Source organism: Labrus mixtus, chromosome 15, assembly GCF_963584025.1.
Source record: "Labrus mixtus chromosome 15, fLabMix1.1, whole genome shotgun sequence".
Taxonomy (NCBI): domain Eukaryota; kingdom Metazoa; phylum Chordata; class Actinopteri; order Labriformes; family Labridae; genus Labrus; species Labrus mixtus.
In genome coordinates this window covers 15968483-16104695 of record NC_083626.1, presented here as the reverse complement: position 1 = coordinate 16104695, position 136213 = coordinate 15968483, and the positions used below count along the sequence as shown (strand labels likewise).

Below are 136213 nucleotides of genomic sequence, written 5' to 3'. Positions count from 1 at the left end.
CTAAAGGATCTTCTTCAGGTCTTAATAAAGTTGCTCGTTGGGAGCTGAACAGTGTGCAGACCTTTCTCTTTTTTCTGCAGTTTATAGATTTTTTTTGTCCTGCACCTGTATGCAATTTACTTGGATGTGTGCACACTACTTTTTTCTCTTTTTAAATGTCTGATGACTTATCCTGCACTCAGGTGCTTTTACTAATTTTCGATCAATTGAAAAGCTTGTCTACGTTTAATGCCGTATTTGTTGTGGTAGGCCTAATTTGCAACGATCCAATGAAATTCATCCCAACGTTAGGTCCAACCTTCTAGCTTGTGATTGGTTCTATCCCAATTTAGTAGGAAATACTTCACGACGCATCACTTAAATACTCTCAAAGTTCCTTTTCATGGGGACTTTAAAGTGTATATTGTATACAAATTAGGGCTGTTAAACAATTCAAAATTTGAATCGTGATTAATTGCTAAATTTCAATAGCTGATGGTGATTTATCGCATCTTTAATCGTACGTTTGAAATTCCATAATTTTGCTTTTTTTTTTTTAATGCAGACTTTAATTTTGAATGTTTGTACTGTCTTAAGCTGCAAGTACTTCAATTTCTGATTAAGTTCAACCCTGATTTTATTCAAAATAAAGTGAGGACCTTCTGGTAGATTAGAAGATTACAACATTAACTTAGCCTCAGGAAAAAATAAACTTGTAACAGATCAAAAAATAAATAAAAACAGCCAAAAGAAATGCTAAGAAAGTGTGGATTTTAATTTTGACTTGTCAACGGAGCAATCTGAGAGTTTTTTAAAGTGAAATGAACCATTCAGAGGGGCAGTGGTGTTGTCCCTTTCAGTCACTGTGACTACAGGGAGCCACTGCGCAAGCTTATCCACGGTGCCCCTAGAAGGACAAAATAGCATGCGATGAATCACTATACAAAAACAATACATTAACTCTAGTCCTTTGTGTATCTGAAACACATTCAGTTGATTTAGATAACTATCATACTTTTTTGTATCATTGAAGTTTGACTGACAAGTATGTGTCACTTTAAGTTTAGGAATAAGTGTTCTGTGAAAATTGTGTCCTTTAAATAATTGGACATTTGTATGCAATTATAATACAACAATCATAAATGTTAGGGTCAAATATTTTTGTGCGCAGTTGTGTACAGTAAAGGATATGCTTCACTGTATATGCTGTATGATTGCACACCGTTTGTGTCTGAACAAACAAGTGTTAATCATCTGTTTGCATGTCAGAAACATGAAGCCAACACCTCAGATTACTGCAATCATGGCCAAGGTAGTCCTTGCACATCTATAAAGCTGTAGTGCAAAACAGCCGTGTCCACTGGCCAAATTCCACCTGCTTGGAAGGCGATTGGGTCTGCTTTTAAACTGTAAAAATTCCTACCATTGCTCCAGAAAACATTAGGCCCCTAGGGTCCACGTACATAACACGTCCAACCTGACCTCGCTCTGACTCGAGAATTTCATTAAACACTTTTCACACGCTATGAGAAAATGCCGAAAAAGAAAACCTAAAGAACAAAGGAACGGGGGGCCAGAAAGATATAAAGTGAAACAACTAATGTGATGATGAAAAGAAATGTGTGCTTTGATGTTTCTCTACTTAACATGGGGCCTCATTTACAAAGTCTGCATGGACCAAGTTCTTATTCTGTTTGCATGGACCTGCCCGAACGATACTATTGTGATGTGGCTTAATGATGTTCACCTGAAGCGACATATTCTATAGGGCAGGTGTGACTTACTTTAATGTGACTTGTCCAAAACTACATTGTCTGGAAACTACCAGGAAATTGCCTCTGAAAACTTCCATGAAATGCACATTGTTTGGGTCTATTAAAACACCTAGTGTTTGTCAGTAAGTTTTGGGAGATCTTTTTTTTATTTTTAAGATTTATTTTTGTGCTTTTTGTGCCGTGGATAGAGTCGGAAATTATGGAGTGAGAGAGTGGGAAATGACATGAGGGAAAGGGGCCACAGGTGGGATTCGAACCTGGGCCGCCCATTTGAAGGACCATAGCCTCCATACATGGCTACCAGCGCCCCTTGGGAGTGCTTTTGAATTCAGTGGTTGCAGTTTTAACAAGCACTCAAATCTCTTGTCAGGTGAATATGTTGCTGAATGCTAATTGTTGAACGCTAAACAAAGATGAAGGAAACACTGATAACAGTACAATCAGAAATGTCTCGTGTGAAATGAAAATTGTTCTATCTTTGGTTGAATATTGTGTGTTGATGTAAGACCAGGCCCCTTGTGAAAAAGCTAATTCATAAAATCTGTTTTCAGGGAATTTAAAATGATGACAAATTGTGAATCACAAAAGAGACATTGAGCCAAGTACTACAAATAAGTATTTAACAAGTCATTACACAACAAAATAATTTCCTTTTTTTCTTCAAAAATGATCTCATACATTTCAGAGGAAAAATCCAGAAACTCACAAGAAATGATGGGATATCCCACAGGTGTAATTTTTAACCCTAGCCAAATCTTGAGGGTTCATGATTCTATGGGTCTCTGATTTCAGACAAAGTCACCCAACCTAACACAGAGAGTAGGTTGTTTTTCTTTATGGAAAGACTTCTCACAGGCACAATAACTTAATGTAAATAATGAGCATGAAGCAGGGTGCACATACTGTTAACAAAACTCTGCATATGTATGGTTGAAAATGAGGCCCCTGATGTTGGGGATTTGACATACGAGAAGACCACCAGCTCAACCCATACCTACCTGACCGCCTGTCCATCTTTACCTGTCTGTTGAAACAAGATCCTTCAGAGAGAGGGTTCCACAATCCTGCCTATACCCATCTATTACAATCATTGTATTCCCTGCCCACTATCCTTCCCCATGCCCACCCCCTCCCTACTGCCTCACCTCCCTCACCCAGTGCGAGGATCAGGTGTCTCCCTTTGAAATGGAGGATGGGATCAAACAGAATGCAGGCATTGGATAGGGCAGCCCTTCTACCACAAGGACCCTTAATGGAGGAGTAGGATGGCTGGGAGCTGGGCCAAACAGTTTGTGTGAAGAGAAGAATGAGAGAAAGAGGGGAATTTACAACCAGGAGCCGTGCAGTTCTGATGTGTGTGTGTGTGTAGTGTTTTTTTTGTTTTTTTTGTTTTTTTTTAGAGCTAATACACCGATAAGGAGACTTTTATTGTGAGCTAAACTTAACGTTTTTGTCTTTCATTAATACACACTGAGTTTCACCGAAGCACTCAAAACTTCTTGTTGTTATTAACAAGATGATACCAATTTGTTGACATCATAAATGGTTGTAATCCAATGTTATACCCAGAAGCATTATAGGTATATTATTTTCAGTGTTTAACTGATACATTGACCAAAATACAATGCACTTCATGGGACTCCATGTAACGTGTCTCATTTTTGAAACAATGCCATCAAACAAACAAACTGTGTGCCTTTTTTTTAGGCAGCTTAAATCAAAATGTCTTAACTTTCCTAATAAGAAATAATCTATAACATCAAAAGACATGCTGAGATTAAGTAACACTGCATCCACTAAATTTAATTTATCCTGCCAATAATCAACCATTTGTGTCTGAGCCGTGCACATGGAATGACCACCCCTATAGGCATGTTTACAGTAAAGCTTTGAAGTTGTCAACATCAAACTAAGTTTTTATTTGTTCATAGACCTTTCTCTCCATAATCTTTTCTAAAGATGCTAACAAGCTTGCCATGCTTGCAGACAAATCTAATCAATACATACATTTTGACAGGGATTGCAAGTAAATTGAAAAATATTTTAAGAAATGTTTTTTTGCATCCTCTCTTTCTTTCATCCCTTTTCATCTATCCACGATCATTTCTAACTCCTGACTGTTTTCCTTCTTATTGGTGCATGTTTCTCATTTACCTGCATACTCATTAAAGGCTTTGAGAGCACCAAAGTCTGGGAATGTGACAACACTAATGACAAATTATGTTTCTTACAGTTTAGAGTAAGTCTTTGGCATGAATGAAAATAATTTGTTGTTACTATGCCCAGAAACAAATAGTGAATGTATTAGCTACTTTTGACTGAAGTGGCCATCACAATCCACAAAGGCTTTTGTTCAGCCAGTCAGCATTATGGCATGTACAGAATCTGCCAGCTTTGTTTTGGAGTTATATAAATAGAGGTGTTTGAGGAATATGATGGTATGAACAGTGTCCAAAAAACTAAATCACTATGTATCGACATGGATATTATTTCTGTTGTAGTCACTCTGCTGCCCTCAGAAAATAACACCATGTTAAAACAATTACTGACTTTTCCAATATTTCTGCTGAACTAATGGTTCTGCTGTATTTTAGTTGATGTTTTGTGGTCAATTACAGTGGCATGTAACGTTCTAAGTTATAGCCATGGAAAGATCAAGAGATTCAGACTGATCACATTTTGTTTTTGGAACGTTGTGTGGGAACAGTTTCAAGAAGCAGCTGAACTCTGTGGAGAAATCTTTACTTGTGTGCATTTAGGTAATTAATCAAGGAAAAAAAAGTTTCACCCCATGAAAACCTTATTTGTGTCCTCATATGGGAGGCAAGTCCTCTCATGTGACCAAGTGAACAGATTTATGCTTTGTTTGTACTTCAGCTGTATACTCATGGAGTCCCCATCTTGATGCATGCATTCCTAAGTTACAAACCTTAACCATCACAACACAACCCCAACCTTTCTGCAAAACCTAATTATTACTATAATCTAAACACTATATCATATATAACTGTAACTTATCTCCACTTTTTGACGAGAGAGAGTCCTGTAGACATGCTGGATGACCAGGTGAGGCTGTACACAGGCACAGTGCTTGAGCTAACATTGTGATGCTAACATGTTTAAATGTACAATTTTTGACATCTTGAAGGAAGTGTTTGATATGGTCTCAAGCCTCAGTTATTGTCTTAGCATGCTTACTATGGTTGTAAAGATTAGCCAGTCTGAATTGGTAACCAATCTCAATGTTAAAGATCCAAGTGCATCTGTCCGCTGAGGATCGTTACAAATGTATCAAGAACTGATCGATGGCTTTGCTGTTTGTTGTCATAGGTTGTTTTCTATATTCTGTGCTCAGCTTTTTTTTTTTTACCTCAACATGGGAATTAGATTAGCGGTAGCAGGTTTACAAGGAGTAAACAATGTACCAAATAGCCAAAGCGATTAAAAAGCTCCATCTCAGACTTAAAAGGAAGGAGGGAAAACTTTCCAAAAATCTGCCCCTCTATATACGCTTTGGAGAAAAGCATTAAAGTAGAACAGCGTCAAGAAAAATCTGACCTGATGAGACTGCAAGGGCTAAGGTTTTGCTAAGATGCTAACAATAGCAAGCAGCAGCACAAACGGACCCAGACACTTTTCCAACTATTTTTTCCATCTATAGCCCATTTTATTTCTAGGGCTCACAACCACACCGTGTTTCAGCTGAGTTACGTGACACCAAACAGACAGAGATGGATATCAATTTTAAAATGGAAAACTGGTAGTTGCAGAGGGAGTGGCAATAATCATGCCTGAACGTCATGGGCTTTATATTCAGTGTCCCAGATAAATTATGAAAGCAGAAACAATGACAAGAATCTTTCCTGTTTTCATTATTTATATTTTAGCACAACAGCGTTGCTCTCCTGAGTAGACACACATAGCTCTGTGTTTTTTACTTCTGTATTTTGCTGAATTGGCTTTAATTTGAGACTCCTGGGATAGTTACTTTTTTTTAAGTATACTGTTTACAGGATAATGTAAATCCCTTGAGGTGAGATGTAAGAGAAAGCTAAGAATTATGTGCCAATTATGACAAGTTTTAAATCTTTTCTCCCTAATTAACCAGCACAGTGAGGCCCCTGGGCATGGTTGTGTTTTAAAGACTTCAGTCCATACACATAATGTTAAAATATTGTGGTTGTTGTACAGGAGGCTTAGTCTTTTCTCTTTCTATAAGTAACAAACATAAGGGCATGTTATGTCACATCAGTTTTATAGTTTTGAAGAGTAAAGTGAAGGAGCCCCCACAAGCAGACCTGAACCTAAAGTCTTAACCCTTGAATACGTGGTTAATCTTGTGGGTACTGAGTTCATGTCCCCATATGGTAGACAAGTCTGAGCATGTGATTACATTAACAGATTCGGTCCCGCCATTACAATATATTACACACTTGCATACAGACATTTTAGAAGTGTGAGGTAAGGTGTTGTGGCAGGTTGCCAGATAACCTAAAGGTGTTACATTTCTTTACCTCCCATGTCTAACCCGAGTCACATTTTTGCAGTCTTTCATCTTTGTTTTTAGACACTTTGATGCTGATATTGTAAATTACGACCGTAAGGAAAACTGTCTTGTTTGGGGTTTTGTAGACATCGCTTGCAGTCTCTCCTGGTTAACACTGATGTTTTAAGTTAATGTGGCGACCAAGCAACCAAAATATTTCTCAAAACAAGTCAAGAAGAACCTTCAGACTGGTCACACAGACACACATAAGCGCAGACCATAATGGTGCTTTGGACTGCACACAGAGTGCAAGTCGCAGACAAGTTCTCACATTTCCCAAATGCTTACATTCCACTTGCTAGCTTGTTTCTGCTCTGGTCTCAGTGTCAGTCTCCAAGGTTTACAAAGAACAAGCTGGGGGATGACAAGGTGACATCTAAGGCTTTACAGCTCTGATGGATACATGCACGCAGATGAAACAGGCTGTATTTGTGTCTCTGTGCAAACACTTGTAAAGCTGGGATGTTAAAGCTCTCTGAGACTTACACCTTGAGGGAATAGAAAGAAGGAAGTCTTTAAAGCCATCAGAGAGTCACATGGCCTGACGAAAGACTTCACTTAAGGTCAGACCAACCTCTGTAAGCAACCAGTGTTGGTGTTGAATCTTTCATCATTTCCCCAGCGAGCAGGGATGACTGTCCAAAGACCTGTTTCATAAAGATGACAGCCCTCTACTTCACTGTGTGTACATACAGAAAGTACACATGTATAATACACTAAATCCCTCCTCACCTTGCTATTAAACTGGTATTTTTTTCCCGCTCTGGCCTTTCAGCCTGTCAGATTAGGCAAAATATGCTGTTTGCATTATAGAGGTTGTTTATCTATCAAAGAGGAAGAGGAAATTGTGCGTGCGTTTGATCAGTTCATCAACTCTTCATTCATTCCCTTTTAACCTGGACGTGTTTGCATGCATATTCCTGGTATCATACCGTGCAAAATAATGATGGTCATTTTCTATGTTCCTGTCTTTATGAGGACCAAATAGTCATTTAAATATTAAGAACTGTGATACTTTGTCCTGCCTGTTAATAAGACCAAAGCAGTTTGTAAGGACAGAAGGTGAACACAAATATTTAATCCAACATTTCACTTGAGTATGCCTTGGGGTACCTTACTGGTTTGTTTTCATTTTGTGCTTATTTCAACTTTTTCAGGGAGGAAAACTGTGATTGTATTTCAACATTTACATGACAGTAAATAGTGCTAAATTAATTACAACGCTTTGAACACAATAATGCATCAGTAACAAATTAAAATTCTGTTCCATAACAAAAACGTTTATTTTGATGCCTTAAAAACACTTTTGCTTTGTGTTTTTATTTGTATCACATTTTAGAATTCTGTGTTTTACCAAAGTAAAAGTGCCATGATGTGATTGAAGGATGCATTTATTTTTCAGCTTTATTATTTTTTTAGTTAACGGACCATGTACAATAAGCATAGTTTTTTCCTTTCGGTGCATTGTACCAGAGTCAGCTTTGAGCTAATTTACATTTTCAGGCCCTTGGCAAAGAACTACAGAATCTTTTCTCTTTAATGAAGATATTCTCAAGGACAAATAAATGTCTCTAAGCAATGTTTATGGAGGAGGAACCATTTAATGCTTTGTACACAAGATGCATTTGCAAACAATCTAAAATTCTCAAAGCTTAGAACATGATCAGTTTCCAGTTATTTCTAAATTCACTGAGTGTAAGTATAGCTTTTGGTTTATAGTTTATATAGTTAGTAAGTATTTAACTAAAACTGTGCACTTATTTGTAGTCTTATCTGTGGTAGGTCCATTAAAAGAATAATTATTATGATAACCTGATATGAGAATGTTGCTGAAACAGGTTCATGATCATATTTTCGGGGTTGTTTGCTTCCCCCATGTGGCCAATCATGATACTACACAGACGAGAACAATAATGAAAATAAGCCAAGCCTAAAAACCATTTGCAGAACACATTTAACGTTCAGATGAAGAGAATTGAACAAAGACAGTACAATAGTTATCTGTAACCTGTAATCACTTCAACACATTCTGTCATAATCGTGTATTATCTCAATCCTTAGGGTGACTTGTAATCCTACGTGGTAGTTTGAGACTGACGGCTGTTTGCTGCTATCTAGATCAATCTCCCCTGTCTTCAGTGATACCCAGCCTCCCTCCCCTGCTCTCCTGGGCCCAGCCATGGTGCACTTGTACTGGGCAGCTCTGGAAACCCAAACCCTCATTACTGCCTTATTACTCCCTGCTGCACAATGGGGACCTGTTTCCTGGCTTTCACCCCTTCCCCCAGATAAAACACTCACACAGACACACACACACATACACTCGAATGCACCTCATGCCCTCCACCGTCTCTCGCTTTTTATTCCTGCGGGCTTTCTCTCGCTGGTCCAAGACCTTGGTGATCAGGTATCCATGCTTCTTTGTCTGTTCTTTTGTGCTGGAGTACAAAGGCTCTGTAACTTTTTTCATTTGTTTTTTTACTTTTAACCTTGCTTATTTCTACTACCTCCACTTTTAATGACATGGATTATTTGTTTTTAACCTGATCACACCTTATTTGATCTAATCTTTTTGTGATGGTGAATATATATACAGCACTTTTCACTTTTAATTTGAACTTTTCATAAAGTGTGCTCCTTTTACAGACCACTAGAGGGCGGCAGGAAATGGCAACAATGTAAGCCTGTTCATTTTAGCCCTTGTGGTTTGATGTCTTGAATAAGGATTATAAATACATAAAGATGATGGGGGATCTCTGTAGACTGAGCTTATCTTTTTTTTTTAGTGTTGCTCATATTCAGCCACAGGTTTTGCATGTGTTGATCTCTCCCAGAAGCCCTTTAAAGATACCGTGCAAAATTCAATGAGGGGGAAACTGCCTCAACCTTAATCCTCCTCAGAGTGCCTGTTTGCACATGTGTGCATGTTATGTGTATTTGTGTTAGTCCATCTTCATGAGGGACGCTCGGGGGAAACATGTGAAGCTGTAGCTCTCCACATTTACGCACACATCAGACTCCGGGGCATCCATGTAGCTAAAAGTGAACCTGTCTCTACCTGTTGTCATGACATGACTCCACTAATGTAGCCTCTTACTGACCACATCAATATATTACCAAACATAAGAGTAGAGGCTTTCCTGTATGCTCTCTGTGTTACAGGAGAGCAGGTAGTTATTAAAGTGATGAATAAGCTGCTGTGGTTACACAGACTGACTCATCTGATTAAGAGTCTTTATATCTAACAGACCGTCTCCTCCACTTACAGGTTAATGTCTTAGGACGTTTCATGAGTTATGGCTTACAATGTTTGGTTTCCAGACCTCAGGCACTGAGGAAAAATGCATTTTTGTCCATATTAGATGTACACAGAAACAAAATGAATATGAAAAAGGCTGTGTCATATAGGGCTAAATCTATACTGGGATTGAAAGAGTTAATCTCTTAAATCTTTTTTTTTTTTTAGGACATTATGCTATGTACCTGTTGCATAAATCATATTACCCAGCATATTTTAAATGATGACTTAAAAATAACTTCTTACAATGAAATGTTATTAAACCTGTTCTGTACTGAACTGTGCAAAGCACTCAGGACTATTTTCTAGCTTTTTGCACTGATGCCTTTGGAGGAGATTAAATGGATAAAACTGGTTTCAGTTTGCTGTCCTGCATCTAGTGTAACAGTTCCTGAATCGTTTAAAATATTTGTTCATCATAGTTTCATTTGTATCTTGATTTACCCAAGGATTGAAACATGGTTATATGTTACCTTTATTTTATAGATACCCTTGCAAAGTAAAAGCAAGTTAAGGTTTTATCTTAAATATCTCGGCAGTAGTTTGTGAAACATTCTCCTGGTGCAGTGTCATGTGATTTTGAAACACCGAACAAACACTTCACCGCAGGCAACATTTTTTTTCCCCACCACATTCAGTTGCAGGGAGAGCAAGTTTCCAATTTCACCTTCCCATATCCAACACAAATGAAAGAACAATAAGAAACATGAACATTGGGGAAAAGGATTGTGGGAATTTGACGGCGCCTTGCACTTTACTTCATCAAAAAGAGTCACAATTACTAATACTGAGTTCACACATACGGTCTGTTCATATTGTGAGAGAGCAGCAAGGAAAAACAGGAATTTGAGTTAAACAACTTACTATAATTTATTTTGTTTTTGGTCAGTTAAAAAAACTGGCTTTATTCTAAGTGACTGGACGATTTCTTTTGATGACATTTAATTCAAACACCTTGCTATATTCCACTTCGTATTAATCCAGTTATTTGAGGGACTATTTGATTTAAATTATCATTTTTCCTGTGGGCAATTGAACTTCTATGTTGTAAGTAAGGCTGCTTGATGATAAATGAATAAAGTGTTGGACAACAAAGGGGAATTTGATTGCGGAGCTCTCATACAGAGACTCCATCTGGTTGCCTGAGGCGTTATTCCACCGTGTGTAATTATGACAAAAACAAAGCTTAGCAGCATCTTTACACAATCAAAGCATGAGCTTGCAAAACACACACTCTGTCTGTCTTTGACCTACACATACACATGCACATACACACAACACATGTGGAGAGAGGATGTTTCATCCAAACAGTGCTCCTACATGGAGGCTGCCAAATAGCAACTTGGTGACAAATCTTAAGATTGAGTTTGAAATAAATTGTGTGATTTCATAATGAATATGCAAGCATAACCAAATCAGGAAAATTCCTGAAATGTTTGGACCGATATTGTAAATATGGATGGAAACTTGTTTTTTTTTTTCCAGTCTGCTGACTACTCAAAGTCCTTTTCACTAGGGCTCAACTGATGTGATATTTGGGGTCGATATCGATATTAGGAAGAGAAAAAATATGATAGCGGTATATCGGCCAATATCTTTTTTTAGATCTATCTTAGGCCTGTAGAGATAGATATACACTTGATCCCTCAAATTCAGTTATCAAATACGTGTGGAAAAGATATACATTATGATGAAGGCACTCAACTATAATGTAACTGAGCATGTACGTGCATCACGGCTTGAAACTCTGAAAAGTGATAAGGCTTGTTGTAATACATAGAGCGCACTCTGCTGGTGAAAGAGAACTGCTAGTGTATTACAATGAAAATCAAATTAAATGCTTTTTGACTGGTAAATAAATCTAGTAATATCGGCATATATCTGTGATAACCTTAGCTAATACCAATAGTCACTTGATATGCTAATATTGGCTGATAATATCAGCTGGCTATTTATCGGTCGGGCTCTACTTTTTACACAATCACCCATTCACAAAACACTAACACACTGATTGCAGAAGCTGCTACAGTAGCCCAACAGTATTACCTAAGTAATCCTGTTCATACATCCACACGCACTGACACAGCAGGAGCAATTTGGGGTTCAGTGTATTGCCCAAGCAGTCTTCAACATGTGACTTCAGGAGCTGGGAAGAAGTCATTAGTACACAAACGGGACTAATTTTCTTATATATTTACAATAATAATTAAAAAAATCAAGAGATATTCCTGAAAGTATTACTTCTCACCACAGGTGTTTCAAATGCTAAGCATTATTTGCATTAGGAAAATTAGCTTTTTTAAATGATTTATTGAGGCTTTTTGCCTTTATTTGATAGGACAGTGGATAGAGTGGGAAATCTGGAAATTGAGAAGAGATTGGGGAATGACATGTGGGAAAGGAGCCACAGGTCAGACTTGAACCCAGGTCTGCCCACTTGGAGAGCTTTTACCTCCATTCATGGGGTTGTTACCTAACCACTAGGCCATCTGTTTCCCTGAAAGTAAGCATGTTGAATTACCTTTGGATAGGATGATAAAATAACTTGTTGGAGTTTCAGCATGAACTAACCTCTGTCTGTGGAAAAAAAAAAAAAAAGTGTCTGTGTGTGTTGCTGCTTGTCTGCCTGGAGTGCATCCACGTGTAAATGATTATGTGGCACATTTCTTTTAGTGCCACAGGCTTCTATGATTACCAGCCTCTTTCCATCCCTGCATTGCGTTTCCTCGTATGAAGTGATCATATAAATGCTATATTTAAACATGAGCTCAATGTATCGCTAATTGCATCCTAATGACTAAAGATTCGCCAGGAAGCGTTGTGTTTCAAGCACAGCAGTTGAAAGGGCAGGAAGTGGTGTGTGTGTGTGTGTGTGTGTGTGTGTGTGTGTGTGTGTGACGGAGGGAGACGGAGAGAGACACATGGAAAATAAAATGTCTTGAAAAATGTGACTGAATCAGTGTTTCTGCACCTTTTCATCCTTTTGTGATGTGATTCTCTCAAACACACACACCAACTATGCCTTACTCATGAATGACTTAGTCATGTGTCATTGTCCTTTCCAGTTTTTACAGCTGCTTATATGAGATCTGCATTCCCGGCAGTGACTACAAGATGACAGGTTTGCAAACGTTTCCTGTCTGCCTGCTTTGTTCGTTTCCACCTTTGACTTGTCATTATTGGTCACAGTTTTCAGAGCATGCAGGGACATAGGAAAGAGGGAAGCAGTCAGGAAAAAGGTTACCAGAGGTTAGTCAGTATATGTTTTTGTCAGAGCTGGCATTACATTTTATGCCCTGAACAACAGTTTTTCATACAAAGGCATTAAACAGCAGCGTGTTATGTTCCTGTTCCAGCTGAGCACCACTTTGCCATAAGGTTTCCAGCCTCTCTTTCAACAAGAGCCTTTTTTTTTGTTATCCCGAGCTGTTTGAACTTAGCCACAACCCTCCTGCTCTCCCCTTTCAACTCCTGAGTTACATAACAAGCAAATACCTCTCTTTCTTCCCCTCATCTGTTCTATCTGTCTCGCTCTTTTCCTCCCCTTCCAGTCACGTCGCTCTCCTTTGTCACGCTCTCCACACCTTTGTCAGCCTCTTTTTCTCACTCTAACTCCCTGTTCTAATCAGTGCCGGTGGTGAATAATTCACTCAGTGCAGTGGGGACTGAAGCTCTTTGATTGGCAGCTTTATTCTCCTGTCTGCTACATTATTAACATACATCTATTGAACGTTGTTGCTATGGTAAAGGCCATTACAGGCCAGAGGAGAGTCAGCAGTTTAATGGAATGACTGCCCTCTCCCCAAACACTCGCCCTTCGTCTCTTTCTCCTCTCATCTTTTCACTCTTCATGCCATGTTGCTAACCTTCTCTCCCTCTTTGGTTTCATGGTCCTCATAAAGGTCATTGCTCGGGAGTGGCACACAGGGATGAGAAAATTAGTTTCAAGTGGCCTTTGATGCATCTTTAGTTAACCTAACTGCTAGACTTCTACACATAGAAGGCAGGTATATTGTTTAGCTTTTGAGCTGATATGGACACATACAATGTTAGTAATATTAAAAAAATATATATTATTTATTGTGTGTGGTGTTATTGAAATTATTGTCATTGATCCTCAATAAATCTGAAAGACCAGGCCTCTAAAGGTTCAAGCTCCTTTATTTTCACATTTAGTTAACAAGCACACTGAAATAAATTCACCTTCCGTACATCCCCCAGCATTGCAAAATAAAAAAAAGAGACATATAATATAATTCATGTAAACAAAGACCACAGGCAAAGTTGCCAACATATTTGTGTATATGGGGACTGAAGCTTGTGTAATTGAAACATTGTGACAGTTTTTTTTTTTAGCAATTTTTGATAAATGAATAATAACTATAATTGACGCTTACTGTCACACACAGCCACCAGCTGAAACATTCATGATAAATGGTTAACATCTGTTGTCAAATTACTAAAAGAGAGAGTGATAATAAAAAACTAAGTTTCAATAAAATCTGTTTTAGTAGTACATTTTGTTTTCTTTTATTTACAAGAAAGTATAACTGAAGCAGTCTTCCTCTCTTTATTGGATTACAGGGATATAAATATAGACAGGGCACATGTGCACCTCTCAAATCTTTTAATGTATTAAATTACCTTACACTTAGATTCTAAGCACAGCTCTTTTTTGTCTACTTTACAGAAATGACCTGTCACTTGTATTCATTTATTCATGAAGTTTACGAATGCCCAATCACACTTATGGCTCACACTGCCCATACAGAGCGCTTACTGCTTTATTTGTTTTTTGTAAATTGCCTAATTGATGTCAAAAAGACAATCCCATGGTGATATTTTCTGTTTAATTTTCCATTTTTTATTTGTCAGTGGACAGTGTGCACTGACATTGATTATTATACAATGAAAAGATGGTTGCACGTGATTGAGTGACGCAGATGTGTTTCTTTAATTGTCCTCTGTTAACACTGTGGAACAATGTATATCCTGCTCGATACAAAGGACTAAAACATAATCATATCAAATGTAAAATTCATTTTGATAGTTTTTTAATCTTTAATTTTATTCTTCTATTTTATCCATTATGATCTATGTTTTGTTGTCTTAAAATACAGTTAATAGTACACAGTAGTTTTCTTTGTTTATGTAGATGAGTTTCCACTTTATTATATTTTTAAAATGTAGATCAATAAATTATGATGACAATGATTTGTGCAACACTGCATCCCACTTGCCAAACAAATATTACAAACACTTCTTGGAGGGTTGAGGTTTCAGCTCAGCAGTGGACCTGTTGGGCTCCTTCCTCTCAGATGTTCTGTCGCCTTTATTACCCATGAGATCAGACATGGAACCCTTAAGTCACTGTGTCCTTATGTAAATGAGGTCAGGCAGAGATAGGAAAGTGAGAATTACAGCCTTGAGGCCTCCGTTCTGCTTCATGCGTCTGAAATTACTTCCCTGAGAACAATCATGATTCCTGCAGTTCCCTGTGCTGCAGATTGCTTTTTAAATATTTCTGATATGTCTCTTCTCTCTAGATACATGAAATCACATACTGTATGCACACAACCCCATGCAGAAGAGCAAACCAAGATATGTATGCACACACACATGATACATCTCGGATGAGCCTTAAATGGGCGGAGCATGAACCAGTGGAGCAAAAGCTGAAATAAGAAGTGGACAAAGGGTGAGGGATGGAAGGCCTTAATGGAAGACACTTGTGCTTACAGAGATTGAAACCACCACAGCTTCAATTTTAGAGCCAACGTCATTCAGTTTGTCTGTGTTTGTTCTTTTTCTGAAATTCAATTCACACTGTGTCACATCCCCTCGATGCCCAAGGAAGTCATCTGTCAAAGTGGGGAGCTGGGGAGTGAGCAGGATTCTCTTCAACATGCATGTCTGTGTGTTTCTTTGTGCAGGTTTTTTTGTTTTTTTTGTTGTTACTCTGATTCCTCCAGTTGCTCAGGCTGTCTGCAGTCTCAATGCTATTAGCCTTTTGCCCTGTTCTGGAGAGAAAGAAGGAACAAAGATAGCTTATGTACTTACTTTAACTTTTTACTATACATGTCTCCCCTTCTCTTTTCTAAATCCCTTCTTTTCTGTACTGTTTTCTCTCTCCTCTCCTCTTTTTCATTCCTCCTCCTTTCTGCAGAGACAAAGCACTAAGTCCAAGGACAAAGGCCTCTATTCCACCAGAACTGAATTATCACTGAATGTTTCCTCTCACTGAAATAGTATGCCGGACTCATTATTGGACTTTTAAGTTTTCAGACTTTGAGAGTTTTTTCTTTTTACAGAATCTCCCTTCCCTTAAGGTTTTTTGATGAGGCCAGAATCTTGAATCAGAGTCATTTGAAAGGCATGGGTCCATCACGAGAGAACATTTTGATCCATGAGAATATATTGTTAAACTGCAAACTCTGCAGCAAGAAGAGTTTCAAAAATGGCTGCTTTTGATTTCTGTTTCAAACAAATGTGTGAAACTAAAGAAGTGAACAGTTTCCCACTTGTCTTTGTGGTGATGGAAAGAGCTTCAGATAATTACAGATGACTATTCTCCAGTAAAACTCAAGTTGCATGACAACTATGTGAGGTAGGAGTTAACAGGCCGATTTCCCCCCCAATGAAAGAATCCAACAGGAAATACAATTTCCTCCAATATTCCTGTTTTACTTTAATTAGTGCCAGGCCTTCCCGTCCTTGTTATTTCCATGACATTCACAAGGATTGCTTTGGAAAATTACTCTGATTGCTAAATAGTTGTGACTCTCTTTTTTAATAACATTTAACATTTTTTGCAAAAATAATGATGTTTTTTAAATGTATTTATAGTATTTTCTTTGAAATGTAGATCAGTATCTCAATTAATTCTCCAACTTATATGTTTTTTTTAGTTTTCGGGTTGTTATTGTCCCCTGATTTTAATTTCTTATCAAAACAAGCTGATGAATAATCTACCATTGTAAATCAACTACATCACACTGACAACATTTGAAATATATAAAGTTGCCTCACTATGTGTTGCCATCCAGGACTGTGGTAAAGAAATGCTGCATTGCATATTAAATTCCTTTTTACTAGTAAGAATGATTTCAGACTGAGACATTCAAGGGTTCATCACTCTCTTCAAATAAGCTTGTTTTGGATAGTGATGGTTTATCAGTTGTTTAGATAACTAAGCAGAACCCTGTATACACCTCAAGTGTCATTAGTGTGACCTATTTTTTTTGGTTTCAAAAAACAGACTGTTTGAATGAATGACTGGCAATAAGAAAGCCTGTTTCATAGAGTCCTGATACCTGCTTAGTAATTGAATTAATTTGTTTAAACACTAGACCTGAATAAATGTTCTGTGCTCAGATGTTATCTGAATGAGTCAACCTTCTATGCTCCATGCCACTGACACAAAGAATGAAATCCACTGTTTGCTTTTGTTCAGCACATATTGATCTGCTCTCTATTGTTCATTTAATTCTCTCACTTTGTAAAGCCCTTTTCAAAGCTGTTTTTTTTTTTTTTTTTTAGAGAAGCGAACGGCCTCCCACATAGGAAAAGCTTAAACAGTGTCAAGAAGTCCATGAGTGATTTAAACATTTTATCAAGGCAGGAAACAAAATGTGACGTGTAGTGATTTGGGACAGGATGTATCACATGCTGAGGGCAGGGTTTTTATGACACACACATTTAAATGTGTTCTCTGTTCACAAGGGCAGAGATTTCTAAATGCCACAGCTGAATAATTCATCAAGGCGACACCTCTCAGAGAGGCCGCTGATGGGGGATGAAGACAGATGGAGATGAGATGAGTCTGATGAATGTGAGCAGTGGTCAAGTTGAGAGAAAGTATGATTGAGGAGAAAACAAAAAGTGGACAATGCACACGTACACAAACAGGAAGTGCAGCTTTGAGTGCGTGTGTGTAGGTGTGACAGCACATTCATTGTAGGTTTCGACAACACAAAAGAGGAGCTCTTATTGATGTGAGTCGATCCTGACACCAGTTAATTTGCAGTTAAAAGGGACTCATTGATGAAGACAAAGAGCAGTTGCATCTTATACTTTTTTTAAATTTTCTCTATCATTAAAAGACCATCCATGGCAGCGTGTTGTATTTGTGAGCAACATGTTCATATACCAAGCAAAAGGAAAAGACTTATGCATGAATCAACAATATCATTAAAGAGTATTTAAAAATAGAAATTTAAAGAACACACCAAATTTTAACAAAACAAATCCAAACCAATAGAACAACGAGCTAACTAAAATAAGTCCTTGTCGTCTTAAGGAGCCTAATTTGCACTTCGCCCAGTAAGAGGTTATGAGGTCATTTATAACCTGAGGCCAAACCATTTGGTGTCTTTAAGTGATCTGCAGGGAATAGGCAGATGACTGATCGAAACAGTAAGCTGCTTTTTATTGTGAAAGATATTAAACTCTCCAGGAAGCATCAGGAGGGAATCCATGCTGCTGACTATTTTTTTTTCTGAGCAGATAGACTAATTTAAGTTTTAACTACAGACACAGTTTTTCAGAATACATATAGTGCTGAAGTAAAAAAACATTTTTTTTTTCAAAGACCACATGTCAAATAATAGGATTAGCGTTAAAATTATTTTTAGATAGGTGTAGATTCTTACTTAGCAGACCTGGGTAAGGTGGAGGTTAGAGGCTGACTAACCGTCTTTTAACAAGTTATAAGTTAAAGCAAATGTTAGATTAGAGCTCAGGGTTTGAATTTCTTGAATGTTCACCTCTGTATATTTACATTTTCTGTGTGAATCTGTAAGGTCCAAATAACCAAGCAATGTTTCCACAACCAAAAATTGGCATAGCTTAAGAGGAAAACCTTTGTAAAAAAAAAAAAAAATCAATAAATAAGATTTTTTTTTTTTTAATCAAATCTTTTACATAGTAGTCTTTTTATTTAGTTTACAAAACATTTGTTAACTCCTGAAGGGAAACATTTCTGCTGAAGAACCTCATGTGCAGTTTGCCATACATTTGGTACACAAAAGTAAATTTAAACTAAGTTCAAGCCCATACATACCCTCTCTAGTTTATACGCTAATCATGCAAACTTGGCAGTATCAATGGATAATGAGAATGGCCGTAAAGTAAAATGTTCTGAGCTTTTTATTTTGCATCAACAATAATACAGGTAGTGTTGCACTAACAGGCTTTAAATAGCCCATATTATGCCCTTTTTGGGGTTCGTATATTTAATCTATGTACCTACTTTTGTACGTTCACAATAGCTAAAGTCTGAAAAAAGTGTCTGTTTTCATGTACTGCTCCTCCTTGCTGCCTCTACGCTCTGAGTCCGTCAGCTACGCTCTGCTGAGCCCCCACTGCAGAGCCCCACGTGGGCCAAGTCTGCTCTGATTGGTCTGCCGATCCGCTCTGTCGTTCTTGGTCAGTTGCTCAGCACGGTTTTCGGAAATGTCCCGCCTCTTTTACCATATTAGGAATGCAGCCACTGGCTCCGTCCGAGGGGAGCATAAACATTAGCACCTTAGCACTACTGTGCTACTGAAGGCTACGGCACATCGTGGGCGTGCTACAGAAGTTAACGGGCGTGCAACATGAGCTGCAGGGCTTGTCACAACGAGCCAATGGGCTTAGATCAGTGATCTCACACCGACAATGACGTCGAACTGACAAATTTTTATCGAGGGGGGCTAGAACCCAGCGTTACATGTGGCTAATGCTACAGCTAACAGGAGGACGTAGGAGAAGCCGCGTTTCCGCGGACTTTGAATTTTTGCAAATAGATGTGCCTAAACATGCACAGGACACTTGGAAAACATACTAAAGGGCATATAAAACCAGAAAAAGCATAATATGGGACCTTTAAAAGAGGGTTTTACAGGGATGTCAAGCTTCTTAATTGGCTCTTATTCATTGGTGACAAAGAACTGACTCGTCATATGTGTTGTAATATGTTAGTGAAAGTAACTATAACACTTGTGTTGTGTTACTGCTGATCTTGCATGACTGTAGTCTAAGCTGTGGGACCCTTTACATGAGGGGATTAATAATCACTTCAGGGGTATCTTAAATGTCCTCTATGAACACTCACATGTGCGTGCACACTTGTTGAAAGGACAAGATTTCCTGCAGAGGTTGATAACTCAGGACATAGTGACTGTAAAAATAGATGACACAAGATAAATATATGTGGACGTTTTAAGGTGAAGAGCATGATCTGAGGTGAAAGACGTAGGAGAGGCAAACTTAAGGGGAAAAAAACTGACCTTTTCCTGAAGTTGCTGTTGGCAAAGACAAGCTGACCTGCTTACCAAGGATGTGCGGTGAGAGAGAGAGAAAGAGAGTATGAAGGTCAGAGAGGCCACCAAGGAGCTCCAGCCACAATGTAGGTGTGTTCAGTGTGTATCTTCGTGTGTGTTTTAGCTTGGTTCTATTAATGACTTATTGCCTCTGCTGCTGTGGAGTCCAGGCAGGCTTGAAGAAGGTGTTAGACCTCCCATGGTACCATCACTCAAGCTCACACACATCCTGGGGCTCACACACCTTCTTTCTCCCTTTTCATCTATCTGTAAAACACACAGCGGGGGGGAGGCACCAAAAGGGAAATATGAAAATGGGGCGGATGAGTGGTTGGTTTACACTGGAAGCTACCCTCCATCCTGCATTTATTTAACAGCAAGCCTGAATGAATTCTAAGCAGTATTGTATCAAGTAACCTTTCACTGATTACGATATTCCTTCATAGAAAAGCTTGGGTAGTAAAAACATATCCAGAAATGATTCTGACGTGGTTGTGACACTGGAAGGAGTCTAATGTTTTGGAGCCGTCCAAACTGAATGCTTTTATGGCGGTTTTCATTTATATAATTTTTGCAGCTGTAAAATGTATTACCATGAAATGTTGTATCCTCATGGTCCCCAAAGGATGAACCCAGAACATAAAAAATGTTCACTCATCCAGTGAAATCTTCATATTTACTTACCAGATTTACTCTGTACAATCAGTTGTCTCGAGGGGATCGAGCGTAAAGCCTTCAGCGATCCCCCAATTATTCCTACAGAGCTGGCTGGTAAATAGCTTCATTTCTATTTCGTCAGAACTCATTCAGTCACATTCTGATTACCAAGCGCTGCCAGGCAATCTGACGACAGTTCTTCATCACAACAACACAGTCTTTGATGCAATTTTCCGCCTTTCTTTCCGCTTAAAGAAAAAAACAAAGTTAGTCAGAATAGGGCTGCTCGATTACAGCAAAAAGCATCGCAATAAGTTTGATATCAAGATCATAATTATTAAAAATGATTAATCGTTGATTTTACAAAATCTGCATCACATGAATTCATCAAACCAAAACACCTAAACACTCTGAACACTTTGAAAAACAAACAATAAATGAAAATAAATCCCTAAAATATATTAATTAGATAAATTATTTTTTATTTATTCATCATGAATGTTTATATATATATATATGTTTTTCAGGTAGTGGTGATGAATTCTTGTGACCAACATATAACAACAAACAGTCACAGCAACACAGCCTTCAGCACAGTATCAATGATCTTGTTTTCATGATGGTGGGGAGCCAAAATCGTGATTGAAATTGAAACTCGGTTAATGCCTCCACTAAGTCAGTCTGCTCGAGTAGAAGAGCAGTGAAGTTCTAGCTAACTATTAATTGCACTGCACGCCTCTCTTTGTCTTACACTATGTTCAACAGGTATGCTTGTGCATTTCAAATGTTTTCTATGAGACGGATGTATAGCTGCTATGACTCTTTCAGTTAAGCAGCTCCATGTCGTAGTCAAAGATAGCTATCTTTTACATTTTCTGACATCTTTAACTGGAGGTTATTTAAATGAACGCTGCTTTCTTTTAGAGAAGTTCAGGCTCATTGGTGTTTCTCTCACCTCTCTCTCTCTCCTCACGTGTGAAAAAGAATAGTGTCGTCGTTTTCGTCAGTCGTTGTCAGTGTTGTTGTTACAAAAAATAAGAATTTAAATGTTTGTTTGAAATGGATTCATGGTGTGGCTGAGACATTTACTGGATAATGTGGAGGACAGTGGGCCTCTGAGGATGCACTCGAGCATGCAGGATTTCACCGCGTGTATCAACAACCATCTGGACCAACTGGGGATACGGTGGCTTTCCTGAGCAGAGACTATGTGGATAATAGTGAGACAGCAGAGCAGAGAGGAATGTGCCAAAAAGAGGTAAACCTGTAAACACAGATGGCATAAATATGTTCTATTGATATATTATTATTATTATTATTATATATTAAATCATATATTATCACTTTTAACATGCAAGTCTATTGAAATGTGTATATATATATATTCCAATAAATCCTTTCTGTTAATTTTAATATCATTGACATTAAATATTCCTAACAATGACATTATGTGATAGAAGCTCTAATACAAAGGTCATTTTGGTTTGAATCCTAAAGAAATGAGACAGAAACTAAATTGATTTAGACATACAGCAGGGACTTCCAAGTATTAAAGCTGATCTGTTTTGCCTCAGAGCAGTGTACAGAATGTTGAAAAGTATGTGGAAAAGATTAAAAGGTGATGAAAAGGAGGAGTGGAGGTTAGAGACGAGGAGAGGGAAAGATGATGTGTGAACTTTAAGTGTGAGCAATGTCAACATGGAAAGGGGGAAGGGGGGCGATGGGGCTTTCTGAGATCTGCTTTTTTTCTTTGATCATGTGACTTTAAGAACATGTCTCCCAGATCTGTCACCAAGGGAAAGACTACGCATTCTGGTTTATATTTTATAGGCTGACAATTGGAGCTGCTGTCGTGTAATGCAATTATTCAGCAGCTGTTCTTGTGGTTGTATTTCCATTCTGCGGACTGAGAAATATTTTGTTTCTAAGTCTGGCTTAAGTAGGGCAGAACACAGAGACAAACACTCTAATTAATAGATAATTGCAAGGCTCTATAATTCATCAAAGTCCTGCATGGTCTCCAGGGCTTCAGTATGGATAAAACATTACACTTCTCAGTTCAATCAACTCCAGCTTTTTCTGTATTTTCTGCTTCTGTCCTCATTCTGTATCTAAATGGAGCTGATGGTTGGTGTGTGAAGCAGGGAAGTCCCTCTCTCCTCCTCCTCCAGCTGATGGGCTCTGGTGGGGATGTATCTATTATGCATACATATGGCCTGCAGCTAGATCTTCATATTTGTGACACTCCTGTCATGCAGGAAGTCTCCTGGATCCAGTACAACCTGAAAAGCAGATTCCAGTCAGATTCAAGATAGTGGAAACCGCTTCATACAGTATATTCATGTTTATTCTGTGTTTGTGCAAAATTGGTAGTGGTGGTCCACATGCATAGCTGTATGTAACTGGTGGACTCCAGTGACGTGTTGGTTAGAAAAGAAAGACACCAGGATCTCATAATGGTTGACCATCATTTATTTTGATAAACAGATGGAGAAAAATAAGGTTCACATTATATTACACATTATTATACATTATATCATTAGCACTTTGAGATTTTTTTTGCAAAAATGTAAAGTGCGTTACAAATTAAATGTATTATTATTATTCCTACTGCCTCCTCCAGATCCAAAAATAGGCCATTAATATACATACATACATGGCAAGTTAACACACACTAGTACTTCAAACTAGAACCTAGGCCTAACACTCTTGAACACCTATTACCATGCTAGATGATAGAAATCAGTAGAATGACATGTTGAGAAGAACATTGTCAGAAATGAAAATAAAGACGGAGGAGCTTAAACTCACATCATGCAGTTGCTGGGTAATCCAAAATGCTCCAATAAGGAGGAGAAAAGCCTGCACTTACTCAGTGCAATACAAAGCTTTAATCATCACAATGTTTCAACCAGAGGTGTTTTACAGGTGATACATTGTTTTCCAATAATCACTTGAAGAAGACCTCTGGTCCAAATGTTGGGATGATTAAAGCACTTTCTGACACTCACGAAAAGTGTGCAGAAATTAAAATATACACTGCAAATAATGACAAAGAAGGAGATGGATTGTAATAATATATTAGTTAAACTAGATGACGCCTAACTCTCTATAGGGCTACAATATAAATAAAAAGGAGAAGATGGAGGGTGCAAAATGAAGATATTAAAATAACCTGCGAAGGAGAAGTATATAGGAGGAGTAGCTCTGAACAACGATTAGATTTGGAGGACTTCAGTCACGTATGAAGTCTTGGAGACAGATTTTGTTTTTGTGTAAAAGTGCAATGAAACATTTACAGCATCATTGCACTTCACACAAAAACAAAATCTGTCTCTGTTTGTGAAATAATTGGTGCATACTATGCAAGTACAAACCCTATTTCTTTATCTATTTATTTACACACTTTAAAGCTGACTCCTCTGGTCAGCTTCAAACAGTAAATGAGTATTACGCTGCGGTAATTTACTGTTTGTTGCATGTTTGTGCACAAGTGTGTGATGGTGGTCATCGTGCATACCTTGCCTGAAGTTGTAAGGCTTGTATTTGTTTGTTTGTCTCCACCCTGAATAGCAAAATGTTTAGTTACATATTCAGCTTTCATGTGATAAACACATCCTACATTAGATGTGGTAAGTTGATCTTTTATTAAAGCTTTAATTAAGAAATGAAGGGCAAATATGCTGTCGAAGAATTCTCATTCTGTGTTTGTGCAACAGTGTGATGTCGGTCCATATGCATTCTTTACTTGTACGGCCATTATTTGTTCATCAATTTGTCTCCACACTGAAAAGCAGTTCCAATGAAGTATCATGGTTAGCTTCAGACAGAGACACAGTGCAACCACTCTGCAAATTCATGTTCATTCTTTGTTTGGGCAATAGTGTTGTTGTGGTCCACATGCATTGCTTAACCCAGCCACAATTTGTTTATCTATTCTTCTCCACCCAGCATGCACATATGATCATCTGACTAAAACAATAACAGAGTGCCACAGCCAGCCGAGGCTCATCCGTTGTTCTCCTACACTCCTCACCCTTTCCCCAACCCTCTCTCTCTCTCTCTCTCTCTCTCTGTTGCCGGGGTTACAGCAGGACCTGGTGCAGCTCCTGGCCAGTGAGGTTTTGTTCCACAGATGGCCCTGTCATCTCGTGCTCTCCGCTCTTCCTCCAGTTAGTGTCCAATGTGCCTCTGTCATGTGCAGCTGCACTCTAGCCCTGATATCTATCGTTATGCTAATATGAGCAGCTAATTAAGTAGTCCACTCACACAAACACGGGTCCAATGCCCATATGGACCTCCTCTTCATTTGTGAATATTCAGATTACAGCACCCCTGTGTGCTTTTACTGTTTATGTGCATGTGGAAAGGAAGAGGATGTGGGATGGCTGAGGGCATGTGACTGGCTGAGTAACAGGAAGACACTGCTTGTAAAAGTGCAGTAATTAAAACGCAGATAAAGAACCAGTGGATTTAATGAGTTGTCTGTGGGGTAATAACAAAGACTGACTGTGGTTGTCATTGCATCGCCTACAATCATGGTATTGAATTAGCTGGACCACTTTATTCCTTTAAATAAAAATGTTAAAAAAAAAAATCTTTGCAGAGATACTTGAAAATAGAATTTACAAATGTGTGTTTCACTGCACATCATGTGTCAGTCTTCATATAAATAAGCCTCCCTCTTCTATTCTCTTGTGAATTAAAGATATCTTTCTTTTTGCCCGTTTCTCTCTTTCTCTGGCATTAGCCATCCTGTCATTCCCTAAGGCCTCTCCCGGGGAATATAACCAAAGAAGCACTTAAGCTTTCTCCGCAGCTCGAGGGGGATGTGATCAGCTGACATTTATTTTCAAAGCTACACTGACAGGACGTCTCGGCACCTTCATGTCATGGCCTTCAAGAGTTTTCCTATTTCACAATAAAGCCAGTCTTTTAGATTTGTACTTCACACATTCTCAGTCATGGTATTCTGTCCTGAATATTGCCTACCTTTCTGCAATAACTTTGACCACATGAATTTACTGGATGAAAAAAAAAGTATATATACTATTTTGGGATGGGCTGTTGTGGCCATGGAACTTCATACAGACATTCAAGGTGCAGATTTGAATCACAATGCCTTTGGTGAAGGTGATGCTCTCATTTTGCTTTTCACTTAATACTACTCTGTTTTTTTTTTTGTTTTTGTTTTAATTATCCAACCTTCAAATCGATGACATTCAAAGAAATCAATGTTATAACAGTGCGGCTGATGCTAGCATGCCGAAACATCATAATCGCAAAGATTAGAGTAGTGACTGCAGTCTGCGACTGTGCTGACATTAGCTTTTAGCTCAAAGCACCATTTCACCCAAGTGCAGCCTAACAGAGCTGCTAGCATGGCTGACTCATCCTGCTTTTTACTGAAACTTTAGCTCAACAAGTGCAGTTGATAATGAGAAAGTGGGCATTGCACCAATGACATGTTTTAATACTTAGAAGTAGTAGCAAAAGAGTGTTGGGTAGCAATAGGGAAAATGTTATATATATTTCCTGGATAGGAAATCAAACAGTTTGTCAGAGAAACTAAAGCACATGCAGTCTGCTTGTAGGTCAAGCCTATACCCATACAAAAATGCTGATTAGTAGACACCGGGACAGATTACCAATTAGGTCATCTCCAGTCATAGTCCTCTCTTAACTTCTACCCTTTTTCCAGGAACTGTGTGAATAAAAGCTGCAGTGCATCCCTCTCAGAAGATCCAAACCAGCCCATTTTCTCAAGTGCAACCAGATGTCCATGACCTCAGCCAGCTGAGCTGCTCTTCCTGCAGAATGACCCACTTCCCCCTCCCATGCTCCTCAGGCCTGTTTCAATGCCTTCCAGTCAGCCACATTCCTGTTTGAGACATTCCAGTGCAATGTGCAAGGTAGCCTCATTTCGTAGGTTAATAAGGGAGTGTGGGTGTTCCTATATTTAACACAGAGAGTAGAATCCACATTAAGAGGCCCTTTGGCTGTCCCTGCGCTCGGTCCCTGTAGACTGACTGGCCCTTTTAATACAAGACAGCTTCAAGTGGCCTAAATAGGAAAAAGGGCTCCTCACTGGATGTTTCACAGAGTCAGTCAGTCGTTAGCAATCACCGTCATTAATTTTGAACAGAATAGCTTTACAAGTGTCAAAATGTAAATGGTTGCGAGCAGGGATCTGTCTCTGCAGACCTTTTCTGAAAAGACCTCATTTTGAATCCTGCCTTCTGCAATGCTTAAACTGTAGATTTTATTTTGTGGCACCAGTAGAATTACCTTGAATACTTGGATAAAACAATATAGTATAACAGTTTCCCTGGACTTATTTGGAATTAATACCTGGTGTATAGGAGGAAAGTATTAGAGAGGTAAATTACAGGGGTGAAAAGAGGATCCAGTCTGTTAATTGTAAAAGTTGCTGAATGAAAATGTCAAAAAATCTCCAACTGTATTCTAATCTATTTGAATACATTATTTTTCAATGTAATAAGTATGTATTAGTCTTAGGTTGTAAAGAATGTGAAGGTACTTTAAGTATGATTAACTAATATGTTTTGGAAAAAGCTAAGAATAATAAATAAAAGTAACATTTGCAGAATAATTGTAGTTGAGAAAAACAAAATTCCTGAATAAAAAGTAACCAGTGCGAACTTTATCATTTGTTCTCTCTCGCTCGCTGTCTCTGGACTCTACATGACAAACCAAAGTAACACATTACACATTTGTTTATTCCCAGATGGGTGTTGCATACATCGATGGGTGACTTCTCAGGTTACCCCGGTTATCCAATGTTCATCTAATCTGGAGGAAGCAGCCGTTCATGATCAGACAGACACAGTCATCCCTCACAATTAGCATGTCCCTTTCATCCTTTCCTCCCTTTGATAGAGTTTCCTACCACTTGTTGATATGCTGTGTTTGCATGCATAACTGTGGTGTACTGAGTATCCGTCTGGCAATGCAAAAAACTAAAGCAAGCTGCTGAGAGGCTTTTTACCACTCTTCTTTACTCAATACTTCCTTGCTGAGCATATTCTACTCGGTAATCAGTCAACTTTGAGCCTGCTTTCCTTCCTTCTATTCTCAGCTTCCATACACCACCACCTCCCACCCACCTACACCGTCCCACACACACGGGAGAGAAACACAAGTGTTTGGCATTGGCAGGATTACGAAGACCTTATACATCCCTAAACGCAAAGCAGCTCTTTGTAAAGTGAAGAGCAGCAAAATGTCTTCACCTTGTCCTCGTTTCTTCTAAACCTGTGAGACTGTGTTGTATAAGTGTTGAAGATAATCCTCACCACATGCTAGGCATACATGTGATCTAGTTTAAATGTACTAAAATCTATTGATAAAGTAGTGATCTACCGATATCAAGGTTTGTGTTTGTGTCTAATTTCAAACTATTTTTTCCCCCAAAGAATGTTTTCCAAAAAGATATGTTCCCTCAATTTATTCACAACCACAAACTTATCTGACATTTTGTCCCTTTTTTATCTTTTTCTTTTGTTTAAAACAATACTTAGTTACTGTGCTGAGCAGGATCCTCCCACTCAGGCTGACTCAGTCAATAAAATAGAATCTTTACTCGCAGCAAAGTTTTTTTCTTAGAAAAAACTGGTCAAAGAAAAAAAAAAAGAAAAATTTGTCCCTGAAACTTTCAGTTTTTGTTTCTTCATTTCAGCACCTTGGACAGCAGCGCGCCAGGGGCAATAAAGTATTCTCACAAATCTCTAATAGAACATTTCAAAAAAATAATTGGGCTACTACTGAAGAAAATATGTTGATGTCAGATTACTGTGTTAATTTAAAATGAAGTAACCCAAAATATCCACTTGTATAAACATACAGTTTTGTTGTATAGATAATCATTTCAAATGTAGACCCTTTTTTATAAGAACATAATGTTTTAAAGTGAGTTAATATTTCTCTTGAGCATTAATATTAAGTTATGGTCGCTCTCATACTATTTAATGTTTTTTTCATTTAACAATCTTTGTCAGTATTTTTTTTCCTTTCAAAACAAAGTATGCAAATATTTGCACATGAAAAACACAGTAATATGATTTTTAAAATAAAAAATCACTATCCTTCTCTCTCTCTCTCTAGCTCTCATTTATATCTGTTTATATCTGTCAGCGAAGTCACTTGTGCTGCTGTTGACCCTTTGACATTTACCACTAGCTATTAAATATTATGAGGCCACCGTGTTTATGGGCTTTTACTGAAGAATTGTGTATTTCCCTTGATGTAGGTGCTCACCATGCTTTTACTTGAAGATGATTTTTATTGTGTTTATTTCCAAATGTCGGTCTTAATGCATCTTTGAGATTCTTTACAGCTATTTCTTAAACAACAGATTTCGTTCTCTCCCATTGACCTGTTCGACCTCTCTCTTCCTCTCCCCGCCCTTACTGTTTGCTTCACTTCACTTAAACACGTAGCATTGCCGGTCTGGGCAGCAGGCATCAATTATCGTATTGCACATTGGATTGAGCCACCAATCATTTCTCTGTGCGTTCATTAAGAAATCATCTAGAGAAGAATTGTGCAAAATGTAAATTTTTCAGGTAGCCTACTGTTAAAATCAACATGGCACACCCAAATCCGCTCACAGGATGAACAAAATATGTAACAAAGAGTAACGCGTAAAGCTACCTGCTTCTCATTCAACTGTTCCCTAAAAAATAGGATCTGGTGTATTTTTGAGTAGCCTATTTGGAAATGTCCTGTCTGTCAGCAATGACCTTGTTTAAAAAGAGAACTCTTTGGGCTTGCATTTTGAGTGTGTGCGTAAATGTGTGTCTGAGCGCGTGTCTACGAGACGGAGAGGGGGGCGGTGGGAGGCGGGCACGCCCAAACCCTGGTGTTGAATGACGCCCGTATCTTGCTTCTTGTGTACATCTGTGCGTCCTGCGATTGGTCGGGGACAGGGAAAGGTACCCAGCGCTGGCGCGCTATGGGCGGGTGGCAGGCCTGTTTATAACCCAGATCTCTCCCTGTGGGCGGGAACAGCAACAGTAGAGAGTGAAAGTGACGCGGAATGAGAGTGAGGGAGACGGTGGAGGAGACGAGGCTGTGGCGGCGGCTGTGGTTGACCAGGGCTCGCAGAGGGGGCGAGGCGGCCGCCCCTGTATGCGTCTTCAACCGCGCATGGACGACCACCTCAGCCTCCTGCAATCACCCCCGCCGAGCGCGACCAAAACACGGGGCGACAATCTGGTGAACCACGGATACACCGAGACAGAGACCGACGTGATGACCGTGGTGGCGTGTGACAACATGCTGGAAGAGTCATCGGCTCTCCCAGGCCATCACTCTCTGGACCGATATGAACCCGATCATGAATGTTGCGAGAGGGTGGTCATCAACATCTCAGGGTTACGCTTCGAGACGCAACTCAAGACTCTCTCCCAGTTTCCAGAGACGCTGCTGGGTGACCCTAAGAAGAGGATGAGGTACTTTGATCCTCTCCGGAACGAGTACTTTTTCGACAGGAACCGACCCAGCTTTGATGCGATCCTTTATTACTACCAGTCCGGGGGGCGCATCAGAAGACCCGTAAATGTCCCCATTGATATTTTCTCGGAGGAAATCCGCTTTTATGAGTTGGGTGAGGAAGCTATGGAGAAGTTCAGGGAGGATGAGGGCTTCATAAAAGAAGAGGAGCGGCCGCTGCCAGAGAATGAATTCCAGAGACAGGTGTGGCTGCTTTTTGAATACCCGGAGAGCTCGGGTCCTGCGCGGGGCATCGCGATAGTGTCCGTCCTGGTCATTCTCATCTCCATTGTCATTTTCTGTTTAGAGACATTGCCGGAGTTCAGGGACGAGAACAGGGATCAGATCACAATTGCACCTGTGATAAATGGCACGCTCCCTTATTTCACCAGCCCCTTCTCAGACCCGTTCTTTGTCGTGGAGACGTTGTGCATCATTTGGTTCTCCTTCGAGCTCCTGGTGCGCTTCTTCGCGTGCCCAAGCAAAGCCACATTCTCCAAAAACATTATGAACATTATTGACATCGTGGCCATCATCCCTTACTTCATAACACTCGGCACAGAGCTGGCAGAAAGGCAGGGGAACGGACAGCAGGCCATGTCTTTAGCCATACTGCGCGTAATTCGGCTCGTTCGGGTGTTTCGTATTTTCAAACTTTCACGCCACTCGAAGGGGCTGCAGATTTTAGGACAGACTCTGAAGGCCAGCATGCGAGAGCTCGGTCTGCTCATCTTTTTTCTCTTCATCGGCGTTATCCTCTTCTCCAGCGCTGTCTACTTTGCTGAAGCAGACGACCCAGATTCGGGGTTCAGCAGCATTCCGGATGCATTCTGGTGGGCTGTGGTAACCATGACAACAGTGGGCTACGGAGACATGCACCCCGTGACAATAGGGGGGAAGATTGTGGGGTCACTGTGCGCCATCGCTGGTGTGCTAACCATCGCTTTGCCTGTGCCTGTCATCGTCTCCAACTTCAACTACTTCTACCACAGAGAGACGGAGGGCGAGGAGCAGGCACAATACCTGCACGTGGGCAGCTGTCAGCCTCTCGCGGACACAGAGGAGCTGAGGAAGACTCGCTCCTCTTCATCCCTGAGCAAGAGCGAGTTTATGGTGATAGAGGAGCACGGGATAAACAGCGCGTTCAAACAGCAGCCTAACTTCCCCACCACGACTAACACCACGCAGCAAAACCACTCTCAGAACTGTGTGAACATAAACAAAAAGATTTTCACGGACGTGTAGCCCACAAAGAGTCATGACCCTGATCACAAGGACGAGTTGATGTGACAACACGCAGTCATTGAGCACGAGCGCAGAGAAGCAGTGTAATATCAGATGGAGAGAGCGAGAAAAGGAAAGAGAGAAAGAGAGCAAACCATGTGTTCAGAGACGCTGCTTTACGCTCCATTCAAAGAATCAAGATTTTTCATTTCAGTGATCTGAATCCATAATTATCTGTCGTTCCATTCGCGCTTGGAGAGAGAGTTCTGTATTACGCCTACTTTTCTTGTCTGAGCGAGGCAATCGACCTGTTGTGCACTGTGCAATAGCCAAAATATGACCACAACAGGTAGTAGTAGAAGCTTTATAACTGACGAGTAGCCTACATATGTAAGAACACTCACAATGTATTAACATGCGTTATGAATCGTGATTCGTCTGTCATAGCCTGTGTATAATATTCAGAATCATTTAAATATGTGTGTGTGTTGAAACACATGTAATGTCTGAAAACACAGTTCTGCATATTATTCCATTAGACAGTTCTGTGCTCTGCCTTTACTGTGCGTTAAATTCTTACAAGAAACAATCCCTCTTAATGAGCTGTTCTTATGCGCCTTTGCACGGCACCGTGTAAACACAGGAGCGTCTCATTGTCGGTGCGATGCACACGTGAGAGACACGGCGCTCCTTCGCGCGCACACAGCGATCAAAGATGGCGCGCACCTTTCTTTGGATTCCTCAAATAATAGCCCGCTGTGATGCAGTCTCCATGGTGATGGACGTTTCCTCGGTAACCCCGGTCCCCGTTGCCATGGCACCCTTGTTACCACAGTAACCCCCCCCCCCCCCCCCCCCCCCCCCCCCCCCAGATGGCTTGGAAAGTATATTGAAGTTTCTCATCCCACAAATCAATTTGTGATAAGACTGTTGCGTGCGTAAAACACAAGCCCAGACATGCGCAGCTCTATCAACCTGAAAATCAAGCATACCCACTGACTTCAGCATTGACACACATCAAATTGATGTAACATCAAGTAGTTAAACTACAACAATGAACTACCCCTCATAAATGAAACAAGCCATATATAATTTGGGAGAAGTGGAAGGAGAGGGAGCGGATGAGGAATTATGAATGGACTTGGGAGCACGTTATGTCTGGATGTCTGGAGTGCACCACTGCGACCGACCAGCAGAGGTCACTGTTCTCCCACTGATGGAACTGGTAAGTTCTGAGCACTGTCACAGAGAACAACACTTTTAGTCTTCACACCAGTGATTTCACTGTCTGCAGATTTAAACAAATGCGTTTTAAACTTGTCGATTCAAGCAGGACAGTTTAATCTGGTAAATGACCCGTCAACAGAATGAAGGGTAAAGTCTTAAAATTACATGAAGTTTTCACTTGTGGTTAAGTGGATTCATATTTAATATTACAAAATAGAGTAAGTTTGGGGACTGTGTTATTTTTTGTCTTTGCCTTGATTAAATCTTAAGAATATAGTGGTGTGTCAGCAGTTGCAGGATAGGTTGTTTTGACTTCCTTTAGCTGGAGTGTGTGACCTTAACTATTTTCCATAAAGGTCTTGATGCTCCTGCAGTGAGCCCAGGTTGTCTTTCACCTTCAGCTGACTTTGTCTATCTAACGAATAAGGGCACCAACAGCATTCCCACCCAGTTTGTCGCAGTGCTGCCCCTCAGTGTCCATCATCTTCTCCTGAAAACAAACAAACAGGTGGCTGCTACCTGCTATGTGACTTCAGTCTTCGTTTGCCAATGGTATCAAAGGCACAGAGACAAATGAAAAACACTATAATTGTTACAGGTTTCTTAGAAGTTTTTTTTATGAATAGACATCATATTCCTTTGCAGGGGGTTGTAGCCTACTCTATTTTATTTGCTAGACATTTTTCTAACATACAAGCATGCTGTAGACTAACCATATGAATTTGGTTTATGAGCCCCATTTTTTCTTGTTTCTTTGAAACTGCTGCACTGCTCTCCCTGCAGATTTATGTCTAGAATTATGTTCCATGTCCTCCCAGACTGTGATTATTCTAACCGACAAAGACACAAGGGTAAGAGGGATATAAAAAATGTAAAAAGGCAGTCCGAGGGGATGAGGCAGGGGATCTATCAAGCATATTCTTTGTGGCTGTTTCTGCACATGTGTGTGACAGAACTCTTACATACCCCCTGCAGTTATGGATGAGTAATAATCAGGGCAGTCTCATTAGCTGGTTTTCCCCTTAAGGCAAAGTGGGAGGTCCCATAGAATGACCTCTGGATTGATTATTCCTTTCTAGTTTGACCCCTGACCTTGACTTCATATTTCAGTGATAGCTCTGCATTTGACATCAAGCGCTGTTTGTTTCAGAGGTCACAAGAAAGCTTCAAAGAAGAATAAAGAGGCTATATTGATCAGCAAGCAAGATATACTGTGGAGGAGAGGGGAGCTTTTTTTTAAAACATTTAACAAGATTGGTCAGTCTGGATATTAATGTCATGGGCAGGATGAATTATTAGATACAGAAAAACATACATTATATTGCACTGTGCCATGCATGCTAATCTTTTCAATTATTATTCTGTCTGGCTTTGTTTTGTGTCGCCACAGCTCACTCGCATTCATGTTTGTTTATGCCAGGCCTAGCTCTCCTCATCATCTTTCTTTGAGTTTACCTCAGTGTAGACATTAAGTTAGACTTTTATACAAGGCAATTTGTCATGAGGGGATGGTTAAAAGGAAACATTACAAGAAAGTCTGCTTAATCCAAAAGTTGCCTCCTTTCACTCTGAACTGAGTCACTGACATTGTTTACACTTTGATTTTTGAACGAGGGCTAATGAGACAGCAGGTAGAGGAGCAGCCATGCATTGTAATAAAACCGTGAAATTGTATGGAGTCAATAATCTGCATTTTCTTTTTCTCCTCTTTTTTCTCTCTTTACCTATTTTTTTTTTTTCTCAGGTGAAGGTTTTTCCATTTTTCTGCACAGACCTCCGGGAACATCTGATGACCGCAATTAGACTGCCTAAAATTTAGGTAAATGGATATTTCTATAAACAGGGGGAGTAAATATGACATTAGTGGACTTTAAAAGACTTTCACTCAAAATGAGTTTTCTGATATTTAAAATGTATAGATTACCAATTAATCTGTTGTGACCCTTCTTCTGTTTTTTTCCCTCTAGGGATGCAATGACTCTGGTCTTCCTGTTGGGCCTGACAGGCCAAAGATAAAAGTTGAGACAGAACTCCCCCTGGATCACTTCCCCCTACTCTGTCTTGTTTCTTCAACCAGGACTTATAAAAAAAATTGCCTTGCTAATCACTCCCTCCAGTGGATCAATACTAAATCCAAAATGCGATCACAAGAATAAAGATAAAAACAGTAATTTACAGTATAATTTTCCATGTATAGTTTTATAGCTCAGTGTGATTCAGGCAGTGACAGAACTCAGCTGGAACTGTGTTTTGGACTCTGACATGTCTCCATACTGCTTTCTCGATAAAAATCAAATGAACAGATTTAGGAAATGGCCAGCAATTTTGCAGAGCACATTTCACTCCTGAACTTTACATGGATTTTTACATTCTGTATTCATGTTTCCAGTGAACGATATTCTATACGAACAACAATAAACAGCTTCCAAGTCAAGTCAAAAGCAATGACAAATGAGGCCAACGTCATTAACTGAAATGAAACTGTGACACGAATCAAAGACTGTTAGCCATATGCCTTTCTTAGCTCTGTGCTCTGTGTTGCTAATATGTGAAGCACACACATGCCTGAGTGTGCTGGTTGCAGCTGTTCCTCCTGACCGGAGAGCAAGAACAAAGGCATGCAAACGCACACAAAAAACAGGCACTGCATACATGCACACATGTGTACACATGCCTGTGAACAGTCTTCTTTTATCCCACAGTGCACTGGTTGTTTTTTTGGGATGGAGCGGAGTGTCTTTTGGGGAAGGCTGTGCATACCAGTATTTGTTCTGAATTATTCTGTCTTAAACATGACCCATAAACAGCTCATCTGCTGTACTGTCTTTTTCAAGTTGCAGCCTGCTTTCTCTGAAATGTCTAGGGCAAGTTTAAGTCCAATGAGTGATATTGTTATCAATTATATGTATGTATTGTTTATTTATATTATGTATGTAAGTATGACTAGAGGCACTTAGATACCAAAAAGCCATTTCTGTGTATGTGTCTGTAAATACAATCCACTTCATTCTGTCTTAAATTGCATTTTTTTCACGGTAACAACCTTATAAATTTGTCAATCATTATTTTACATTGAACGAAGGGGGGGAAATACATGGTCAAAAATCCAGAAAACAAATGGTTTATAAAGGGACACTTAAGTTCTATAAAAGGCAATTTGGTGTATGGTAATAGTGATCTATTTAAAAGGTTTAATCAATCAATCCTGTTCCATTTAACAGCAGCATAAAAACCGATGTAAACACATAAAAGTCACCGAAAAATTTTCCCAAGAGTCCCAAACAGTGACGTTCTTTATAAGTAAACAAGGATGTTTTTCTCGGAGCCCTTCGGACAGCTGGTTCCAGGCAAACATACTTACAAAGTAGTGTTCACTATAGTAGTGTGACAGACAGAACAGAGGTGACCTCTCTTTAACTAGGTGACTAGGCCAGTCCTTCATGGAAATATACACATCGTATTGTCATTATCAAGAAAGAAAGCAAGAAAATGTTAAAGATAAAAGATACTATGCTAAGGTTTAAAAACATCAAAATTGTAATTGTCCTGGGGAAAAAGATGGTAACTTCTGATTTGAAGAGAACATTTGGCTGCTCATGGTGGGACCTGAAAGAGGACTGAATTGTCTGTGAGCTGAGTGGAAAACTGCATATCATCCCTGTGCAGAGGAGGTAAATATTAACATTCTCCCTGAGCCTCACAGCCATCACACTGTCATGCTGTGTATGAGCAAGTGTGCTTTATTACTTTACTGAGTCCACCAGCTCACTAATAACTCTGCCATCTCTCCAGGCTAGTGTGTTCACAAGTATTAAACTGCCTTCCTGCAAAGCATATTAGGATTTATGTGATGGATTAAGACTGAGTACTCCCCCTGATCATCAGTACAGAACAATAATGGACAAACACCCCTCCTCTTTTTCCGATGCTGTGTCATTTTCTGTCTCTTTGTACGCCTTGAAGATTACAAAATGCCTATGACATCATCAAAGCTCACCACTAGACATTTCACCGCTACAGCAAGAAATCTCCATAGCAACAAGGGAGGGTTGTTTTTACATACAGAGAAAGGCCATCTGAAACAGATTCAGCCCTCTGCAGGTGCACTGAAGGGATCACAGCTTAGGTTGTATTAATATCAACTGTTGCAGTGTTTGTGTGTCAATGGCAGGGTTGGCAGTCTGTCCTTGTGTGTTTGTGGAAATTGTAAATGTGTGTGTGTGTGTGTGTGTCTGGCAAAAGATCAGTTAATATTCCCCACAGGGAGACTGGGTCCCACCATGTAGGGAGTCCAGTTGGACAGCAGGTCTAAGTGGAGATAAGACAATGCCAACAACACCCATTCACGAGCCAATATCAGCCTGTATGCACACAAAAAAAAGCAAAGAGCATTTCAGGGCTAGATGCCAACAAGCTCATGATGAAAATATAATACAACATCGCTAGGAAGGTAATTGACTTCAATGACTTAGGCTGCAATAACTATTTGTTATACTTATAAGGCCACACAGAGAAAGGGAAATAGAAGTTCTTGACGCAACCTTTAACTTATTATGGTCTATTCTTTCCTGAACATTAGCTTAGCTTCTATGTACTCTCTTTTAGCCCTGTTTCTTGTCTCTAATCAAACCGAGGGACACTATGTGGTAATTCAGCACTTAACTGCTCCTCTATGTTCACTACAAGCTGCAGTCTGTGTCGCTTTGGAGTTTAGAAAGTGGTGAGGGGCCAAAACACTTCCATAAAAGCCTAAACAGAGGAGCAAACCATAAGTTCTTGAGTGCTAAATATTATCTACACCTGCTTATCAAAATTCAGATGATAATTTTCCGCAGGTCATTCACTTCAAGCAACCCCCTTTCACATAAAGCCATTGTTTCACGTTTTCATTTGAATTATTTAAACTATAACTACTGTAACGGTAAATATTTATTTATTTTTCATTTCTGTTGATAAGGGGCATTTTACAGACTGATGCTTTAGCTGTAAAGCCCTCTGAAACATTTGTCTAATATAAAGTTGTATAAACCTCTAAAGCAAAGCATGATTGAAACCCCTGAAATACATGTTACTCACTTCTCCTTTGTGGCTTTTTCACATTAGTGATATTTCCAGATTCACTAGCAGAGCAACACTATTGGCAGCTGAAGATGGTTGCTAAGGATGATGATGCTGTTGCTAATGCACCTTCTTAAATCAGATTAAATCTGGATGTTGATTGGCTGATTAGTTCCAGTTTGTCGCCACAAGCCCAGGACACAACACTGAACTATATCCAGATATATGTTATTGTTCATGCAAACACACAAAATACAATACAAACTACAATCCTGACACGTAGAAATACACACTCTCTGATGTACTCGAATTAGTCATTTAAATTCACATGTCACATCACATTTGAATTTTTTTGTCAGCTGTTGGAAGGATGGGTCTGCTGCTAGTCATCTCAGCCTTTGCTGTCAAAACAAACAGACTGTTGGTGGAGAGATAGATATTGTGAAACAGAGAAAGAGAGAGAAGATGCTGTGCTCTAATAGATGAGTCATCACTCTGTCACAGTGACCTTTGTCTATACTGCCCTCTCTCACTCCTTTGTTCCATCTATCCATTTCATTTTCATTTTCATTTTCTGCACACCTCTAACTCTCTTCCTGCTCTCTGCATATATGTAAGTCTCCTCACAGCCTCTCTCTCATGTGAGACACATGTCTGCTCATTCTGACATCATTTTAAGCCTTCCATCCTGTTTGAATAACCATTAGCCTCTCTGTAAGGAGAGCTGCATATAGCAGACATATTGCACTGTGCATTCATTGGTCATGCATTATAGATGTCATTAAAACGCTCCAAAGTTTCCCCTCTAACCAAAGCCACACCTTTGTGTGCCAGAGTTGGGTCATTGATTTTTCCTTGTTTTCAAAGGCTGGGGAAACAACAGAAAGTGAAACCACATACAGAATCAATAGCCGAGTACTCTACTCAGAGGGTAAGGACATATCTCATCATGAAAGCAGTGATGATCATCAGACAGGCTGCTCTCAACAGGCAGGTAGAGAACTTCCAAGGTCAGTCTCTAAATATAGAGGGACCACACAGGGAGATGTGATGTGAGAGGAGTGGGAGGAGAAAATGACTGGTCAAAAAACACTTGTTTTATAAATAAGTTGATGCTTTCCATCAAGCAAATAAAACACACATTCAGTAACCCTGCTAGTAGAAGTTCAGTTTAGAAATGGATCTATACTGATTGTTCCTATATTTTCTGTGTTGTCTTTGGATGCAATCAAAAATGTTCTTTATCTTATTCTATTTAAGCTTTGCTTCGGAAGTTTCCATTCTACATTTAAAATTGTTTCATCATTGAAATAAGAGGAGGCATGTTTTGGAGTTCTATTTTTATATCAACATGCCAAAATCAATTCAGAAGATGTCTTGAGCTATCAACATTAGCAGAAAAAAAAGCAGAGCATGCATAATCATTAGTGTCATTTTCATAATTCATTCATATGTGTGCACATTTGTGTACTGGGGTCCTTTAAAAGTTTCTTGTCTTGGAGCTGTTAAGAAAACATAGTTCAGTGTGACTTTGTGAGTGTGTTCTTCAAATACAGTACCTGCACGTGTTCTGGTAGTGTGTGCATGTACATGCCATACTGTACTTTTGACATGTTGATGTGTGTGTGATTGTGAGTGTGTTTGTGTGGCAGCCTCTAAGTGAGTGATCACCTGCAGCAGCACCAGCAGAGGTCATCCTTGAAAAGCTCCTCCCCTGCAGTGTGCTGTCATAAGTTGGATCAACACACTTTTCTCTTCTTTGCTCTCTCTCTCGCTCTCTTTTTTTTGCTTTCTCTCCTCCTCCACCCTCTCTCGCTCTCTCTCTCATCCACATGTTCTACTGCATAAAAAAGGGTGGAGATTTTAGGTCTGCTGACACCCACACTGCTATGCAAATAAGCTGATCATGTCACTAAATGTACCAACTGAACTGTCGTGTGTGGAATTGCAGGGAAATTATTCTCTGAATAGATACATTGCACAAGGTAACATTGGTGGAATAATTGGTTCTGTCTGTGGTATGGAGCTCCCTGCACTTCACTGTCATCCTGGCCTCCATTATTCCTATATTTCCCCATCCACAGCCCAAATAAAACTCACAAAACTTTTAATGTCTAGACATTTTGGGCTTCTCCTGAGGCTAACAAAAAAGATGGTTGAGAGTTTACAAGTTACAGCCAATATGGGGGGGGGGGGGTCATTTGATGGAAAGCATTCTTACGTTTCTTTGTGAGGTTCCATCTGGTCTGATCAGCTGAACACAAAACAGAATCAATGGTCCAATTCAAACACTTGGCACAGGCTGAAGGTGGAGGGGAACTGGAGACAGATAGAGGACCTAAATTGTTGGCTGTAGTTTATAACTCTGAAAACCTCCAAGTCACCCACATCCTAGTAAAATAATAATTAAACCAACCAAATTACCAACAATTTCATGATGTAGAAAAAATGGTTTAGTGAGAATCGAATATAATGTATATAATTGACTATTTGTAATTCAGATGTGGCCATATTTGAATAATTTAAATCTGTTTTTCATTAATTACAATATCATCCATCTTTAGTACAGCCATATCATCTCTATCTGTCAAATTATTTTGCTATTACTTTTTTCCTCTAGATAGAAGATCTAGGATTGGAAAATGTAGACATGGTTCAGGTATGACTTAATACTGGCTTATATATATATGGATAAGCGATCAGTCTTTTATGGCTGGATTACAATATTAAGTGAACCACTAAAAACAACTTATTTGAGGCTAAGAACAAAAACCATAGTAATGTTTATACAACAATAACTTTAAACAAGTAATCTGATGGGAAAAGAGCCATTCCATGAGTGCTGATTTAAGGTACAATAGCACTGGACATTTAAACTTTATGTATCCCTCTGCCTCAAAACATTATAGCAGACCACCTGTTTATAGATGAATCAATTACCCATTCTGTTCTGTACCAAATATCAGCATGGCTGTGACTATTAATGAATCCACAGCTGTGCCGATATTCAGTAGCAGTTAGCGCTCTCTCTCTCTTGGATGATTTTGTTTAACAGTTCATTTTTACTTTAACTTTATATTAATTTAGCCAGTTCAGTTTTTAACTGTAGTGCCAAGTATGAAAGAAAACCATTGAATCAACAGGATTTGACTTAACCATCACACAATCCCTTTTTAGCTCAGTCTCATATCCCATACACTAAGTGCCCCGCCCTGCCAGTAGAACTGTGTTATAGATGATTGCTAGGGTGGGTGATGAATCATTACACTGCTGACACCCAGCATTGGATATTGGTGGCCGGGCTCTTGGCAGAATTGGGCCCTCTTCATTAACATTCATGGACAACTAGGATTCAAGAGCCCTTGGCCATCAATCAGCCGGCTTATGTAAGAGTGTCAATAGCTCCTCATTGAGATCCTCAGCTAAATTATCAAATTGGTTATCAGCTCTGTACAGCAGTGAGCTACTGCTGCTCTTACTCTGGTCCCTGGTCATCATCTTAATACGTATTTTTGACACTTTGATTGGAGAAGGATTGCATATCATGTTGAACCTGTCCTTGGGATAAAGAGAACGGCAGAGCAAAGATGGGGGTGGGTTGAGTGGTTTTCCTCATATATTCTCTTGGGAGTTGCAGAGTTTTCTCATTCAGTATGTGCAAATCCTGCTTACTGCCTGGAGACATATCTGGGTTTGTCCCCTGGCCCATTTTCAACCAGCAAAGCAAACAATGGACTCCAATGTGTCACGCCATTTGCCTGTAATCACTGGGCTCTATGAACTCCATAGTTTGTCTCTGAGTTAAGAGCTGTTAGCATCAGTCCTCTGTTTGTGAGTTTGTGGGCCTGCATGTTCTTCATGGGTCTGGGCAGTAATTAGTGATATGATCAGAGCATAATGCAATGTGTGAGCACATGCTGTACTAGCCGTAAACATCATCATTCAATGAATGTATTACTCTTGTTTGACTTAAAAGATGGGCCCTATAGTGCATTTCTAGTTTACTACTCTCCCCTGCGTTCTAACCAGACCGAAAGAAAACGTGATATAGTTTGTTGGAAAATAGTAAATTGTAGATGCAGAGGACAATATTTAAATTGAAGAAAGCAATTAATTCTGTTTTGTAAGTTTCTACCGTCAAATGTTGCTTTTTGTTTGTTAGTTTGTTTGTTTGTTTTGTCCTCTGAGACGCTAATGTTTAATGGAACAAAAACAGTTACCTCCCTGTGGTGGGCGATGCTTCTTCCCCTTTAATGTGTAGCACTGAGGACATGAGTGTCGGGTGAGGGGGGAGCGCAGGGAGATGGGCGAGGCGCGCAAGAAGCTGTTAGTATGCGCTGCGATGCCCTTCTGCAGCCCACGCGTCTCAACTATGGTGAATTTTGGTGAAATATGAGAGACTCGGGAAGATCCGGCTGCTCTACTACTGTTGGTCGTGATGAGATAACAGCCGCCGGAGAGCTCAGTAACATAAGGGAAGAAGGACAGATATAAAGGAATGGACTCACGACCTCACGGCACCTTGTAAGAGGAGACAAACTGGATAAACATACGTGCGTCAGCACACCGAGAGAATCAGGGTGAATTCCGTGCATGCCATTATCTGAAATGATGCTTCAGACCGACAGATAATGCTATGCTGCTTTGTTTAGTGCATGGAGTCTATTTTGGCTGTCCATGATCTACACAGGAGGGGGCTGCAAATTGCTTGAGCATGTCTGGCACCTGCCATTCCAAACTAACTCACTCGTGCTTGCCAATCAACAACAACACTTTAATTTAGTAATTGAATATCCAAGTGCATGGATTTGGCTGCTTCGTCAAGAATGTATGATCAAATAAATAGTTTTGAACCTTTATAGACGTTATCAAGGGACTGTGTTACTCCATGGAATGGGTTGTGAACATAAGCCTCCATTTGTTGCTAATTTGCGTCATTGGTGTTTTCTTATGGATATTCCCCATCAGAAAAAAAGAAAGTGGAACTGACGTGATTGAGATAATTTACATTATTTTAAGTTAAAGCCAAACACTGATGGCAAAAAAAAACAACTGAATGCAGACATCCTTGGGGATCAAACAGGTGATTTCACTTTAGATGAGACCACCAGAGCGTGTGTGAAGTGAACCCACACTGAAAGCAACGCCTCCTTGTCACAATAAGTCTCTGCAGATAGCAGGATCACCTTTGCTGTTGTTGCACGCTGCCGCGTATTGTTCTGATCCGGGGGCGTCATATTTTGCAGCTGCCGGCATTTTAAGATGAGCTTCTCTCCCACCACCACAACCTCATCGCCCCCCACACCCCGACACCCCCACATGCTTCAACTTGTAGCCTAACTGCATCTCAGCATGTGTCTGCTGGTCACTCACACAAGGGGGGGTTACTCCTGCATCCTCACGCCTTGTCCCCTCTCACATTCCCACTGCTGCGTTGCTGCAGAGCCGGAGTTTGGGGTGATATATGGCTGACAGGGAGGAGCTGCTTTGACCGTGGAGGCTGACTTTTGACCAGGCGCTGCTGCTAGGTCTGTGGTCTAGCCTGACACGTGCCAGAGGAGGAAGGTACGACTTTTTTGAGTTATTTTTAGAAAGTGTTGCCTTGTTGCATCTGTGCTAGTGTTTTTGGCCTGTATAAAGGTCTTGTTTGCAATCCTGAATCCTAGTTTTTTTTCAGTAGCCGAAGGAGTTTGAGTGTTTCCAGTATAAAGCCCTAATGCAATTATAACTCCACCATTGGCTTTGAAAACATCACTTAATAATATTTACTGAAGAAAGTACACAACTTTTAATTGGATCAATAAATTGATGATGTTTCCCTTGGCTCTCTGCTGGGTCATATATATATATATATATATATATATATATGTATATATTGGTCATATCTCATACAGGCAGGGACACTTTCTCCAAGATGGTACAGAGCACTCAGCACATAATCAGATTCGTTGGTTGTAATTGAACCCTGTGAGAGCTGATACAGTATTACTGGCTAGCATATTGATCCTGCAGTGTGCTCATATGAGAGAGAACTCAAAACCTAATACACATAGACATAATGGAGCCAATCACCCCCCCCCCCCCCACACACACACACACACACACACACACACACACACACACCTCCCACTTGTTATATTCAACTCTCCTGCTCTTGCTTGTTTGCAAATAATACAATGTTTTTGGGAAGATGTCAAATTTAGATAATCCATTTGTTCAGAAATATATACCAGTGTAGCTTATGTATATGCATGCTCACAATCTAATTTAATGAATTAATTCAAAATGACAAGTGGTCTTTCTTATAGCATTCATTTTTGCAGTCTTTCTCTGCTTTCTATTCTGTCTCCTAGCTTGCTAAAGGCATAACTGCCTGTACCAGAATCCACCAGTGCGTGGAGGCTTTCTCTTCTCCTGGCCGACTTGGCCCCACCCTATCTGAATCCTGCAGGACCCATCTCCTTCCAGCATGACGGTTGCTACCAGCGACACTTTGGATGAAGCAGCAGCACAACCAGGTCAGCCTCATGACCAGTACGACCCAGAGCCGGACCATGACTGCTGTGAGAGGGTCGTCATCAACATTTCAGGCTTGCGCTTTGAGACGCAGCTTAAAACTCTCTCTCAATTTCCCGAGACGCTGCTTGGGGATCCTAAGAAACGGATGAGGTATTTTGATCCTCTCCGGAATGAATACTTTTTTGACCGGAACCGACCCAGTTTTGATGCTATTTTGTATTACTACCAATCAGGAGGGAGACTGCGCCGGCCTGTTAATGTGACACTGGACATTTTTTCTGAGGAGATCCGGTTTTATGAATTGGGTGAGGAGGCTATGGAAATCTTCAGGGAGGATGAAGGTTTTATAAAAGAGGAGGAGAGGCCTCTGCCAGAGAATGAGTTTCAGAGACAAGTATGGCTGCTTTTTGAGTATCCAGAGAGCTCAGGTCCTGCTCGCATCATTGCCATCATCTCTGTCATGGTGATTCTTATCTCTATCGTAAGCTTTTGTCTGGAGACGCTGCCTGTTTTCCGAAATGATGAAGAGGAGATGCACAACTATCCAGTCCAGTCCATGTCCAATGCCACCTATATCTATGAAGGTTCAAATTATTTTACAGATCCTTTCTTTATTGTGGAGACCCTCTGCATCATCTGGTTCTCCTTTGAGTTCCTAGTGAGGTTTTTCGCCTGTCCAAGTAAAGCTGGATTTTTTGGGAACATCATGAACATTATTGATATCGTGGCGATCATCCCCTACTTCATCACCCTGGGCACAGAGCTTGCAGAGAAGCCTGAGGACAGAGAGACAGGGCAGCAGGCTATGTCTTTGGCTATTCTTCGCGTCATTCGTCTGGTCAGGGTGTTTCGTATCTTCAAACTCTCACGCCACTCCAAGGGGCTGCAGATCCTGGGACAGACTCTGAAGGCTAGTATGCGAGAGCTAGGCCTCCTAATCTTCTTCCTGTTTATTGGTGTGATCCTCTTCTCAAGTGCCGTGTTCTTCGCGGAAGCAGACGAGCCAAATTCCCAGTTCAGCAGTATCCCCGAGGCCTTCTGGTGGGCAGTTGTATCGATGACCACAGTGGGCTATGGAGACATGGTCCCAACAACCATCGGAGGAAAGATTGTGGGCTCTCTTTGTGCTATCGCTGGCGTGCTGACTATTGCCCTGCCTGTACCCGTCATTGTGTCAAACTTCAACTACTTCTACCACAGAGAGACGGAGGGCGAAGAGCAGGCACAGTATCTGAATAGCCCAAGTGTGCCTAAAGCCAGCTCAGCCGACGATCTGAAGAAGTGCGGTCGGAGTGGCAGTGGATCCACGCTCAGTAAGTCGGACTATGTGGAGATCCAAGAGGCTGTGAACCACAGCACTGATGACTTCAGACCAGAGGCCATGAAAACAGGGAACTGTACCCTGGCCAACACAAACTATGTCAACATCACTAAGATGCGTACAGATGTATAATGTAAGCTGCTGTAGATGGTTTACTTGAGCCGGGGTCTACAAGGACTGTAACTGGAGGATGTAGGTGTGACTCCTTGTATTGACCATACGACGCTCTCTTTGGGTGTCTAGAGCAGAAGGAAGGGATTATGTTTGATTGTATGGAGGACTTCATGTTCTCTGACATTCCAAGGCCCATACCATCGATCTGCCACTCGTCTTATTTAGGACATTGTCAGTGTCTGCATGGAGATAGTCTTACCAGTGTGCCAGTAGTCATTCTGCGCGCAACATTAGCCACGTAGTAGCCTAATAAGTAATAATTGATAATAGCATAAGGAAACACTCTTGCTCAGACTGCCGGCGTGGAAGAAAATGCACGATAAAAAATTACTGAGATCAACATACATTTGACTTTTAGATGTAACTTTACATATTCAATTGTGATTAATAACAGACCATACTATCAGCATTCCTGAGCAACTTTAATCTGCTGCTGTAACTGCCAAGGTCCTGACTCAGAGAAAAACCAAATCAATGATATCGCAGCTGTTCTGTCGGGGGAAAACTGAATTACAAACAGAAAGCAAGAGAGCAATACTAATGTTTTTTGTCTGAGAAGAGGACTGAGGGTATGAGCACTCCTCCCTTGGCCCTTACTAGATATTAGTCTAGTACAAGCTCTGTAGAGACCAACAGATAAAGGACAGTGATGTGCTGTAATTCTGGGCCCCCCCATTACAGACCACCTTTTTGTCCTGCAATTTTTCCATGATGATGTCCAAGCGTGTGTGCACACTCTCGCTATGGCTCTGCCTATTTTTCGTAACAGCCAGTGCAGGCTAGAAGAAATGTCCAAACAAAGGGAATGCCTCCTCATTTAGTTTTGTGTGCTCATTTGATTTGATGCATTGTGTTCGTTTTTAGCAATATGATGATTGTCTGCTTGTCAAGTACATTTATTTTTACAGTTTTACAAAGAAACATGGTGAATATTTCCTCTGTAGTTTTCCGAGTGAGTGCCTATTTCTCCGTTAGTCGTTTAACGGCACCTTCAAGTGTCTCTTCAAGCATCACCCAGATGCACTGTAAAAGACATGCAGTGAGTATTGTCTGGTTTGATGCTGTTCTTGCATTCCATGTTTTTAGAAAAAAATAATTAATTGAGGTTAAGGAGAAATTGATTCCCTGAGATTAAGGAGAGAAAACAGTGAGATTTTAATACTGTAGTTTCATCTATGAATAGTTAAGGGTTCCAGGACTCAAAATGTCCCAATGGGGATTCTAAAAGTTGATTATCAAAGGAAGAGCTCAGTTTTCAATTCAAATGACCTTTAGGGGCCATCTACTGCCAGTTTTGCTGAAAAAAGAAAATCCCAGCATTCACATTCATCACTGTGCTATGGTTATTCCAGGACCATGGTTCATTAAAATGCCCTTAAAAATGACATGAATGTTCAATTCAAGCCTGTAGTGCCCTCTTTCTTATATATCCCCAACTTAAACAAAAAGTCAAAATAAGTCAGCTGTGCCTGCCTTTCAATGTACCTTCCCTGTTAGATTGAATTGCAACAAGTGTCTTCAATCTCAATTATCAGGTCAGGTGGACAATTGTGCTGCACCCTGGTACACCAGTTCTGTGTTGTTTGACTTTTATCTCATTATTTTATTTTCAATCTTATGGTATCTGAAAATCATTCCGTTGGCACATATCTCCTATAATTCAGGACCTAAGCAACATGTTTTTCATCGGCTTTATATCTAACAGATGCTTTTCTGCTATCGTTGAACTGCATGTCCATCAAAGTATTCATTGTAGCATGAATATATGAATAACTCTTTAGAAGCAAACCGACATGCATATACTCCTATATCTCTAGAGGTACCAACACTAATGTGCAATATACTGTGTGAAAGACAAGTCTTGTTTTAGAAGTACGTGTCAAGCTTTGCATAATGCATCATCTTTGCCATTGCTGTCTGAAATACTGTTGTCATGATACAAAGAGGGGGTTATGTGTCCAGGAAAAGATTTGTTAGAGAGGATTGAGAAAGGAGCTGCAGAAGAGGGAAGAGAAAACCAGACTCACTCCAAAACACAGAGAGCCGAAGCAGCTATCTGTTCCATAGGTCAGTATCCTGCTGCCTTCAGCTTTAATGTCTTTAGATTCAGTTACAATCACAACCCAGCAGCTGTGTATCGCAGTGAAAGCACAACGTCTGCTGCTAGTACAGTTGATGCACAGGGATTCAAATCGACAGACTTTTTGCTCAGCCAAGTGTATCATTAAGCTCCAAGGGACTGTCTGAGTGCCATTATCTCTGATGTATAGGCCCATCACGCTGTGTGTAATGTTGTCTGTGTACAGTTACTATGTTTGTGTGTGTGTGTGTGATAGAAAGAGATTGTGAGAGAAACAAAGAGCTTTTATAGACACACAAGCTGAGGGTGAAAGCTTAAGGAACAATGTGGATGCAGTCTTAAAAAAACGCTCCTCTTGACTCCAGGCCAGAACGATATGGTGCTCTGTATATTCTATTCTAATTTAGCGTAGGCTACCTTTTACTGCCTGTGAATATACTGTAGAAGGGCATGTAGTATATCAAACTAAGAAACGAGGGAATGTGGATAAGCTGCTGTAACTGCCAGGGACAGATACTTGGAATTGAAATAATGGTTGGAGGTTTATGTGATAGTGAAAGATAAACACTGCCCACACCTTCTTTTGCTTTGTTCTCTGATGTGTACTTTTCTAAACTGTTCTCTTGTACTGGAACACCTATGTGACTTTATGTGGCTTGAAACCTTCGTCTGTACTGCCGTCTTTTCCACTCTTGTTATCAAGCACATTATCGAATCGACACTGTATCAGGACGCAAACCCTCTCCTGGAAAGTTAAAACTGCAGGACGGTACATCAGGACAATCTGATCCAAGGAAAACATGTATTCGCTGTACGACACAACACTGACAAGAGGACTTTTCAAACACACACCGGATACTGTTACATACACAGCTGGTGTACACACTTGTGTACACACACTGCCTGACCATACACCTTTGTGGCCACTTCTGCTGGAAAAACAGACATCACCGGTTCTATCAAACTTCAAAGGCCACACAGTGAACAGACTTCTATCCACTACAGGTGGTGAAAAACACGTAGCCATGTAGACAATGTATTCAAGAGTAACAGCTGCTTTCAATGATGTCTTAAAAGCTTCAGCTTTAAAATGAGCTTCTGCCGTGTACAGATCGCTGTGTAGCAGGGAATCAAAGTGTATGCTTGCTGAATTAATCAAAGAAACTAAACGTGTATCGTCTGTGAATGATGTCTTAGGTTTAATATGCTCCAGGGACGAAAGGTGGGAGTGTATGACATATAATCGAAGAAGAAATATGATTTCTATGAGAACTTTAACTTATTTGTGTCATCAGACACTGTATGTACTATAGATAAACTTGTTTTTTTTCACTATGTTATTTTCTATTTGAATGTTATTCTTGCTCAGCTCAGCTGAAACAGTGCAGGAGCTGAGGTTTGAATGAAATACACATGCAGGCCTTGGTCAGTGGATTCTTTCTGTATTTACTCATTTACCTCCAAACACCTCAAATGTACTTCTACTACTTTACAGTCTCAAATGTCAGTCAATACATTTAGAAAGTACTCAGCTTCTTCACTGTACTGTGATATCCACTCATGTTGGGACTTAACTGTCTGTAGAAATCCTTTTTTCTTTTTTTTTTTTTACCATGTGAAGGAAAAACCAAAAGGCAAACTGTCTATTATAACACACAAAGTAAATATGGATCCTCACGTTTGCCATACCATTCACAAGGACTAATGTATGAACAGATTATTACAGAAAATCCATGGAGAAATATGTTCATTAGAATAAATGTAAATCATAAAACTATTATGAACAATAATGCTGATGATAATGTCAATAATAACATCTTTATGATAACCTCGGGCCACTGTTGTGCTTTTTTTTATGTGATTAATGTGATTGAACTTGTAGTGAATATTGAGCCAAAACTACAAAGATGGTTGTTATTTTAACAGAAGATTAGAAACAGTTGGATTAGCTGCATATACATAAATTAATAAAAAAGCACCACTGGAGTGGATGCTCTTATGTCCATTACAAAAGGTATCTTTGAATCGATTATGGACACTCGCCTCCTCAATGTTTTTCTGTCCTGCTTCTCTCCTTAAGTGAATCTTATTCTCTCTGCAGTTTACTGAGAAAGTGAAGTGGTCTATTTATAAAGACCAAGAAGATAGAGGAAGAGAAAGGAGGAGTGCAAAATGCTCTTGACTCCAGGTTCACTGTAGAGTGAGACAAGTACAAACATTCTCTCTATCAGTGTCATTCCAGAGAGTGGAACACTGCCTCTTGTTGCCTCTGCCTTTTTGCTCTCATTGCTACTGCTGGAGTTTTTCCTCTCTATCATTGTCTTCTCTCATATTTCATATCCCACATCTTCTCTCGTATTCGTCCTTCTCCGTCTCTGCCGCTCCATCAGCTCTGAGCATAAGAGTAATGTAGAGTGGATGATCTGATTCTCCTCTCAGACAGATATTAGCAGGAGTATAATGCTCCCTCTGGTCGTCTCGGTTGGCAGGGTTCCGGGATGTCAGCTCAGGTCAGTATCCTGGTAGCTTTCCAGATAACTGATGGCTATTGATCCTCTGATTGCTGTTTGATTAGCTATATGTATTAAACAGGAGCTCCACTCGAGTACTCTTAAAAGCCAGCCAAATGTCCAACTACAGTATATCACTTATTTGTGGTTTAGATGGTATTTCCCTGGTCTTGTCTTCCAGTTTATAAGGTTAATAAAAATATTCAAGGTGTCCACCAGTAAAGGATAGCATGAATTTATAAATTTCCTTTCGGGTTTCTCTTCTAAGGCCCCACGCTATATTTTGTAGGTAACATATACAAACATGCTTTTAAGCATCTTTCCGCAATCCATCCATTATCTGTACTGCTTATCCTGTTTGGGGTCACGGGAAACTGGAGTCAATCCCAGCTATGATTGGGCGAGATTTAAGTAGACATCAGAAAATTATCAAATGAATATTAAGGCAATAGGTTGTCCTGCAAGGTTCTTCTCCTCTGCCCTACTCCTTTGTTTTTGAGGTAATATTTATAAAACAATGAATAGTGCACACAATATATATCACCAATAGATTACCCTGCATCGTTTGTCTCCTTAGAAAAATGATTTAAAGTGACAACCAGAAAATGACAGCATTTATATACAGCCAATAGCGAAGTTTCTCTACAAATCGTCTTGCTTTTGCTATAGGCTTTATTTACAAAATGATGTAACATGGACCCAAATTTCTTTTACAATTATTATTTTGCAAATAGGTTTGATAAGTTTCTATCCTTAGGACTTAAGGTTTAGGACTTTTTTTAGTAGACAACATCTACAAACAGATTTTAAGATGCTGCTTACTTACAATCAAAAAAGAATATTTCCCCTCTTTAAGCACACATGATTCTTTTGCCTCTCTGAAAGTTTTACTAGATAATTTATTGCGGCCCCCAGAAAATGATTAAAGGAATATATTACAAATAGTTTCCCTACCCAGTTTCTCATCTTAGGCCTGTCACTTTAATAGATTGCGCTTGTGTTTGAATGTTGCACAAGGCCATTTGTAATAGACGTGAATGTCTCACAAGCTGTGAACACTTATTTGATGATTTGTAACCTAATACCCGGCCCAGTTAATGGCTTGTCAACCAGAACTTCCTTTATAGCACACCAGTATCCATAGGGAGAACCATACTGTGTGTACATCTGTACATGTGGAGGAGGGGAAACCCTTTTTTAATCACTGCTCTCCCCACTGTGGAAGCTACTATAAATAGCCCACAGCAGGTTCCCTTTGTGTTTACAGGGAATATCTCCTAATCGCTTTACAGTTTAACCACCAAAGGACTGTGTACATTAACTTAAATACACAGATCTATAGGGCAACAGTGTTTTCTTCACATAATCATGTAAAGAACACACATTACAACGTAAAATAATAAATTGCAGGCTACTATATTGTAATGTATGGTTGATATATAGTGTGTGATAGAGGTGGTGGAGTTGGAGTGGGTAGAAGGTGGACGTATAAGAAAAGAAAAGAGCCACTGGGGAGCTTCAGCCTGTCGATGTATTTAATGAGCTGAATTGATTTATGTGTATGACCCACACTCTGCAGGCTGCTCTCCTTACACCTTTACTTACAGCCAATGCATTGCTCTCCAATACGGTCTAAACTGTCATGAAGCTTTTATTCTGTTAACACAGCTGTAGTATAGCCTATAGCATGCAACATGAGTAACACATACACAATTATCATATAAAGTCAAATAGAGATAGCAGCATTCTGTCTTTGGGTTGTTTACTTCATATTCTTCCTGCATTGTACAGGCACTTTGTCCTGCAGATAAGGAAACATTTTGATAAATCCATCCATTTACAGAGAATTCCCCCAAAAGAGGTCAGGGAAGATTCCAAGGCAAGCTGTGTCTTTACTATACTCCATCTTTTTATAGTTAAGTGTGCTACAACAATAAACGTGTGGAGGCAAATCAAGAAAAATAAAAGCTATGTTAAAAGGCAGTGAACAACATTGCATTTACCTTTGTAGAAAAAGGACTCCCAAAAATGATGCATGATAAAGCAAAGGAATATACAATGCTCTCTTTATAGCATAAACATTGTAAGAGGCAACCAGTGCTGTCTTAATTACAGAGACTCAGTTACTCTTGAGACAACCTCTGTGCAGGCTGCTGAAAATAGTATCATCTCCTTTAACAACAAGTAGGAAGCGGAGTATGAAAACAGCACAAAATCCCATTCTGCCAATAGGCCTCCATGACAAAAAAACAAGTCTGTTTAAAAGTGGAAAGGTTTGTCTCTCCTGCAGAGCTATGTTTGTGTCTGGGCTGACACTCAACATGACGCCCAATGCTTGCATGGTTCTTGTGCAAACACTGAACTGGCATCATAGTAAGAACATAAATGCATCAGGTATTTTTACGAAACACAAATGCTTCGACAATGAAACAGATTTAAAACTGCAAACAGTTAGCGACATGTGATGTTTCAATGACTGGCTCTGCAGAGGAATGAGGAGGATGAGGTTGTTAAAGTTACCCTTTGTGCTGAGTTGTGATTCATATTTTCCCTCTAGAGTCTCGTAAAATTTATCCAAATGACTCACCTGTAAACAAATCCCTTCTTCATTCATCCTTTCTGCGAGCCTATCCACCCCTCATGTTGAACACAAAGCTGGACATAAATGTCTTATTTAGCTTTGATTTTTAGATAAAAGGCCTTTGTTTCATTTCTACTTTGCTTTTTTTTTTTTACATTCAAAAGAAGTATGGAGCTCTGTGACAAAAGGTAAAACTGTCAGAAACTATTAACAGTGTTTGAGAGGCCCTTACAAAATAAAATGTCAATCCCCTTTATGCCAGTGTAAACCAATTCACATGAGCACAGAGGGACATTCTTCTCTGATGTTGAAGTGTGTTGATGAACACCAAGGACTGGAATAATTCTTCATGTGAGTCCATGTGGAGAGAAGAGGTTGTGTTTGATGTGTGGTTGAGTCAGCTCAGTTCAGAAACAGGCGAATGATACCCTTTTTTTCTGCTCCTCTCTGTACCTCCACCCACTCATAGCTCTCAGACATGATATGGGGGTCTTAAAATATCCCACCCACATGAATAATTCATTAACACAAAACCATTCTTCAATTCCTACTTATCTCAAACGTCTTCATTCCTTTTTTTTTTTTTAGGTGTCCTTATCTTCAATCTTTTTTTAGAACACTCCGTCTTTCTGCAGGTGTGTTGCTTGTTTTTGATCTTGCAGGTTCAAATTTGGTTGAAAGATTTTCTACCTGCATTCCTTACTAAAGGCTCAAACAAAAAATGCACTTATACAGTACACACAGATAAGATCTTATTGTGATACCTCTCAGTGTACTGATCAAGTATGCATCAGAGGTTGGTTACTTAATGGACTGTGTGACTTGAGAACTGTAGCAGTCAATGGTTAATTAGCTTTGGTAATTGTACCTCAAATTTAAGGGTTCATTTAGTCCCTCCATCTGGCGCCTGTTAAAGCACAGAACCCATGAGACTAATCCTCTTTATATGGAATAAACATTACAGCAACTTTTAATGGATCACAGACTAGAGATTAACACAAAATATCATTAACAAGTCTGTGTTTTATTATCCTGATCAGAATCAGAATAATCATATTAGAGATTGAAAAGAAAAGCATTGCTAATCACAAAAACTTAAAAGCAAGTTAAACAGACTTGTACAAAATCTTCCTGGTACCCTTTCTTTTACCCCTCACCCACTTTCTTTGGCCTATTCTTGTGTCTCTGAAACCAGTGTGTGCAGTAACAGCTGTGTAGGGGCGATATGAAAAACACAGAAGTGTGAGTGAGAGAAAGAAGAGCAGGAGGTCAGGCCTGCTGTAACACGCAGTTAAGACAGCACTACTCATGAATATGGAAACACAAACAGACAGAATTATGCACACTTGTTTGGAAACTGCAAAGCTGACAGTGAGATTCATACTGTAGAGTATGTTGGATCATTTAATAAGATCATGACTTGGAGAATTTGAAGATGGCACATTCAAACTGCAAGATGGAGCAAATTCATTTAAGTGTATGGCAAATTTCGATTTTTGATTTTAAAAATGTACTGTAGCCTAAAATATGCAAGAAAAGCATGAAATAAATAAAGACAATTTGGTTAATCCTTTATTCATGTTTCAATTTAGAATTTTGGTTTGTTACAAAAACCATCCATGGCACTGGAGTCTAGATATGCATGTTGGTCTATTGGGAAAACTTGGAGGTCAATTACTCAGTATGCTACAGGGCAATTTTGTTCTGCAAAGTGTAGACTATATTGCATGTACTCTTTAAGATATGATTCATGTAATGAAACATTTTTAATGACTTTGTTACTGGGAATTGTACATTCTTACCTTAAAGTCCAAAATTATGCAGAAGTGTTAATATTTCATGACAAATTGTTGGGGATTGGTTAGTGTGCGCAAGAGTTAAGTACCTCCATAGGCCTGTAGAGGGCAGCCTATCCATACAGAAGACTTCAATGTGACCCTGAACTGATCCATGCTCAGTCAGTCAGGAGGAGGCAGACAGAGGCAGCTCCTCCCCTGCCTGAGGTTTCAGGGGTCTTCCAGGGGTCAGCTAGTGGTCTCATCTGTGCCAGACACATCCGTTTAAACAGTGATGAGAGGATTTTAATATAATGACAGCAAGCAAGGCAGTAAGTCAATCTCATTAAAGCAGGGGGAGTTTACCGTCATGACATGCATGGCCAATGTGCAATGCAATATGGTAACTTCTGGATATCACTAGATAACATTGTGGTGCAGGTGCAATTGTCCATGGTTGAATAACTTAGTTCAATGCAGGACTCAAAAGCATTAAATTAAGCGTCTTATTTGTTTTCAAATCCACTTTAAAGCACTCACAAGCACCTTTTTTCATGTTCTCTGATTCCCGAAAATAATTTTCTTAGGCCATAACCAATGTAAGCAATGCCGAACAAAACTGAAAGTCTAATTTTGTTCGATTAAAATCAAGTATTGACTGCCTAACTGGTGTGACATATAAAATTCAGTTTATGGATTGTGTGAGTATTTCTCTATATGTTGAAAAAAAAAAAGATGCAGAAAGAAGTTTGTTACTCCAGAAGGAGTTGTGAAAAATATGATACAGTGGTGCCACTTGGGTCTGTGTTGGCTGGGTCTGTCGGCAACAATAACAACAAAGAACACACACACACAATCCCGGGGGAAACATTTCAAAGATGCAGTGAGACCTCTGTAATCCGCTGCTGTTTTCTAGGGGGTGGAAACTTGTAGCTATTGCAGGCAGGTAGCCTATACAACACTCAATGTTTTGTTTCTCACCAAAATGTGGGTGCTTCAGTTATATAATGGGAGACTATAGACTTAAGATTTGGCCAGGAAGTACAATTGTGATTTAAATGGTTTATTTATAGACATTAAATATAATTCAGTTTCTGACCGCAGCTTTTGTTTTGATATTTTGTAACTTTCTGTCATTAGTTCAATAATCCTGTGAAGAACACCTTAAGTAAAATTGTATTAAATGTCTCCTTTCTGCAATGCCAGTAAAACACAGATCGCATAGAGCTACTGTAAATCACACTGCTGGGGCCTCATGTGAACTCAAGTTGGACTTTGAATGAATTTTTGCGCACTTTGAATATTGAACAGTGCCTGTGTTTTTAAAATCTTAAATTGTTGTTTTATTGTTGTGTCACAGCTCCCGCACTTTCTTTTTTATTGAAAACAATACGTGGTTAATCTATACTGTCACTTCATTGAAACTGTTCTTATGACATGTGCTGCTGACCTCTTGGCCAGGTCACCCTTGTGAAAGAGATCCTTATCTCAATGGGTTCTTTATCTGGTTAAATAAAGGTTAAATAAAAAAATAAATCAAACTTGTGATATAGAAGATATTAACTAAGTACATTACTTCATAATATATTAAAATATATCATATAATAAAATGACCTTGTTCCCACAAGTTATTATAGAACAAGATATTAACTTGTGCGCACCTGATTTTTTTTAGTGTGTGACTTTCGGGGCTCAAAATTTGGTATTCTTTAGGTGGCAATGTCTCTGAACAGAAAATTGCAGCGGAAAAAAAAAATACAGGACATGTCAGCAATGGATTCAAAAATCATGGGTGATCCTTTAATTTAGTGTTTTATGCTGCTAAAAAAAAAACAGGAAAATACCCTTGGGTCAGATTATGGATTTCACAAAACCAAGTTTTTATGACTGATGATGGTCAAGAGAGCATAAGGCAGGGGGTTAGGAAACAACCTTTTTTTAATCAGCTTAGTCTCTCACTCTCACACAAACTCTCTCTCTCTCTCCCTCTCTCCTCTCTCCTCTCTCTCTCGCTCTCCTCCCCTCGAGATAGAGAGGCAAATACAGCTTTGGTTGGAGGACTAAGAAAAACAGGGATTTTGCAAGCGGGGAATTGGCCAAATTAAACGTAACCATGCTGTTGTTATATCACTCTCACATCTGGCCTCAGGGTGATTGGCGGGGGCACCTCCGCCATGCCTGCTGTCGGTGCGGTCAACCAGGGGGTGACAGGACGGGCGAGGTGGTCTGCCGATCCAGTGCGCACTAACCATGCCTCCGGCACGGCCCGGAGCACCGAACTTTCACCAAGAAAGCCGGGGAGTGAGCAGGATCGACGCTGTGTTTCAGGTAGGCCACTTTCTTCTCCGGTAACAGTCTGATGCAACAAGTGCTACATCGTCTCTGTTTTTTACCACACAGTTACGCACTGGACGAGCAAAGAAATCTTCCATACTTTTTTAAATAGCAATTGATTGACTCAGTTGATAATCCTAATTTTATTGTGACTGCAGACCAAACATTGGCATTGACTCCACCTGCTTGTGTTTACTTCTGGACTGTAAGTGTAATGCCCTGCTTATTGCTCCCTATCTCGATGTTTTGAAAGACGATTTTTTTTTAATGCAGCACCTCCCACTTGACTTAAAACAGGCATGCCCCAACAGTTCTAATGTTACATGAGTTCATCGTGTGATCTATTTTAAATTTTGAGCAACAAAGTGGCTTTTCCACCCGACACAGACATGTTGTGAAGAAAGTAGGAGGAGGTTTGTCTTTAAGATGTAAGAAATTGGACCCTTGAAGTAAACTGCTCTACGAATAACCCGAGAACAGCACTTTTGCCCTTTTGTCAATTTCCTTTCTGCGCCTTTTCATGTTCAAAATCTCGTTAAACACATCCCATACTTTTTGACTTAATGTAGCCCATTGAACCCTAAATATGGAAAGACTGTCATCTCCATGTGTATCCTGTTTAATCAAACTTCAAATTGATACTAATCTGCATTCAGCAAACTGTCTGAACAGAGATTCCTTCATCCTTCAAGCAACACATTTTCATCTGAAGCTGTCAATCTCCCCTGCAACTCCATCCTCCATCTACCTGTCATGGCACACACACACACACACACACACACACACACACACACACACACACACACACACACACACACACACACACACACACACACACACACACACACACACTATCATTGACTGATAGTCCCATCTAATTCCACCTGTGGTTACATTTTCAAGCACTGGTATGAATCAGATTTGTTACACTCCTTTAAAGGGGAGATTAAATTTACAATAGAAGGTTAAAAAGACATACAAACAAGAGACAACATACATGAGGACTTCAACTATACTCAGTCTGTTCATGATGTTCATGTTTTAAGCTGTAACTAAGACGACAACAACAGAAAAGTCTTTAGGGGCCAAAAGTGAATTATTTTGTCAGCAGATGTTTTGATTGAGTCAATGGGTATTATAGCATCTGTATGATATATCTGGATGTCGTTCACTTGCATTACTTGTTTTGATGCTACTTAAGATTAGCGATATGTAAAAGAGAGCTGGACCAGATGGCCAGATACTTTCCCTGTCTGTATCCGGCACAATAAAAGGCTTCTAAAAAAACTGTCATAAAATTCCTGTAAATGATACAGGCGTAATCCCCACTTCAGAGGAAGAATGGCAAGGTTATGACCGGAGGGGGGGGGGGGGGGGGGGGGGGGGGATGGGGGGTTATCCAGAGTTGAGGGTGTCTCTTTCATTGTTTCTGAGGTTAATATAACAAGAACATTTTCTCTCTTTTTGAGCAACCTGCCTTCTTTTTGCAGAGATAATAACAATTCATAATATAACTTTAATATGACACAATATGATCTTGACATTTTCTGTTTCTACAGTGATGGTATTTTTTACATTTTTGTGGCAGTCTCATTCTTCTCACTTGGTTTTAAGTGAACAGAGCAACGTTGTAAAAATATTATGTCACCATAATGGATTAAGTAACATTTGAATCAGTGTCTGATGACAGCTGCTGAGGTGTTTAGTCAGAGTTATAAAATGTCATCAAACCCCTCCACCCTGATGAATCCTTGAAGACATTATGAAAGAATATGAGTGTTGATAACTTTGTTTTGAATATTCAGTGTTAAAGTATATGCTTCTCATATGCGTTTCTTTCAGTGGATTGCAGCATAAATCTGGCCAAGCAGGTATGAAGATGAAGACTGTGGAAATTTTAATCATTTAGCTTCTGATTATGTTCTTCTGGTTCATGAGGTGCATTGGGAAAATGTTTAAATTGCAAGTGAGTGGCACATAAACAACAATAAAATGGCCCAAAATCTTGTTAATCGGTTGCGGTGTCCATCTAGCTGACTAAATGACAGTGGCCAGTACTTGCTGGCAAAAAAACATCTAAGTCTAAAGTGAAGTTTAAAGCAGGCCTACAGTGTATGTGCCATTTATAGATTCTCTGCAGGAAGTTTTTGATTCATTAGGAAGTGATTTTGGCTGTACTCTGCCTGGCTTCCCTTCCTGCCCTATATGTGTTTGTGTGTCTGTGTGTGTGTGTGTGTGTGTGTGTGTGTGTGTGTGTGTGTGTGTGTGACTTGTCAAAAGGCCAAGTGAGGATTGTGGCCCCAGCTGCTGTGCACTGGGACTTGGCCTGGAGCCAGCAGACACACCCATGTCAGCATCAGCAGCTTACATCTTATGAATGCACCATAGCAGAGATGGCACATGGACAATAAACTGCCTCCAAATTCATATTCTGTAGGGAAGTGTTGTGTGGGAAAAAAAATTATATTTCAATGTTAAGAAATGTCTTTTCAGCTCTCATGGCATGAGGGTAATATGATGAGCAATATTTTCTGTATTACTGAATTGGTGATGTTTAACATATTGCAGTCAGCGGGAGCTTGGCTGTGTATGATTACCAATCTACAGTTCCTCTTGAGATTTAAGTTCAGTTGTAACACAGCAGGGCACACAATATACGATGACTTACTTTCATCACTTGGTCTTTACGCCACACTCATGTCAATTTAGCATTAAATAAGTTATTACCTTTTGAATGATAATGCTTCAATAAGAATCTATGCATGTATTTTTTGTAGTGGTAGGATGTACTAATTGTGTATTTATTCCTCATTTGAGATATAAGTCAGTTCATCACTGTTTGTTGTATGCACATGTTGGATGGACTTCTTTGACCGTACTTGGACAAAAGTCTATCTTAGGTCTACTTCAGGCCTACTTTCTGACCTCCATCAGTCATATGAGCACAGGGACTTATAATCCTCGATCCCAGGATCTTTTCTGGCTGTCTGTTCCAAAAGTCACAATGAACTTGGGAAAAAGGCATTTAAGTTTGCTTCTCCCTTTTACTTGGAGTGAGTTACAAAAAGAGCTGAAACTTAATGAGCAGGTCTTGTTGGATGCTTTTAAGAGGATGTTAAATGACTTGGAGGCAGACACATAACACTTGACTTTTAGTTCATACCTTGGTTTACACATTTTTCACTTGTGCTGTTTGTATGTCCCAATGTTTGTGTTTCATTTGCTCACCTTTGTCCTTGGAGGACCCACCCCACATGGACAAACACACACATGTGCTCACAAACATCCAATGAGTGCAACACACTAAATATCACTGATGCTCCATTTTGATACTATATTTAGCTCCATTAATGAGCAGCAGCGTTTGGCTTTGGTTATGTGAACTGCATTACCAAATGGACATTTGTAATTCATCTTTGAGTAAGTGATTTAAAAGCTCCAGAGAGAGAGAGAGGGTTATGATATTCTAAAAATCTGTTGTTAGGATAATAGATGCTTCTTAATTAAAAATATTCTCTCAATGGCCATCTGCACTATACTGTCTGGTAGTGGAGCTTTTTATTTAACAGAATTATTTATGTTGTGTGTGCACAGCAGATTTGTCAGTGTTTTTTTTCATACACTATAACAACGTGCACTGTTGATGTATTTGTGATTATTTTAATGTATGATTTTCCCATAAATACTGAACATATGGAATAACCCTTGTCTTGTATGACTATATTCATAGCATGGGAGCATTCAGCTTTGGTAATCTAAGGTCAGTGGAAACTGTGTGTTAAATAAAAGCAGACCAAATTTAAAATAAATTCATTGTACTTCAGCATATGAAATTGCAAATATTCAATTTTACACGATTTAAAGGCTTTTGCTTGTGAAAAAAGGCCATCATCAATGACTGTCTTATTTAAAAAAACTTGCCAGTTAATTTTCTTAACTTTCTGTCTGATACATTAAAGAAACACATCTCTGGCAGACTTTCCCCCGTGTGTCTGCGTGTGTGTATTTGTGTGATGTGTGTGGGGGTTTGTAACTTTTTGTGTTTGTGTGCCTATCTGTGATGGCTCACTAGTATCAGTGTTGATCTGACAGAAGAGATCCCTCAGCTTATAGCACTGAGCTCCCCAGCCTGTATTAATCTGCTTAATAGGGTCAAAACTCTCGTCCAAAAATACCAGCTCTCCCAACCAATGCCCTCACACAGCCAGAAACCCCACACCACGTCAGGACAGGAGCAAAACAAAGGGTACAACCCACAAGGTCAGCCATACAGGGTTCACTGAAAAATCAACATGAGAATGCGGCCTGTAATGAAAAGTTAACAGTAATGTTTGGACACTTGTGTGTGCGTGTGCGTGTGTGCGAGCGTGCGCATGAGAGCGTGAGAGCTCGTTTAGCAGATTCTCAGGATTTGCTCAGCTGCAAACATCTGTCAAAGATTTATTCGTGTGATAATATTATTTTGGAATTGGGGTTTCAGTTTGTGATGAAGACAGTGAAAGTCTCATAGGGTGAAATAAGGTGAGGCTGTTTTTTTCAAGCAGTTTGCATGCACATTTAAAACACAAGCTTCAGAGGTAGTTACAAAAAAAATGCACATTTTAACTGCTTTGTTTATTCAGCATGTAGTGTATCATAGTATTAGTACAATACAATATAATAATATATAACTTAATATTATTCAGTATCAAAATCTTGAAATGTACAAAATTCTGAAAACAATGCATGGAGGAAGAAGAGTCACTTTCAAACCATTTTGATCCGTCCAGATGACTACTAGAATCTTATCAACAGATATGACCAAAGCAGGCAAACTAAGGTTAAAATGTGCAATATTTGCCAAGATCACCAGCAAGGAAAAGACCCCTTGAAGCCTCCGGTACAAGTACAATTACAGACACACACATGAAGACAAACGTACTTAAAACTTGAGCTGACGGTTTTGCAGACATGATGTTGGTAATAAACTGTTTTTGTCTCTTAAAAAAAAGCTTTTGACCTTTTAAAAAAATCAACTAAGAACATAATATGTCATTTTTGAAAGGAGTGAGGCAGAAATGTGACATAATGCAATCAGGTTGAGAGAGAGTGTGTGTATTTGTGTGTGTTTGCATAGAAAAGCAGACATAAATAAGTCGTCACATTATTCAGTAATAATTTATTATGTTAGTTGGAAAGGGATGCAATTCATCTCCTGTGACTTTAATATATTTATTTTATTTATCATAGGTTTATATTTTCTTTTTGAAACTGTGCATGATGCATGTTGAGCCACTCACATGGGTGTTACAGGAGTTTATATACAATCATAACCTAATTCTTAATCAAACCAGATAAATGTTGGTAAATATAAAAAACTGTTTGAATTTTAAGGTAAATATTGGACATCGTGTCCTTAGGATTACATTGGACATTCACATGCACATCTTGTTGACCGGTTAGCAAGGGATTGGCTTGTGGTTAAGCTCGATCTGCCTGAACATCTGTTCATGTTTACACACATGTGGTAAAGTCAGAGCGGTTAGCCCACTAAAGTGTACAGTTTCTCAGAACAGCATCCAAGACCATATTTCTCATGTGGATTACTATATAGTCTGACCACACTTTTTTTTCTTCTAGAACCACTTATACCACTGCTTGACTGTATTTCTGTGCATTAGAGCATGAAATGCACTGGGAGTTGTTCTCTCATGGGTTTCTCCCCCTGTGTATAAATAGCATAGTGAGAACAGTCAGAGCACCATGGAGTGGCGTGGGCCCCAAATGACACCTCTGTTTAAGGCTGTTCTAACACGAGTCAAGGTCACCATGTCACCATAGAAGCATTTTGTCTTCAGTGAAAGGGAACTCTTCCATACATAAGGACATGTATTAGAGTTTGTGGTTTACTTTTAATGTAGAATATTATACACTTATAGGTTTAATGTGTTACCTATATTTATTCATAATTCCCTTTTTTATCGTTCTTCTGAGTTGTAGCTTGCAAGCCCTCAGTCCCGTCGTTACACACAAATAAATTCATTTTCATACAAGACTAAAGCTCCCCCTTTAATAATGTTGTTTTTAATAAAATGCAAATAGGTTGAATGCGTGAATAAAATACCCAAATGTCAACAAAAATACATTTGACTTGTTTTTGATTCATTTCAAAATCTTCATCAATATCATTGCAAAGAAAATAATTTATGTTTTAATGTTCATCATTGTATCTTAGCCACTGCACAATAGAATATTTTGGCATGGGTACTTTTGCGACCCTTGCATAGGTTTATATCAAGACTAAAATGAATGAATGAATGTCATCCCGACATTTTTAAATGACAATGCAAGAAATTAAACAAGTCCTCTATTTCCAGAAGTGGTGGATGAATTATTACATTAATGATTGTACATGACAGGTCCTCGTAATGACATTCATCAGAGTAAGAAGCTTAATGAAAACCTTGTAACATTGTGTGTGCACTTTAACATGTTTGAACCTCAAGACATTCAAAGGACATAAAACACAAGTGACTTTTCTAATAATTATACAAGTAATAAAGGGGAAAAAAGACATGCAGATTAAACAGCGATGGCATGAGTATCCTGACTAGTTGTCTGCACATGCTCCAGTTCTATAAGAGTTAGGAGGCAGCTTCCTTACATGCCTGCGAGTACAAGTATGTTTTACAGCGTGTGGACGGAGAGGTATGATCGAGTGGGTCTGAGTGCTGCTCTGTGGAGCTCTGCAGTAGGCAAGTATCATTGGCCCCTATAGATATTCACTTTCTCTGTTTTTTCCTGCTTTAGTGATGGAAGATAACAGACAGAGGTTTTTTTAAAAAAATGCATGTTCTCATGGTATGCAGCATAGATGGAGGTTTTAAGTAAAAGAATAAAATGGAGATCTGCTCTGAAAGTGGAAGTTGTAAGTTCTGATTCCTCTTAACCAAGGCACTCTTTTATCCTTCATTCTTCCCGTTCATGTTGACTGCGTTAATGGACTTGTTGACTATCATTTATTTATTGTGATACTGTAAATAAGTGTGATATAGATACCGCTTGTGAGTGTGTCTGTGTGTGTGTGCGTATGTGAGGGAGTCAAGCCTGGCGAGATCAGTGGCTCTTATCACAGAGTTCCAGTCTAGAGGGCTTTAAGCACATCACACAGGTCACTGATATAGGCGGCTTAGCGGCACACACAGACACAAACACTCAAACAAATACACGTCCATGCATACACAAAATATTAATGAAGCAATATCCCCATTTTTTCCCCTGCTGACCCTCTTTGTTTTTTTGTTTTTGTGGCCTGTTTGAACGCTTGTTTGCATGTGTTAGTGTGTGTGCACGTGGCCTTTGCACCCAGCTCTAGTTTCCACTCCAGCATAGGGTTACCCCTTGTAGTCTATGATAGATTAGGCGTTCTGATGCCATTTGAGGACCTAGCAAAAGCAATGGCTTTGGCAGAACTTGGGACAGAATCTTTTTCTCCTCCTGCTTGTGCTTTTTACAGCACGTGATACACACTTTTTCTGTAGACTTCCTGCTAAGGAAGGTAAGGTGTGTGCTGCTTGTGTGATTCTCCGTCTTTGTGCTTGTCTCATGCGCTTCTCTAGTGCTCGTTTACACCGAAGTTAGTGTTTCATCCACCTTGAATAGAGAGAATCCAGGGAGCAGATTTTTTAACTGCAGCATTTGATGAGCAATACCTTACCAGGAGCCCACATTTCAAAAGTTATTCAGTCAAATTTCACTTTCCTTTAAGAGACAGCAGAAACCTTTGCCTGACCTTATAAAACCTCCGCACATCTCGGCCTCTATACTGTAATCAAAGGTTAAGAACTGAATCAGAGCAATCTTCTTGATGTGTTTTGGGAACCATTTGTCAATTTGGAGAGTAAGCCATCCGTCTTTCCGATACTCTTAGTCACAGACATTAAGGGTAAGCAGTTATTTTGGTTGAATTAGGCAAAATGTAATATTGATGGCAAATTGAATTATTGGAAAAACGTTAAGAATCAGGCATGCAGAGCAGTATCAATGTATCAAAATTCTAAGTATTGATTTAAGAGCATATCTTGTATAAGAGTGTAGCTCCATATCCTGAACAAAGTTCTGGTCGCAGAATAATTGAATCACTTTGGTCATGTGGCTTCATAAAGGGTTTGATTCAATTGAAATGCATCTCCTGTCTGCTTTTTATCAAGTGTGTCACAGTCCTATTTACGACAACTTCTCATTGGACATCTTTACTAGTTTTAATCTAGCATTCAGTCTGCACAGTCAAACACACTTTTGTTTCTTTTGCCCCTGATTTTGCCTCTGATTTTTTTCTAATCTTGAGAAAACACCCTTCCTGACTGCTCTGTCATCAGCCTGTCTTTCCATCCGCCCACCTTTCAACTCCTATTCTCTCTCATAGTCACTTTTCTTCTCTTGCGATTTGTCCTCAGCCCACCCAATGAATCCACCCACATCTGTCTTCCCAACTATTTTTTGTATCATCCTCCTTATTCATTCAGTCGGCCCTCCTCTCTTTCTTTCTTTCTTTCTTTCTTTCTTTCTTTCTCTCTCTCTCTCTCTCTCTCTCTCTCTCTTCTCTCTCTTCTCAGCAGGATTGTTATCACTGGAATTAGGTTTAGGTGGTGACTCATGTCTGGAGTTTTTAATTAAACATCTGTAGGCCTCAGATCTCTGTAACAAGCAAACACATGTAAATTGCACACATCCACAAGTAGACTGAGAGCAGTTAGAGGTGGCACTTTTTATTTAGCACGGAGCAGGCACAGAGTTGGTAAAATGATGAGTCCTGGTGTCTGGAGGAGGCTAGGCCAATCCTATCACTGTACAGCAAGTTAATTATGCACTAATGTATGCACAGACCCAGTTACCCTGCATTCACCTGGGGTCATTTAAGGCTGTGTATCTTGATTCCCCATTCTTCTGGCGACCAGCTGTTGAAGAAAGTAAAAAAGGGGAAGATACAGAAATAAGGGAAAAAAATAAGAGGAAGAGGGTGAGGCAGCCAGAATATAAAAAGAAAGAATGGATTAGACTGGAGCAGGCTCAACTTCTGTGGCAAGAAAAACAAAACTCCATGCTACTTCTTTATACTCTGTTTTTGTGGAGGGTAATGAGGGTGATGAGTCATGTAATAGTGAAAAAGGCAAACATAAAACAACTGATTAACTTAGTAAATTGGTTGTAAGTGTAGCTAGCAGAGGATTTAATTATTCAAAAAGTTTTAATAAAACAATCTGCATACACAGAATTTTCTTACAGAACAGTAAACTAATCACTTTCTCAAATGGGAAGGTTTCTAAGAAATCAAGGAGTAAAAAAAAAACATGTGAAATCCATCGTCATACTCTTGTTTCATCATTACAATAAGTACAATTCAAACCCTAAACTGTTGACACCAACACACTGACTCTGTACGTTCTGTCTCTTCAGGTGTTGGAGGGAATAAGGGAAAAAAGGAGGCTTTCTCTGTCCCGGCCACTGTAACATCTGCTGCTGTTCTCCTCTGCTGATTCTGGTGACTGAGCTGCCCATCAGTCTAAGCAACTGTCCATCAAACTAACTGTGTGTTAGTGATTGTTTTATCCTGGGGTTCCAGGCTTTGCACTGGCTGAGCCGCAGCCATGGAGGTGGCCCTGGTAGACTTTGAGAGCCTGGGTGATCTTGACGGCAGCCTCGAGGATGAGGTAGACACCTATGCTGATGAGACCACCGCTCTCACAGTGGACATTCCTCAGGGGCTAAACAGCCCCGGCAGTAACTACCTCCTTCGAGTCCCTCAGCTTTCTTCTCCACCCTCCCACCACAGCCCAGTTCCCTCCCATATGTGGGAATCCACCTCGTCTTCGCCCATTCCACAGACACAGACACTAAGAGTACTGAAGTCTCCAACCATGCCAACTCCAAACAGACAGGGGCGTAGTAGCTGTGCCAGTATGATCTCCAACTGGAAATTGCTGCTAAACAGTGATGGAACCAAAGAAAGTGAGACCATTTTCAGCCGACTTGCCAAGGAGTGCTGCGAGGATCTGTTTGTAGATAAAAGGGGGCTGGATGATGGAGACCAAAAAGTCATCATCAACATTGCTGGTCTTCGTTTTGAGACCCAGCTCAAAACATTGGACCAGTTTCCTGATACCCTGCTAGGAGATCCTCTAAAGAGGATGGACTACTTTGATCCAATGAGGAACGAGTACTTCTTTGATCGTAACCGACCCAGCTTTGACGGGATCTTGTATTACTATCAATCTGGCGGTAAGGTTAGACGTCCAGCTAACGTTCCCCTGGATGTGTTTGCAGATGAAATACTGTTCTATCAGCTTGGAAGCGAGGCTATGGAGCAGTTCAGAGAAGATGAAGGATTCATAAAGGACGTTGAGATCCCTCTACCTGATAATGATGTGTACAGGCAATTCTGGCTACTGTTTGAGTACCCAGAGAGCTCAAACGCAGCCCGAGGTGTAGCACTTGTGTCCGTTTTTGTCATTGTTATATCCATCATTATTTTCTGCATGGAAACCCTACCAGAATTTAGAGATGACAGTGACCCAATTGTGCCCACAGCAGTATTGCCTTTCAACCAGTCCAGACTTTACACTTCCGTGGCACCATCTAGTGCAGAGCCCACAACTTTCTCCGACCCCTTCTTCATCATCGAGTCTGCGTGCATCGCGTGGTTCTTCTTTGAGCTGTGTGTGAGATTTTGGGTCTGTCCTAGCAAAAGCGACTTTTTCCACAACCTCATGAACATCATTGACATTATATCCATCATCCCTTACTTTGTAACTGTAGTCACAGAATTGGTCACGACGCCACAGGAGAACTCGGGACAGAACATGTCTTTGGCTATTCTGCGAATCATTCGCCTGGTGAGGGTGTTTCGTATCTTCAAACTCTCACGTCACTCCAAGGGGCTGCAGATCTTGGGACAGACTCTGAAGGCCAGTATGCGTGAGCTTGGTTTGCTTATCTTCTTCCTCTTCATCGGAGTCATCCTCTTTTCCAGTGCTATCTACTTCGCTGAGGTAGATGAGCCAAACACACAGTTTGTTAGCATACCTGATGGCTTCTGGTGGGCTGTGGTAACCATGACCACAGTTGGCTATGGGGATATGTGTCCTATCACAATGGGGGGTAAAATGGTGGGCACTTTGTGTGCCATTGCAGGCGTGCTTACCATTGCTTTGCCTGTTCCTGTCATTGTCTCCAACTTTAACTACTTCTACCACAGAGAGACAGAAGCAGAGGATAAGCTACCTCTGGCTGATGCAGTAGAGCAAGCCATGAAGGCTGAGGCCCGTAGCACACAGGGAAGCAACACCTCGCTTAATAAAGCTAATGGCATCTGACAAATTGACAAAGGGAAATAACTGTGGAAGGGGACAATATGGCACAAGAGACTTTGATACAAGGCAGGAAACACATTCTGTCGAGAAGAGTTTGCGGGAAATGAAATCTTTCGATTTCCCTCATGATAATGGAATCTATGACGTGTTTGTACCAAGTGAAACAAAAGTTAGAATAAGAATATGCAGAATGAACTGTACTAACCTTTCATGTGTCTATTATGAATTTGACACTTGATAACAGACAAACAGAATAATTTATTTAATGAATGTCCAAGACACATTTCACTTTGTTTTAGTATGTATGTTTGAATGATGTATGACAATGACTATTTATCCTATTCACAACATTGTGCACACCACTTTCCTTTTTGACGTTTTTGGTAATAAGCTCTATTAACACAATTTTCACACTGTTTCTTTCAAGGCCATGAAGGTTTAGACAAGTCAAATGTAATGAACGGTTAAAAAAGAGTTAAATGTCAACAATATTTAAAAGATTGTTACTGGAAACTGCACTGGGGATATGCTACTTTGTAACTCAGCTTGTAGGAATGACCTTTCAAACAACTTGTGTGCATTTCCCACCCAATTAATTTTCTTACAAACACACAAGAAGGGACATTTAAAACTAGACTTTTCTGTTATCTTAAAAACTGGATCTTTTTTTGTTGAGGTTCTGAGTCAAATCTGTGCCGCCTGCTTTTAGGACTGTAGCCTCTGTACATGAGGCATGCAATATAACTGCAGGGCAATACAGCGCCCCTGTGAAACAGCTTTAAGAAAAACATTTCAGGCGTCCCAATGCCACTGCTGCGGTTTACAGGTAAAACCATAATGGATAGGAAAAAGGTCAATCTGACACAAATTAGGCCGAGATTGTACAAAGTAGCATCAACAAAAACACAAACACAATATCCCTGCAAGTGTGAATGAGTAACTTGTGAGTAGTGTCTAGATCACAGCTTTTCTGTATTTAATTATTTCAGATTGTATCATGATACTCTTGCATCTATTCATTTTCTTTGATGAGTAGTGTTGGTTAGAACCCTTCACTGTTGTGAGCAGTCTGACTCCACAAAATGTACAATAATGGAGTGCCTTAAATAATGTATTGTTAAGAAACTGATGCATTTGCCATATTTAATCTTTCTGTGATATCTATGTTTTGTATCCATCTATGCTCAACTATTTTGATTCAGCTTGGTTGAAAAATGCAGAAGTTGCACTCTCTCTGACCTTAACTTGTGCAAAGTTTAATGGTCCCCCTATCTTTCTAAAGGTAGATATTATCCTTACAAGTTATGGATTTCTTTACAAATATCACACTTCTAGATTAGTAGCTTTTTTATCTTGTTGTTTGATTTAGGGAGACTAAACCTTTCAATGGCACTACATAAACTTTACCAAACTTACCTTCAAAGAGTAAAAAACAGGTGAATGAAGCCAAAGAATGATTGGTTGATGAGCAAATATAATAAAGGTTGCAGGCCCAGGGGACCCTATGTTCTGTGATCCATCGTACTTACTGAAGGTGTAATTGTAAATCATACTGTATCAGTGTAATGTTGTGATGGTATGGTTTTATCAGTATTTGGATCCAAGAATATGATGTTTGTCTCAAGATAGATTTACAGTAGAACTGTGTCTGAATTTCTGGTAAGCATATGAACAAGTAAAGATGTGCTGCCCAAGTGTTTGATCAGCCTTATGGTGATGATGACGATAAGGTATAATGTCTTTTTTTGTCAGTCCTTTGTCTCTGAAGTCACTATTGTAAAGTGACTTTAGCGACAGACTTGCCTGCATCATCATAGCTACAGCAAGTCAGAGTTAATAACCCCAACAAGACCATTACACTGTATTAGTATGTATGAAAATATTTCAGTATACAATTTACTGTAATGTATGCAATATATCCTGGGATTTGAAATCATATCTTGTCATGTTTTATATGCTTTAAGGTGTTTATAGAAAGACACGCTTGTTGACACGCATATACAGTGTGTGTGTGTGTGTGTGTGTGTGTGTGTGTGTGTGTGCGTGTGTGCGTGCGTGCGTGCGTGCGTGCGTGCGTGTGCGTGTGTGTGTGTAGGCTAGTGGGTATGTCTTACGCCCCATGTACAGAGGCTATAGTCTGCATCACAGCGGCCGAGGGTACGAATGCGACTCCCTCCGCCCAACGTTTCCTGCCTCTCTTCAGCTGTCCTATCTAATAAAGGCAAAAAGCCCTCAAATGTAACTTTAAAAAAATATTTACCTGCAAGTGCTCTCAGGGCAAAAACAATAATAAAACAACATAATAAGTAATATTGTGGTTAAAGACGTTGAAAGTACATTTTATTTTCTGTACTTTCACTGCTATGTGCATGCACACACACACACACACACACACACACAGTTAATAGAGGTCACATCAAAAACACGTGTCACATTGCAGGGAATGTATATCTGGATGTCTTCCAGACAGCAACAGGATGTCCGTGTCTGCTTGACAATGAAGAAGTATCCAAACTATTAATGCCCGCCAGCTTCACCTGATACCTCTCTCTCCCTCTCTCTCTGTCTGTGCTCAGCTCAACACCTTGTCTCAGGCGGATAAAGCTTCTGTAAGCCTTATGGATTCAGTAAGTATCAGAAGCAATGAATTGCAGGGGAACTCATTTTATTAATCATGAGCTCTTTTCACATAATTATGCACTCCTGAGAATTTATGAAAGATTTCATGTAAATTGTTGGACGGGAGAGAGGGAGGGCGGGTCTGAGGAGGCAAGACATGTTGTAAAAGGAAAGACGGACAGAGGAAGAGAGTTTACAAAAATGAAGCAATGGAGACTGTTATAGAACGCTTTAATGCGAGGTGTTCTGTCTTTATATCAGTTCTACCTTTAGTTCAATACAATATCAATATCAACAAAAGAACAGAGGAGGACACACTGGCCAAAATCTGTCTTTAATTCACATAGAACTGAATGTGACCATAATTCCGAGTCATCAGGACTGATGGTTTATCTTCATAACTCAGGCTCAGGATGAAATCAGGCAGTGGGTTAAACTTCATGGGTTTTTGATGACACACACTTAACAATCCTAACTTTTTGTTTTGCAAGAAATGTCTCATTAGCAATGCAGATTAAGAATCTCAGTCAACTTTAGAGCTGAATCTCATTGTGTGTCACATCACAACTGTCGTGTTATTATTATTCAGGGTTGGGAACAATAACACAAAGTCGGTGATTCCTACAAGTAAGACTCCAAATGCTGCTGAAGAGAGCAGCTGACTTTTAGCAGATAAATCTTGCTCCCAAAATTGTTCCCTTACTTTTCATGTGAAAGCGGTTGCATTTCTCTTTTGATAACCTTGTATCAGACATCCTAAACAGAGTATGCATGACCTAGATCACCGTATATAGGAAACGAGGAACATCCAAGGGCAAAGAGTGAAAACAGAGCTGCTGATGAAAAGAGAGAAAGGAGGGATGAATTACACTTTAGAGGAGATGAGAGCAGAGTTCACATGCTACCTGGTGTCTGCTCATGGACTCTCAGCCGCAGACTTGGTTACAGTGTGTAAATGGGTCACGGTCATTGGTGGAGCAGGTGAAATGTGTGCTCATGCTTCAGACCTGATTAGTCTTATTTAAGCACTAATTGAAGGTTTTTAAAATAACTACAACTCTGTGTTATTTACTTCTAGGCTCTTTGGAGAGAAAAAACATTTTGTTTACTGGGGAATTATCACCATATTCAACCCTCAGCGGTGTAGACCTATTGATAGGGAAGTAGGCGATAGGAGTCTTAAAATATCATCTTGTTGTGTTGTGTGCCAGAACTGAAGGAGTAATAATAGTCATGTCTAAAAAACAGAATTTCTATCGTATTCCAGCTGCCACTCGTCAACAACATGTAACATAACATAGCTTACATAACAAGCATATTAATATCCAAATTAAATGATTTAATCGAGGTAAAACCATAACAGTTCTGTCAGAGTTTCCAAGGTAATATAACGTTCCTGGGGAGTGTATTGTATTTAAGTATCAACTTGGAACATTCAATTAATCCCATAATTGTGTTGAAATCTTTAGTTTTATATTTCATGTTTGGCCTTCATGTGATGTTCGTGAAGTCTGTTCAGTTCAGGTGTTAAAGCAGTAAACATCATTCTCTCATGAGTCTCTCATCTTTTACATTTAGACATATTTTATGTCATGTCTTTCTCTTTGTACCAAATAATGAAGATTAGAACTGACAAGAGTATCAATAAGTATCAGAATCGATAACAGTTTCGATATTGTCTTAACAATACAATAATTGTGATTCCTCTAAGAGGTAAAAAGGACTAATAGATTTAAAAAATACTTACGTACTTTTGTTTATTTGCAGATTTAATTTTTGTACCTGACAAAAAATATTGGGTTGTTTACAAACCTTATCCTAAAAGACTTACCAACATCAGTATATTTACAAGAATCATTGAATTAGTACAGAAAAGGAAAAAAAGATGTTTCCTTTGAACAAGCTTGTAAGGATGAAAAAAATAACATGTCTGCCCTTTGGCACACACATATAGGCCTCTGTATGTTTGCACACATTGAGACAAAAGCACACCACATATGCGAATCAAACTGATGTTCCAATGTGACACCACAGCTGTGACTGGTGTAGTGTGAGGTAAAAATAGGATAAGACTTGTTTGTTCGACATCCTACCCTGAAAACATATAATAAGACACACTGTTACATCAACTACTTTTAGAATATCCTTTCTCACAAATGATCTTAAGTAGAATTTGAAATTGTGAAAAACTGAAATGAAAAATGTATTCAACTATTAAGATAATGGGAATAACAAAAAGATGATATTATTTGAAGCAGTTTGAAGTAATAATTATTCTATTTATATTCTGTAATACAAAATTATAAAATAATGCTTAATTTGTTTGTTTTTTTTCTTTGTTTTTTCTTTGTGCCTTTATACCTGTTATATGCAACATTAAGTGTATTCTTCTTGATTTTTCCATTGAAGGCTTGTCTATAACAGAACCTCTACAGGGCTCATCTTAGTACATACAGTAACTATACCCTCCATTCTAAATATGCACCCAGCACCTCCAAACACATACCGCATGCTTATCAAACTGAAAGGCATTTACCACTCACATAATGAGATTGAGAGCAACAGCTGGAAAGAGGAGCGTTTACATCCTTGATATGAGGTTCCAAAGAAACCAAAGTTCTTTCTAGGCCAAAACACTAAAAGTCCCATTTTTGTATGTGACATTAGAAGTGTTATCTTGTGTATGCAGTGTGTGGAGTTATTCTTCTGCTGCGACATAGACCCAGACATGTAGAGTGACGTATTCACAGCTACATAACTAATTAAAACTTTCAAACATGTACCGAAAGTGTGAACAAAGATTTTAGCCCAAAAGTGTTTCTCCAAACTCTCACTTATAATACCTACTTCTTCAGTTTAGTTTACCTTTTTCATTATTATCCTTGGGCTCTTTGTTCAGATGAACAGTGATTACATTATTCACTTTTTGAAAAGGTGTACAGGTGGGAATTCTGAGTTTAAAGTTGCCTTTTTTCTCTATATATTGAGTCTTCTATGTCAGAATCCTACATTTTTTCTTAAGAATGCTGATTTGAATCTCAGAATATTTGTTATTGGCCCTACTCCTCTTCTGTAGATCTGTGATTTACAGAAACACTGTACTTTTTTATATTACATTGTCAACCTCGATTTAATTTGATATTACCTGATAGGTGCATTAGAACTGATACGTGCGTAAGAATGGTAAATGAACTTGAGCTAGTTTTTTTCTAAGTTCTCAAAGCGCTTACAACACGGCAGGTCACATTGACCACATTCACATTCCTAATGGCAGAGGCTGCTATGTAGTGTCCATCAGTATTAACAAATGTTAATCGTATACATTCACAGGCGAGATATTGGGGGATCGAAATGTGACTGCAGGAGCTTGGGATCAAACCACTACGTACTGGTTGAAAATCCTACAACTGATCGACAGTGCCCCACACACCCCTGCCAATTACTTTTAGTAAGACGTGGAGTCAGAGTGGTCAATGTTCAAAGCCTCCAATGTGGAAGTGGCTGCTAGGAGTTGGTCAAAATACCATCGCTGCCTGTCATGGTGGCAACCTAAGAACCCGCTGGTGGACACCTGGGTGGAGGATGCCGTCAGGCCAAAGAAGGAGGCCTTTCCGGCTTGGTTGTTGAAGGGTTCTCTGGAAGCAGCTGACAGGTATTGGGTAGTTCTGAGGGCTGTGGCTTCAGTGGTTGCGGCTCTGAGGCTTTGGAGAAGGACTTTCGGTTGACCTTCACCAGGGTTGCCCCTTGTTACTGATTCTGTTTGTGATTAGAATACCTCCTGGATGTCTCCCTTTGGAGATTTTTCCAGGGTAGACCCAGAGTTAGCTAGAGGGATTATAATTCCCGTCTGGCTTTGGAACGCCTCAGAATCCCCCAGGAGGAGCTGGAAAATATTACTGAGGAGAGGGAAGTCTGGGTTGACTTATTGCGCTTGCTGCCTCCACGACCCGACCTCGGATAAGCGGAAGAAAATGGATGGATGACTAGTAGCGCTGACATTAATTTTTTACTTCACATTGGCTTAACCGAAAATTCAATGTTTACAGCATAGGAAGGGCAGGGGGCTGGTGGTCCTATACCTTTAACACCATAGATAGAGGCGTCAGTTCAGTTGATGTATCCTTTTTTTAATCATTTTTTTTAATCCTAGAAAATGTAACAGCGCAACTTTGATATGTTTTAAGGAAAGCACTGGGACACAAATAACGTTTCTCATCCATTTAGCTAACTTTACGATTACACTGACACTGCTCAAACTTCCCATCCTGAGAGTGACGTAACAGGAAATAGCCGCTATGTGAATATGGTCTATTACCTTGGATGCCAAGATGATCTCCTCTTTTCCCAGAAAGAAACTACTTTTTTTTTTTTTAAAAAGGCCAAATGCCTTCAAAAAAAAAAGAATTTGCCTCTTGTTTATATTGTGTACAAAATGTTATTCTTAAAAGAGCATATATCAACATCCTCACCACTGTGTTGTCCTTAGGCAAACCGTTACCCAGCACTGGAGCATCTGAGACAAATTAATCAGGCTGTGGTTGTTCTTGTAATTATTGTGTGAACTATGAAAGTACCTGTGTGAGCAGGGTGTCCCTGGAAACATGTTTTTATTTTCAAGCAGGGACACAATCATCCTAACTGTGCACTGAAGAAAATTTCCACTTAAAGCACTGATCAGCCTATCATGAGAAAGAAACATCATCATCAGTGTTGGTTAAACCATATGCTTGAACCAACAATTCAGAACAAAACTGTTTTTCATTGGAGCAAGTCATGGGATACATACGAGTGGTCTCATCTGAGAGGGTTCAAGACCAATATCTACTAGTCTAAAATATGTATTTTTAACCTTTCCTTGGAGCCCAAGTTTATTCATGTACATAGTAAGTAAGTAGTAGATACTAAACATCACTAGTTAAGAATAAGGGCGGCGCCAGGGAGGGGCTAGGGGGCGCTGTAGCTACCCCTAGGATAATCATAGCATCCCCCTAGCACCCCCAAGAAATGTATGTGGTTTATTTCAAATTTGTAATGTGTGAATACTGCTTTATGATATATCATTTGAAAAATGAACAAATACATGAATTAAAGATTTATATTGTAGACTAAAAACATATAACCAACATAGGTTATCTGGCCAATAGGCGGCATGCATTGAACTTTTGACCTTACTTTGCTCCACTTCCTCCTGTTAGCCAGAGCGCAATTTCACAGACGTTTGAATAAATACTTAAGTAGAAGCAGTGGGGCATCTCGAACCTGTTACCTGGCACTTCTGGATAAAAACACTGAAAGAACAAGGAACCTGGACAGCGACAAAATAACAATACTGGGTTCATATTGACAGCCACATTGTTTGATATGCACTTTAATCATCATCATCATTGTATAATAATGCTCTAGAGCAGTGGTTCTCAAACTTTTTAGACTGCGTACCACCTCCGAAAATATTTGGCTCTCCAAGTACTACCATTATGATAGACGTTAAAATACACTGTAGGCCTATTTCTACACACATCTTACGCAGGAGGTTATTTATTATTGACTGTTGGCAGCCACACTATAGGACTACTAAGGGCTAGCGCTAGAACTGGCACTTAAACTCCACACAACTCTGACATTTCCCCAAATCCAAAACAAAGTACAGCACAATAAAAATGACAACTTTACACCAACAACCTGTTTGAGAATATTTAATCTCCAGTGTTTCCCACACAAAGACGATACCTGGGCCCAAGTATATTTCCGACCTTTTCTCATTTCATTTTTCATTTATTCATAAAATTGCTGCGTGCGCGAGAGAGCGAGAGAGAGGTAGCGGGGGAGAGAGAGCGCGTGAGCGAGTGCAGGCGCGCGCTCCGCAGGCTCTGTGCAACCAGAGCCTCTGTATTATAAGTCTCTGCGTTCAACATAGCAAAACTGCCTCTTTTTTTTTTTTTAAATCCCTCTCTCTTTTTTTTATATTGTGGAGATTTCTTTGCGTACCACCACAGGGACCCCGCGTACCACCGGTGGTACCATAGTTTGAGAACCACTGCTCTAGAGAACTGATTTAATCCTGGACCATTGGGGATTACATTCTCGATCCTAATTTATTTGAAGATACTGTCTAAACTGAACTATAGTTAAAGTGTAATAAGAGCTAGTGATGATTTTAGTTGAGAAATTAGACCAATGGAGGCTACCAATTTGTTTTAAATAGTTTTTTTAAAGTCCTTATCATCAAGACAGTATTCCTTTATCGAATCCACTGGGCTCTAAATTTGGAGAATGGCAGGGGAGGAGTATAGTGAAGGATTAGAAACAGAAAACTGTCAATCTGTTGCTGTTTATCGCTCGGCTGGATCACATGGTCCTGCTGACAGTCTGAGAGAACCAAGGAGGACACTCACACACAAACACATCCATTCATTAAACATGCAAATGAGTTGTGCTCCCTAGTGAAACCTGGTAACATCTGTTTAGGTCTGTTGATTGAGTGGACAGAATTAATCTAAATGATCTCTCATAGATTCCACAGATTACCTTTCGGCAAGACAGACAAACAAAGTCAGAATGATGGTTGGTGAAATGAGGCCTGAGTTCTCTAGAAATAACGAACCATCTCAATATTTTTTGACATGTTCTTATCAATATGATGACTCAGGCCAGCTGCTTGTGCTGCTATCGTCAGAGCTGAGGCTCTAGTGCTTCGAGCCAAATGCAAATTTGCTTCAAACACGCCAAAGTTAAGCTTTTATAGTGTTTCTCATGTCCAATATTGCAGTTAGGCATTATGTCTTACATTAAATAATTTGCAACAAACCTAAAATGTGGCTTAGGCTATAGATTGTATTTGTTTTCAGGTACCTCTATAAATTGACAAATAGAAATTTGAACTGCACAACAGGAAAAGTGAAGAGCACTCAGTGATCCTCCAACTCTAATAATAGCTACTAAAATATCTTCCAAATTTCTTGAGTGAACCAATTGAACTCTGTGAAATTCCCCTCCAACTTCTCCAAGAGACAATTGTGTAACTGATAAACCAAAACCATGTTTATTTCGAACTAAATTAAGTGAACCCTGCCACAACACGTGATGGTGGCAGAGCACAGATTTGTGATCAATTTAACTGAAGAGAAAGAGAAAAAAACATTCCCATCTATGTGTCTATGCTCTGAGTTCAGATTAAGTGGGATTTAGAATCTCAAGAATGGAACATATCTCACCTTAAAAAAGTCTAAATCAGTGGTCAGACGCACACAAACAAACACATGCACTCATGAATATATATATATTTTTTTTTTAAACAGGCACGCAGTAAAATACACACAGTCACATTTTGGAGGCAAAGGTTGGCTTTAATGACCCCGAAGCAACACAAATCACCACACAATGAAGATAGATTTGTGAGAAAGGGACCAGGGAAAACACACAGAAATCTTGTTGCAAACAATCAGTCTGCTCATGTGCAGAAGTGCTGTCACATCACTGAGAGTAAACATGCTGTGTTAGTGAGCAGATTTGTGATAAAGGTCGTGTAGAGGTATCATCACTAAAGAGACAGAGAGCAGCCTGTGCCCTAATTTTAGCCATATCATAAATTTTTCTCAAATCAAATTTTTAAGGCCTTTGATTGTCAGGAAAGAGAGGAGAGGAGATTAAATTTGCCTGTTTTTTTTTATTTTTTATTATTTAATTCAGAGAATCTGCTCTTTTTCTGCAAATCCTGATTGTATGAGCCCCCACATGTTTCCGCTGTGCAGACACCACTCTGTGTGTCTCCTCTCTGTTATTACAAAGCCAGCTGGTTGCCGGCTGACTGGCTGGATCAGTGGCTGGTGTAGGACAGCAGCAGATGTGTTTGTTATCCGTATGATCCATCCGCCCCCGTTATATAAGAGGATCTGACCGCAGGTAACAGGCCATCTGTATGAAAGAGTGCGTAGAGATCAAATGGTGTATTCAAGCTCTGTGATAACACATGCTAGTATCCGAGCAGGAGTGTGAAAGGTGGATAAGCACAAGTGAGTGTATTGTAAGTGGTGCACCTTTGGGATTAAAACACAAACCGTGCCCTGTAGTGTCAGGAGTTCATGCTGGAGACCTGTGTTGTTGTAGGCGATCTGTGTACTGTCTGTGATTCATACGCTTTAATACACTTACAGCACATCCTGTTTTATCTATGGAAATGTTATCTAGATAACAGCTACACACACTAATGCAGAGAATACAAAATCTATATTCCCTCTTATCAGTTAACAACATTTTCATAACCGAAGTGACACTTCTGATTGAAGAGCTCATCATCATTTTTGTATCAATTTAAACGGTTTATTATTATATTATAGGAGTATATTTCAATACGTGGATACAGCATATATTTTTGCAGAAGGTATAGGTTAAAAAAATAAACTTTTTGATTGAAGCTGTAAAACATCTGTATTTATCTTGACAGCAAATGAGAAGATTCACTGCACAAAAGAGGCTGAGGACAGTTTTGTATATTTATGATCTTGTGCATAATTATGTGCAATTATTGAAGTAATGTTTTTTCTCCTTTAAAATAACTCTACCATAGGTAGGGAGTAGAGAGGAAGGACACTCCCTCCCTGTCATCTCCTATACCCCTCTTTAGATATGTAGTAAGTACTCTTCTATTAACTATTCATTTGTTTTTCTGGTTTTTATGAGCATAATCCGACATGTATTTTATGATTTTTTTTATATGGTGTCACTAATTAGTTAATGTTCGTTTCCTTTTTCTGACAGAAAATTAGACCAGGAGGAAGAAAGACACTCCCTCTTCCCCTCTCCCTACCTTCCCTCACCTTCCCCTTTATTTAGGGATACATTGTTATCTTTTAAGGATGTGTTGGTGTGTAGAAATAAAATTATATTGTATGAAATGTAATATTGATATTGATGATTTCTAGTTGTATACAAGAACTTCTGGCATGGAGAAATGACTGTATAGGGAAACTTAGAAAGCTGCTGCTGATTGGATTGAGTGCAGCTGCCCTGTTTAAAAACACCCGTGCATTCACAAACCTGATGAAGCCATGCGGAAACGTGCTGTTTGTTTGAGTGTGTTATTAAATCAAAATAAATAATTCAACCCTCTTGTGTGTGGTGAATCTTCTCATTTAATGACAAGATGATGTTTTCTTCCATCACATTGCTTCACCAAGATATAAGGACTGACAGTGCTGTGCACAGGGCATCCACTTCATACATTCTCTTTAGACCCCTGTTAAGTTTAAAGATCAGGTAGACTTTTTATATCATCGCGCGTTAGTGTGCCAGAGAACCCAGTTGTACTGTGCTCCACCCTTGCGATCAGTGCTCCCTCTTGTGGCTGCTATAAGAATTGGCATTTCAGATGCCCGAACAATTATTGAACACATCCTGAAGACAGTTGACACAGTGCTAATATAGAAATAAAAATAGAATGGACACATTTAATAAGGGACTGTGATCATTATTGTGTGGAGAAGATACTAGATCTTGTATTTAATAATAAAGAGGAAAACGATTTTTTTAGATCTTCACTTAAAATTTGAAAAAACAAGAATGTCACTCAAATTGAAACTCTATATCCAAGCAAAAGCCTGAGGGCATTCACACTTAATTTAATAGAAATGAAAATGCATTGTACAAACAAATAAGATGAGCCCATTTTATTCATTAACATTAACAAAGTACAGCAAGACCAAGTGCCAAAAGTGCTTTCATGTTTTGTTACAATGTGGAGCTAAAGGACATTTAAAGATTTTACAAACATCAAAAGCATCAGTAGACTTACACAGTAGACTTGATATTTCATAATATTTGTAAGACTTTCCAGCCACTTTGGACGAGGAAATAAAGAAATGCCAGAGGCCACTGAATCTACACATCAAATCAATGAACATAAGTAGTGAAAGATGCTGTGAAATGGACTAGGACTGAAAGAGTGCAGTGTTCACACAGCACATCACAGGACCGGACGTCACAGCTCCTGTGGAAATTAAATTAGGGACATCCTAGTTCATCGCCCTGAAGCTAAACCATTACCTTGAATTTCAGTGCTTTTGGCAGCAATGTTCCACTAACACTTAAGATGACTAAGACACTTAAAAACAATAATAAACAATAATAAACAATGGCTTTCTTGGAAGTTGTTTTTTTCACAATTATTTTTCCCCGCTGAACAACTTTAGAGATGCTGATAAGCCACATCATGGCAAGTTTCCAGTTTCCAGTTTCCAAACAAGCAGATCTCCTGGCAACCGCATACTGCAGGAATATAAATAGCTTTTTATAAGTATACAAACACATTACAAACCCCCTTATACTTTTATAAGTATAAGGGGGGGGGGGGGGGGGGGGGTTGACAGACTATGAACACATATTAATGTTAGAACAACATAGTAAAGTGTATTATGCATAATATGTGACCTTTAACCTTAAACCTAGATAAAGATCCAATTTTTTCCACACTTTCAGCCAAACATCGAAACACCGCTCTGATCTGACACCCTGAAGCGATTCCTGTTGCAACTTAGCCCTGCACTCTGATACAGGTTTACAATGAAGAATTCAAAAGATATACATATTAACCAAACAAGATTTTTTTTTAAAGCCACTGTCTTCAACTTTTCATTGCTGTTATGTGAACAGCTGAACAAAGCCCACACTGGTTACATATCTTTTTGTTTTCCAAAGTTTAGAGGCTCTCTGTACATACTCTGTATTCTTGTATTCCAGTGAAGACATGATGAACTGTCAAAGTAAAGTCCCATGCTTGTCACCTTCTGAATGGAGAAGAGGATGCAGAAGAGGGAAACCATTAGTCAGGCGTAGCATGGTTCTTTCCTGATCGTTCCTCACAACCTGCTTGATTTTTCAGCCACCGAAACAATAGGATGGTTGGCATTATCCTAAATCACAGGGATAAGTCGATTTTAGTTTAATGCAATCAAGTCCGGACAGTTATGAGATGACAATTTACAAAGAAAAGAAAAAATGTCAACAACTGATACCAAAAAAAGAGCTTATCAGGTCGGACTACTAGGGTCAAGTTCAAAGTTCATTATTTACAGAGGGGTTGAGGTAGAGAATGTTATAAAAATCAAAATGCTCCAGTAAAGTGTAAAAAAACATTGATTTTGTACACACAGTATAGAGTACAGTACTATAACTTTCAAGAAATGATGAGATTAAGGATGCAGTCTTACCGGTCTTGTATGTTCTTCTTGAGCGTATCAACAACTATTTCATAGAAGAAGATTGTAAAGTGTCTCAGAGCATGCCAGAGCCAGTACAAAAACTCAGGCGCCTGTCTGAACAACAGCTCCAACCTGAGAGAGAGAATCAAGACTCCGTTATTGTTCACAATACATTTCTCTTTTGTGAACAGATGTTGTTGTTTTTTAGTATAAGGATGTAAACCAACAAACACTACAACCATAACATAACCATGATATACAATGTGATTTGACTCAGTCCGAGATAGTCATCATGTTGTGTTCTAGGTGTATTCATTACCTCGTTCTGCTCTGGAGTATGGCATAAAATAAAACCATGAAAGGTAGGAGCAGGTGGGATAAGATTCTCGCAGGAAGTCCAAACATGCTCAGATAGGTCACCATGTTGCTCAGCACAACTGAAATATAAATACAGACTACAGCAATTCTACCAAATACTTGTGTAAACATCTTTTTCTTTTGTGGGGAGGAAAGGAAGAAGACATACTGTAAGTGTATACTGTGACATAGAAGCACATTTACAACACGTAGTACAATCATTGCTTAAACTGATTGCTAGATCTATATCTACACATAATTTGAAAGACTTTGTGTGACAGACTTACCGTGCTTCAAAATATCATAACGTTCAGCAGGTTTTTTAATTGGCTGATTTTGGGTTGATTCAGGCTCAGTAGGGCTGCCATTTGTAAGTCCAGTGTCTGTATAAGTGGTCAGTGTAATGGTCTCTTTTTCCTCCTTCACCTCCTGGTCTTGCTCCATGTTGTCATCCCGGTCCTTCTGGTCGTCCCCCTTTTCATCTTGGTTGTAGTAAAGTGGCCCATTTTGCGAAACTGTGTTTGAAATCGAATGATTGGCAAGATCTGCATAAAGAAGACATAAAAGAAAAATGGATGAACATCTAGATTTTTTGTCGAGCTCGTGATATGTTTTCTTGCAGACCCAGATTAACCCACTGTTGTTGAGAAGGTAGTTGAATGCATCTCTGTAACCGCTGTGAAAAGCTTCATCCAGAGTCTAAAGAGAGAGAAAAAACATTGTAACCTTACGCTGTAGACAAGTCACCTTAATTTACACTGATTCATTCACAAGTGTATAGTAAACAGTCATTTTTTCTATACTCATTATACCATTTTTACCAGGTAGATTATTTGAAAAATGTTAATTGAGGAGCAGGTCTATTACTGATTACATGTAGCATTCTACTATGCAACATAAAACTTTCAGATTATATTCAAAAGAAAGTAAAAGTAGCTTCTGATTGTGTTTTATTGAGTCACAACCATTTTCAAAAATAAATCCAAATTCCTTTACCGCATTTCTCATAACTTAAAAAAGTAGGCTACGGGATTCATTTTGACCAACCTAGGCAGTAGCAAACATAGCACACATACAGACTAAGAACAAATGTCAAAGGGAGAAGAGGTCTGACCTCTAAAGCCATGGGATACAGAGCATTGAAAATCCTGAAGCTGTTCGCCATGTTTCCCTTCAAGGTGGTTCCACTCACGACCATGTCCCACATGGACGGAGAATCCGAGGGACAGATGTCCACATCTCCAGAGAATGGACACACCGTCAAGATTGAGTTGTAGGTTACAGGCAAAATGGGCTGCATGCTCCTGAAACCGCCATCCACGTAATGCTGCGAGATAAGATCACATATTTAATCAAACAGGCTGGGTTATGTGCCCAAGTTTATATTGTGAATAGACAACCAAATACCCACTACTCCTTTGTAGGACGGAGGCAGCAGACCACAGTATCCGGGCACAAAGCAGCTGCAGAGCAAAGCCTGAGCACATAGTGGGAATAAATGTCAATATAACACGCAGGACAACATTGCTTATAAACATTAGGATTTGAACTCACCTGAACCACATCCTCTTTGGAATGGAACTCCGAAATGATGATGAGTTTGCCATCAGTCAGACGGGTCATGGCCACAGCGAGACGCCCATTGGCCAGTATGTGCGCATCAGAAGTGAGATATTTGTTCAAAACACCCTCTAACCATTTTAAAACATTGATTGAGGGGTTCAGTGGTCCAAGTGTAAAAGACTTCATCTGTTTGGCAAAGGTCAGCACTTCTTCCCGAATAGTAACTGCAGAATAAAAAACAAACTGAGTCAGAACAAACTGTAATCCCATTCTAGTAGGTACAAACAACTGTCACTTACCTGGGTTCATTTCACAGACAACAGCAGCAGCTACTAGAGAGCCAGCCGAGGCTCCTAAGACACAAGGTGCTGTACGAAGGATCCAGGGTGCATAGTTATGAAAGCACTGGGAGACCCCTAACTGGTAGGTGGACAGGAATCCAGATCCAGAGAAGGAGATGGAAGGAGGACCTTCTGGATAATGACAACTGGAAATCCCTGGAGCCATTTTGAAAGTGTCAAAAGCTCCTCTCGGTCTTTAGTAAGCAGCCCTGGTTCAAGCAGGCTGAGAGGAGTTATGAAGTGGACGTTTCACAAAGAGTGTTATTTAACTAGTGTCAATTAGACATGCCATATTGGCCATGCCCATGTGACATAGCTTATGCGCTCTAAATGACTTTTTCTTTTGCCCTATTCCAAAAAGCTTACATGATTTTCAGTAATGTTGGCACCGGCTGTCTTCCATGTGACACTCCTAAATAAACAAGAAGACACAGAATTACATGAAGCTGAACAAATTAATCCAAAGTGTAAATCCACAGAAGTATAAATCAATAAAAACAAACTTAAAAGGGCTTTTCTCGGATGGTCTAAGCTCCAAGAAGTGTTTTGTCAGGATTTAAAAGTAACAATTCAGGGAATACAAGGTAAACACTCTGGTTATAAAATTACACAAACACACAGATCTTTGAATTGTAATGCCGACAAACCGCAAGAATGTTTGACTGCATCTTTTGTTAATCTTTCATATTTTAATGATAGTGTTTGTCCCTCAAACTAGCCGAGGAAAGAAACATCTTCACTCTGACTAGTTTAATATAAAATATACCTAAAACAAGTTTAGGCTTCTTTGGGATATTTTTCTTGGAAATGCCCAAAACAAACTAACAAACACGTGGCCTGCTCTTCCACAGAAATATTTTTTTTTTTTTATCAAGCTAGTTTCTTTATACCTTTTTTCCATTATGTGTGTCCCTACAATCTATCGACAAAGTCAGCTGACTGTACAATTTCAGTCTCATGGTTTCCGCTGTCTAGGGCAAAGCTCCCAAACTTTGCCCTGCCAAGGACCCCCTTATAGAATCAGTCTCTTTTGGGGACCCCCCTCTTGCAAAATGTCTTCATTCCATATTATAATGGCAAATGTCCAAATTAAACATGTCTTTAAAATAATTGTGTTATGTGTCTTTTCCAGTTTTGAAGACTTGTAGGTGAGGATCTCGAGGCAGAGAACACATCTGGGCACATCAGGACCATTCTTAACAGTAAAGTAATTTATCTTAATACAGTACAGTATGCTGGCTCATTCAGATGAGTTTTAGATACCCAGGTTTTAATCTGTAGTTGTTGCTCTTTCGCAGCTCATGTCAGTCTGGTCGCCTGTGGTCTTCTGCTTTTGAGAAATGTTTCTATTTCAGTAGCAGTTAGCTAGCTTGTTTTCACTGGTACTGCAACTTTGTGATCTATCAGTGTCTCTTAAAAAAAGCTGCTCGAGTCAAATGGCTAGAGTGGTGTGTGTTCAATTGAAAGACTATAGGAAAAGAACACATTTTGATATGCAGTTATTAATAACTTCGAAAAAGGTATATATGTTAATCTCACAAATTGTTTTTTATTTTTATTTGTTCCTTTCCCCCTGTGTTGGCCTCGAGGCATAATATGGTTGGACTTTTATTTTGTTATTTTGAAGAGTCTTTCATTTTGACGTTTGTTTGTCATGCTTAGAGGCCCCTTCTTGTTAGCTATTTTTGAGGAAGCCTGCTCAATGTTTAATTTAATTTTTTTTTTTTTTTTTTATAAAAGCCTGCTGAATGGGACCACATGCATCACATGCAATCCATACTGTAGACACCACAGAGGCAATGTTGTGAGTAAATTAATAAATATTTAATATTCACACTTATAAGTTCAGGTTAAAAACACAATTTACATCTAAAGCATTGCATTTGTTGTGATTAAAATACATTTATTTACACAGCAAAAGAAAAACACCATGTTGTCATCAAAAAGGTTCAAATATTGTATTTTGTGTGTTACACTTTTTACTTTGTCTTTGTATGTAGAGGAGAAGAGCCACAGTAAACAAGTTAACTACGACTCAAGTCATCATTTTGCAAGGAATAGTATAGCTGGATTGATAGCCCCAGCTACTATGCTGTAGTGAAGTCAACATAACCCCGTCATTCCTCCAAGTTTCCATGAACCCCCCTAGCAACCCCTGGTAACCTTCCCTTGGGGTCAGGACCCCCCACTTTAAAAAAGGACTGGTCTAGGTCACAAGGCTTTTTCTCAGCAGCTGACACCCTGGTTACCATGATACCACAGCGCCCTCTGCTGGTTTAACTGCCAGCTTCGCTTGAGGCAAATGGATTCATGCAAAATGTGTTTGTCTGGACGGTTGCTTATATTTTGTAAAACTGCTAATGCTCTGGGTTACTGTCAATACTGAGCATATCTGCAATACAACAATGTTGTTGTAATAACTTGTCTAACACAGCACCTGAAAATCGAATGAATTTAAATATATTTGTCTGACGTAAAAATATGTTTATTTGACAAAGCATAAAAAACATTGACAATCAACATAGAACTTTACAGAATACCTCACCTTGAAGTTATTTTTAAAAGCAATTTGTGACATACAGTGTACGATGTGTACAAACTGGCAATAAGCCTGCATCAATATACTTTTGTGAAAACATGAGAAATCACAAAACCAACTGAAACAATGTCACAGTAATTCCCAACGCTAATGTGCAGGGCTTCTTATAAAGTCCTGTTTATATGTCAATAAGTGCATCTATTGCATTTGAATGATGTTAGCAAGCCAGAGATATGTAAGTTCTGATGATTATTTGGTCTTTAAGTTTTCCCATTAAATTAGTGTTCCTTATGATCAGTAATACATCCACACTTAAATTCACAGCAAACTGATAGTGCAAAAATTCCTGTACAAACAACAAAACATTCTGTTAAACCTGTCAATCACGGTCAAACTGCAAACAATCTTTGCCTAATTCTGTAATCATTTGTCTTGTTGGACGGCTTTTAAGGACATCTAGTGCAGTTTATTCTATGGAGGAGGCTGTGGAGAAGCACGATCAGGAGAAACCTCAAAATGGTCCTCGCTAGACTTGTATGTAGGACTGCTGTCGGGAAAGAATTTGTCATGAGGTGAAGTGCATTCTGGGAATTCTGCAGGGTCCACCTGTGGTTTCTTCAAGTCCACTGGGAGTTTCAGAAACCTGAGAGAAAAGAGTAATGATGATAAATGTGTGTTGGAAAAGACAGGAAGAGAATAACGTGAGTGAAAAGGACAGAGACCTGAAGAGGAGTTTCTGTCCTCGCTCCTTTTTAATGATGTTCAGCTTGTAGTAGTGACGGAGAGCACGGGACATTTTCTCATATGTCATATTGTCTCTGTTCTGTAAAAGGTACGACATCATTATTACTCTGATCCTATCTCCTTTGTACTTAATTATTTTGCTCTCAATCTGTGTATGCCTGCTCACCTTGTGGTTTCCCCAGAGACGTGCCAGTCCGTTAGGGTCAACCACCCTGAACACACGGCTGTCCCGGTCTTCCCATCGGATGTATTCCTGGTACTGGTCGTCACACAGCAGCTGATACACATAGTCCCAAAGCAGTCTGCACTCTGGCAAATAGCAAAAAGGACACATGTTGACAAAACTTTTATGTCTATCAACATTTTGTCCATAAAAGAAACAGTACTGATAATGTATTAGAGGCTCTATGAAGTATCCAGAATATAATACAATAAATCTAAATACTTTCAAATACAACACAATGTAAAAGCCTTGTATAATCATGTGTATGCTAAACGATGCTTGACACTTAGAGTAAAAAATAAATAAAACATTTGCTATTGTTTATTACCCATTGCTTAGCCTCACAGACAAACCGGAGTGACATAGAGAACAGCAGAAGTAATAATGTGGCTGAAAGACAATATTTCCGCAAGCCAACCGTGTATTTTTCTAAGCCTGGGGCTGCAGAGTGACTGAGTGAGTGATAATTGATTATTATGGAAAAAATATAAACAAAACTTGATAAGCTAATTGCTATAAGTTTTAGGAGTGACTATTTAACATATCCGTGCATCCCCTCCAGAAGAAAAAAAACCCACATTCGTTAGTGTATACTTTCAGAGAAAATACTGCCGTGAAACTGTTGATTGTTAATCTAACATCACCTGGGATGCGGCCATTGGCTTTGTGCAGTGGGCTCCTTGTTTTCTCTCGGCTGGACAGGTTGAGAGGCTCATTTATGATGCTCTCTGCTTGTTTAGGACACTCAACTTGGTTGTGGGCCAACGCAAAGACAGCAGTTGATCCACCTAAGACAACAAAGAGGGATGAATTCAAAGACAGAGGGACAGAAAATCAGGCATCACAAAAACCGACAAAGGTGGGGCAATAAATGTATGTTTCTGTTTGTTACACTAACTCATTTCTGTGAGTGGAGAAGGGTAGATGATCAAGGGGCGATCTCTGGGAGGGGACACGGGCTCTGGCGTGTGGGTCACACTGGTTACAACAGCCGCTGACACTGCAGTCGTGAAAGCAAGGGAAACTACAGGAGAGAAATATGAGGAACAGTGACAAAGAGTAAACCGAAAGCAAAAGTGATTTTCACAGCAACTCGAAGATATTCCTTTTTATTGGTTATACTATAACTATAAACAAATGCAATGTATACCACATAGAGGCAACGTTACTACTTTACTTTTATAAAGTATTCAGAACAAAGTTAATGTTTTGGACTTTGGAGTTGTAAGACCGTTGGTTTTCAAGTAATCAAGGCACACCCACTGGCACACATCCTACGTTCTACTATGGCAGGAACGATAAAGTTTTTATTCAGGCTTCAGGTAAAAAGAAGCAGGGAAACAACTAGTACTCAATACTAGGGAACTGTTCTAAGACACTTGATAGTAATTTAGACCTTAAATGAAAAAAAAAAAATCTCCAATATCTATTTGATGAGTGCAGCTGTGAATAATCTTTTTACATACACGACATGTAAAACATGGTGTGTTGATTGTAAACTACATAGCAGCCTAGGCTATATGATGTAGTGAGACCATTCAATCAGTCAATAAGCTTTCTTCTGTTTTATTCACATTTCTGAATGCAGGACTTTTACAAGTCATAAACTGTTGTTACTTCCTTGCCAATAAAATGTCTTTGCAGATACAGTGAAAAAAAAAACGAGGTAAGAATACAAATTCCTGAGAGATGTGTTTGCACATGTACATGTGGTTAATCAGGATGTGTCTGCAACAAATCTAACCAGGAAAAGCTCTGTTTTATTTGCTACGCAATAAACTCAACCACATGTGTGTCTTATGCACTGGCATTCACTCTTGCACTATCTGCACCTCTACCGTGTGCACATAGCATGTCAAATCTGAACTTGCTGTCCGTAGATCATTGTCCAGATCCTTGCTGTAATGAAAGCATTATGTTTTGTTTTTGGCGCTGTAGAAATAATGATTGATTGAGTCTGGGAGAGAGTCAAATCCTCAAGATAAAACTGAGTCTATCTGTTTCTGTGTGTGTCTAAAGTAACGTGTCATTATTACTAACCTGGGATGTCACTGACTGTGTGAGGATGCAGCTCTTTTACAGTTTGACTGGGTATGGGATTTCTGACTTGGCACTGGACCTGGATGTGTCCAGTTGACAGGGAGGGAGATGTGGTCAGGGGTTCAAAAACAACATTCCTCCTTTGCTGTTTCACGCACTGGAGGATTTCATATAGAACATCACCTGTACAGGAAAGGGGCCACAAATGAAAATGCAGGAACAAAAACCAGTCATGACACTGAGTTTCTGCATACACACAAATTTCTACCTGAGCTGGGACAGCGTCGTCTGAAGTCTTCTTTGGTGAGCAGGCATAGAGCTCGACCATTCATCTCGAAACGTCCTTTTTCAGGCCGTCGCAGTGAGTATTCCTTCTGAGCCCAGTGGAGCCAGTGTGCAACATCCTCCTTATCCCACAAAGATGGGTTTATTCCTAGAAAACAGTTGTAGATCATTCAAAAACATACGTTTACTGTGGTATTTATGATCTGTAGTATTTGCATCTTTGTTGTGACTTCCAGGTAAGCAAAGTCTTTATCAAAGAGAGAAGAGACTTACGTAGCTGTCCAGGTAGATGCCACAGGTCCTCCTGAGTGGGAGGACTGACAAGAGGAAGCTGGTTTGGGGAAGAACGAAGCACACTGGGAGACATGTTGACTTGCTCAACACGCATTTTAATTGCAGGACTGTTTGCTCTGTTTTCTTGCTGCAAAACGTCGACAAGCAGTCAACACACTTCATGCCAAATTGAAAAAAACAATGCAGAGATTTTAAAAACTACCAATAAGATAATAAACCTCAAAATGATCATGTGCGCCCTCTTTGCTTTTAATTGTCCAAGTCTATTCTAAAGAAGACTTAACTTACCTTAACCAAAAGTGACGAGGAAGTATTTTCCATGTGGACGTTCTTTACTTGTTTAATCACATGAGTAATCTGGATGATTTCCTTGTAATCCGATGGCCAATAAATGAAATAAACTGCAGGTCAAACCTCTGCGAACTCCATTTAAATAAGCTACAGAACTTTATTCTTTTTTTCGAAGAAATACAAGTTCACTACTTTCACATTCGACCTTTCCGGGAAATGAAAACGAAAGAAATATAATCCTTGCAGGAGGTGTGGGCGAAATAAGCTGATTGGAGGAAGCGACCATAAAAATAAAAGTCTCCCTGCACAAGAGCGCAGTCCAGCGGCACATTAATAGGCGCGTTGCATAAATGATCAAACATAGCCTAAGGGAAACTGTTGTCATTTCTTCCACACATTCGCAATACAAACAATTCAATGCAGAAAGCCTTCAGAAGTTAGTTATTCAAAGCATTGGTAAAGAAAATAAGAGAAACGACAGACAATGAGCCGCGCATGCACCTTGAAGTAGTTCTCGTAGCTCCTCCCCTTTTACTCACTTTACAGGAAGACCAAACACAAACAACAAGACTACACACAGTGCTAGGTAAGAAGCTTATCCAGGAGACGTAAAGTTTTGGCTTGTGGTTCACTGAATACAGCAAGCAGGCTACTATTCAGCAGGCTGTAAACATTAATGCAGCCTGCTTTAGGCTACAACCGATAAGCTGACTGTAGACCTATAGATTATAACCCGGTAAATGATTACGAGCATTATATTTCTGACAGCCTACTTACAGGTACTCGTCGTGCACACTGTTGCCTTCTTACTGTACAAAATAATTGCAATTTCAAAACTCTTTACCGATTGCAAACTTTAGAGTGCATGTAAAGTTGTGACTGAAAAAAAATGCAACGTTTGTTTCTTTTTTTTCAGATCTATAGGCCAGGTAGAGTAGTAATTCCAATTATATTTAATATCTAAATATATATATATATAAAACTATATAGTGTGAAATATTATGTTTGATGTTTTTAGTTGTATACCTACAAGAACTACTGGCATGTAACCACGACCAGAAACAGAAACTCAGCACTCTGCTACTGCTAAAAAAAAAAAAAAAACATGTGTGCATTGTCTTCTATCACAAATCCAAATGAGATGTCTTTTTTCCCCCCTCATACTCTCCAGTGATGTGGGCTGAAAAACTGGGGAAGCAGTTGGGCAACCCGACACGATCAGTGGCAGGTTATCTGGTCAGCAGGTTTCTCGCAGTGCGTAACCGTCTCCTGGAGGAGAATGCTGTGCAGCTGAGTGGGATCAAACCCGGGGACACAGTGCTCGAGCTGGGGCACGGCCCAGGACTCGGTCTGCAATCAGCAGCCAAACTCCTCACAGAGCCCTCAGGCCGCCTTATAGGGGTGGATTACTCAGAGTATATGCATAAGGTGAAGTATAAATACTAAGAGAATGGGATAAATTGGAAATTCAATTGTAAAAAAAAAAACAGTGACTTAACATTTTTTATATTATAATTTTATAATATTAGTCTCTCTGGAGGGTCATTGATTCAGAAAAAGTGAATAAATAATTAGGAAACAGATGGACAAAAGGTGAGAACACCTTTCTACTCAGCAGCAGCAGCAACAGCATTATTAGGTGGTTGCATTACTTGCTTTGGAATATGATTTTTCTCTTTCTCTTCTCTCACAGATGGCAAGTGATCAGATGAAGGAACTTGTGGCGAGTGGGAAAGTGACCCTTCACCACTGCGATGTCGCAGCAATGCCTCTGCCAGACAGCTCTGTGGATAAAGTCTTTCACTGTAACTGCTACTACTTCTGGCCTGACCTCAGGAAAGCCGCGGCGGAGATATGCCGGGTAATGAAACCAGGTAGGATACCAGGTTGTTTCTTTCTCTAAGTAAGACAAACTTTATTTTTAGTGCACATTTTGTCATCCATTAGAAAAAAAAAACTTTTGTAAACTGACTTTTAAATTTGAACTTTTCTTCTACTTTTCACTCTCTTAGAAAAACACTGTGTTAAAACAATTATTGGGTACACATGTCATTCTTTTTTTTTTTTCTCTCTTGAACCACACTAGGGGGCCTAATGGTGACCACACTGAGGCTCTCCATGGTGGCTACTATGGCAGCAAAGCGAGTGATGCCAGGTGAGAACTGGCGCCCGCAGAGCTACATGGCTGCTCTCAGAGACGCTGGCTTCACTGATGTCAGAATGGAAGATAGACAGCACAAACACATTACTTTTCAGGTTATCTATGCCACTGCCTTAAAATGTCATTGAAATCAAACTAGAATTTAGAAACTGTATAGCCGTTTTCACATATGCACTCCGGATAATATCCAGATATTTACAGGAGGACTTCTCCGGAGATTCTCCCGACCTAGCCGTTCACATATGCTCCTCACAGCGTTATAATGAGAATATTTGCCTTTATATCAATGCTATGTGTAATCCAATGGAATGACAACATCCACAAAAGAGTGGAGAACAACATACTGACGAACAGAAAACATAATGCAGCCGTTTAATCACGTGCACGGAGATCGTAGTGGTCGCGTGCAGACGCTTTAGCCGGTCACTATATAAACGTCATTCTCTTTCCATGCAAAAAATGCGGCTGTTTGCGTTCACACATAAAGACCTAAAGACCCTCCGGGTAGCCAAATCTCCGGAGTTTTTCAGGAGATTTCCGCATGTGTGAAAAGGGTTTATGTGTTCTATACCACTTCTGTGATTGTAAGGACTACATTTATATGGACTGTATGGAAATGTTGTAATTTCTGATAATAAAAAAACAAATACCTGATCAGAAATGTTACTCTGCTGACCTTTTGGTACCAAGTTCATCAAGTTGAGCGTTTGAAATATGACAGTTTTGATTTCTTGTTATCAAAAACAAATACCTGATCTTTGAAGCTCTTCACTCTTTAAATAGGGAATACTGTCACTCCGTGTTGTAAGAATGCTGACCTGATCAGATATTTCTGAAAATGCTGACTTTGTCTGGCTCTTTAAATATTAATATCTTGAGCATCATTTAAACTGAGTTACATGAAACATGGGTTTCTTTTGAACAATTCTAATTCTGGTAGAACATCTTCATACTGTGTGCACATTATTTGCAGCAGGAAGAGCGAGAGCTGCCGTCGAGGTTGTATTTGGCCTCTTAAATGACCTCATATTGGACTGTCTTTTCTTGGAATACAACAACAGGTGGGCATTGTGGATATTTTCATGAGCGAATAATTCCATAACACTATTAACATTAGCAGGATCGCTCCAACCACTTTCATCTCTTAGGAAAGGAAGAGATCAAACAGTCTCATCACAGGGGTAGGGTCCTTTTGGGGTTTATTGCGAGGCATGTGGTAAAATGGCATGTAAGAAATTGTTATAGCTCCTTAAAGTTACTGTATCAAGCATTGAATGTTAAAGCAAACAGTAAATCAAAGGAAGAGGGATCTTGTAAACAGGGTAAAATAGGCTACACGTTTATGGTTTCATATCGGAGTCTGTAGGAACAATTAAGAAAAATGGACAATGTAGGAGTTGTTTGACTCCGAAAGATGGAAGTAATAATGCAACTACATGGATGTCAACTGTCTTAAAACACCATAGAAGAAGAAGCTATCAACGCTAACAACGCCAATCCCTGCCCTGTTGGTGGAGGCAGGGGAGGCTCCACTAAGGCTGCGCCGTGCGAAATTGGTTTTAAATTGGTGTGTGAAATTAAAAGGTTTGGGAACAGCTCTTCCTTCAAGCTCTTTGCTAACAGAGTGTTGGGAGTTTGGCAACGGCAGGCAGGGCAGTTTTTTGCTTTCTGCTGGGGAGTTCATGGAGGAGCTTGGATTGAGTGGGGGGGGGGGGGGGGGGGGGGGGGAGTGGTGCCCTCTGTCTGCTGGCCACCTATATCATACTGGTTATTGCCAGAGGTGGATCTGGACTTGACCATTAAAAAAATCAATAGAGGAAGGTATAGTGGGAAATTTTGCAGCATATGTTGAGCATAGAGGAACACCTCAGTATTTATTGGAACAATTTTTTTGCACATTTATACTGATGGCTCAAGGGATCCGGAGAGCGGGAGGGTAGAATTTGGGTTTTATGTTCCACATGTTCAAATATGTATTTGTTATAGGCTGCCTGATGGCTTAACAATTTTTATGGTTGAATTGGTTGCTGTTCTGTGGGCACTTTGGTGCGTAGAAGAAGGGGGGGGTTTGAGAAAGTTATTGTTTGTTCAGATTCATTGTCTGCTTTGATGGCTTTAGGAGGGGGAGAGGGCAGTGGGGCTAGATCAGATATAGTTGGGGAGATATTAATGACGGTTTTTAAATTAGAGAGGAGGGCGTGTAGTGTAGGCTTTTTATGAGGGGAATGAGGTGGCAGACAGAGCTGCTAAGGAACATTTAGGAGCGGATAGGGTGAAGTTGGAGGTGCATTTAGGCAGATTGGAATATCGCAGAATAATTAATGGGAGACTGAAACAACAATGGCAGCAGGAGTGGGATAGAGAAACGAAAGGGAGGGAATTTTACGGTATTGTTCCGTCAATTGGATGCTGGGAATACACTGTGGACTAGTCCAGTGGCTTGGTGCTAGTGGGGAAGCATAGTGATGGCTGCTGTGGGCATTGTGGAGTCCTTGAGTCAGTGTTACACATTCTGATGCAATGTCCACTTTATTCTGGAGCAAGGAGGGAGTTATTCATTGCACTTTCAAAAATTGGCGTTAAGACCTTCTCTCTGAGAATTTTTTTAGGAAGACTAAGGAAGACTTTAGGAAGAGAGAGAGAGCTGAGGCAATACTTTGCTTCCTAAAAAACACAGGTCTAGGATATAGATCTGATAGTGGATTGATCATCGTCGTCACACCGGTGGGTGGCAGCAATGCACAAGTGTGCGTAGTCTGCCGGGGGGAAAAAAACGAAGAAGAAGAAGAAGAAGAAGAAGAAGAAGAAGAAGAAGAAGAAGAAGAAGAAGAAGAAGAAGAAGAAGAAGCAGCTATCAACGCTAGGTGGCGGTAGGTGACTGTCCGACTTGATACAAGACGCGTTTCAAACCGTAGAAGAAGAAGTTAAACTCTGGCGGTTTCATGAAGCGAGGGAAAAGTGCAAACAAAACTCAAACCATTCTTTTGGACTTGTGGACCTTTTTCAGGGTGGATTTTAAAATCAACAGCGGTTGCGAAGTTGAAGACATTTGTTGAGGTAAGAGAAAAGTAAGTGATTGTGGTTCAATATCGAGCACTAATGCTTCATTTTTTTTACTACATTGTTGTTATTGGACACTACACATACAACTCATGGCCTCATAACATTATTAAGGTTTAATGGATATTCTCTGTTATGTCAGTATAATTACACCAGCTCACTCCTTATTTCCAGGCGTCTCATTGCTCGACAGGATGCAGAAAGCTTCCCGTTTGAAGCGTGAACTTCAGATGCTCAGCACCGAGCCCCCTCCCGGGATAACATGCTGGCACACCGAGGAACAGATAGACGACCTTCGGGCACGTAAGTATTCTTGGCTTTTCTTTTCAGCTTTCAAAGTATATCAATTATCTGCATTTTTTTTTTCAGAGAGAATCTATGACATGCATGTTATGCTACGTGTTTTGTTGAACCTACCTTCATGTTTGTTTACAGAGATTGTGGGTGGGACAGACACTCCATATGAAGGTGGACTCTTCTCCTTGGAGATCAAGGTCCCAGAGAGGTACATTTTCTCCAAAGTTAAATCGTGAAACATCTCTCTCCCATCATGGTAACTTTCTGCTGTCATGTATAACTGATGTGCTCTTTTCCTCTCATAGGTACCCGTTTGAGCCGCCCAAAATTAGATTTCTGACCCCAATCTATCATCCAAACATTGACAATTCAGGCAGAATCTGTCATGATGCTCTGAAACTCCCTCCAAAGGTTAAAACATATTCAAATTAAATTAACATTGATCTGTTACTCCCACTGTTTGGTTGTGAACACCAATGTGAAATAACTGAGAAAATAACTGTAACGTGTGTTTTGAATGTATATTAATGAATTGTATTTCTTCTATGTATGCAGGGTGCCTGGAAGCCGTCCCTTAACATCTCCACTGTCCTTACCTCCATTCAGCTTCTCATGGCTGAGCCCAATCCAGATGATCCACTCATGGCTGATATTGTGAGTCAGACAATCTTCATAATTATACATAGTTTGTGTTAGGATCACAAAACTTTTAAAAAGGAAACACAGTGTGGTCGGAAATATGGATGTTTATCAATTGTGTCTGCATAAATAACTAAGCCTGAAGTGTGCACCAGAGAATAAATTAAATGTACAAATCAGATTCTGTTTTTCACAATGTTCTATTAATGCCAGAGTAACTGGTGTAGGTCGTCAGTTTGACACAACCTTTCATTTTGTTAAAAAAATCCCAGCCTCTTGCAGTCTTAAAATTGCATTAGAGAGAATGTTAATTGTGATGCTATGATCAATCAATAACTCTACTGCACTGATCTATAAAGAGATGCTTATATAAGGTGTTTTGAATGTAGTCATCAGAATTCAAATACAACAAGCAGCTGTTCATGGACAAAGCCCAGAAGTGGACGCAAGAACATGCAGTTCAGAAGAATATGGTAAGTGGCTGTTGGAGTGTAACAGCTGTTGTTGTTTTCCTCCTAAACCTCTATGGTTTCCATGTGTGACCTTACTGACCGGCCTTCCAAAGTAGGCTCCATTGCTATTATTATTATTATTATTATTTTAACATTTACATTATTTGAAGTAGCAGTAGTTTACTTTTTGTAATAGCAGAAGTATTGTGCTCGGCTCTACAGTAAATCATTTTGTTTGTCTTTGTATTAACTTTGTGTAGTGATAAAGTTTGGCCACAAGGTGGTGCTATGCCCTTCAATAGAATTGTGTCTACTAATGCGATATCAGTTTGCGACAAGGTGAGGAGGACTGTTTGAGTCTCACCAAAAATGTGTCCTTGACATTTCAAACATTTGGATGTGAGTAGCATTGATAAGCAATGTTTTTGGCATCAAGTAACCTTCTAAAGTAGTTTGAATCTGTCTGTGTTCAGGGAGTTGTGGATGGCAACAAAGAAAATAATCCAGATCAAAAAGCTTCATTCCGCAAAAGAGAGGCACAACAGGAGGCAGAGGAGCCAGCAAAGAGGACCTGTCTGTAGTTTGTGTTTCACTTGGTAGAACCTCAAGTGTCTCCATTCTGTACTACCTTTCCTTTACACCGTTCTAATGTAAAAAAATGACATTAAAAATCCTTATTTAGCTCTCCTAGCATCCATATGCTCTGCATATATTCCTATTCCTAAACCACAAATTGAGACATATTTATTGGTGTGTATGATTGTGTGATGATATTAAAGTTTCTTCTGTGTGTAACATACAATGTCTTACTTTGTTTTTGTTGCAGTGTTGTGTCACACTAGCAGTATAAGAAAAGTGATGCACTGTATCCATTAGGAAGATAATCATTTTATTCAAATATATGCTTACCAGTTGTATACAAAGTATTTACATCCTAAATAGCAAGTTGTTGTTTTTTTTACAAACTAAAGATTTATTTCTTAATATATAAAATTATATATTTGCTGTGTATCATATAAAAAAAGGACACCATCATAGGGCTTTAGTGGGTCAATACCATGCTAGTTCAGAGGTAGTTACATTGTATGTACATATTGCTAGCCTACTTTAATGTCTGTAGAAAGATAGCTACACCAAATTCAGTCTGTGTATCTGCTTCTTTGAGACAAAACAACCTGACAAACCATATGAAACTATGTGCAATATGTTTTCTTTTGCATTTCCGCTACAACAAAATAAAACACATTTAATACCAGCTTTAACTCAGTTGGAAGAATATGACATTTCTGTGAATGGAGAATGTTAGCTTACTCTGGCCAGATGTCCTGGTGTGTGATTATCTTCTTTGAAACAGACATTTGCAATAGGATAGCACTCATATTTAAAAAATAGATAACTCCACTTAAAATATAACCAAACATTTTGTAACCACTAAGCTGCAAGTCTCATGATCACATTCCAGTATAAACAATTACATTTAATATTATGTGTTCTACCTAAATACTCCCTTGCTACACAATTGATTTGTCCGATGCGTAGATTTCCAGGTGGTAAACAACCTTTATTTAAGCTTTCTTATTGTCATGCAAGTCTCTGACTGAGGCAGTCCATTTAGTAGTTTCTAAAATGTTCCTTGATTTTTATGTCATGTTGGTCAGTGGTGTTTCCTTTTACTGTCTCTATCATGAAGGGAACTTTTTGTTACTCTCCGTTTTCATAGGCACTTTGTAGAGTCTAGTCTCTAGAGTACTCCGAAGTCTCTGTATCGTCTCATTCTGAGGTGCTTGAGGATTGATGACCCAGAGCTGGTCTTGCTGCTGCTGGACAATGATGAGTCCTTGAGTGTCCACAGTGTCCCAGCAATTCAGACAGCTAGCCTAAAGGTTCATGGATGTGAGTTGAGTGAGGGAATCATGGAAGAGTGATAGAGCAGGCAAGTATTATGATTCACCTCTTGATCCAAACTCTTCTGACAATCATTGTTGCTTAAACTCCCTCGTTCTGCCACCCTGTCTCTATCTCTGGCAGTTGGAGTAGGTATCTGGCAAGGGATAAGGGGAACAGAAGACGTAGAGGAGCAATGGGAAAACCTTATTGGATCCACTTGGGATTGCAAAGGGGTCCCCCCACTGTATAGGATGTCAGCATCAGCAAGTGACACCTGTGTTGACGAATCAGAGCAGGAGCTCTTCTCTGTCTCCACAGAAACAAGTGAGTCCAGGGTTGGATCCCGGCGTAGTTGTGGACGTGCTTTAGGGTGAGGCCAGAAGAAAAACTGGGAGTGGTCCCTTGTGAAAAGGAGGAATAGTAGGGGGTTGAGGCAAGCAGGCAGGGGCTGAAGAAGCAGGAGAACTGATTTTAGCACCTCCTCCCCCAGAGAAAGGAGACCCAGGAGGGAGCAGAGGGAGAGGAAAGCTACCGGTACATAGAGTAGTCCATTGGTGAATATTAGCCATGCAATATGTTTGATCATAGCACAGTCCCACAGACCCTCACACTCTCCCCTAAGTAACTCCCAGTAAAGGCGGATGTAGGAACCTGTGACTATGAGCAAGCACAAAGTGTTCATCATAATGAGCGCCAATGGAAAGCCTAAAGAGGATGGGAGTTGAGAGGGCGAGGGTGGCAGGGGTGATGGGAGACAAAAAGGTGAGGACCCATACTCCCCAACGCCTACTAGTGGTAGAGAAGCAAGGCTGAGGGAGAGAGCGAGGCAGAAAAGTGCACATGTGCGTACACTCCCAAGGGATGGAGACTTCCCGTAGGCACGAGCACATGTCACACTCACGCCACACTGCACAGCCGCCAGAGTCAACAGCAACACACTTGCCTCAGATGCAAACACCCAAACCCAACCTGTAGCCTGACAACCAGGACCCCCCTCCCAACGGGCACCGTGGTGACCAAACTCCCCCAGGGTTAGCGAGTCTACAAGAGCTAGGGTGCATGTACAAACACCCGTCAACAGGTTGGAAGCACCCATGCACGCCACGGTGAAGCGGAGCGGTGACAAGTATCCGGGCGAGCCAAAGAGGGACAGTAGCAGGAGGGAATTCCCCAGAAGAGACACCAAGGAGATGGACCACAAGCCCACTCGAACCAGCCAGCTGCCCAACAGGGAGTCGCAGGGACGGAAAGGACCTGAAAAAATAGAAATCATCAACTATGGATAAGAAGAAATTTAGGTTTGAAATGATGGCTGCTCCTCTACAATCCTCTTAATAAGTACTAAACCATAATCACTTAAGATGTAACTTTGACTACCTGGTGATGGTGTGCATTGAACACTGGCTTGCAGTTTGGATTCCTCTATTTCGAGTTGGAACTCCTCCAGGTCAGGGTCATCTGGAACAAACCATTGTCAGGGTAAAACATTTGAGGTTCATTACCTTTGGGCAAATGTGTTTTACCAGTCCTGTCTAATTTGAGAAGGATTCTGACTAAAGCTTACTTTGAATGGATACATTGTATACAGTATTTGCACAGAACAGTATATGGGCCATTCTACTGAATTGGTTCAAAGTCAGGTTGGAAATATTTTGAATTTTTTTTAGTTTTATTCCCTACATTTTTTCCCTATATATATATATATATTGTACCATATCTGAAGTACATATATCTAGTAAAAGAACCGTCAAATTTGATATTGTATTTTTAGACTGTTTTGGAATGTATTTCCTCTCCCCAAATTTGTCACTACCGAAACATATTAAACTATGATAAAAACAATATTATGTTAACCTGTTAATATTATGTTTACTTCCCTTATGCAAAGATTATTTATACAAATTTTTATTGAAGGTTTTCACAATAAAATCAATAAAAATGATTTTTTTTAACAAATTTCAAATTTCTATTTTTAAAATTCTTGAAAATCTATGTGCAATCTTCCAGTGTTTCGGTAATGACCAGTATTTTCTTTGTAGTGTTTTATCATATTCCCTCAACCTTATTGCTTAATATTAACTCATAACATGCCTGATGTTGGGAATATTACAAGCATGTATGTTTAGTGGTCAATAAAATAATTTATTTTTGAAGAAAAATGTTCATCCATGACCATATAGTACAAATATTACTTATCAATTGCTTATTTGCTGTAAATAGATTGAAATGATGATACTTATAGAAACTCACTGCTTTTAAGACATTTGAATACATTTATTTCAAAATGATGAGATTTAACTACTAACCATTCCATTTTGTCACTGCCGAAATGATAATGTCACTACCGAACTTGACCACATGATTTGCTAGTGACTGTTTCGGTAGTGACAATTTTAGCTAATTTTGAGCATAATTACAGAATGCTAGCAAGCAAACACATCTTTGAAGAGTTGTACACCCATAGAAACATAATAATTTGCATAAAACCCCAAAAAGTTTACATAATTGAAGAGAATGTGTGTTCGGTAGTGAACATTTTTAAAGTTACACACTGATTTTCAGACTTTGGGAACACATTTCTTTAAAAAATTATGGGCTTTAGCTGCTTATCATTCAGCCATGGGGGACAGGGATGCAATTTCACTTCCTGGTCAAAAATTCAGGGGTGTGGCTTAAATCTAGGCTCAGCCAAGCCACTAAAACTCTTGTGTTTCGGTAGTGACATGAAAACTAGGGACATGATTTTTTGAGCATAGTTTTTTAATTTAAAAATTAAACCCACAATAAATAAGTCTTTCAAACTTTGTTTAAACTTAATCATAAAGATCTTTTAAATTACACAGTTGAAACAAATCTTTTAAGTGGTATTTACATAAATTGAAATTTAAGGGTCAGGATTGGGGACTGCTACTTCTTAATAGAAAGTACCCTATAAATGATATTTTTTTATTTATTTAGCTTATCACTATCTCATTTAATGCCCTGGGTTTAAATAGATCATAATATAATCTCAGTAAATATCCATGTCTCAACACTTAATTGTTTTGTTAAACACTTTTTTTTGTAATGGGACTGCACTTTGAACTAATTCGGTAGAATGCCCCATATAAGGAGAAGGTGAGGTGTTTGACATTATTTTGTTATGACATAAATTAAATTTCATGGACATGACTGTTTTCTCACAATGGGGAATAAATTATAATTAGGGATATGTCATGGTATAATCATCTGTTGTTTTTATTACCTTGTGGTACATGGGGCAATTTTCAGCTTACCGGTAATTTTGGTTTATTGGTGTTTATATTTCATCATGGCCAGATGAATGCCGTTTCAGAGACTCTTGCCATTTTTCAAGTGGGCTTGCGTCACTAATTCGGCAGTACATATGCTTGCATAAAGTAATCATACGTTTTCTTACAGTGTGTGTCAGCATGGATAGGGTACATGGCCACAGTCTTCTTGTGCAAGTCTTCATCAGTGTTGCTTTGCTCCGTGTCCCACTGGCTAGTGGGCTTGTAGTTATCACAGGCACCATACACACAGCACTGGTAGGCATACGGCATCTCTATTACCCTATATCAAACAGAAATATTATTAGTTAGAGCATAACCAATAGATGCCCAAATGATAGTGAAACAAACAAAAAAAATCATAAAAACTAAAGACTTGCTTATAACACTTGAGTACATCCAAAAATCTGTTAAAAGTGTTGTTCTTCTTCAGAAACAGCTATCAGATTTCTAAGTCTAGATGTGGATGGTTGTAAAATACAAACTTAAATGTACAGTACAATGCTTTTTCGATTATTTTCTGCAGTGAGTTCTTTTTTGGATGATGTTCTATTGTAATGCTAACATAGCCACTTGATCATTGGCCGTCTCTTATGAATTCACACTCCAGTACTGTACTTTGCACATCAACACCTCTCCAGACATTCAGGGATCTTTGTAACAAGAATGAACTTGCTGCTGATAAATGCTTTTTATTGTTGAAGTTCCCAGATGGCTTGCAGGGATACACTGTAATTCGAGTATTGTCATTGTTGGCTGCTTTCATTAAATTAAAGATATATATTTGGAGAAAATTGCGAGTGGAAGGGTAATTGAAGGGATGGGAAGTGAAGCATTGTTCCTTAGAGCCAGAGGATACACACCTGGGTAAGTCGGCAATCTTGAATCAGTGTTTTTTTTTGTGTGTGTGTATGAAAAACCCAAATAAAAATGTCAGACTGGGTACAACATGAAGTAATAATGAATAAAAGAATGTGTGTGTGTGTGCATGTGTGTCTTACCTCATATGGGGGAAGTAATCAGGACTGAAGGCCTCAAACAGTTCTGTGTTTCCCCTCAGCTTGAGATGAGTGAGACCCCCCAAACCCACTACAGGCAAAGAGCTGAGACGGTTCTCAGTAAGGTCCCTAAGATAAATGCAGAAAGAAATTTAGAAATAAACAAAGGGGTTGGGGGTCAGACCAGGCCAAGTCAGTGTTTTAAAAAAAAAGTGTTTTCATTTCAGATCTTGCCGAGGGTCATCTTTCAGGAACAAAAAGACCTTGTCTCTTAGATATTTAAAAACTGTTCAGACAAGGCTCTTTATCAAACGTTCACCAGATAACACTTTTCTTCAGATGTAGTTTATCTGCTTGTTTAGACAGACATACTTTAATCAGTCTACACACAATGAAGCAGTTTATATTGGCATGAACTGAAATTAGTCTCCTTGCCACACAGAGGAGTTTTCATAACAACGAATGCAATTCAGTGTTCTCTGTAGACTCAGCCAAAGGCAACAGGTTTTCTGTGGCACACACAGTCAATTTAAAGTTGTTTGTATAGGGCGGAGGCTCTGACATACAGCTACACTTTAATTAAAGATGCTCAAATTCAGCATGCCTTCCAGGGAAGAAAAGTGACACAGCAGAAGGGTGAGATGGAGGGGGGAAAGAGTTGAAGAGATGGTTATGTTTATGTGTTTACTCACAGTTTTGTCAAAGAGTGAAGGGCAGCGAAAGCATCCATGTGGATCCACTGTATCATATTCCAGCTTAGATCCCTGGAAGAAAGCAGAACGAAAGTGGACTAAAGTTGACTGGAAGGAATTACATTTCCACATTGAATTTTTTTTTTTTCTCAGTCACCACTAGATGTCAGTGATTGGTCATGCGTCTACATGGTTTCATCCTGACCCATGTGTCCAAACCCTTTGATTGTCTCCGTAAGATACAATTTCAGTGATTTATTTCCCCTCCAAAGATTGATTCATTTTGATACTCTGAAAGCTGCCAAGAGGAAAAACATTTGAGCCACAACACCCTCCACCCCCAACACAAATCTTCACCTGTTAATCAAATGCCAACACTATATCACACATATTGACACCTCTTTCTGGAGTAATGGCCCCAAGATTGAGCGCCGCTTATCTAGAAAATGAGTTACCGTGAAAAATGTGACATGTGATATGAAGTGACAACTGGTGACTTACAGTGCTCTTAGAGAGGTGAGTTGCTGGAACGTGCTCGACTCTATCCTTCTGATTTGGTTATGCTGTAGCCCTCTGGTGAGAAACATAGACATACAATACTGCAATGGAATTTGTGTGGTGGAATACATAAAAAAAAAATACAATAGTTTTGATACATGTTTGTGTGCCAATGTGTTTGGGGTTGAACTAACATCTCTTGCAGAGCAGAGCAGTGGTAAAAGCTGGGCAAATCCTCTATCTGGTTGTAAGACAGCTCCCTAAAACAACATAAAAAGCACACACAGAAAGCAGAGATGAACACAGTGACCAGCTGTGAATTTCTTCGTGGGAAATTATGAGGGTGACAGTATTATTTGGGTGAAGTCAGCTCTGTATGCAAGGCGATATAGCAGGACAATTTGGAGGGGGGATGATTGGATTTCATAGCTCCGTGATTGTACAAATGATTGCTTGGGGGCACAGCTCTCCATAGTAGGGTATCTTTTTTTTTTTTTGTACCTCTTACTCCCCCCTCCCTGCGTGTGTATATGTGTACTCACAGCACTCTTAGACGAGGCAGCTGCTCACATAGATCCAGAGGGAGAGCTGAGAGACCCGCTCGAGTCAGCGTCCTATAGAGAAAAAGAGAATCCTCTGATCATTGTTGAAGTGCAAGCAAGCGAAAGGATCCCCCAGTCCTGTGAGTCTAACTTGGTTGGACAGAGAGCTGTGTAGGTTCGCCAAACCTGTCAGCGGCTGGCATAACTAGCTTACCCCTTTCTTTCTTTTTTTCTGAGTCTCCTGTTCTCTCTCTTTCTCTCCTGGAATCCCAAAACACATACTCTCATCTTGTCTACAGTCTTTTTTTATGAGGGTCTACCTCACGCTTCTCCCTATGTTTCTCCATTCTTCTTCTGTCATAAACTCTGATTCCACTCTTCTTCATTCATCTACTTTGACTCCCAGGATCGTACTTTTTATTATATTTCCGTCGTTTCAAATTCGGTGTCGTGTGACAGTTAAAGGTGACACACTCACAAAATTTCCAGACTGGTGGTTCCTTTCAGATCTGGAAACTCTTGAATCTGGGTTGCTCCATTCAGGGAACTGTGGCCGAACAGAGAAAAGTGTCAGAAAATTCTCCTCCTTTACTTTCCCGCTCTCCCCATTTTTCCTCACACTCTGTCACACACACACACATACACAGACGCAGACACACATTTGTGTGCAAGCAGACTTTTTCTAACAGCTCATTTCAGCCATCAAACTTTTCCTCCAACATCAACACAAGCTGTTTTGGCTGTCTCACTAGACATCATAAGTCACACCATTCAACATGTTCTTACAACACACTTTCTCTTACCACATCAGCACGCAGCACAGCAATACTCTAACACAACATAATTCAGTAGGCCATTACACATGTCCACTCAACTCTCCCTGCGAGGGGCACAGGGTGATTTAAACAGTGTTTGGGCTAACTCACTGGAATGGTTTCTACTGACCACATACTTACAGTGTGTGCAGCTTAGGTAAGAACTGGAAAGCGGATTTTCCCACAAACTGGATGGGGTTCTCATAGAAATGACTGCAAGAAATGAAAGGCAAATTGATTTTGACATATTTTGATGAATTTGTTTTGGGGAATGAGCTGTGTTATACATGATGTTGACATGAAACAGCCAGTATGTGTTTATCTAATACATTGTAGCATTAAGCTCACATGGTTTGAAGCTGTGGGTTTCCCACGAAGGCTCTCTCAGGGATGGCTTTGATATTGTTGTTATGAAAACCCCTGCAAAAAAATACTGTTAGTCAAAACGTCTATCAATATGGTTCTGATTTTTTCTTTGCGAGTGTGTGTATTTAGAGGACAGACAGAGTGTGTTTATGTGCAGGAGTCAAGTCATATGTCCTCATGTTGCACCTGCCATTGCACAGCTGAAAAACATTTTTGGATAAATGAGATGTAAACATGCGCACACAGGCTGTATTAGTGACACATATACACGCTGCAGAACATCTGCTGAGGCTGAGGGAAAACATTTTTTGGTGTATGCGTGCATGCACGTCTGTGTGTATGTGCAGGCAAGCGGGTGCGTGGGAGGCAGCACCTGCTTAGGGCGAGAGAGATTGTATCCGAGTGCCACATTAAAATCACTTAACAGGATTACTTGGGATAACAGAACCATGATAGTCATGTCGGGCAGGTGTGTTTTTCTGTGTCCGTGTGTGTGCCTGTGTGTGTCTGTTAGAGGTGGGCGATATGACGATATGAAGATTCATATCTATGGTATATATATTCAAGGTATTTTTTCGTGTGCTTTTTGCTGTAAAGCAGTATAACGTCATTAAAAAAAAGATCACGCATTAGAACAATTGTGTTGTTTCAGGACCAAAACATTGCCAATATTTAAAACTTAAAATTGTGTCTTTGAACATGCATCTCCTTTTTGAGTCATTCCAATAAATGGTTAAATAATTTATATTTATTTGTGTGATTTTGAGCACACATACAGTAACACTTCAGGCCACCCCTGCAGAAGTCAGTGCCCCAGTTGGGCCACCCCAGTAAAACAATTCTGGACACGCACCTGCTGGTGTTTCTCTGTGTGTGAGAGATAGAGAGAGAGAGAGAGAGAGAGACGGATAGAGTGTGTAGACTCACAGTTCTTGAAGCTTGCTCAGTGTCCTAATGGCCACAGGGAACTCCTTCAGATCATTGTAGTTCAAATCCCTGAGAGAAACACAGTAAGATACAGTTTCAAACTCCAGGTCCAGGGCATCTTGGAGGTTTTATCTCCCAGGTTTTTATATCTTAATCAACCATATGCTGATACTTTGTGTTTCTCCGTGTGAGAAAGTGTTTCTGGATGCATATGTAAAAGAAGCAATTTCCTCTCCACTCAAAGAGCCTGACAGCTGTTGAGTGCGAAGTTTGGATCTGACCCTTGCCCTTTGCTGCACTGAAACTATTCTTTATGTCTGTCTCTGATTAGTTTCCCAGGAAACGCTGTATCAAAACAAGTGTTGCTGTAGATGAGAAAGCTCATATTCCGCTCTCAGGAAAAGAGATTTCGTTGTATCTCTTGTCTGTATATCAGTACTGCAGATGTGCTTGTTTGCATACTGTGGTAAAAGTCTTGTATGTTGCTTGCCATGTTAAGACCTCTCTCTGTACTGCATGTGTGCTTGTTTGTGTGCTGCTAAGTTATTTGTCTCCCAGGACAGAAGATATCTGAAAGTACTAAGTCAAACAGATTTATTTGACTCTTTTCAAGTTTAGGACAACACAAATGCTTTTGTGAAGTACTTTGAGATATTTCCCATGAATCAGTGGATATTGTGAAATATCTCTCCGTCTTTTATGCATGCTGAGTTTTCCGACCATATCCTGGCCGGCTTTTCTTAGTAATGATTTTATAATGCGCACTAGGGGTTGGGGAGGGTGGCGGTGATGCAGATGGTGGCGATGCAGATGGTCTCTCGTATTTTGCATGTGCGAGGCCGTTGTGGGGGATTAACCCCTCATACCAGCTCATTCCCCACGTCAGTGACACCTGTCATCTTATCCCGCTGAATTGTTTGTGTCCTGTAGCCGCTGACGACCTGAACACTTTAACACACACTATTCTGGTCCAGCGAGCTCCATCGCTCTTTTTCTCTTTCTCTAGTTTCAATTCATCCCCTTAACCATGGCTCTGACTTACATCCTCTTCCCTCACAATTCCTTGCATGGATGATAGCTTTAAAGTTTCCTGCTAAGCTTGCCATATGCCTGTGTGTGCAAAATGCACAGACAGAAGTACTCGTTTATTTGCACACTCATGCATGTGCCCACACACATGCTCATAAAAAGGAACGCATAATATTTTACACTTCAACAGGTTGTTAAGCAGCGTGCCAGAAACTGTGTTTTCATCAGACCACCATGAAATTTGCAGGAGGAACAGTTGCACTGTCTTTGTTTCTCTTGCTTTCTTGCTCCATCCCTTTCTAAAGACTTGGGAAGTTTCTCGAGGTTTCCACATTTGGTTTGTGGTAAGGACCTAGTCATGGAAGCTACGGCACATATATGCCCCAGCAACTCTCCTGTAGCCTTGCCGAGCCATATTTGCCCTCAGTACGGCTTGGCAGTTACTTCTACAAAACACAAGAATCGTTTGATGTTGCTTCAAGGTAATCAAAGAGGAATTTATTGGTTGTCGTCTTGAGAAACGTCCAAGCACCTGCTAAAATTACCGGGATATTAATCATTATGACTGAACAATTTAGCACCACACTTTGTTATTCTTTGGCACACTTGGTTTATATGATCTTTAAAAACATTGATTTCAAGTGTTCCAAGTAATGCCAAAGACTTCAACACAACAAAGATATAAGGTACAGTGCAGGCAGACACGCAATATTTTTGAGTTGAACTCCTTTTTGGAATAATATTACAGGGAGTACTTTATATGTCTTAACGATTTGCAAACAATATCATAATGACTGAATGTTTAATGCTAATACTTTTCATTACAAAGCTTATATCAATGTTTGGGGAAATAATGAAGGTACTCATTTGCAGCTTTAGGGTGTGTGTATATGAGGCTGTGTGTGCGTAATATAGGGAACATGTACAGTATTAACCACTGTCATGTTGGGGTGTGTGTGTGTGTCTGTGTGTGTGTGGGTGTTACTTACAGTGTCTCCAGACTGTGTAAACCTTCAAAACATCTTTCACCCATGCTCTTGATCTGGTTGTTATGGAGATGCCTGTAAAGAGGTTTAAAAAATGTTTTTTAAAAAAAAATCAGAAGTAACTCTTTCCAAAACGTTTCGTCAGTGCAATCACTGTTCTCACAGAAACAATCATATCTGTTGAAAATTATGAAAACCAGACTCGAGAGTTTTAAGTAAACATATCAGTATTTCACTCACAGTACAACAAGGGCAGAGAGGTTGGTAAACGCGTAATCGGGGATGTGTGTGATTTGGTTGAGGGCCAGCGTCATGGCCTGAAGGGAGGGCAGAGAGTCCAGGGCTGTCACTGGAATCTCAGTCAGGGAGTTATCATCCAACCACAGGTGTCTTAGAGCGCAAACCCCTCGAAAGGCCCCAGCCGGAACCTCAGACAACAGGTTAGCATCAAGACGCCTGCAGGGTTAGAGGGATTGAGTTTAGCAAGGTAATCATCAAGTCTAGGCACAGTAGTTTTTCGCATGTGTATTATGCTTGTGCGTGCTTACAGGTTGTGCGTTGTTGCATTGAAACACTTTGGCTTACAGGAAGGTTATTATGAGAATTATGAATCCTTAATTCTCTCTCTTTCATCTTTGCTGCAGCTTCTTAGAAGTGGCTCGTTATGATTTATTCCCATGCTAAATAAGCCATGTCTAGCGTTACCAGCACAGACATGTATGAAATGTAAGATGAGAAAAACAGACACAAACGTGTAGGATTGGTTGTGGCAGGCCTTTTTAATTCTAACATGCTTTATTAATGTCTTATAAAGCCCACCTCCTTGAAGTCTTGAAAACAGGGACGCCTGAGAGAAAGACATTAAGATGCATATTCAAATCTTCCCAACTCTTTCTTTTGGATTCTCACTGCGACCATCATTCCCTGACATTTTCAGGAACTGATAGCGGCACACATGCTCTCATGAATACATTTTCATCCCTGCAACCACCACATAAACCCCTCTTTACTCCAAACCCCCTCAAACCTCAGGCTCGGAGGATTGGACTGTGACACATACGCACACCCATGTAAATGGGTCTGTCCACAGTGATGAATGATCCCTTCGGGGCAGAGTTGACAAGCTTTAACCACTTCCTCCTTCTATTCTTCTTCCTGTGGCCCTTCACACTCATTCATTAATCTCCTTTTCCACCCTCCAGCCCCTCTCAGGCACACATTTTGTTTTTTTACATCGTCACTGATGCACTCCCAACTGCTTGAAACCCCAATGAGTCCCACTCTCTAACTCTTGTTTGTCTTTCAAACATTCTCCCTTATCAATCTCTCCCTGTGGCTCTTCCATTCTTGTGCTACAGCTTCTCCTAAGCATCCTTACCCCTCGGAGGCTTCACCAAACAAACAGCATCATCAAAGTGAAATCTGAACTTGAACTCTGAACTCTGAGCTCTTCTCCCGAGGGAAATTTTCCATCAGGAGAGGCAACTGTATACACTGGCAGATGCTCACACACATGCACACAGGAAAACACTCTTTGGCTCATATGTAAATACACAGGAGTGTGCGCAAGTGCACACACTAACAGCCTCAAGAAATGTTCTTCTTCGTCCATTTCCTGAGCACACATTTATTCCATTGCTAAACACCATCCTTGTGCATCCTGTGCTCTACAACTGTGGACATTGTTTGTCCCTGAACCAAATCGTAGGATGAAAGCTACGGAAGACCCTTCAACTTTCTGGTCTGTTCTCCAGGGCAAAATAATAATTGCTCCTTTGGGTGGACCTGCCAGGTCTCCAGAAGGTCCAGACAGAACCAGGAATGTTCCACAGAAGCCAATAAAGCAACAACTATTTCCTGTCCATCACATCAAAGTCTGAGGTACAATTACAGGAGAGTGAAATAAACGAGAGAAAAAAAGAAAGTTCTCTTAAATGATCCAGGAGATCTGTGGAAGTGCCTCCACTGGTTCAGTTCTCCAGATGGCCAAAGCTTTACTTAGAGAAGGGAACTTAGAGAAAATGTTTTACTTCCAGCGAATCAAATCTAAAAACATGGGTCATGTTGATTAACGTAGCTTCTGGAGCTCATCAGTGTTGATTATCTTTCCTTTTCGGGACCCAGATCACATCTGTCTGCTCAAGATGGCACCAAACTAAGCAACAGCACTCGCAGTGTGCGTTGTAATTAGCCTGTTCCAAATACCGAGACAAATTTGTTGACTCAGTTTCAGTTCTCTGCTGACAAAGGATTCATGTCCTAGATTAAGACATGATTCATTTTGTTTGAAAGCCTCCTTTGTACATTTATATCAATTTAAAACCCATGTGTAGTCTGAGATGCAGTGCGTTTTTTTTTTTTTTACCTGGTGTGTTTTATGTCGGTGAGAGGCGCCGACAAGCTTCACTCTCCAAAGCCTTTCCAGTAATCTTTCTCCGCTGGGCTTATCATTACTGTAATGACAAGGTGCGTCTCTATACACTGGCTGAGCTAGTGTGTGTTTTTTCAGTACTTGAGACCATCACTGTGTGAAAAGACCACACACACACCCACACTAAGGCACACCAAGATATAGATGGAAGACAGACAGAGGCATCATCATGATTGTGAGGTTAAAGGTACACATACACATCCTTAGCTTAAGTGCGTGTTAAATGAGAGAAGGCCTGTTTCATACCAGAAAGGAAAAAGTTGTAGGGTAGGGTAGTGTTTAGTGTATTTATCAATTGGAGTGTACGTGATGAAGAATGAATGTGATGAATGTTTCTGGATATTTACAGAGAATTATTAATTTGGAACAGGTGGATGTTGAGTACGTTTGCTGAACAGAGTCCGGAAGGATGAAATTACAGATGAGGTGGTCTACATGCATCCGCCCCAAACATAGATGCTGTTAAACACACACACAACACACATGCACTCAAACACTGACCCTACAGATGAGTTAATTATGCCACCAAACACTCTTAATAGCCAGGGGGATAGCGGTTTGGGTGGTGGGAGAAGAGCAGAGAAGGAAGAGAGGGAATTGATGGAAAATGGGGTTGTTTCACAGCTCATTGGAGATGCTCTCCCTGGCCTGCAGTGTCTGCTGTTTCCCTCATGGCTTCCAGATGCTACCATGAACTGCACTGACACAGTCAGGCTGTGGTTCCTCCATCAGGGAGTAGAGCGCTAAATGTAGAACTATTGGTTTATGATCTATAATATGTGGTACTCTATACCTTTTATTGAGGTTAGAGTTTAGAAGTGTGACATCCTACTCTACCTCTGGGTGAGTTAGAGTAGCATGTCTAATTTGGTTCTGCATGTATACCGCACAAAAGAGAGAAACTCACAGGGACAGTAGGTTGGGTAGGTCCCATGGAGCATCATCAGGAAGTCTCTCCAGTTGGTTATTTTGTAGCATCCTGAAAGAGAAAAAAAGATAATTCAGTTAAAAGTAATACATCTATTTGTAGTAGAGTGTATGCGCTGTGCGTGAGGGCACATCAAGCAGAACAAATAATTACAACATGAGGGAAATCTGACTCAAGGAAGGAATGGGCCAGTGAAAGCTTGAAGAGAAGCAGAGAATGAAGGCTAGAAGGAAAGAGGAGCTCCTTGGGTGGGCTGCTGATGTCATCCTCAGAAGAATGGAGCAAAAAGCAAGGAGGAAGTGTTGAGCACAATTGCCCTCTTTCTTTCCCTTACCTTCTTCCCTTTCTCTGTCTTTCGTTCCCTTTTTTCTAAAAGTTGTATCATTTGTTTAAATAACCCTGTGTCGCATGCTCTCAGTGTTTTTCCCAAATCTCTGTAAGATATGATTGGTTCAGTGTTGAAAAAATGCTGCACAGGTTTGAGAGAATCAGGGGAATGTTACCTGTAATGATACCATGATATATACGTCAACCTTTGCTGTGTAACTCTGAGTTTGTAGTCTTCTCTGCACGTGAGTGTGTGTGACTTTATGAGAATCAGCAGGGACCTGCAGTCACCCCACACAAAATCTGCGGTCCATTTGTTTCTTGACATAGCCTGACTTAAACTTGTAACTCTAGGAAGGAAACCAACAGCTTTGTTGCTCTAGGGTCAAAGAGACTGTCCAAAGTTTGAAGGGGTGTTATTGTATGAAGCATGAATGCTTGCAGGCTTGTATGAATTCAGGATACTTTTGTCCTTCAGCTTTAATGACATAATAGTGTCTTCCAAGGCTGGTTTATTAAGACGTTCTCTGTTTGATTCACAACACAAGGTAAGAATAAATTGTATCCTGGTAATCCTCCAAATTCCCTCAAATTACAGACCACAATGCTCAAGCTAAGTTTATATTCAATGGCAAGGCCCTTCAAACTTTTTCTCAGCAAGGGTGCAAAATGAATTGAGTTGATTGCCAAGGCTCATGAAAATCTCCTTTTCCCTTCTCTTGCAACGACTAGAATCAGGGTCACAATTCATTAGACGCAGCTCTCACAGTTCAGGAAGAGCCATCGTTTTTTATGGCTGCTTTGCAGTTCTTGCGATTTTCATAACTGCACAGAATTGCCAACAGTTGGTGGCCATGGATCATATGGCTATGAACACCCAATGAAAAATAGGGTGTTGATAAACGGCTTTGAAAACCAATTTAAGTGTTTTTTTTTTGTCACTTGCTGTAATCTTGGTGGGTGGTGTGACTGGGAGGTCCCTGCATTACACCTGTGTATGTGTGTATGTGTGTGCGCGCATGCTTGCAACTGAAACAGGGCTTGTTTCAGGAATGAAGGAACTGCAAGCAGAGCAGGTCTCCCCTAGCCCATAAACTTTAACTGCAGTTGATGATGCGTGGCCTGTGTGTTTTATTCAAGGCAGGAGCACAACTCTATCACCCCAGAATGCAGCATTGGAATAACCCGCCTGGGATGGACCAGAGTGGGATTGGGTGGGTGGGGTTGAGAAGGAGGTTACTTACAGAACTTTAAGGTTGTGGAGACCCTGGAGAGCATGGCCAGAGATATACCTCAGCTGGTTTCCTGAGATACGCCTAGGAAAGAAACAGAGATCAAAAAGAGAAATCACTATACAAAAGTGAAAAATGAAATATAAGAACACACATATAAAAAGTTACAGGTCTCATAAGGGAAATATTGCCTTTTGCTTTATTCTACGCTCTTGGATTGAGCTGCGATATGACCTCATCCTCAAGTTCCTGCTTTGGGGTTATTGTTGGGGCAGTATGCAAATAACATTATTCTATTCCCTTCAATGTGGTTGTTATTGGCCCAAAGCACAGCCTGAAACCTTAACCAATCCTGGGAGCTCTGATGAGTGAGCAAAGACTGAATTGAATGAGACTGCGACTGGGTCAACAAGTGCAGCGTGAAAGTATATTTGCTTACGCGCATGTGAGCGTGTTTAGGGGTGTGTATAAAGAAGAGTTATACTATGTATGTAGACATGAGAATGTGCATGTTTTCAGTGTGAATGTGTGTGCTATTTTCCATGTCCTTGAGGTAAATTGGCCCGTTCTGAGGGGCCTTGAGGACAGCGAGGGAGAAAAACCACACACATTCGCACAAGCAATCCAATCAGTTTGTTTATCAAACACAGCACCTAATGGTCATTTGTGAGTGTGTATAAGGAGTCCAAATAAATAACATTCTGTCCAACAGAGGAACTCTCAAGGTCACGAGCTGGAAGCACAGTTTAAACACAGATTTTGGCTACACACTCTCAGACCACCCACTTTTATTAAACACAGGAGTTAAAAGTTACTCAATGGCATCCTCCTTTTCACACCATTGCTTAACAGGTGACATTGTACTCTTTTTTTCTGAGCAGTCTGCCTCTGGTTGAGTTGTTCCATCGGTGCCAGGATATTGAAATATGGTTCTGCCTGCCTTTCCAAGCCTCTATCATCTAGATGATAATGGATGACAGCTCTCACATACTCCCTCCGACATCTGATATTCATGTCAATGTGTCTCATTCTTATTACTGTGCAGTGGCAAACCACACAAAACTACACGCCTGCCAAATCTCACACTGAGCCCAGTTTATAAGTCCTACAGAGTTTGTTTTTGAAAAACACACATACATACAAAGACACACACTCATATCAGCATTCTAGAACACATAAGGACTGATCGTTATCCAAGGCATTGTGGAGCCATTAAGTCATGTGTCTCAAACCACAGTCAAAACTCATTCAAACTTCAACTAGGCCACATGTCTTAATAAAAAAATTCACAGAGATGGAAGACTGACTATAGTTTTGACCCTACAATTCCAATGTTATTTTTTTTTTTTGACAAGACAAGAGTTCAGGCCGATTTAGACACTAATTTTTAAGTCGGTTGAATTTCAGCTCTATCGCAAGTCAGTAGTTGTGCAGTGTAAACTAAGGCACATCAGCCGATCACGGCCCGATCTGCTGCTCCCAATTGGTCCGATGATTTTTTTGACATGTTCGATATTTTGTTTGTACAACTTTACACGCTCGCACAGTGAGAGGAGGGCCTCCTGCTGATCCCCGACTATGGGACTACTGTTTCTGATTGTGCCTGCACAAACTGACAGACAGCATCCAAAGTCACCATGGCAACAGCAGGTATGCCTTTTAATCTGTCTTCCCCCTCCTATCATGGAAAGAAACGTTGGCAGGAAATATCTGCAGACCTCCAGCTGGCAGGGAATATTTATGATTTAGCTGCTAGTTAGCTTGTGTATATTGGTGATGAAGATTGTTTGTGTGTGAGAGAGAGAGAGAGAGAGAGTGAGGGCGTTTTTGCTGATGTGTGTATTTGAGCAAACCCCGGCACAAATCAGACTTCAACCTCTGTCTGTGGAAATGTTCTAGTGTTAATCCTCTTTCTCGATTTAACTTGTGCAGTGTGAGCTCTTAGGTCGTGTCTGACATTCGGACTGTGCAGTGTGAGCACATAAACTCTGAGCTTTGTGCGTTGTAATCTAAACTAGTTGAAGAGTGTGCGCTGACATTCCATCGCGACTTGTTGACAATCGTACAGTGTACGCCAGGCGTTACAATGGAACCTGCCCATTTGTCATCTCCAAGAGCACGATAGGTGTGCTATATTTCCATTTCAGTTTTGACCACTGCACTCAAGCAGGTCAAGGGACCATTTTGCTAGAGGTAACTGATTCGATAGGCCTTGCTGAGGTCCTGATATCAGTAAAAAATAGATCGAAGCCTCTTGCTACAAAGACCCCCAAGTTTTTGTTCTTTGGTTCCTGTTCAAATGCAGTGATCAGTTACGGGCCCATTGCGCAGAAAAAAAGATATAAGTAGCACTAAAGAAAATAAATGGCTTTTCACTTGGGTTATTAAGGCGAGCAGTAAAATAGAGTTTTAGAAAACAAACAGTTAAGGCCATGGTATTATGTTCATGTCCTATTGCCAATCAGCCTTTCTCCATTATCCGCACCACGCCAGCCAAAAAAGCATTAAAAAGGAATCATGCCTCTTTTTGCCGACTTCATTTGTCAAATGGATATTTATGCCAAAGAGAAGATGGATATTAAAAAAGGAGAAAATAATCAGTGCTTTTTGAAAGACATCTACTGAACACCAGCAGTTGCCATTGACCGACTGTTTCCATGATATCAGTGAGTGTTTATGGGTGAGTGTGTGTGTAAATGATGTACGTATGAGTGAGCGTTCAGCACTTAGCCTCCTAGTTGTTCCACATCAATCTCGCTCTGATGAAAGGCGCCTTGCTCTTGTCAAACCCTGGCTCCAACTGTTTTTTCTTTTAATTTGATTTGGGGGTTGGTTACAAATTCTTCTTGGCTCCTGTACTGTGCAGATAAAAATTCCACCTCAGTATTTCTCAGCTCTGTTGAAATAATTCATATATATGTAGAATAAAAGAGGCCAAGTTCAAACGTATGGGAGAGAGGTGGGAGGGAAGAGACAACACTGCTATCAGAGCTGATCAGTAAGGGCTTTAGTGAAGCATACCAACTGCAGATTATCCTATGTATCACCATGTCTTATTGCTCAAGATAATAAACAAAAAGAAGGATTAAAGACCTAGGCAGCAAACAGCATCACATTTTGGAATACTATATCAGGTAGTGATAGGACATCATAGTGGTAGCAGAACCAGGATGGTAGATAAAAGTGGATGATGAAAGAAGAAGGAGAGGATAAACAGGCCTTATCAGAGAGAGAGAGAGCGCTTTGTGTGTGGGTGTGTCTGTAAGTACATGTGCATGTATGACCTTGTTCACCCTCAGTCCATCAATAGAAATGTTATCCCTCCTTCTGTTCAGAGGTCCAGCCTGAGGGTCAGCCACTTAACCTGGCATTAACCTCTGAAATTATTGTAATAAGATACAAACATAGAAGAGTGTGGGTGTGTGTGTAGATACGTGTGGGTACGTGTTTATGGGAGAGAAAGAGACTAGCAGACAAAATCAATGTTGGCAAAGCTAAAAGGAAAAGTTTTTAATTGATAGTCCCAGCTGTAAGATGCACCTGGAGCATCAAGAAAGCCAACTTAGTAACCCCTTAACCTTCACCTACATCATACTCCTGGCCTATCAGCAGACAATCTTATCGCAAAGTGGAAGACAAGCAGGGCAGCTCTGGCCTCTGATCACCACTTCTCTCCTTGCACATTTGGATAACATATTTGTGATAGTCAAAGAGCACCTGGGTGTACATTCACAGAGTTGCAGAAGCCTAGGCTAGAGGGATATTCAAGGTTTCAATGCTACTGCAAAAGACCAGATAACAGTTACTTTCGGGAGTTTTGAAGGGGTCTAATTCGACTCTGTATTTTGCAGGTTGGTGATGAGTACAGAAAATGATAAGATGAGCGTTAGAGACTCGGATAATTGACCCAAACAGCTGGTTGAATGAATTAGGAAAGAAGAAAAAGGCAAAGTGAAACATGATCTCCTGAAATACAAACAGCATGTACTTTGATACTGATGATAGGCAGGAAGCACTGTCGCCGTTAAAGTGGTTTTCAGGAAGGGCTTCTAGGTTTCACGTCAAACCCTCTGCCAAGTCATAATTAGATCCAGAATAGATGGCGCATCTTTGATATTAGAGCATTTGATTTGAAAAAGAAAAAGTGGCTGTCTTTGATATGTCAGGTAAATGAGTAACCAGTCTTAGTCGGTAGCAGAAAGTGAGCATTACTGCCTTCTAATTAATCCATAGACATGCAGTCTGACTCTTTATGCTCGTCTGACTGACAGTTGCGTGCAGGTATTTTTGTTTTAATGAACAGAAATTTCACTGATCAAAGCACTAAATGAGAGGGATCAGAATACGATTTAAAAATGAAAAGTCAAGAGGTAGAGAAAGGGCTGGAGGGCGGGGCGATTTCACCTACATCTTTCCTTTATTAATATTAATGCCGCAGTGAATCAAAGAAAGGTACGCTGCATGCTTTGAGAATCAATTTAATCACTTCATACAAGATTCAAAGAGATAATCTGTTTGCCTTTTTAAACTTTAGAGCTGAGCGGTAAATCGATAGGAGGCAGGATGAGATGGATTGAAAAGCAGTGCTTCTTGAGGATATGCTGTAAGTGGCTCATAAGATTTGATTTCCTCTCCTTCGCATAGTGCAAAGCTGGATGAAAGGTGAAAATCTTGCCATGCGCAGATTTGTTTTGGAGTGCAGCTTGCAATAGCCTGAAGTAAAATGGAGATTGGGGTCTGTAGGAATGAATTGGATAGGAGGGAAACAGATACAGCGAGAGAGACACAGGGAGGTAGAGCCCAACATCAAACAATTTATCACTCTACCAGTCACAACCTGCCTGGCCCTTGCTTCTTCTCCCTGTGGTACCAACAAGTGCTGTAGACCCACATCAAACAATCTGGCTCTCAAACCAACCATGTTTGTGTTTCGGAGTCTCAGTTGGTTTTGTAAGCGCTTTAAACTGTTATAATTATAATGTGTTTACCATAACCTGCTATGCGTCATCCCACTAAACCGTCCTGACAGGAGTGAATGTAAGAAATGTGCTTCTCCCTGTCTTGGAACAGCATTATCATCTCAGCATGTTTCCAGAAATGGTCAGCGGGCTATAAAAATTGGCTTTGGGGCAGGAACATCCTCTTTGGAAGAGTTACAAAGCTACAGAACATCTCCATAAAGTGTCAGCACATGAGAGCAATACAGAGGAAGCAAGATCAACAGGGCTGTAAAAAATCAGAGGATTGAATCTGGACAAGCACTGTAGTAGGAGCTGTGCAAGACCCCCAGTAGCCCTTTCCCCATCGCAGGCAAATGTTGGCATTGCTGTTCAGCATGATTCTGCAATGTAGTTCCCATAACCATGCCATCTGAATTATCTAACATATACGCCTTTTATGGCGAGAAACATTCAGGTCAACAGTTCAATAAACGAATACAACTCCTAGTCTCCCAAAACAAAATTGTTCAGCTTTGGCCTGTTCTTCAAACCAAATTTGATTGTGACTCAAAACCAACTGAATTGTTATCCAGCTGACCTTTTACTTTCATCATCATTAGCCCATGCCTCACCGGCTACAGCTGCAAGAATTAGCAAGGAAAACAGCGGACTGTTCAAACACCCCATGCATACACACAAAGACTCACATACACACACACACAAAAAAAAAAAAAAATGAAGGCTTCAGAAGTAAAGAATCAGGTGAGGGCTGACATACACACATAAGCCCCCATGAGTTTCTACACGCTTACGCACACATTCTTACCCTGAGGCGAAATCTCATGGCAGCCTTTTGTCAAACCAAGACTTAGGGTAGTTCTGCTGAGTGGTCGAGTCAGATATCAGCCCGGTGGACCAAGAACATGTTGTAAAGAAAAGTTTGTGGTTTTGCTCGCTGCGTGCATGTTTTCATCAGCCTTGTGCAAATGAAACCAATACCTTCTACTTTGTGAAGCACTGACCAAAGTGTCAAGGCAAGAACATCAGAGGCTGAGTCATATTACTTGGATTTTTTTTTTTAATTTTTTAATTTAACAAATTGTGAAAAACTATTTCCAGCTAAGAGAAGTGTATTGAATCCCGTTTGTCTTGGCATTTAATTCATTACGTTTCTTGGCACCGATATCGAAACATTTCTAACGATATCCTACCTTACCGGTACTTAAAGTGATAAAAGAGAATATAAACCCCATAATTCTATCCTGATGTCTCCTATTGTGTGTTGCTTGTCTTGGCAAAGGCTTTCATCTATGTGTGTATTGCTCCTGCTGTGCTGTCCAGCTGAACCAAAGTCAAAGAGGGCAAGAAAGCATGCGGCTTGGATGCTGAGCACAGAACCTGCTCTCGAAATGCTTTAAGGACTATATATCCCCTCTCTGAGCAAGTATTAAATTCCCTTCACCTCCCTCTTTTGTGCAGCCATCTCAAGATCTACTAGCCTATTGCTGCAGGCAGTTTCTTGGTAGGAGAGATCAGAGGCAGGCCAGAGTCATCAATCCCCATTACCGAGTTCTGCTCATATCAGCGGCTCGGCGATTCACTGTTTCTTGTCATGTGCGTTGTGACGTCAAAGCTTTATTAATTGGATGTGAAGTGCATGATTTTGGTACTCACAGTTCTGATAACAGGTGCAGTCGGTGGAAAGCTCTGGGCTGGATCTCACTGATGTTGTTCATGCTCAGATCCCTGGAGAGAAAAAAATGGGGAACATCAGTAACAAGAAGTATCAATCTGTGTTTATGTTGTCAATGGTCTTTGAAGATACTCCGGACATGTAAAATGGCAAATGTTAAGAGCACATTTTTCACTCTTCCATCAATCATTGGGACTAGGGAAAAGTACGCACAGTGAGGTTAGAGGGTAAGGTAGAGAGATTGGAGGACAAGAGGGAGGAGAGGGAGATGTAGAGAAGAATTTTCCCCAATGAATCATTGTTGGGCAGCTGTAATTTCCTCTTCGTCCCAGTTACTCTTTCTCTTTTCCAGATGTCTCACTCTACCTTCTCTAGGATCTGACCCTTTGTGTCCCTTCATATCTATCTATCTTTCTTTCTCTCATCATCTCTCCTCTTCTTCTTTTTTTTTCTTCCTCAGGTTTCCCTGGAGACCAGCTCCCCTCCTTCTTTATTCATTGCCATAACATAGAAGCACTCCATTTCTCTGCATCTCTGACACACTCTGACGTGATAGGGTGTGTTATGGGTTGAGTGTTGATGCAGCTGCATTGGGTCAAAGAGGGAGAGGTGCAGGATGCTGAAATACACGCACACATTCAACACACACACACACACACACACACGTATCACTTTTCTTTTTTTTGTAACACTTTGGATAATATGAGCACAACTTGTGTGTCAGCCTCTGGTAGAAAACATATATAACCTTGTGGCCCCAGTCATGTAAGGTCATATCTTTGATAAACTCAATGAAAGGAAGGAGGTGCTACGTCACCTCTTCTTTGCTTTCATAGCCCTTGGGGTCTTGCATGAGTCTTCAACAGTGAGGCTCGGTTGTGCGTGTGTCCATGTGTGTGTATGACACTAACCATTGCTTATGAAGCCAGACCACCGGGCTTGCAAGTGTAAACTGTGCTCTCAGAAGCCCGTTGCAGTGTGCAGTTTTGACACACTGGTTGTTTGTTTGTAAAGTCAGCCAAGCCGACAGGGGGCTGGATGAATTTATCCGCAGGCATGATCCATATTCAGCTTTCAGGGAGATGTGGAAAAAAAGCTACATGGCAGTATTCTAGTGCACCAATTTGGGTCTATTTAGTAGATGTTACAAGATGAATTAAGTGAACCAATAGTTTGGGACCCTGTCAAGGATAACATTTAACATGGGGTGCTTGCAATGTTAAGTGTGTCCTTTCCTCATGAGAATTTGTAGGTCAGATAATTGTGGAGTTTTTTTTTTTGCAGCCTCTGCTGACATTGAATATTTTCCCTATGAAAACATAATTATGGCATGTTAGTTTCCCTGCATGGGAATTTCCTTTTACAGATGCTGAGGTCTGACTGCAGAGAGCTGGGTTCAAGGTGTTACACAGGGACACACTGAGGTAAAAAGAGAGATAAAGATATCTGAACAACTCTAACTGCCATCTTAGTATATAATGGAGATGTCTGAAACTTTCAAAAAGACTTTGCAAATATCTTTCTAAACAAAGGGCTTTGAGGATAATGCAATTAGGTGTTAAGCATTAAGTGTAACAATGTTTGTTCACAATGAAACCCCCACATGGTACCTTTAAATATTGTTGCCTCATTGGATGGATGTCTATAAAATTTCCATTGTATTTTCCAGCAATATATATGAAATATTAGATTATTGTACAATACACGTGTAAAAAGATAATACAGCCTAAGTAATTGTTTTTCATAATTAAAACAAGTTTTTTGTTTAGATAGATTTTAAGCAAATTAACCAATATCTGCTGACAAGGGTATCCTCATGGGACCTCCTGCTCAACAAAATGACTTTAATTATGTCATGTGAACTATGTACTGCACGTTTGTCCCGTTTCCGCTCTGGGCAAAAACTTGTGAATGATCATACCCAGTGTAATGCACTATTGCTTGATTAAAGTCAGAGGGAAATGATAACAAAGTTGCCATAGAGATAAAACAGCCGGCAGTAATAGCAGACCAGTTGACATAATCAAGAGTGGGTTACATCATTTAGAAAACAAGGAGCACATCATCACCTCATACTGCCTCCTGAATACTACAAATACACCTTAATCCTTTTTCATTGTCTGTGCACTAATAATCTTTGGAAGAAATATTTGATAAGCAATTATGTTGGGATTCTTTGTAGCGGCACACAAACACACTCAAAAATCATCCAGCTCCTGGGGATGCGCCCAGGGATTGAGACAAACTCTGCATTATCTGGTCCTGATTAAAGAAGCCATAAACAAACGTTGTGTGAAGTCCATAACAGCGGACTCACTCAGACAGAATAAACACGCAGACATGGAGAGAGAAAATGTTTAAAAATAAAGACACAGTGGTGAGTCATGGGGAAAGGTTGAATGCAGCTCAGCTCGACTGTGCTCTCCAACCAACTTATTGGGAAGCTGGAGAGAGAGAGAGAGAGAGAGAGAGACATTTCTGCTGCGCAGGCCAAGGCCTCCGCTGACAACTTGACATATCGTTGGAAGGCACTGTGCTATGGCTTGTTTTTAAAATCAAATAACAGCTGTGGCTTTTTTAAACCATGATAATTATGATTGATGACTACCACATGTGCATTGTGTTGGCTGGTGTGGTGACGTGCAGATATTTTCAGCGCAAATAAATGGTCGCAAAAGAAATGAGAAGGAGAGCGCCTAAAGCTCCTGCGGGCTGTGCAGTGTATGAGAGTTTCACAATCCGAATTTTGGTTTCTATGTCCTCATTTTATGATCAACTCTAATGTGAGTGCGTGCGCTTTTTTGAGACAGAAGGGAGACTAAGTGCAAGTGTGTGTGTGTGTGTGTGTGTGTGTGTGTGTGTGTTAGTGTCTATGCCTGCGTGTGCAGTACAATCCTTTTTCCATTTATAGGTGCCTGCGGTGTGTGTGGTAAGATGTCTGTCGCTCATTTTCACACCCCTATTGTTTCCCAGTGAGCCTGCAGATGTGGTGGGTACAGATCTTGGTCGGGCTTTCACCACATCATACGTGGTCGCTGCCGGGGCATGGAAATGAATTGCTGTGTGGGTCTTTGTGTGTGTGTGTGAGAGAATGTAAGCTCATTTGGTTCCTTTTTTTTTTTTTTTTTTTTACTCATAGTAGTAGTAGGTCGATTCCTGCCCTATTCTGGCCATAGCAGACCAGAAAGTAGCCAGACAACACGCCTCTCATCTGACAGGGGCAGAGGGCTTCTCCTCCCCTCAGATCTGCCTGCTGCTGAATGACAAACTGAATACTTTTGAGCAGTACTGGAGCAGAGGATGCAGTCACAGAGACCCATGCTCATCCCTCAACAAACACACTCACAAATGTGCCTCTTAACCGTTCTTTTTTTTTTTTTTATCTCTGTCTGCTGTGAACCTGCAGGATGACTGACAAAGCCCCCGGTGATCTCCTTCTGCTTCCCTAGAGGGTAATTAGATCTTCATGTGCGTGCATGTAATTTTATGTTCATGCACAGTAGCATTTGAGGATTTGTGGCCATTAATGCAGCAAGTGAAGAAGCCAAAAGAAATTGACATTTCCCCATTCCAGTTCCCTTTATTGTTCTGTAATATGCAGGGACACATATGCACTCTGATGGATCGTCTGGTCTGTCCTCTTCAAAGTGTGTGAGTGTGTACAAGTTTATGTGCATGTGAATGTGTAAGAGAAGAAGGTTTGGCACAGGAAGAAAGGTAGAGTACTGGATATTTGACTGCTTTATTCTGTGATTGATAGAGTAACCATGGCAAAGAGCTTGTCTTAAGGGGGGAACGGAAGCATGAAGAAGCAGAGGTACATTTCCATTCATTGGCCTTGGCCCTTTCTCTCTCTCACTCTTATGCCACTCCATCGCTCACACTCTTTTTCTCTACACCCTCTGCTTCAGATTTCAACTGGAGCATGGAGTTACACAGTCCGGTAGTAACAATAATGTGATTTATCATATTTCCTTGTTGCCGTCAACAGAACTACTGAAGTATGTTATCGCCTCTTTGATCAAAGGCAGTGTGTGTGTGTGTGTGTGTGTGTGTGTGTGTGTGTGTGTGTGTGTGTGTGTGTGTGTGTGTGTGTGTGTGTGTCGGTGTCGGTGTCGGTGTCAATGTACCCCTAGCGCCATTGTAGCAATTTTCAAACTGAAAGCATTTCTCATACAGAGCTGGTGATATAGCGCTCCAAAACAAGTGGCCACATCATATGAGAAACACCCCTGTTTACGTTCATGAGCGTACACACCCACCCCACGCTACACACCCACACACACTCCATGCTCTGGGTGGCTATTGTTTGGTAGATGGCGGACCACCCTGGTGATTGAATATACCCCCAGAGCAGGGCAGATGCGATCAACAGTCAGGTGTGTTTTTCTGTCGTGAATGGTGAAACGAGCGAGTCAGACAAAGCTGCACAGGAGCAGACTGAGGAGAGATGACTTGATACATTTCACTGCGGAGGATTCCATTGTCTCAAAGTGAAAGAAAAAAAAAAACTCTATGGAAAAAGTTTCTGGCCTGTTGCTGGAGCATGAAATTGCATGCAGGTACACAGTGCATAACAATGCAGGGAAAGGCATGTAAACAAACATTGTTGCTCTTGAGAGGGGTGTTTTTAAAGAATCTCTCCTTTACATATACACTCACAGACACACAAAAATCAATCCACAAAAAAGCGTACCCTGAGATCCCCACCCCCCCCCCAACTTCCTCCTTTGCTCTGTCTCTCTATCTCTCTTTCACTCGCCTGCCAATCCCTTTGTACCTCTCTCAGATTGAGACGCTTACCAAACAAACAGCCAATAATGGCGGTAATCTCTGCACCTTTGAAGGTGGCTTATCTGTGAGCAGCATTAGAGTAATAGATCTTTAGTGGAAATCAACAACCATAGCCTTGCCCAGAGGGCAGGACTTGTGCATTAGTGCTGCTTGAGCCACACCTTGGCTGTCTTTTACAGTAACTATCACAGTAATGTCTTCAGTTGGATTCAGCCAGTCTGATCCTCTCCGCTTAGCTCTTTGAAACAGTTAAGGCCATGATGAAAGGTGATCTTTTATTCAACACAATACAACTGGTAGTCAAAGCTCGGGCACCGCCTTGAAGAGGGTCTAAATGGTTGTGTGCTGTAGAGTGTGTGAGCAGAGTGTGTGTTTGTGTACGGTGTGCTATAGGCTCAGGTCTAAGTGTGTTCGCTTTTTCTCTCTAAATTGACAGACTGCTTTCTCATGCAGTCACACATGAGCTTACACAAACACACACACACACACACACACACACACACACACACAGACATGCACACACTCACAAACATACACAAAGAGTCAGGAAGGAGGGTACAATGCTGTCCTCCCCTCCTCCTTCCTCTAAAGATGTGTTTTTTTTTTTTTCCTCCCTCTTGCCCAGACTTCCTGGGAGGGGTACACTGCCCTTTGTGTCCTAAGGCACTCTCTCTTTATCATTCCCTCTCTTGTTCTCTCTTTCACTCATTCATGGGGCACAAAGAGGGAGGGAGAGGGCGAGGAGAAGTCTTTCACCTGGACAAGGAGGGCCACGGGGAGGACCCGGCTACAAAAGAGCCGAGAGGGAGGGAGGGAGAGAGGGAGGAAGAGAAAGGAGGAGATAGTGAGGCAGAAAAGGGAGATGCGTCTGTGTATTTGTGTTCCCAATGTTTTGTACTCTTTTCCGCTCGCTGCGGTTTGAGGGAGAATGACAGGCGGATGTCTGGGTGGAGAGAGCGGCTGTTTTGTCTGAGGCCATGTCATGGGAAACATATTCGTGCCCTCTGGGACTTATTCATGCCCTAGAATACCATGCACACACATACACGCGTGCACATACACACTCTGTGTCCGCTCCTTTTCCTCCCACACACACACACCCTGTCATGAGACAGAGGGGAGGGGGGTGAAAGGTCAAGCACTTCAGTAATGGAACAGGAAGTGTTGGAACAGTCGGCGCTATACAACATACAACTAACTGCCTGCAACATGTGGACAGGGCTGACAGGCAGCTGTTGTGGGTAGCACATAGCTGTGGAAGGCAGAAAGGCTTTCATAGCCCTGCCCAAAGTCCACTTATCAGTTGGTTTTTTTTCTTATTTTGTCTGACTCAGATGTGTCTGTTACATGACATGTGCCAGAGAGCAACCTTTGTTTCCTTCTACATCAAAGCTCAAAAGTAATTCTATAGGAAGGAAATGTTTCAGAAATCTGATGAAACAACACGTGGAAAAGGGTTACAAAATGTGCCGACTCTTCCACACATCCTGAAAAGATAGAAAAGAAAGGTGCTCTTCCTGCACAATGATTTAGAGGCAGTGACTACAACAGTAAATGAAACCTGATGAGTGTAAGTGTAAGGCTCTATTATGACTTCATTTGGTTGAATGGCAGAAACAGCAGGAAACGGGATCTAGTTAGAGGTATTTTCGAATCCAATTCTGGCTCCCTTCCGTCTTTACTGCTCTACTCACAGATCTACGATCAACTCATCTGCTCCTTATATTTAACAGTACCCAAGGATAACATCTAGACCTGAACTTAGATCTGCGCTCGATGAAATCTTACCCTATACAGATGAGGACATGTGGCTGCAGTTGGTTTAAAGAGATTTAGTTTGGCCTCTTGCCATGCATGTAAAAAGTCCAGATTTCCTCTTTTGCTCCTTCTCAGACATGTAATAGAGACGTGAGTGAGCCATGGCTACAGATGCAGACGCTCTACAGAGGAAGAGTTCCCTCCAGCCTCCCTTTACGGCAGATTGAAAATACACCTGTGAGGTCCAGTCTTAGAAAGAATGACACCACTGCCTCATGCCATCATCCCGACCTGACTGCTGTTTCTCCGTTCAGATCAGGTCACTTTACCCTCCAAAATAAAGAGTCCAGAAAAAAAGATTTTATTAAATTCATTAATGTATCTACCTTCTGTTTTCTTCATTCCCCCTTCCACTTTTTTTTAATCTGCTTTACCCCTAACTTTGTTGTTGCGTGTGCGTGTGTGTGTGTGTGTGTGTGTGTGTGTGTGTGTGTGAGTGTGTGTGTGTGTTTTCCCTGAGGTGCGTGCACATGTGTGTGACATTTAAGTGTGTCTGTGATTGCTTCTTTGTTCTCTTTAGCTAACTCCCGTCCCAGTGGTCTATTCTCACAACCTAATCCCTGTTAGCATCGCTGTATCAGCACCGCTCTGTGGGACTCTTTGATGCTGCACAGGGGGATTGGATAAGGCATTAACCATCATTAAGTCAGTGTGTTTGCGTATGTGTGTGTGTGTGTGTGTTGACTTGCTCGAGCATTGTGTTTCTCAGTCTCTAATGCGCATATGGGGGTCTTGTGGGAATGTGTGTGTGTTCGTGTGTGTGTTGTCTGATAGGGCATTAAGTATCATTACCTCTCACTAGTCATCACCTGCACAGTGCCAGCCCCACATGAGCCACTTTAGTTGGCAGGCCTGGCCAGCGATCACAGCGATAGGCAGACAGAAGCAGACAGACCCATTTTTTGAGATGGAGGGGCGAACTTGGAGAGCTATGTCGTAGTTTAAACACGTGTGAACGTTCTCTTTTTGTCAAGAAAAAATTGACACTTTCATTTGTATCTTCTTAATATTAAAAAGGGTCCTCTTTTGCAACATCTAAACATTATTTTGTTTACCTCTAACTGCAGTAAAGCAGGCCTTTTTGCAACAGTAAAACAAATGACTCCCGAGTAAGAGTGTGTAGGCATAAAAAAACAAAAAAAAAAAACTTTCCTCTTATGTGTTATCTGACCGCAAGCTCGTACACTTACACAAATGCCAGTGTTCAAGTCCATGTGTACGTGTCCTCACATAGGCATGGACATGCAACAGAGCAGTAAGGGACATTTGTCATGGCCTGGCCCAAGATTAGACAATGCCTGCTCTGTAGTGGAAGAGAGAGGGCTACTGCACTTGCACAAATCCATGCACACACACTCATGCAAACACGCACTCACACACACACACACACACACACACACACACACACACACACACACACACACACACACACACAAACATCCAAACATTCCCATGGATTCCCAGGGTTGGATAGGGTCTGAATAGGAATCTGGGCCATGCAGGCATTCTGAATACTTTCAATCAGAGGCAGCCCTTAACCCCTCAATCACACGTCACAGGGAGCACATTCCTCGCCCCCTGAGACACACTTGCGTTACACTTCTATCACACAAAAACATACAGATTTACATATTCGGCCAGTGGCAATAGGTCTGACCCCAACAAATACGAACAACTGCTGTGATCAGTCCACATGCAGGGCTCATGTGCCATATGCTTCCAACACATTCGCCACTATACTTCCCTGATCTCCAGCTCCTCCACTCTTGTTCCCTTCAAGATCTTGTGTCGTGATTGCTTTCTGCTTGTTTCTAAAGGACAGGATATGGAGTGGCAGAGCACACTATGGCCTCTGTGTCTTCTCTGCCTGCCACTCCTGAGGGAATTGTCATTGTTTCCATTGTTGTACTTCTACCTGCCTACCTGCCGTCTGTCCCTGAGGAAGATTTAAAAGCCTCCCAGGTTGATCTCAGGAAACCACAAACCAAGGCACTTTCCGGCACTAACTGCCTTTCCGTTCTCTCCAACACCCTTCTGGCATAAATATCACTTCTGTAGCGGGCTCAAGTGGCTTTTTCTTCTGGGGTTCACTGGAGAGAGCAAAATAATGGACACTTTGAGGCAAACATTTCAAATGCGTAGGAAGGAAGGAAGAAGGGAGTAAAGGAAGAGCAGACAAAATTAAGAATGGACTGGGAGATGTGCTGTTAATTTCCCTTTTGTTGTGTTTTCTTAAGCAGAACAGATTACCTATGACAAATGTCAACGTTTTCTTCCTCTGTGAAATCAGAGGTACACTGCTCTTTTACCCCGGACTCTGATCGCCCCTGACAGTTAGTTGGCTTGTAGCCAAAGCACCTCTTCAAACTGACACACACCCATACACACGCACCTTGAAAAATTGTGAACACACCCTTCACTTCCTCACCTTGCCCTGAGCTAGATGCATTTATTTTGATTTTCCGAGAAACACATTGCACATCAGTGATCATACATTTACACTTAGTGCTGCATGAATGGCTACAACACCTGCTTTGAATACAAATACACACACTCACACTCACACTCACACTCACACACACACACACGCACGCACGCTCAAGCTCTTAAAGTATACAGAGTATAAAGAGACTTGTTCTATCCTAAGGAGGGCAGAGGAAACAGGTGAGGAAAGGAGAATAGCTAGCTGAGAGAAGATAGAAAGACTGTGCTGTGGGAGGGAAGTATAGTTGAGGTGGGGGGCAACCATAGACGTCTGGAGCCAGAACACTGATGCTGGAGCTGATAACTGCTCTATAGAGGACCCTCCACTGACAGCACACATACACACACACACACACACACACACACACACACACACACACACACACTGTTCATTTTTCCTTTGCAGTGCTTTTATTTTTATCATTTTACGCCTCAAACCCCCGCCTCCGCATCTTTTACAATTTCTCTCTCTCTCAAGCATGATGTTTACAGTGTGACCCCCGGTCGCTTATGATAGGAATCATTCCATCAACATAATGGCTAAATGACACGCACACAACTGTTACAGTCGTGCCCACCATACAGGGGCAGGATGTTTTCTCTTGCATGTGTATGTACGTGTAAGTAGGTGTGTGTATGTGTTGATCTGTGTCTATGCCCACTCAGCGAAAAATATTCATTTTATCTCACACCAATTTCTAATCCTTGGAATCTTTGACCCTATTCTTGTATCCTCCATGTTTTCATTTTTTTTTTTTTTTTTTTTAACTTCATCGCTTCAACTCCAGTGGCAAGAAAAAAAAAAACCTCAGCACACTGGGTGGTCTTCGCATACACACACACACATCACCAGTGTGCACACTCACACACTCCTTGGTTTTCCTCTGTCTGGTAATGCGCTAGCTGTGGTTTCCTGGCCTTGGCAAAAAAAAAAAAAAAAAAAGACAAAACGTTGCTCACCGCTACCACAAAGCATCACCTAATCACCGCTCAACTCCAGTCACAGACCAGCCCCGGACACACACACACACACACACACTCAATTCTCACTTTTCCCACTTCTCCGCACACCCAAGACCACTGTAGGAAGTGTGAGATGTTCGAAGCACCTGACAACGTAAGAAATATATGTGCACATATATTATACCAGCTAAATCATGAACATATTAGTTGTTTGTTTTAAATATGTAGAGGTCAAGGCCTTAGCTCCCTGATCCAAATGCTCCCAGCTCCACAAGCTACTTATTGTCAATGTGAAGCCATATTTTATGACAAGTAACCTCACATGAAGCAACACATAAAATAGCACCTGCCCCTGATGCGCATACTGTACACAGTGTTCTGAATCTTAACACACATTTACACACACACACACACACACACACACGCACACACACACAGGCACACACCCTTGGGCACTGTCTTTCCTCTCTAATCTGATATCAAAGAGAAGGTCTTTTCAAAGCGTCTCACATGACAGCTCATTTCATGTGTTGCCCACGGAAACGATTATTGTCATAAATCTCTACCTACTCTCTGCAGAGTTGCTCTAAGCACCTTTACGTCTGAATGAGATGAATTCCTTTGCCGAGTCAGCCTCTATTCACCTCAGCGTTATTATACACAAGTGTAAGTAATTAGTATTCACTTGTGTGTTCACCTATACGACATGGGATCGTTGAAATGTGTATTTAAATCCTACAATAATGAGTGAATCATGCATAGCCTGGATTGCCCTCTCGGTCACTACAGCACATACAGTTTCGCTCACTTTGAAGAGTTCTCCGATGACACTGATGGATGATGTCATATACTTTCACAGCACTGTGCGGACGTGGTTTTGTAATGTGGACTGTTCCCAAGCAAATCCATGTGACCTCGGCAGTCTAATCCACCCTTCATAGCACAGCAGGGAGTGCTGGATGGTTCAACAGATCCTGGTGGGGATTGTACTGGATCTCTGCTGTTGTAACCTTTCATACTCCAAGACAAAATGAGACATTGTAGCAAGCTGTGTTCAATTTGGGGTAATGTGTGTGTGTGTGTGCGAGTGTGCGAGTGTGCAAGTGTGTGTATGTGTGTGTGTACGTGTGTACAGGCATGCATATGTGCAGGGTTAGGTAGGGAGGTTATTATGATTGTTTTTTCAGAAGGCCATCAGACAAATTTGTGATTCTCTATCATATCTAAATTTTCTGCAGTCAGGGGTAGTACTCATATCACCTTAAGTGAGTGGCTGTTTTGTGTACTTGTACTATTTTGAGTAGTTTTTATTCGCCAAACAACTGGCCAGTTTCATTCTTTTCATTTGAGTTTTTACTCAGTAACGAATGTCTACCACGACTGTCAGGTTTACAGACATCTAACGGAGGAGAAGCACACGCACGCTCACACCTATCACAGCGAGAAAGACGGGACAGAACGACTCACACCAAAATGTGTACCTATAGCTGAAAGCTCAGACCGAGTTGAAGATGAACTCGGAAGAACATTGAAGCGACCAGGTCAGCTTCAAGTGCAAGAATGACCAGCAGCTTTTCAAACTTTACAACAAGTTCAGAGTGAACCGCTCAGAAAGTGGACACAACACGTAGGGAATACTTTTTAGGATGAAATGCGACAGAGCAAGATGTATGAGTCATCATTACATCCAACATTTGCTGTTGCCTTGCACTTTGTTATAAGCGTGTTCATTTAAATCAAACAACCTGGTTTGACATTCATACCCTCTTTTCACCACACAGAAAGGAAAGATATCTTGTTTTTTATTTCTACCCCCTCATGATAAAAGTAAGTACTCATTAATCAAAGCATTTCAAGTGAAGTACTTTTCACTTCTACTTGAGTGGATTCAAAGACTGGTCATTGTACTTGAACTTGAGTAAAACATTTTTAGTATAGTACTCTTTTTGAGTAGACGACATCAGTACTATTTCCAGCCCTGGCTGCAGCATCTCTCCTGCCTGTATACCCTTCTTCTCCCCACTGCAGCAACTTGTGTTTCTGTGTGTGTGTGGGAGTGTGCGGTTGGTCGCTGAGTATATTTATCTTATTCTTAATCAGCCCTCAAACTCACTAATTGGTCCAGTTCCACTGTTAGGTAAGGAGGGGAAATGAGCAATTACTCTTGTGTTTGTAGGGAGTGATGTGTGTTTGTGTGTGTATATCTGTGCGAGTGCGCCCGTGGTGGAGCAGTAAGGAGGAGTGGCGGCTTTCACAGAAGGACTCTCAGGTCATCACTCTTTTCATTTTAGCGGAGAACTGAGAGCTCAACATTCTCCGATGCATCTCTCTCCGTGTGTGCAAGAGTGTAAGTGAGTGTTCTGGCTTGGTTGTGTGATGTTGCCTCATTGTTGAGTAAACCGCCTCGATACTCTCGTAAGGTAGAGTGATTCCTGGACGGAGTTGGGGTCCAAATTTCCCCTCCATAAACTCTTCATGTTTTTTAACTTTAAAATGAACACTCTTAGATCTAGCAAGCAGGCTTCCCGTGACAGCCAAAGTCCAGCATCACTCAAGTAGAGTTGTCTTTTATGTGTGTTTTTTAGCCCCGTTTCTTACATAAACTGTTGATCTTTGCGTACTCCCGTCTGAATTCTGTCCCTCCTCTCTTGTAATACTTGTAGAGCCCCTAGTGAGCAACTGCTCTATCACACCCTGTTTCCTGGACTCGACTTCTATCACTTCAATATCAGTTATCACAAAGTGTTTCTAATCTGTCCTCAGAGGCAGTGAAGCAATCGGTTGGGTCTGGCTGTAAGCCACAGCAGGGTGGTGTAAGAAACTCCTCAGATCTCCATTTATTTCTATGACTAAAAGCTTCTCGTATAGCCCCTTAAAATTCATGGTTTAGGTGGAATTTATTCTCTGAAACTACGCATGCTAAAAACTGATTATTATGTTTTTAATTTGGATTTAAACTCTGGGCCGCTTACTGTCAAAGAAAAAAAACAAAACTTTTTTTACTACTTTGACATTTTATTCGATCAATGCAAGTCCTTAAAATAGATAACTATATTAGGTTATCAATTAAAAGAAAATAGATCATTAGAACACTTCCCCTTGCCACAGTGGACCAGTGTCTACCTTTTTAACCATTCACTTTTAGTGTCCTAGAACAGTGGCACAGATTGACGGCATTAAACAGGTGATTAACTCACACACTTTGATACATCATACGCACAAAAACATATGCCTGTCATGTGCTTGCAGCTTACACACTCACACGCATGTACACAAGAGGCATACACATGCGCACACCCTGTCTCTCTCACGCTGAGTCTCCAGTTGGCGCTGGGAAACCTGATACTAAAAGAAGTGGCCCAATCATTTTTGCCATATTGTTCAACACACAAACACACACACACACACACACACACACACACACACACACACACACACACACACACACACACACACACACACACACACAAACACATGCTCCTGATCGACCCTGCTGTTTCTATCTTCATGCAGGTTGTGGTGCTGCTTCCAGGACGCATGTAATCAAAATTGTTTTAAAAGAGGAACCTCTGATACCATTCAATGGCATTAAATTGAGGCATTTGGACAATATATAAAAATGATAAAATTGATATGTTGAAACTTAAGACTGGTGGGCAAATTGAAGGACCTCAAGAGAAGTTCAGGGATCAGGTAGAATGATGAAGTGATGCAATACAAAGTAGGAATGCAAGAAAAAGTATAATTAAGGTCAAAGACGCTTTAATGACACAGTGAGAGGCGTGGGGGTTGAATGGTTAGTGTGAAATGGGACAGGAAGTGCGTTACTCACAGGTAAGTGGTGAGAGGGCTGAGCTCCGTTGGCACAGACGATAGTCCCAACTCGGAGCAGTCCACCATGACAAAGATCCCATCTTCCTCACATTGGCACGGAGACGGGCACAGCGCTTTGGCCGGCTCCTGCCTGCTCGGGATCTCTCCGTACCCCCACACCTCAGGTGCAGAACCCCAAACTCCTGGAGCCATGCAGAGAAGCAGAAGTGCAGAAAGCATATCTGACCGGTCACCTGTCTGCATCTACACCTGTTGGGATTTCTGTCTCACAGTCGCTTCTTTATCCTCCTGATGTTTAAAGAGGCAGCTCTTATGAAGTGAGGAAGCTCCAATGTTTCTTTCCCAAATCGTCCTCTCCTGAAGTCCCTTTACTGCCTTTTTTTCCCCCCCCTGTGCAGGTTGTCCACACAAAAAAAACTGCCCCTGTCCCAAGTTCTATCGCTTCATCACTTCTTCATCCCTGGGGGTTAACTTAACTCAAACTTCTTTCCCCCCCCTTTCCTTGTCTTCCCTTTCTCTGCCTTCTCCTTTCTCACTGTCTTTCTCACCCAGACGCACTCACTCCTTCTCCCTCTTCTGTCTCTCTGTCCTTGTATATATCTCTTGCCCTCTCTGTCTCTCTCTCCTTACCTATTGAAGAAGGAGCGCATGAGTTGTGAATGAGCCACCCTCATTGGCCCGCAATTTAGGGATGGGCTGGAGCATCTCCGGAAAGTGGGAGTGGTCTGTGATTCTCAAAACTCTTCCCTCTCTTTCTCCCTCTCTTCCCTTTTCCCCTTGTTTTACTGTGTGCCTGGAAGCTCCGTGTGAAGAGAGAGAGTAAGGGGTTGAGTTTGAGGAATCGAAGAGAAGAGAAGAGGAGGACGGGGTGGCACCGGGCAGTGGTGGAAGACAAGATTCCTCCTTGTGAGAATTAATGAATGGAATTGCGAGAAATATAAAGCTGAGAGATAAGAGAAAAAAAGGCAGATCTTGAGGATAAGAGTGAAGGCAGAGGACTGTGTTTAGCTGTATTAGAGAGATGCAGAGGGTCAGAGTGTGTGACTAGGAGTGACTATTTGGAGGAAATTGGAATTCTGACACTTCAGCACCCCTCAGTCCCCAGAAAGAGCAGAATCCAGTGTCTCGTAAGTCACACCTTCTCAGGTTTCTGTTGCTGGAATGTCGCGATCGCACACGCGGAGACACACGCACTTGCCTGCATACACACACATGGACACCCATAGCAAATAACAGATTACTCACATATGAGCACTCGCGTATCCATTTCACATACACACACACTCCGGTCTATAGAGGGAGAAGTGTGGATTTGTGAAGAAGTGTCAGCTGCCCCGGGCCAAAGCCTATCTGTATTTCACAGTCTATCTGTGCTCACTTGCAATTTTTCCACCCAATCTTGAAAATGGGCGCCCTTCTGAG

General features: G+C 40.4%; 8 protein-coding genes across 13 annotated transcripts; 5 read left to right on the top strand and 3 right to left on the bottom strand.

Annotated features, from left to right (window-relative positions):
- The first annotated feature begins 29426 nt into the window (after window positions 1–29426).
- On the top strand, window positions 29427–34687 carry LOC132989790 (potassium voltage-gated channel subfamily A member 3). The gene is made up of 3 exons (XM_061057633.1): window positions 29427–32518; window positions 34265–34339; window positions 34488–34687. The coding sequence occupies exon 1, from the start codon at window positions 29707–29709 to the stop codon at window positions 31312–31314; it is 1608 nt and encodes a 535-aa protein (XP_060913616.1). The 5' UTR covers window positions 29427–29706; the 3' UTR covers window positions 31315–32518; window positions 34265–34339; window positions 34488–34687.
- Window positions 34688–41882: 7195 nt separating this feature from the next.
- Window positions 41883–49500, top strand: kcna2b (potassium voltage-gated channel, shaker-related subfamily, member 2b). Of its 2 annotated transcripts, none has more exons than XM_061057535.1 (3): window positions 41883–42131; window positions 43022–43143; window positions 43932–49500. In XM_061057535.1, the coding sequence occupies exon 3, from the start codon at window positions 44048–44050 to the stop codon at window positions 45548–45550; it is 1503 nt and encodes a 500-aa protein (XP_060913518.1). In that variant the 5' UTR covers window positions 41883–42131; window positions 43022–43143; window positions 43932–44047; the 3' UTR covers window positions 45551–49500. The 2 variants fall into 2 exon arrangements, with proteins under 2 accessions (XP_060913518.1, XP_060913517.1); XM_061057534.1 differs by having other exon boundaries at window positions 41883–42158.
- Window positions 49501–56560: 7060 nt separating this feature from the next.
- kcna10a (potassium voltage-gated channel, shaker-related subfamily, member 10a) lies at window positions 56561–68874 on the top strand. The gene is made up of 2 exons (XM_061056674.1): window positions 56561–56866; window positions 66308–68874. Exon 2 carries the CDS (start codon window positions 66499–66501, stop codon window positions 68221–68223), a length of 1725 nt encoding a protein of 574 aa, XP_060912657.1. The 5' UTR covers window positions 56561–56866; window positions 66308–66498; the 3' UTR covers window positions 68224–68874.
- Window positions 68875–81181: 12307 nt separating this feature from the next.
- pnpla1 (patatin-like phospholipase domain containing 1) lies at window positions 81182–84509 on the bottom strand. Its single transcript, XM_061057189.1, has 9 exons — window positions 84251–84509; window positions 83943–84175; window positions 83800–83865; window positions 83503–83715; window positions 83027–83087; window positions 82676–82933; window positions 82351–82468; window positions 82041–82163; window positions 81182–81743 (listed from the first exon to the last, which is right to left on the bottom strand). The coding sequence occupies exons 1-9, from the start codon at window positions 84456–84458 to the stop codon at window positions 81653–81655; spliced, it is 1371 nt and encodes a 456-aa protein (XP_060913172.1). The 5' UTR covers window positions 84459–84509; the 3' UTR covers window positions 81182–81652.
- Window positions 84510–86094: 1585 nt separating this feature from the next.
- Window positions 86095–114288, bottom strand: etv7 (ETS variant transcription factor 7). Of its 2 annotated transcripts, XM_061056675.1 has the most exons (10): window positions 114274–114288; window positions 90706–90855; window positions 90397–90544; window positions 90107–90271; window positions 89839–90021; window positions 88697–88822; window positions 88443–88586; window positions 87742–87884; window positions 87554–87654; window positions 86095–87474 (listed from the first exon to the last, which is right to left on the bottom strand). In XM_061056675.1, the coding sequence occupies exons 2-10, from the start codon at window positions 90736–90738 to the stop codon at window positions 87303–87305; spliced, it is 1215 nt and encodes a 404-aa protein (XP_060912658.1). In that variant the 5' UTR covers window positions 90739–90855; window positions 114274–114288; the 3' UTR covers window positions 86095–87302. The 2 variants fall into 2 exon arrangements, with proteins under 2 accessions (XP_060912658.1, XP_060912659.1); XM_061056676.1 differs by lacking the exon at window positions 114274–114288 and having other exon boundaries at window positions 90397–90454; window positions 90706–91086.
- zgc:194242 (uncharacterized protein LOC100005854 homolog) lies at window positions 91189–93530 on the top strand. 3 transcript variants are annotated; one of them, XM_061056679.1, is made up of 4 exons: window positions 91189–91294; window positions 91880–92136; window positions 92402–92582; window positions 92795–93530. In XM_061056679.1, the coding sequence occupies exons 1-4, from the start codon at window positions 91204–91206 to the stop codon at window positions 92995–92997; spliced, it is 732 nt and encodes a 243-aa protein (XP_060912662.1). In that variant the 5' UTR covers window positions 91189–91203; the 3' UTR covers window positions 92998–93530. The 3 variants fall into 3 exon arrangements, with proteins under 3 accessions (XP_060912662.1, XP_060912664.1, XP_060912663.1); XM_061056681.1 differs by lacking the exon at window positions 91189–91294 and adding an exon at window positions 91302–91444; XM_061056680.1 differs by lacking the exon at window positions 91189–91294 and adding an exon at window positions 91583–91637.
- Window positions 95788–98108, top strand: ube2t (ubiquitin-conjugating enzyme E2T (putative)). Of its 2 annotated transcripts, none has more exons than XM_061056683.1 (7): window positions 95788–95937; window positions 96104–96232; window positions 96365–96434; window positions 96532–96637; window positions 96782–96880; window positions 97255–97338; window positions 97770–98108. In XM_061056683.1, exons 2-7 carry the CDS (start codon window positions 96124–96126, stop codon window positions 97896–97898), a joined length of 597 nt encoding a protein of 198 aa, XP_060912666.1. In that variant the 5' UTR covers window positions 95788–95937; window positions 96104–96123; the 3' UTR covers window positions 97899–98108. The 2 variants fall into 2 exon arrangements, with proteins under 2 accessions (XP_060912666.1, XP_060912667.1); XM_061056684.1 differs by having other exon boundaries at window positions 95799–95937; window positions 97791–98108.
- LOC132989216 (leucine-rich repeat-containing G-protein coupled receptor 6) lies at window positions 98186–135467 on the bottom strand. The gene is made up of 18 exons (XM_061056673.1): window positions 134790–135467; window positions 120880–120951; window positions 114278–114349; window positions 112686–112757; window positions 109588–109803; window positions 109351–109422; window positions 107333–107401; window positions 106388–106459; window positions 106181–106252; window positions 105703–105771; window positions 105225–105296; window positions 104877–104942; window positions 104686–104757; window positions 104185–104256; window positions 103496–103621; window positions 102623–102777; window positions 100582–100662; window positions 98186–100458 (listed from the first exon to the last, which is right to left on the bottom strand). Exons 1-18 carry the CDS (start codon window positions 135032–135034, stop codon window positions 99203–99205), a joined length of 2931 nt encoding a protein of 976 aa, XP_060912656.1. The 5' UTR covers window positions 135035–135467; the 3' UTR covers window positions 98186–99202.
- Window positions 135468–136213: the final 746 nt, after the last annotated feature.

Excerpts from the sequence above, each read along its gene's own strand:
- etv7 (XM_061056675.1), bottom strand. The coding sequence starts at position 90,738 with ATGGAAAATACTTCCTCGTCACTTTTGGTTAAG. Across the intron at positions 90,545-90,705 it reads CCTCGTCACTTTTGGTTAAG|CAAGAAAACAGAGCAAACAG; the intron begins GTAAGTTAAGTC and ends GACGTTTTGCAG. Across the intron at positions 87,885-88,442 it reads AGCCAATGGCCGCATCCCAG|AGTGCAGACTGCTTTGGGAC; the intron begins GTGATGTTAGAT and ends GCTATTTGCCAG.
- kcna2b (XM_061057535.1), top strand. The coding sequence starts at position 44,048 with ATGACGGTTGCTACCAGCGACACTTTGGATGAAGCAGCAGCACAACCA.
- ube2t (XM_061056683.1), top strand. The coding sequence starts at position 96,124 with ATGCAGAAAGCTTCCCGTTTGAAGCGTGAACTTCAGATGCTCAGCACC. Across the intron at positions 96,233-96,364 it reads GATAGACGACCTTCGGGCAC|AGATTGTGGGTGGGACAGAC; the intron begins GTAAGTATTCTT and ends GTTTGTTTACAG. Across the intron at positions 97,339-97,769 it reads ATGCAGTTCAGAAGAATATG|TTTGAATCTGTCTGTGTTCA; the intron begins GTAAGTGGCTGT and ends CTTCTAAAGTAG.
- kcna10a (XM_061056674.1), top strand. The coding sequence starts at position 66,499 with ATGGAGGTGGCCCTGGTAGACTTTGAGAGCCTGGGTGATCTTGACGGC.
- pnpla1 (XM_061057189.1), bottom strand. The coding sequence starts at position 84,458 with ATGGCTCCAGGGATTTCCAGTTGTCATTATCCAGAAGGTCCTCCTTCC. Across the intron at positions 84,176-84,250 it reads TGTCTGTGAAATGAACCCAG|TTACTATTCGGGAAGAAGTG; the intron begins GTAAGTGACAGT and ends TTTATTCTGCAG. Across the intron at positions 83,866-83,942 it reads CCAAAGAGGATGTGGTTCAG|GCTTTGCTCTGCAGCTGCTT; the intron begins GTGAGTTCAAAT and ends CTATGTGCTCAG.
- LOC132989216 (XM_061056673.1), bottom strand. The coding sequence starts at position 135,034 with ATGCAGACAGGTGACCGGTCAGATATGCTTTCTGCACTTCTGCTTCTC. Across the intron at positions 120,952-134,789 it reads AGCCCTCTCACCACTTACCT|GGATCTGAGCATGAACAACA; the intron begins GTGAGTAACGCA and ends TTTTCTCTCCAG. Across the intron at positions 109,423-109,587 it reads CTCTCTGCCCTTGTTGTACT|GCATCTCCATAACAACCAGA; the intron begins GTGAGTGAAATA and ends ACCTCTTTACAG.
- zgc:194242 (XM_061056679.1), top strand. The coding sequence starts at position 91,204 with ATGCACCTTGAAGTAGTTCTCGTAGCTCCTCCCCTTTTACTCACTTTA. Across the intron at positions 92,137-92,401 it reads ACTCAGAGTATATGCATAAG|ATGGCAAGTGATCAGATGAA; the intron begins GTGAAGTATAAA and ends CTTCTCTCACAG. Across the intron at positions 92,583-92,794 it reads ATGCCGGGTAATGAAACCAG|GGGGCCTAATGGTGACCACA; the intron begins GTAGGATACCAG and ends GAACCACACTAG.
- LOC132989790 (XM_061057633.1), top strand. The coding sequence starts at position 29,707 with ATGCGTCTTCAACCGCGCATGGACGACCACCTCAGCCTCCTGCAATCA.